Raw genomic sequence first — 140,006 nt, forward strand, 5'->3', positions numbered from 1 at the left:
GGTGTAGCAGGACTCTATAGACTGGGGATACAGTGTAGCAGGACTCTATAGACTCAGGATACGGTGTAGCAGGACTCTATAGACTGGGGATATGGTGTAGCAGGACTCTATAGACCCGGGATACAGTGTAGCAGGACTCTATAGACTCAGGATACAGTGTAGCAGGACTCTATAGACTCAGGATACAGTGTAGCAGGACTCTATAGACTTGGGATACAGTGTAGCAGGACTCTATAGACTCGGGATACAGTGTAGCAGGACTCTATAGACTCGAGATACAGTGTAGCAGGACTCTATAGACTCGGGATATGGTGTAGCAGGACTCTATAGACTCAGGATACAGTGTAGCAGGACTCTATAGACTGGGGATACAGTGTAGCAGGACTCTATAAACTCGGGATACAGTGTAGCAGGACTCTATAGACTGGGGATACAGCTTAGCAGGACTCTATAGACTCGGGATACAGTGTAGCAGGACTCTATAGACTTGGGATACAGTGTAGCAGGACTCTATAGACTGGGGATACACAGTAGCAGGACTCCATAGACTCGGGATACAGTGTAGCAGGACTCTATAGACTGGGGATACACAGTAGCAGGACTCCATAGACTCGGGATACAGTGTAGCAGGACTCTATAGACTGGGGATACAGTGTAGCAGGACTCTATAGACTTGGGATACAGTGTAGCAGGACTCTATAGACTCGGGATACAGTGTAGCAGGACTCTATAGACTCAGGATACAGTGTAGCAGGACTCTATAGACTGGGGATACAGTGTAGCAGGACTCTATAGACTCAGGATACAGTGTAGCAGGACTCTATAGACTGGGGATACAATGTAGCAGGACTCTATAGACTCGGGATACAGTGTAGCAGGACTCTATAGACTCGGGATACAGTGTAGCAGGACTCTATAGACTCGGGATACAGTGTAGCAGGACTCTATAGACTGGGGATACAGCGTAGCAGGACTCTATAGACTTGGGATACAGTGTAGCAGGACTCCATAGACTCGGGATGCAGTGTAGCAGGCCTCTATTGGCTCGGGATGCAGTGTAGCAGGACTCCATAGACTCGGGATACGAAGTTGCTGATAAGTTACTCTTTTAATTTCTTGCTGAATTTTCAGCTTTGGAGTTTATAAATGGATCACTACCTCCACCTGGTGCTTCTCCACAGTACTGCACAGAGATCAGGATCTTCTCTTGATTTGCAGAGAAGTCACCAGGAAATACCGGGGAAGATTTATACAGAGTGTCCTAAGGACACACATCGCAGAGCGAGACTGAACCAGAGCGAGACTAAACCAGAGCGAGACTGGACCAGAGCGGGACTGGACCAGAGCGAGACTGGACCAGAGCGGGACTGGACCAGAGCGAGACTGGACCAGAGCGAGACTAAACCAGAGCGAGACTGGACCGGAGCGAGACTGGACCAGAGCAAGACTGGACCAGAGCGAGACTGGACCGGAGCGAGACTAAACCAGAGCGAGACTGGACCGGAGCGAGACTGGACCAGAGCAAGACTGGACCGGAGCGAGACTGGACCGGAGCGAGACTGGACCAGAGCGAGACTGGACCAGAGCGAGACTGGACCAGAGCGAGACTGGACCGGAGCGAGACTGGACCGGAGCGAGACTGGACCAGAGCGAGACTGGACCAGAGCGAGACTGAACCAGAGCGAGACTGGACCAGAGCGAGACTAAACCAGAGCGAAACTAAACCAGAGCGAGAGTGGACCAGAGCGAGACTGGAGCAGAGGGAGACTGGACCAGAGGGAGACTGAACCAGAGCGAGACTAAACCAGAGCGAGAGTGGACCAGAGCGAGACTGGACCAGAGCGAGACTGGACCAGAGCGAGTCTGGACCAGAGCGAGTCTGGACCAGAGCGAGACTGGAGCAGAGGGAGACTGGACCAGAGGGAGACTGGACCAGAGGGAGACTGAACCAGAGCGAGACTAAACCAGAGCGAGAGTGGACCAGAGCGAGACTGGACCAGAGCGAGTCTGGACCAGAGCGAGACTGGACCAGAGCGAGACTGGACCAGAGCGAGACTGGACCAGAGCGAGACTATACCAGAGCGAAACTGAACAAGAGCGAGACTGGACCAGAGCGAGACTAAACCAGAGCGAGACTGGACCAGAGCGAGACTGGACCAGAGCGAGACTGGACCAGAGCGAGACTGGACCGGAGCGAGGCTAAACCAGAGCAAGACTGGACCAGAGCGAGATTTGACCAGAGCGAGACTGGACCAGAGCGAGATTTGACCAGAGCGAGACTGAACCAGAGCGAGTCTGGACCAGAGCGAGACTGGACCAGAGCGAGATTTGACCAGAGCGAGACTGGACCAGAGCGAGACTGAACCAGAGCGAGACTGGACCAGAGCGAGATTTGACCAGAGCGAGACTGGACCAGAGCGAGACTGAACCAGAGCGAGACTGGACCAGAGCGAGATTTGATCAGAGCGAGACTGGACCAGAGCAAGAATAAACCAGAGCGAGACTGGACCGGAGCAAGAATAAACCAGAGCGAGACTGGACCGGAGCAAGAATAAACCAGAGCGAGACTGAACAAGAGCGAGACTGGACCAGAGCGAGACTGGACCAGAGCGATACTGGACCAGAGCGAGACTAGACCAGAGGGAGACTGAACCAGAGCGAGACTGAACCAGAGCGAGACTGGACCAGAGCGAGACTAAACCAGAGCGAGACTAAACCAGAGCAAGACTGGACCAGAGCGAGACTGGACCAAAGCGAGACTGGACTGGAGCGAGGCTAAACCAGAGCGAGACTGGACCAGAGCGAGACTAAACCAGAGCGAGACTGGACCAGAGCGAGACTGGACCAGAGCGAGACTGGACCAGAGCGAGATTTGACCAGAGCGAGACTGGACCAGAGCGAGATTTGACCAGAGCGAGACTGGACCAGAGCGAGACTGAACCAGATCGAGACTGGACCAGAGCGAGACTGGACCAGAGCGAGATTTGACCAGAGCGAGACTGGACCAGAGCGAGATTTGAACAGAACGAGACTGAACCAGGGCGAGACTGGACCAGAGCGAGACGGAACCGGAGCGAGACGGAACCGGAGCGAGACTGGACCGGAGCGAGACTGGACCGGAGCGAGACTGGACCAGGGCGAGACTGGACCAGGGCGAGACTGGACCAAAGCGAGACTGAACCAGAGGGAGACTGAACCAAAGGGAGACTGGGCCAGAGCAAGACTGAACCAGAGCGAGACTAAACCAGGGCGAGATGGACCAGAGTGAGACTAAACCAGAGCGAGACGGAAACAGAGGGAGACTAAGCCAGAGCGAGACTGAACCAGAGCGAGACTAAACCAGGGCGAGATGGACCAGAGTGAGACTAAACCAGAGCGAGACAGAAACAGAGGGAGACTGAACCAGAGGGAGACTGGACCAGAGCGAGACTGGACCAGAGCGAGACTGGACCAGAGCGAGACAGGACCAGAGCGAGACTGGACCAGAGCGAGACTGAACCAGAACGAGACTGAACCAGAGCGAGACTGAACCAGAGCGAGACTGAACCAGAGCGAGACTGAACCAGAGCGAGACTGGACCAGAGCGAGACTGAACCAGAGCGAGACTGGACCAGAGCGAGACTGGACCAGATCGAGACTGAACCGGAGTGAGACTGAACCAGAGCGAGACTGGACCAGAGCAAAACTGGACCGGAGCAAGAATAAACCAGAGTGAGACTGGACCGGAGCAAGAATAAACCAGAGCGAGACTGAACTAGAGCGAGACTGGACCAGAGCGAGACTGGACCAGACCGAGACTGGACCAGAGCGAGACTGGACCAGAGCGAGACTGGACCAGAGCGATACTGGACCAGAGCGATACTGGACCAGAGCGAGACTGGACCAGAGGGAGACTTAACCGGAGCGAGACTGGACCAGACCGAGACTGGACCAGAGCGAGACTGGACCAGAGCGAGACTGGACCAGAGCGAGACTGGACCAGAGCGAGACTGAACCAGAGCGAGACTGGACCAGAGCGAGACTAAACCAGAGCGAGACTAAACCAGAGCGAGACTGGACCAGAGCGAGACTGGACCAGAGCGAGACTGGACCAGAGCGAGACTGGACCAGAGCGAGACTGGACCGGAGCGAGGCTAAACCAGAGCGAGACTGGACCGGAGCGAGGCTAAACCAGAGCGAGACTGGTCCAGAGCGAGACTGGTCCAGAGCGAGACTGGACCAGAGCGAGATTTGACCAGAGCGAGACTGGACCAGAGCGAGACTGAACCAGAGCGAGACTGGACCAGAGCGAGACTGGACCAGAGCGAGATTTGACCAGAGCGAGACTGGACCAGAGCGAGATTTGACCAGAACGAGACTGAACCAGAGCGAGACTGGACCAGAGCGAGACTGTACCGAAGCGCGACGGAACCGGAGCGAGACTGGACCAGAGCGAGACTGGACCGGAGCGAGACTGGACCGGAGCGAGACTGGACCGGAGCGAGACTGGACCAGGGCGAGACTGGACCAGGGCGAGACTGGACCAAAGCGAGACTGAACCAGAGGGAGACTGAACCAGAGGGAGACTGGACCAGAGCAAAACTGAACCAGAGCGAGACTAAACCAGGACGAGATGGACCAGAGTGAGACTAAACCAGAGCGAGACTGAAACAGAGGGAGACTATACCAGAGCGAGACTGAACCAGAGCGAGACTAAACCAGGGCGAGATGGACTAGAGTGAGACTGAACCAGAGCGAGACAGAAACAGAGGGAGACTGAACCAGAGGGAGACTGGACCAGAGGGAGACTGAACCAGAGCGAGACTGGACCAGAGCGAGACTGGACCAGAGCGAGACTGGACCAGAGCGAGACTGGACCAGAGCGAGACTGGACCAGAGCGAGACTGGACCGGAGCGAGGCTAAACCAGAGCGAGACTGGACCAGAGCGAGATTTGACCAGAGGGAGACTGGACCAGAGCGAGATTTGACCAGAGCGAGACTGAACCAGAGCGAGTCTGGACCAGAGCGAGACTGGACCAGAGCGAGATTTGACCAGAGCGAAACTGGACCAGAGCGAGACTGAACCAGAGAGAGACTGGACCAGAGCGAGATTTGACCAGAGCGAGACTGAACCAGAGCGAGTCTGGACCAGAGCGAGACTGGACCAGAGCGAGATTTGACCAGAGCGAGACTGAACCAGAGCGAGACTGGACCAGAGTGAGACTGGACCAGATCGAGACTGAACCGGAGTGAGACTGAACCAGAGCGAGACTGGACCAGAGCGAGACTGGACCGGAGCAAGAATAAACCAGAGCGAGACTGGACCGGAGCAAGAATAAACCAGAGCGAGACTGAACTAGAGCGAGACTGGACCAGAGCGAGACTGGACCAGAGCGAGACTGGACCAGAGCGAGACTGGACCAGAGCGAGACTGGACCAGAGCGATACTGGACCAGAGCGAGACTGGACCAGAGGGAGACTTAACCGGAGCGAGACTGAACCAGAGCGAGACTGGACCAGAGCGAGACTAAACCAGAGCGAGACTAAACCAGAGCAAGACTGGACCAGAGCGAGACTGGACCAGAGCGAGACTGGACCAGAGCGAGACTGGACCGGAGCGAGGCTAAACCAGAGCGAGACTGGACCGGAGCGAGGCTAAACAAGAGCGAGACTGGTCCAGAGCGAGACTGGACCAGAGCGAGACTGGCCCAGAGCGAGATTTGACCAGAGCGAGACTGGACCAGAGCGAGACTGGACCAGAGCGAGATTTGACCAGAGCGAGACTGGACCAGAGCGAGATTTGACCAGAACGAGACTGAACCAGAGCGAGACTGGACCAGAGCGAGACTGGACCGAAGCGTGACGGAACCGGAGCGAGACTGGACCGGAGAGAGACTGGACCGGAGTGAGACTGGACCAGGGCGAGACTGGACCAGGGCGAGACTGGACCAAAGCGAGACTGAACCAGAGGGAGACTGAACCAGAGGGAGACTGGACCAGAGCGAGACTAAACCAGAGCGAGACTGGACCAGAGCGAGACTAAACCAGAGCGAGACTAAACCAGAGCAAGACTGGACCAGAGCGAGACTGGACCAGAGCGAGACTGGACCAGAGTGAGACTGGACCGGAGCGAGACTAAACCAGAGCGAGACTGGACCGGAGCGAGGCTAAACCAGAGCGAGACTGGTCCAGAGCGAGACTGGACCAGAGCGAGACTGGCCCAGAGCGAGATTTGACCAGAGCGAGACTGGACCAGAGCGAGACTGAACCAGAGCGAGACTGGACCAGAGCGAGACTGGACCAGAGCGAGATTTGACCAGAGCGAGACTGGACCCGAGCGAGATTTGACCAGAACGAGACTGAACCAGAGCGAGACTGGACCAGAGCGAGACTGGACCGAAGCGTGACGGAACCGGAGCGAGACTGGACCAGAGCGAGACTGGACCGGAGCGAGATTGGACCGGAGCGAGACTGGACCAGGGCGAGACTGGACCAGGGCGAGACTGGACCAAAGCGAGACTGAACCAGAGGGAGACTGGACCAGAGCAAGACTGAACCAGAGCGAGACTAAACCAGGGCGAGATGGACCAGAGTGAGACTAAACCAGAGCGAGACTGAAACAGAGGGAGACTAAACCAGAGCGAGACTGAACCAGAGAGAGACTGGACCAGAGCGAGATTTGACCAGAGCGAGACTGAACCAGAGCGAGTCTGGACCAGAGCGAGACTGTACCAGAGCGAGATCTGACCAGAGCGAGACTGGACCAGAGCAAGAATAAACCAGAGCGAGACTGGACCGGAGCAAGAATAAACCAGAGCGAGACTGGACCGGAGCAAGAATAAACCAGAGCGAGACTGAACAAGAGCGAGACTGGACAAGAGCGAGACTGGACCAGAGCGAGACTAGACCAGAGGGAGACTGAACCGGAGCGAGACTGAACCAGAGCGAGACTGGACCAGAGCGAGACTAAACCAGAGCGAGACTAAACCAGAGCGAGACTGGACCAGAGCGAGACTGGACCAGAGCGAGACTGGACCAGAGCGAGACTGGACCAAAGCGAGACTGGACTGGAGCGAGGCTAAACCAGAGCGAGACTGGCCCAGAGCGAGACTGGACCAGAGCGAGACTGGACCAGAGCGAGACTGGACCAGAGCGAGACTGGACCAGAGCGAGATTTGACCAGAGCGAGACTGGACCAGAGCGAGACTGAACCAGAGCGAGACTGGACCAGAGCGAGACTGGACCAGAGCGAGATTTGACCAGAGCGAGACTGGACCAGAGCGAGATTTGACCAGAACGAGACTGAACCAGAGCGAGACTGGACCAGAGCGAGACTGGACCGGAGCGAGACGGGACCAGAGCGAGACTGGACCAGAGCGAGACTGGACCAGAGCAAGACTGGACCAGAGCGAGACTGGACCAGAGCGAGATTTGACCAGAGCGAGACTGGACCAGAGCGAGACTGAACCAGAGAGAGACTGGACCAGAGCGAGATTTGACCAGAGCGAGACTGGACCAGAGCGAGACTGAACCAGAGCGAGACTGGACCAGAGCGAGATTTGACCAGAGCGAGACTGGACCAGAGCAAGAATAAACCAGAGCGAGACTGGACCGGAGCAAGAATAAACCAGAGCGAGACTGGACCGGAGCAAGAATAAACCAGAGCGAGACTGAACAAGAGCGAGACTGGATGAGAGCGAGACTGGACCAGAGCGATACTGGACCAGAGCGAGACTAGACCAGAGGGAGACTGAACCGGAGCGAGACTGAACCAGAGCGAGACTGGACCAGAGCGAGACTAAACCAGAGCGAGACTAAACCAGAGCAAGACTGGACCAGAGCGAGACTGGACCAGAGCGAGACTGGACCAAAGCGAGACTGGACTGGAGCGAGGCTAAACCAGAGCGAGACTGGACCAGAGCGAGACTGGACCAGAGCGAGACTGGACAAGAGCGAGACTGGACCAGAGCGAGATTTGACCAGAGCGAGACTGAACCAGAGCGAGACTGAACCAGAGCGAGACTGGACCAGAGCGAGACTGGACAAGAGCGAGACTGGACCAGAGCGAGATTTGACCAGAGCGAGACTGGACCAGAGCGAGACTGAACCAGAGCGAGACTGGACCAGAGCGAGACTGGACCAGAGCGAGATTTGACCAGAGCGAGACTGGACCAGAGCGAGATTTGACCAGAACGAGACTGGACCAGAGCGAGACTGGACCAGAGCGAGACTGGACCGGAGCGAGACGGAACCGGAGCGAGACTGGACCAGAGCGAGATTGGACCAGAGCGAGACTGGACCGGAGCGAGACTGGACCGGAGCGAGACTGAACCAGAGGGAGACTGAACCAGAGGGAGACTGGACCACAGCAAGACTGAACCAGAGCGAGACTAAACCAGGGCGAGATGGACCAGAGTGAGACTGAACCAGAGCGAGACTGAAACAGAGGGAGACTAAACCAGAGCGAGAATGAACCAGAGCGAGACTAAACCAGGGCGAGATGGACCAGAGTGAGACTAAACCAGAGCGAGACTGAAACAGAGGGAGACTAAACCAGAGGGAGACTGAAACAGAGGGAGACTGAACCAGAGGGAGACTGGACCAGAGGGAGACTGGACCAGAGGGAGACTGGACCAGAGCGAGACTGGACCAGAGCGAGACTGGACCAGAGCGAGACTGGACCAGAGCGAGACTGGACCAGAGCGAGACTGGACCAGAGCGAGACTGAACCAGAACGAGACTGAACCAGAGCGAGACTGAACCAGAGCGAGACTGAACCAGAGCGAGACTGGACCAGAGCAAGACTGAACCAGAGCGAGACTGGACCAGAGCAAGACTGAACCAGAGTGAGACTGGACCAGAGCGAGACTGGACCAGATCGAGACTGAACCGGAGTGAGACTGAACCAGAGCAAGACTGGACCAGAGCGAGACTGGACCGGAGCAAGAATAAACCAGAGCGAGACTGGACCGGAGCAAGAATAAACCAGAGCGAGACTGGACCAGAGCGATTCTGGACCAGAGCGATACTGGACCAGAGCGAGATTGGACCAGAGGGAGACTGAACCGGAGCGAGACTGAACCAGAGCGAGACTGGACCAGAGCAAGACTAAACCAGAGCGAGACTAAACCAGAGCAAGACTGGACCAGAGCGAGACTGGACCAGAGCGAGACTAAACCAGAGCGAGACTAAACCAGAGCAAGACTGGACCAGAGCGAGGCTAAACCAGAGCGAGACTGGTCCAGAGCGAGACTGGACCAGAGCGAGACTGGCCCAGAGCGAGATTTGACCAGAGCGAGACTGGACCAGAGCGAGACTGAACCAGAGCGAGACTGGACCAGAGCGAGACTGGACCAGAGCGAGATTTGACCAGAGCGAGACTGGACCAGAGCGAGATTTGACCAGAACGAGACTGAACCAGAGCGAGACTGGACCAGAGCGAGACTGGACCGAAGCGTGACGGAACCGGAGCGAGACTGGACCAGAGCGAGACTGGACCAGAGCGAGACTGGACCGGAGCGAGACTGGACCAGGGCGAGACTGGACCAGGGCGAGACTGGACCAAAGCGAGACTGAACCAGAGGGAGACTGAACCAGAGGGAGACTGGACCAGAGCAAGACTGAACCAGAGCGAGACTAAACCAGGGCGAGATGGACCAGAGTGAGACTAAACCAGAGCGAGACTGAAACAGAGGGAGACTAAACCAGAGCGAGACTGAACCAGAGCGAGACTAAACCAGGGCGAGATGGACCAGAGTGAGACTAAACCAGAGCGAGACTGAAACAGAGGGAGACTGAACCAGAGGGAGACTGAACCAGAGGGAGACTGGACCAGAGGGAGACTGAACCAGAGCGAGACTGGACCAGAGCGAGACTGGACCAGAGCGAGACTGGACCGGAGCGAGGCTAAACCAGAGCGAGACTGGTCCAGAGCGAGACTGGTCCAGAGCGAGATTGGACCAGAGCGAGATTTGACCAGAGCGAGACTGGACCAGAGCGAGACTGGACCAGAGCGAGACTGAACCAGAGCGAGACTGGACCAGAGCGAGACTGGACCAGAGCGAGACTGGACCAGAGCGAGTCTGGACCAGAGCGAGTCTGGACCAGAGCGAGACTGGAGCAGAGGGAGACTGGACCAGAGGGAGACTGAACCAGAGCGAGACTAAACCAGAGCGAGAGTGGACCAGAGCGAGACTGGACCAGAGCGAGACTGGACCAGAGCGAGTCTGGACCAGAGCGAGTCTGGACCAGAGCGAGACTGGAGCAGAGGGAGACTGGACCAGAGGGAGACTGGACCAGAGGGAGACTGAACCAGAGCGAGACTAAACCAGAGCGAGAGTGGACCAGAGCGAGACTGGACCAGAGCGAGTCTGGACCAGAGCGAGACTGGACCAGAGCGAGACTGGACCAGAGCGAGACTGGACCAGAGCGAGACTATACCAGAGCGAAACTGAACAAGAGCGAGACTGGACCAGAGCGAGACTAAACCAGAGCGAGACTGGACCAGAGCGAGACTGGACCAGAGCGAGACTGGACCAGAGCGAGACTGGACCGGAGCGAGGCTAAACCAGAGCAAGACTGGACCAGAGCGAGATTTGACCAGAGCGAGACTGGACCAGAGCGAGATTTGACCAGAGCGAGACTGAACCAGAGCGAGTCTGGACCAGAGCGAGACTGGACCAGAGCGAGATTTGACCAGAGCGAGACTGGACCAGAGCGAGACTGAACCAGAGCGAGACTGGACCAGAGCGAGATTTGACCAGAGCGAGACTGGACCAGAGCGAGACTGAACCAGAGCGAGACTGGACCAGAGCGAGATTTGATCAGAGCGAGACTGGACCAGAGCAAGAATAAACCAGAGCGAGACTGGACCGGAGCAAGAATAAACCAGAGCGAGACTGGACCGGAGCAAGAATAAACCAGAGCGAGACTGAACAAGAGCGAGACTGGACCAGAGCGAGACTGGACCAGAGCGATACTGGACCAGAGCGAGACTAGACCAGAGGGAGACTGAACCAGAGCGAGACTGAACCAGAGCGAGACTGGACCAGAGCGAGACTAAACCAGAGCGAGACTAAACCAGAGCAAGACTGGACCAGAGCGAGACTGGACCAAAGCGAGACTGGACTGGAGCGAGGCTAAACCAGAGCGAGACTGGACCAGAGCGAGACTAAACCAGAGCGAGACTGGACCAGAGCGAGACTGGACCAGAGCGAGACTGGACCAGAGCGAGATTTGACCAGAGCGAGACTGGACCAGAGCGAGATTTGACCAGAGCGAGACTGGACCAGAGCGAGACTGAACCAGATCGAGACTGGACCAGAGCGAGACTGGACCAGAGCGAGATTTGACCAGAGCGAGACTGGACCAGAGCGAGATTTGAACAGAACGAGACTGAACCAGGGCGAGACTGGACCAGAGCGAGACGGAACCGGAGCGAGACGGAACCGGAGCGAGACTGGACCGGAGCGAGACTGGACCGGAGCGAGACTGGACCAGGGCGAGACTGGACCAGGGCGAGACTGGACCAATGCGAGACTGAACCAGAGGGAGACTGAACCAAAGGGAGACTGGGCCAGAGCAAGACTGAACCAGAGCGAGACTAAACCAGGGCGAGATGGACCAGAGTGAGACTAAACCAGAGCGAGACGGAAACAGAGGGAGACTAAGCCAGAGCGAGACTGAACCAGAGCGAGACTAAACCAGGGCGAGATGGACCAGAGTGAGACTAAACCAGAGCGAGACAGAAACAGAGGGAGACTGAACCAGAGGGAGACTGGACCAGAGCGAGACTGGACCAGAGCGAGACTGGACCAGAGCGAGACAGGACCAGAGCGAGACTGGACCAGAGCGAGACTGAACCAGAACGAGACTGAACCAGAGCGAGACTGAACCAGAGCGAGACTGAACCAGAGCGAGACTGAACCAGAGCGAGACTGGACCAGAGCGAGACTGAACCAGAGCGAGACTGGACCAGAGCGAGACTGGACCAGATCGAGACTGAACCGGAGTGAGACTGAACCAGAGCGAGACTGGACCAGAGCAAAACTGGACCGGAGCAAGAATAAACCAGAGTGAGACTGGACCGGAGCAAGAATAAACCAGAGCGAGACTGAACTAGAGCGAGACTGGACCAGAGCGAGACTGGACCAGACCGAGACTGGACCAGAGCGAGACTGGACCAGAGCGAGACTGGACCAGAGCGATACTGGACCAGAGCGATACTGGACCAGAGCGAGACTGGACCAGAGGGAGACTTAACCGGAGCGAGACTGGACCAGACCGAGACTGGACCAGAGCGAGACTGGACCAGAGCGAGACTGGACCAGAGCGAGACTGGACCAGAGCGAGACTGAACCAGAGCGAGACTGGACCAGAGCGAGACTAAACCAGAGCGAGACTAAACCAGAGCGAGACTGGACCAGAGCGAGACTGGACCAGAGCGAGACTGGACCAGAGCGAGACTGGACCGGAGCGAGACTGGACCGGAGCGAGGCTAAACCAGAGCGAGACTGGACCGGAGCGAGGCTAAACCAGAGCGAGACTGGTCCAGAGCGAGACTGGTCCAGAGCGAGACTGGACCAGAGCGAGATTTGACCAGAGCGAGACTGGACCAGAGCGAGACTGAACCAGAGCGAGACTGGACCAGAGCGAGACTGGACCAGAGCGAGATTTGACCAGAGCGAGACTGGACCAGAGCGAGATTTGACCAGAACGAGACTGAACCAGAGCGAGACTGGACCAGAGCGAGACTGTACCGAAGCGCGACGGAACCGGAGCGAGACTGGACCAGAGCGAGACTGGACCGGAGCGAGACTGGACCGGAGCGAGACTGGACCGGAGCGAGACTGGACCAGGGCGAGACTGGACCAGGGCGAGACTGGACCAAAGCGAGACTGAACCAGAGGGAGACTGAACCAGAGGGAGACTGGACCAGAGCAAAACTGAACCAGAGCGAGACTAAACCAGGACGAGATGGACCAGAGTGAGACTAAACCAGAGCGAGACTGAAACAGAGGGAGACTATACCAGAGCGAGACTGAACCAGAGCGAGACTAAACCAGGGCGAGATGGACTAGAGTGAGACTGAACCAGAGCGAGACAGAAACAGAGGGAGACTGAACCAGAGGGAGACTGGACCAGAGGGAGACTGAACCAGAGCGAGACTGGACCAGAGCGAGACTGGACCAGAGCGAGACTGGACCAGAGCGAGACTGGACCAGAGCGAGACTGGACCAGAGCGAGACTGGACCGGAGCGAGGCTAAACCAGAGCGAGACTGGACCAGAGCGAGATTTGACCAGAGGGAGACTGGACCAGAGCGAGATTTGACCAGAGCGAGACTGAACCAGAGCGAGTCTGGACCAGAGCGAGACTGGACCAGAGCGAGATTTGACCAGAGCGAAACTGGACCAGAGCGAGACTGAACCAGAGAGAGACTGGACCAGAGCGAGATTTGACCAGAGCGAGACTGAACCAGAGCGAGTCTGGACCAGAGCGAGACTGGACCAGAGCGAGATTTGACCAGAGCGAGACTGAACCAGAGCGAGACTGGACCAGAGTGAGACTGGACCAGATCGAGACTGAACCGGAGTGAGACTGAACCAGAGCGAGACTGGACCAGAGCGAGACTGGACCGGAGCAAGAATAAACCAGAGCGAGACTGGACCGGAGCAAGAATAAACCAGAGCGAGACTGAACTAGAGCGAGACTGGACCAGAGCGAGACTGGACCAGAGCGAGACTGGACCAGAGCGAGACTGGACCAGAGCGAGACTGGACCAGAGCGATACTGGACCAGAGCGAGACTGGACCAGAGGGAGACTTAACCGGAGCGAGACTGAACCAGAGCGAGACTGGACCAGAGCGAGACTAAACCAGAGCGAGACTAAACCAGAGCAAGACTGGACCAGAGCGAGACTGGACCAGAGCGAGACTGGACCAGAGCGAGACTGGACCGGAGCGAGGCTAAACCAGAGCGAGACTGGACCGGAGCGAGGCTAAACAAGAGCGAGACTGGTCCAGAGCGAGACTGGACCAGAGCGAGACTGGCCCAGAGCGAGATTTGACCAGAGCGAGACTGGACCAGAGCGAGACTGGACCAGAGCGAGATTTGACCAGAGCGAGACTGGACCAGAGCGAGATTTGACCAGAACGAGACTGAACCAGAGCGAGACTGGACCAGAGCGAGACTGGACCGAAGCGTGACGGAACCGGAGCGAGACTGGACCGGAGAGAGACTGGACCGGAGTGAGACTGGACCAGGGCGAGACTGGACCAGGGCGAGACTGGACCAAAGCGAGACTGAACCAGAGGGAGACTGAACCAGAGGGAGACTGGACCAGAGCGAGACTAAACCAGAGCGAGACTGGACCAGAGCGAGACTAAACCAGAGCGAGACTAAACCAGAGCAAGACTGGACCAGAGCGAGACTGGACCAGAGCGAGACTGGACCAGAGTGAGACTGGACCGGAGCGAGACTAAACCAGAGCGAGACTGGACCGGAGCGAGGCTAAACCAGAGCGAGACTGGTCCAGAGCGAGACTGGACCAGAGCGAGACTGGCCCAGAGCGAGATTTGACCAGAGCGAGACTGGACCAGAGCGAGACTGAACCAGAGCGAGACTGGACCAGAGCGAGACTGGACCAGAGCGAGATTTGACCAGAGCGAGACTGGACCCGAGCGAGATTTGACCAGAACGAGACTGAACCAGAGCGAGACTGGACCAGAGCGAGACTGGACCGAAGCGTGACGGAACCGGAGCGAGACTGGACCAGAGCGAGACTGGACCAGAGCGAGACTGGACCGGAGCGAGACTGGACCGGAGCGAGACTGGACCAGGGCGAGACTGGACCAGGGCGAGACTGGACCAAAGCGAGACTGAACCAGAGGGAGACTGGACCAGAGCAAGACTGAACCAGAGCGAGACTAAACCAGGGCGAGATGGACCAGAGTGAGACTAAACCAGAGCGAGACTGAAACAGAGGGAGACTAAACCAGAGCGAGACTGAACCAGAGAGAGACTGGACCAGAGCGAGATTTGACCAGAGCGAGACTGAACCAGAGCGAGTCTGGACCAGAGCGAGACTGTACCAGAGCGAGATCTGACCAGAGCGAGACTGGACCAGAGCAAGAATAAACCAGAGCGAGACTGGACCGGAGCAAGAATAAACCAGAGCGAGACTGGACCGGAGCAAGAATAAACCAGAGCGAGACTGAACAAGAGCGAGACTGGACAAGAGCGAGACTGGACCAGAGCGAGACTAGACCAGAGGGAGACTGAACCGGAGCGAGACTGAACCAGAGCGAGACTGGACCAGAGCGAGACTAAACCAGAGCGAGACTAAACCAGAGCGAGACTGGACCAGAGCGAGACTGGACCAGAGCGAGACTGGACCAGAGCGAGACTGGACCAAAGCGAGACTGGACTGGAGCGAGGCTAAACCAGAGCGAGACTGGCCCAGAGCGAGACTGGACCAGAGCGAGACTGGACCAGAGCGAGACTGGACCAGAGCGAGACTGGACCAGAGCGAGATTTGACCAGAGCGAGACTGGACCAGAGCGAGACTGAACCAGAGCGAGACTGGACCAGAGCGAGACTGGACCAGAGCGAGATTTGACCAGAGCGAGACTGGACCAGAGCGAGATTTGACCAGAACGAGACTGAACCAGAGCGAGACTGGACCAGAGCGAGACTGGACCGGAGCGAGACGGGACCAGAGCGAGACTGGACCAGAGCGAGACTGGACCAGAGCAAGACTGGACCAGAGCGAGACTGGACCAGAGCGAGATTTGACCAGAGCGAGACTGGACCAGAGCGAGACTGAACCAGAGAGAGACTGGACCAGAGCGAGATTTGACCAGAGCGAGACTGGACCAGAGCGAGACTGAACCAGAGCGAGACTGGACCAGAGCGAGATTTGACCAGAGCGAGACTGGACCAGAGCAAGAATAAACCAGAGCGAGACTGGACCGGAGCAAGAATAAACCAGAGCGAGACTGGACCGGAGCAAGAATAAACCAGAGCGAGACTGAACAAGAGCGAGACTGGATGAGAGCGAGACTGGACCAGAGCGATACTGGACCAGAGCGAGACTAGACCAGAGGGAGACTGAACCGGAGCGAGACTGAACCAGAGCGAGACTGGACCAGAGCGAGACTAAACCAGAGCGAGACTAAACCAGAGCAAGACTGGACCAGAGCGAGACTGGACCAGAGCGAGACTGGACCAAAGCGAGACTGGACTGGAGCGAGGCTAAACCAGAGCGAGACTGGACCAGAGCGAGACTGGACCAGAGCGAGACTGGACAAGAGCGAGACTGGACCAGAGCGAGATTTGACCAGAGCGAGACTGAACCAGAGCGAGACTGAACCAGAGCGAGACTGGACCAGAGCGAGACTGGACAAGAGCGAGACTGGACCAGAGCGAGATTTGACCAGAGCGAGACTGGACCAGAGCGAGACTGAACCAGAGCGAGACTGGACCAGAGCGAGACTGGACCAGAGCGAGATTTGACCAGAGCGAGACTGGACCAGAGCGAGATTTGACCAGAACGAGACTGGACCAGAGCGAGACTGGACCAGAGCGAGACTGGACCGGAGCGAGACGGAACCGGAGCGAGACTGGACCAGAGCGAGATTGGACCAGAGCGAGACTGGACCGGAGCGAGACTGGACCGGAGCGAGACTGAACCAGAGGGAGACTGAACCAGAGGGAGACTGGACCACAGCAAGACTGAACCAGAGCGAGACTAAACCAGGGCGAGATGGACCAGAGTGAGACTGAACCAGAGCGAGACTGAAACAGAGGGAGACTAAACCAGAGCGAGAATGAACCAGAGCGAGACTAAACCAGGGCGAGATGGACCAGAGTGAGACTAAACCAGAGCGAGACTGAAACAGAGGGAGACTAAACCAGAGGGAGACTGAAACAGAGGGAGACTGAACCAGAGGGAGACTGGACCAGAGGGAGACTGGACCAGAGGGAGACTGGACCAGAGCGAGACTGGACCAGAGCGAGACTGGACCAGAGCGAGACTGGACCAGAGCGAGACTGGACCAGAGCGAGACTGGACCAGAGCGAGACTGAACCAGAACGAGACTGAACCAGAGCGAGACTGAACCAGAGCGAGACTGAACCAGAGCGAGACTGGACCAGAGCAAGACTGAACCAGAGCGAGACTGGACCAGAGCAAGACTGAACCAGAGCGAGACTGGACCGGAGCAAGAATAAACCAGAGCGAGACTGGACCGGAGCAAGAATAAACCAGAGCGAGACTGGACCAGAGCGATTCTGGACCAGAGCGATACTGGACCAGAGCGAGATTGGACCAGAGGGAGACTGAACCGGAGCGAGACTGAACCAGAGCGAGACTGGACCAGAGCAAGACTAAACCAGAGCGAGACTAAACCAGAGCAAGACTGGACCAGAGCGAGACTGGACCAGAGCGAGACTAAACCAGAGCGAGACTAAACCAGAGCAAGACTGGACCAGAGCGAGGCTAAACCAGAGCGAGACTGGTCCAGAGCGAGACTGGACCAGAGCGAGACTGGCCCAGAGCGAGATTTGACCAGAGCGAGACTGGACCAGAGCGAGACTGAACCAGAGCGAGACTGGACCAGAGCGAGACTGGACCAGAGCGAGATTTGACCAGAGCGAGACTGGACCAGAGCGAGATTTGACCAGAACGAGACTGAACCAGAGCGAGACTGGACCAGAGCGAGACTGGACCGAAGCGTGACGGAACCGGAGCGAGACTGGACCAGAGCGAGACTGGACCAGAGCGAGACTGGACCGGAGCGAGACTGGACCAGGGCGAGACTGGACCAGGGCGAGACTGGACCAAAGCGAGACTGAACCAGAGGGAGACTGAACCAGAGGGAGACTGGACCAGAGCAAGACTGAACCAGAGCGAGACTAAACCAGGGCGAGATGGACCAGAGTGAGACTAAACCAGAGCGAGACTGAAACAGAGGGAGACTAAACCAGAGCGAGACTGAACCAGAGCGAGACTAAACCAGGGCGAGATGGACCAGAGTGAGACTAAACCAGAGCGAGACTGAAACAGAGGGAGACTGAACCAGAGGGAGACTGAACCAGAGGGAGACTGGACCAGAGGGAGACTGAACCAGAGCGAGACTGGACCAGAGCGAGACTGGACCAGAGCGAGACTGGACCGGAGCGAGGCTAAACCAGAGCGAGACTGGTCCAGAGCGAGACTGGTCCAGAGCGAGATTGGACCAGAGCGAGATTTGACCAGAGCGAGACTGGACCAGAGCGAGACTGGACCAGAGCGAGACTGAACCAGAGCGAGACTGGACCAGAGCGAGACTGGACCAGAGCGAGACTGGACCAGAGCGAGATTTGACCAGAGCGAGACTAAACCAGGGCGAGATGGACCAGAGTGAGACTGGACCAGAGCGAGACTGAACCAGAACGAGACTGAACCAGAGCGAGACTGGACCAGAGCGAGACTGGACCAGAGCAAGACTGGACCAGAACGTGACTGAACCAGAACGAGACTGAACCAGAGCGAGACTGAACCAGAGCGAGACTGGACCAGAGCGAGACTGAACCAGAGCGAGACTGGACCAGAGCAAGACTGGACCAGATCGAGACTGAACCAGAGCGAGACTGAACCAGAGCGAGACTGGACCAGAGCGAGACTGGACCAGAGCGAGACTGGACCAGATCGAGACTGAACCAGAGCGAGACTGGACCAGAGCAAGACTGAACCAGAGCGAGACTGATCCAGAGCGAGACGGGACCAGAGCGAGACTGGACCAGAGCGAGACTGGACCAGAGCGAGACTGAACCAGAACGAGACTGGACCAGAGCGAGACTGAACCAGAACGAGACTGAACCAGAACGAGACTGAACCAGAGCGAGACTGGACCAGAGCGAGACTGGACCAGAGCGGGACTAAATCAGAGCGAGACTGGACCAGAGCGAGACTAAACCAGAGCGAGACTAGACCAGAGCGAGGCTAAACCAGAGCGGGACTGGACTAGAGCGAGACTGGACCAGAGCGAGACTGGACCAGAGCGAGACTGGACTAGACCGAGACTGGACCAGAGCGAGACTGAACCAGAACGAGACTGGACCAGAGCGAGACTGAACCAGAACGAGACTGAACCAGAACGAGACTGAACCAGAACGAGACTGGACCAGAGCGAGACTAAACCAGAGCGAGACTAAACCAGAGCAAGACTGGACCAGAGCGAGACTGGACCAGAGCGAGACTGGACCAAAGCGAGACTGGACTGGAGCGAGGCTAAACCAGAGCGAGACTGGACCAGAGCGAGACTGGACCAGAGCGAGACTGGACCAGAGCGAGACTGGACCAGAGCGAGACTGGACCAGAGCAAGATTTGACCAGAGCGAGACTGAACCAGAGCGAGACTGGACCAGAGCGAGACTGGACCAGAGCGAGATTTGACCAGAGCGAGACTGGACCAGAGCGAGATTTGACCAGAACGAGACTGAACCAGAGCGAGACTGGACCAGAGCGAGACTGGACCGGAGCGAGACGGAACCGGAGCGAGACTGGACCAGAGCGAGATTGGAACAGAGCGAGACTGGACCTGAGCGAGACTGGACCGGAGCGAGACTGGACCAGGGCGAGACTTGACCAGGGCGAGACTGGACCAAAGCGAGACTGAACCAGAGGGAGACTGAAGCAGATGGAGACTGGACCAGAGCAAGACTGAACCAGAGCGAGACTAAACCAGGGCGAGATGGACCAGAGTGAGACTAAACCAGAGCGAGACTGAAACAGAGGGAGACTAAACCAGAGCGAGACTGAACCAGAGCGAGACTAAACCAGGGCGAGATGGACCAGAGTGAGACTAAACCAGAGTGAGACTAAACCAGAGGGGGACTGGACCAGAGCGAGACTGGACCAGAGCGAGATTTGACCAGAGCGAGACTGGACCAGAGCGAGATTTGACCAGAACGAGACTGAACCAGAGCGAGACTGGACCAGAGCGAGACTGGACCGAAGCGTGACGGAACCGGAGCGAGCCTGGACCAGAGCGAGACTGGACCAGAGCGAGACTGGACCGGAGCGAGACTGGACCAGGGCGAGACTGGACCAGGGCGAGACTGGACCAAAGCGAGACTGAACCAGAGGGAGACTGAACCAGAGGGAGACTGGACCAGAGCAAGACTGAACCAGAGCGAGACTAAACCAGGGCTAGATGGACCAGAGTGAGACTAAACCAGAGCGAGACTGAAACAGAGGGAGACTAAACCAGAGCGAGACTGAACCAGAGCGAGACTAAACCAGGGCGAGATGGACCAGAGTGAGACTAAACCAGAGCGAGACTAAAACAGAGGGGGACTGAACCAGAGGGAGACTGGAGCAGAGGGAGACTGGACCAGAGGGAGACTGAACCAGAGCGAGACTGGACCAGAGCGAGACTGGACCAGAGCGAGACTGGACCAGAGCGAGACTGGACCAGAGCGAGACTGGACCAGAGCGAGACTGGACCGGAGCGAGGCTAAACCAGAGCGAGACTGGTCCAGAGCGAGACTGGACCAGAGCGAGATTGGACCAGAGCGAGATTTGACCAGAGCGAGACTGGACCAGAGCGAGACTGAACCAGAGCGAGACTGGACCAGAGCGAGACTGGACCAGAGCGAGACTGGACCAGAGCGAGATTTGACCAGAGCGAGACTAAACCAGGGCGAGATGGACCAGAGTGAGACTGGACCAGAGCGAGACTGAACCAGAACGAGACTGAACCAGAGCGAGACTGGACCAGAGCGAGACTGGACCAGAGCGAGACTGGACCAGAGCGAGACTGAACCAGAACGAGACTGAACCAGAGCGAGACTGAACCAGAGCGAGACTGGACCAGAGCAAGACTGAACCAGAGCGAGACTGGACCAGAGCAAGACTGGACCAGATCGAGACTGAACCAGAGCGAGACTGAACCAGAGCGAGACTGGACCAGAGCAAGACTGAACCAGAGCGAGACTGGACCAGAGCAAGACTGAACCAGAGCGAGACTAAACCAGGGCTAGATGGACCAGAGTGAGACTAAACCAGAGCGAGACTGAAACAGAGGGAGACTAAACCAGAGCGAGACTGAACCAGAGCGAGACTGGACCAGAGCGAGACTGGACCAGAGCGAGACTGGACCAGAGCGAGACTGGACCAGAGCGAGACTGAACCAGAATGAGATTGAACCAGAGCGAGACTGGACCAGAGCGAGACTGAACCAGAGCGAGACTGAACCAGAGCGAGACTGGACCAGAGCGAGACTGAACCAGAGCGAGACTAAACCAGAGCGAGACTGGACCAGAGCGAGACTGAACCAGAGCGAGACTGAACCAGAGCGAGGCTAAACCAGAGTGAGACTGGACCAGAGCAATACTGGACCAGAGCGAGACTGAACCAGAGCGAGACTGGACCAGAGCGAGACTGGACCAGAGCGAGACTGGACCAGAGCGAGACTGGACCAGAGCGAGACTGAACCAGAGCGAGACTGGACCAGAGGACTAAACCAGAGCGAGACTAAACCAGAGCGAGGCTAAACCAGAGCGAGACTGGACCAGAGCGAGACTGTACTGGAGCGAGACTGTACCAGAGCGAGACTGAACCAGAGCGAGACTGAACCAGAGCGAGACTGGACCACAGCGAGACTGGACCAGAGCGAGACTGGGAAAAAACTGTCTAAATCCCTTTATAAATGAGTTTTTCTGTGCAAACTACGACAGAATTCAGTCCTAGACAGATGAATAAATCTCCCCCAGTGTCTGTAGGGGGCACCAGTCACCAGTCTCACACTAGCCCCCTTTACACAGCATGGATAATGTCAGAACCTCTGATGGGAACGGTAAGAGAACATTTTTATGGATTCTGCTCTTTGTTGTTGGAAGCTGAGATTATGTTCCATAACCACCAAGCCAGGTGCCTCTTTTTAACATCTACAGCCTCAGCCCCAGGAATCTCTAAGGCAATTGCCTCTTGCTATCCCCTGTAACCACCAAGCCTGCATCCATAGGATAGTCCTGGTAACCTCAGAGCCAGTTGCCTCTCAGATGTGGACTGATGTAACCACCAAGCCTGTATCCATAGGATAGTCCTGGTAACCTCAGAGCCAGTTGCCTCTCAGATGTGGACTGATGTAACCACCAAGCCTGTATCCATAGGATAGTCCTGGTAACCTCAGAGCCAGTTGCCTCTCAGATGTGGACTGATGTAACCACCAAGCCTGTATCCATAGGATAGTCCTGGTAAACTCAGAGCTAGTTTTCTCTATGATGTGGACTGATGTAACCACCAAGCCTGTATCCATAGGATAGTCCTGGTAAACTCAGAGCTAGTTTTCTCTGTGATGTGCACTGATGTAACCACCAAGCCCTCTTGTTAGTCCTTGTGGCAACCAATCCAAGAGCCTTTTGTTAACCTCTATAACCAACAAGCCAGTGTCCTCTGGTTGGGCTCAATTACTGCTGAACACTTTTCTTATCAGGTGTAACCAGTGAGTCAGTGGACCCTCATCATCCACGGTTTCTCCGGTAACTTCCAGGTTTATCACCTCCTATAATTGTCGCAGTAAATGCCTTATGTAAATGTCCGTTTCTGTAAGCTCAGGCCCGGCCTCCGCTAGTGACTTCTATGCTCTGTCCTCTTTGTTACCTCCTGTAACCTTCAAGCCTCCAGGTCCTCCTTGTATTCCGTGGAACCACCAGAAGTCACCATGATGTTCCACGTTGTGGCCAAGGTGGTCTTCCTTCTGCGTTGTTGACTTCCTGCAGGCGCTGGAGCATGTAGTGGCCCCTGTGGATCAGGCTGCCCAGATGCGGACCTTATGTGGACTGGCCTGGCTCCTGCTCCTCCTCTTCTTCCAAGTCTTTCACCACTACGCCCACCATCATGGCCTGAAAAGTTTATTCCAGCTGATGATGGCGTCACTGGGAGCTGGACTCCCACCATTGCCTGCTGCTGCTCACTCACGCTTTCTAGCAGATGTAAAGTGGGATTCCACCTTGTTGGTCTATCACATATGAGGGTGTTCAGGCCAAATTTCCACTGCAGTGCAGTTAGGCCAAGAGGAACAGCAAGTGTGAACACCAAAAATGTGCCACACGTAGCAGCTCTGGCAGGTCCTGCATCAACTGGGCTCAGCCCAAAGCCGCTACAAGGTTCCGGCCATTGTTGCACACCACCTTGCCGCCACTCATCTGTCTGCTCCTGGATCCCAGTCCACCACTCGTGGGTGGTGTGTGGTCTTTCGCCCAGACAGATGAGTTGCAGCACGGCTGTTGACGTGTCCCCATGGCTTTGCTGGAAGTGGTGCTGTGGGCGCTGCACTGGATGAGGACACAGGAGAGGAGGAAGGAGGAGGCAAGGAGTAATGTTCCTAGATGGGGCAGAATGTGAGCCGGATCACCTCCTGACCCAGGACCAGACGCCACTACAGTAACCCAGTGAGGAGTTAAGGAGATGTAACGTAGTGTCAGGTGCTAGACAGACTTGCATAGGGGGTCCTGGAGAAGGGATCCCGGTACTGCACTAATGCTGATTGGGGTGATCAGTCATGTGCTTCTGCTGCTATTGGTTTGGCAGAAGAGACACTGCCATAGCTCTAATTTTGCCATGTACCGGCACTTAAGCTGCCAGGTGCCGGCTACCACTGGAGTCATGGTGCTGGTTCCTATTGATCCGCGATAAGGCACCGGTTGCGATCATTTACATTTCAGATGCTCCGATGACCCCATAACTGGTGGTCTTGGCTGTCAGGATCCGGCTCTGGCACTTGGTTGCACCAAGTCATACGACATGGAGCCCCTGCAGCTCCAGGATGATCAGCTGGGTAATGAAAGGGTGGTGACAGGCTAAGTGCCAAGCTAGTGCCGAAATCAGTGGGTGGGGGAGCCGGAGCAGATGCACAAGCAGCCACATACAGCGGCGCCATTCTTGACACTACATTCTATTAAGTGCAGCTGCAAGTCCGCCAGATCTAGATTAGGATAGTCAGAGGACAGAGTTTACTTTTTAAAACGTGAGATGAGTGATAAAGTATCTTGAGTACTTACAAGAAAGATTCCTTGTGTTCAATTCTGGTTTAGTTCTAATTGTGCACTTATAAATGCACTTAAAGTATTCTCTGCCAGCCAAGGTCTGAGAGACCTCACGTCTGCAATTTATACACCCCAGACAAATGAGTTATAACTACCAGGTGTTAACAAGAGGACGGAGAGAAGACAGGAGGAGTCAGGAAGTTTCCAGAAAACAGCAGGGAATAAGTTACAGTGGTCACACATAGCAATGCACTAGAACATTGCGGATATAAGACTTGTGGTACTGAGTTAAGCACAAATACCTGAGGATGAGAGAGATGAGTGATGGTGAGATCAAGTAAGAGTGATGTCAGAAGATGACAAAGATTATAATGATGATGGATCGCAAGATCATATTCCATAATGTTACATTGTGGTCTAATTATTTGTGCACTTATAAGGATGCACTGTCGACCATGGTGCTCAGAAAGTGAAGGTTTTGGCCGGGCTTTATGGACTGGAGACACAGCCTACAAATGTCACGTGTTCTGTCTTCTGCATTCTATGAGAAAAATGCCCCACTGCAGACACCCTGTGGGGTGGCCTGTGTTTCCTGGGACCCTGTGTGTGGGCAGTAGCAGGCGACGAGGTGGCTACGGGCTGAGCTCTGCGCCTTTGCTCCTTTTGCCTAGTTCTGCCGGGTGCCCTTGGCTTCCTGACCACCTCTTTGTCCGATCACTGCCTTCTACCCATGTCAGGTCTAGGACCTCGTCATCAGCCCTCGCTTCTTCCACCACCGAACCCTCACCGCCGCCCTTCTTCTCCATCTTCTCATCGCAGAAAGCCACAGCCAGGGGCAGTTGTGTTTCATCGTCATCATAGGTCTCTTCTGATGGTCCACCACCCACTACATCCTCATCCTCATTCTTGGGAATGTTGGATCGCTATGTCCGGAGAAGGTGGATGGACCACAGATTCCCAGCTAGGAGAGTCATCGTACAGCAGGAGGGACCACTCCATGACTTGTGGCTTTACTACATGAAGAACGTCATGATGGAGGCCCTGTACTTCCAACTGGGATGAATGCGGCAAAGATAATCCCAGGGAAGTTACTGGACCGTCTGCCGTGTAACTAACTAGAAGAAAGACAGAGTATAGAAGAGCAATACATACTGTACATAGTCAGGACCGCAGGTCCCAACAGTAGGGATTAGATCAGAATCTGGCAGATAAGGACAAAGCAGAAAACTGGTAACAATTGGGTGATTTCATATGAATCCTATAATGGTAGAGAATAGTAACATAAAAGACCCGATCCAGAGGAACCAAACCAAAGTCTGTAGTTTGGAATGACAACAATAATCATCAAAAATTGGGGGGAACCAGAGGATAATGAGGAACGGGGGGGAGGCATCCATGGCGTGTAGTGACTGGCAGGCAGAAGCGATAGCACAAAAAGACGGCAAAATCAGGGAATTCCTTAACGTCAGCCGGGATCCTGATGGCTATGTCAGTGGATCCTAAGAGATACATCATGAGATTCCGCTGTAAGTTCCTCCAGAGAAGGAGATCTGAGGGACTCGGAATGGGGCTCCGGGACGCAATCAGCAAAAATCCCATCGAGAACTTCCTGGTTTTGGTGAGCGAGGTTGGAAAATGAGACAGAAGTCGGACAGCAGGGTCATCCCGGAGTTGGTGTCCAGCCGACAGCCCCACCGCAGATGTGTCATGGTACCTGAAGTCTGAGCGGTTCGGCTAAACGGGTCACAGTCTGGGGGCTCCCAGCACCATCTCCATAGAATCTTGTAATTCGTTTCATGAGATTTACAGGAAATAGATCATTTGTGACATAGTTCAAACGTCTTGGCCCGAACTACTGGGGCACCCAGTCCTCGCTCCCAGGCCTTAACATTGGGGGGTTCAGATGTGGCCCGATTATCTATTGGCAGCCTAAGACTGGTGTCTAAACACTGGAGGATGCCGGAACCGCAAACTATACTCCAACAGTGGCTTTAAGATTACGTCTTTGAGTTATCTCTGGATGATACTGAGTCTGGACCTGCACTAAAAAGGGCAATTATTTCAGATTTCACCTGTCCCTAATCACAAAATCCTCCGGTGCCCTGAAAAGGGCAATCATTTGACTGACCCAATGAAGAGCAGCGACCTCTCCCTGTCTCTGTATCCTTTGTGTAATATGTGACCCTGCTCTTATACTGCAAAGTCACATGTCCCCCCACCTGGCCAATCAGAGCCATGCCTACAGACGACACGCCTGGGGTTGCTAAGGGGGTACAAGCCGGATGATTGGTTTCCCAGCAGTCAATCATGCAGCTTGGCGCTTCTTCCTCAAAAAAGTTCTTCGAGGCTTGGGGGTTTGTGGTTGCCGAATCCGCCAAATTTGGTACAAACTCACTCATCACTAGTCATGTACAATCCGCTACTAGAGATCCCATATCATCCTCTACTACAGAGCCCGTATCATCCTCTACTACAGAGCCCGTATTATCCTCTACTACAGAGCCCGTATTATCCTCTACTACAGAGCCCGTATTATCCTCTACTACAGAGCCCGTATCATCCTCTACTACAGAGCCCGTATTATCCTCTACTACAGAGCCCGTATTATCCTCTACTACAGAGCCCATACTAACCTCTACTACAGAGACCGTATTATCCTCTACTACAGAGCCCGTATCATCCTCTACTACAGAGCCCGTATTATCCTCTACTACAGAGCCCGTATTATCCTCTACTACAGAGCCCGTATTATCCTCTACTACAGAGCCCGTATTATCCTCTACTACAGAGCCCGTATTATCCTCTACTACAGAGCCCGTATTATCCTCTACTACAGAGCCCATACTATCCTCTACTACAGAGCCCGTACTATCCTCTACTACAGAGCCCGTATCATCCTCTACTACAGAGCCCGTATCATCCTCTACTACAGAGCCCGTATTATCCTCTACTACAGAGCCCATACTATCCTCTACTACAGAGCCCATCCTATCCTCTACTACAGAGCCCGTATCATCCTCTACTACAGAGCCCGTATCATCCTCTACTACAGAGCCCGTATTATCCTCTACTACAGAGCCCGTATTATCCTCTACTACAGAGCCCGTATTATCCTCTACTACAGAGCCCGTATCATCCTCTACTACAGAGCCCGTATTATCCTCTACTACAGAGCCCGTATTATCCTCTACTACAGAGCCCATACTAACCTCTACTACAGAGACCGTATTATCCTCTACTACAGAGCCCGTATCATCCTCTACTACAGAGCCCGTATTATCCTCTACTACAGAGCCCATATCATCCTCTACTACAGAGCCCATACTATCCTCTACTACAGAGCCCGTATTATCCTCTACTACAGAGCCCGTATTATCCTCTACTACAGAGCCCATACTATCCTCTACTACAGAGCCCGTATTATCCTCTACTACAGAGCACGTAGTTTCCTCTACTACAGAGCCCATATTATCCTCTACTACAGAGCCCGTATTATCCTCTACTACAGAGCCCGTATTATCCTCTACTACAGAGCCCGTATTATCCTCTACTACAGAGCCCATACTATCCTCTACTACAGAGCCCATACTATCCTCTACTACAGAGCCCGTATTATCCTCTACTACAGAGCCCGTATTATCCTCTACTACAGAGCCCGTATTATCCTCTACTACAGAGCCCGTATTATCCTCTACTACAGAGCCCGTATCATCCTCTACTACAGAGCCCGTATCATCCTCTACTACAGAGCCCGTATTATCCTCTACTACAGAGCCCATACTATCCTCTACTACAGAGCCCGTATTATCCTCTACTACAGAGCCCATACTATCCTCTACTACAGAGCCCATACTATCCTCTACTACAGAGCCCATACTATCCTCTACTACAGAGCCCATACTATCCTCTACTACAGAGCCCATATTATCCTCTACTACAGAGCCCATACTATCCTCTACTACAGAGCCCATATTATCCTCTACTACAGAGCCCATACTATCCTCTACTACAGAGCCCATACTATCCTCTACTACAGAGCCCATACTATCCTCTACTACAGAGCCCGTATTATCCTCTACTACAGAGCCCGTATTATCCTCTACTACAGAGCCCGTATTATCCTCTACTACAGAGCCCGTATTATCCTCTACTACAGAGCCCGTACTATCCTCTACTACAGAGCCCGTATTATCCTCTACTACAGAGCCCGTATTATCCTCTACTACAGAGCCCATACTATCCTCTACTACAGAGCCCATACTATCCTCTACTACAGAGACCGTATTATCCTCTACTACAGAGCCCGTATTATCCTCTACTACAGAGCCCATACTATCCTCTACTACAGAGCCCGTATTATCCTCTACTACAGAGCCCGTATTATCCTCTACTACAGAGCCCGTATTATCCTCTACTACAGAGCCCGTATTATCCTCTACTACAGAGCCCGTATTATCCTCTACTACAGAGCCCATACTATCCTCTACTACAGAGCCCATACTATCCTCTACTACAGAGCCCATACTATCCTCTACTACAGAGCCCATACTATCCTCTACTACAGAGCCCATATTATCCTCTACTACAGAGCCCATACTATCCTCTACTACAGAGCCCATATTATCCTCTACTACAGAGCCCATACTATCCTCTACTACAGAGCCCGTATTATCCTCTACTACAGAGCCCGTATTATCCTCTACTACAGAGCCCATACTATCCTCTACTACAGAGACCGTATTATCCTCTACTACAGAGCCCGTATTATCCTCTACTACAGAGCCCATACTATCCTCTACTACAGAGCCCGTATTATCCTCTACTACAGAGCCCGTATTATCCTCTACTACAGAGCCCGTATTGTCCTCTACTACAGAGCCCGTATTATCCTCTACTACAGAGCCCGTATTGTCCTCTACTACAGAGCCCGTATTATCCTCTACTACAGAGCCCATACTATCCTCTACTACAGAGCCCGTATTATCCTCTACTACAGAGCCCGTATTATCCTCTACTACAGAGCCCGTATTGTCCTCTACTACAGAGCCCGTATTGTCCTCTACTACAGAGCCCGTACTATCCTCTACTACAGAGCCCGTACTATCCTCTACTACAGAGCCCGTACTATCCTCTACTACAGAGCCCGTACTATCCTCTACTACAGAGCCCGTACTATCCTCTACTACAGAGCCCGTATTATCCTCTACTACAGAGCCCGTATTATCCTCTACTACAGAGCCCGTACTATCCTCTACTACAGAGCCCGTATTATCCTCTACTACAGAGCCCGTATTATCCTCTACTACAGAGCCCGTATTATCATCTACTACAGAGCCCGTATTATCCTCTACTACAGAGCCCGTATTAACCTCTACTACAGAGCCCATACTATCCTCTACTACAGAGCCCATACTATCCTCTACTACAGAGCTCGTATTATCCTCTACTACAGAGCCCGTATTATCATCTACTACAGAGCCCGTATTATCCTCTACTACAGAGCCCGTATTAACCTCTACTACAGAGCCCATACTATCCTCTACTACAGAGCCCATACTATCCTCTACTACAGAGCTCGTATTATCCTCTACTACAGAGCCCGTATTATCCTCTACTACAGAGCCCGTATTATCATCTACTACAGAGCCCGTATTATCCTCTACTACAGAGCCCGTATTATCCTCTACTACAGAGCCCGTATTATCCTCTACCACAGAGCCCATATTATCCTCTACTACAGAGCCCATATTATCCTCTACTACAGAGCCCGTATTATCCTCTACTACAGAGCCCGTATTATCCTCTACTACAGAGCCCGTATTATCCTCTACTACAGAGCCCGTATCATCCTCTATTACAGAGCCCGTATCATCCTCTACTACAGAGCCCGTATCATCCTCTACTACAGAGCCCGTATCATCCTCTACTACAGAGCCAGTATTATCCTCTACTACAGAGCCCGTATTATCCTCTACTACAGAGCCCGTATTATCCTCTACTACAGACCCCCTATTATCCTCTACTACAGAGCCCGTATTATCCTCTACTACAGACCCCCTATTATCCTCTACTACAGACCCCCTATTATCCTCTACTACAGAGCCCGTATTATCCTCTACTACAGAGCCCATACTATCCTCTACTACAGAGCCCATACTATCCTCTACTACAGAGCCCATACTATCCTCTACTACAGAGCCCATACTATCCTCTACTACAGAGCCCATACTATCCTCTACTACAGAGCCCGTATTATCCTCTACTACAGAGCCCGTATCATCCTCTACTACAGAGCCCGTATCATCCTCTACTACAGAGCCCGTATTATCCTCTACTACAGAGACCGTATTATCCTCTACTACAGAGCCCGTATTATCCTCTACTTCAGAGCCCATACTATCCTCTACTACAGAGCCAGTATTATCCTCTACTACAGAGCCTGTATTATCCTCTACTACAGAGCCCGTATTATCCTCTACTACAGAGCCCATACTATCCTCTATTACAGAGCCCGTATTATCCTCTACTACAGAGCCCGTATTATCCTCTACTACAGAGCCCATACTATCCTCTATTACAGAGCCCGTATCATCCTCTACTACAGAGCCCGTATCATCCTCTACTACAGAGCCCGTATTATCCTCTACTACAGAGCCCATACTATCCTCTACTACAGAGCCCATACTATCCTCTACTACAGAGCCCGTATTATCCTCTACTACAGAGCCCGTATTATCCTCTACTACAGAGCCCATATTATCCTCTACTACAGAGCCCGTATTATCCTCTACTACAGAGCCCGTATCATCCTCTACTACAGAGCCCATACTATCCTCTACTACAGAGCCCGTATTATCCTCTACTACAGAGCCCATATTATCCTCTACTACAGAGCCCATACTATCCTCTACTACAGAGCCCATATTATCCTCTACTACAGAGCCCGTACTATCCTCTACTACAGAGCCCGTATTATCCTCTACTACAGAGCCCGTATTATCCTCTACTACAGAGCCCATACTATCCTCTACTACAGAGCCCGTACTATCCTCTACTACAGAGCCCGTATTATCCTCTACTACAGAGCCCGTATTATCCTCTACTACAGAGCCCATACTATCCTCTACTACAGAGCCCGTACTATCCTCTACTACAGAGCCCGTACTATCATCTACTACAGAGCCCGTACTATCCTCTACTACAGAGCCCGTATTATCCTCTACTACAGAGCCCGTATTATCCTCTACTACAGAGCCCGTATCATCCTCTACTACAGAGCCCGTATTATCCTCTACTACAGAGCCCTTATTATCCTCTACTACAGAGCCCGTATTATCCTCTACTACAGAGCCCTTATTATCCTCTACTACAGAGCCCGTATTATCCTCTACTACAGAGCCCAAATTATCCTCTACTACAGAGCCCGTATTATCCTCTACTACAGAGCCCGTATTATCCTCTACTACAGAGCCCGTATTATCCTCTACTACAGAGCCCGAATTATCCTCTACTACAGAGCCCGTATTATCCTCTACTACAGAGCCCGAATTATCCTCTACTACAGAGCCCGTATTATCCTCTACTACAGAGCCCGTATTATCCTCTACTACAGAGCCCGTATTATCCTCTACTACAGAGCCCGTATTATCCTCTACTACAGAGCCCGAATTATCCTCTACTACAGAGCCCGTACTATCATCTACTACAGAGCCCGTACTATCCTCTACTACAGAGCCCGTATTATCCTCTACTACAGAGCCCGTATTATCCTCTACTACAGAGCCCTTATTATCCTCTACTACAGAGCCCGTATTATCCTCTACTACAGAGCCCGTATTATCCTCTACTACAGAGCCCGTATTATCCTCTACTACAGAGCCCGTATCATCCTCTACTACAGAGCCCGTATCATCCTCTACTACAGAGCCCGTATTATCCTCTACTACAGAGCCCATACTATCCTCTACTACAGAGCCCGTATTATCCTCTACTACAGAGCCCGTATTATCCTCTACTACAGAGCCCGAATTATCCTCTACTACAGAGCCCGTATTATCCTCTACTACAGAGCCCGAATTATCCTCTACTACAGAGCCCGTATTATCCTCTACTACAGAGCCCGTATTATCCTCTACTACAGAGCCCATACTATCCTCTACTACAGAGCCCATACTATCCTCTGCTACAGAGCCCGTATTATCCTCTACTACAGAGCCCGTATTATCATCTACTACAGAGCCCGTATTATCCTCTACTACAGAGCCCATACTATCCTCTACTACAGAGCCCGTATTATCCTCTACTACAGAGCCCGTATAATCCTCTACTACAGAGCCCGTATCATCCTCTACTACAGAGCCCGTATTATCCTCTACTACAGAGCCCATACTATCCTCTACTACAGAGCCCGTATTATCCTCTACTACAGAGCCCGTATTATCCTCTACTACAGAGCCCATACTATCCTCTACTACAGAGCCCGTATTATCCTCTACTACAGAGCCCATACTATCCTCTACTACAGAGCCCATACTATCCTCTACTACAGAGCCCATATTATCCTCTACTACAGAGCCCGTATTATCCTCTACTACAGAGCCCGTATTATCCTCTACTACAGAGCCCATATCATCCTCTACTACAGAGCCCGTATTATCCTCTACTACAGAGCCCGTATTATCCTCTACTACAGAGCCCATATCATCCTCTACTACAGAGCCCGTATTATCCTCTACTACAGAGCCCATACTATCCTCTACTACAGAGCCCGTATTGTCCTCTACTACAGAGCCCGTATTATCCTCTACTACAGAGCCCGTATTATCCTCTACTACAGAGCCCATACTATCCTCTACTACAGAGCCCATACTATCCTCTACTACAGAGCCCATACTATCCTCTACTACAGAGCCCATACTATCCTCTACTACAGAGCCCATACTATCCTCTACTACAGAGCCCATACTATCCTCTACTACAGAGCCCGTACTATCCTCTACTACAGAGCCCGTATTATCCTCTACTACAGAGCCCATACTATCCTCTACTACAGAGCCCTTATTATCCTCTACTACAGAGCCCGTATTATCCTCTACTACAGAGCCCATACTATCCTCTACTACAGAGCCCGTATCAACCTCTACTACAGAGCCCATATCATCCTCTACTACAGAGCCCGTATCATCCTCTACTACAGAGCCCTTATTATCCTCTACTACAGAGCCCTTATTATCCTCTACTACAGAGCCCTTATTATCCTCTACTACAGAGCCCGTATTATCCTCTACTACAGAGCCCGTATCATCCTCTACTACAGAGCCCGTATCAACCTCTACTACAGAGCCCGTATCATCCTCTACTACAGAGCCAGTATTATCCTCTACTACAGAGCCCGTATTATCCTCTACTACAGAGCCCGTATTATCCTCTACTACAGAGCACGTATTATCCTCTACTACAGACCCCGTATTATCCTCTACTACAGAGCCCATACTATCCTCAACTACAGAGCCCATACTATCCTCTACTACAGAGCCCATACTATCCTCTACTACAGAGCCCATACTATCCTCTACTACAGAGCCCGTATTATCCTCTACTACAGAGCCCATATCATCCTCTACTACAGAGCCCGTATTATCCTCTACTACAGAGCCCGTATTATCCTCTACTACAGAGCCCGTATTATCCTCTACTACAGAGCCCATACTATCCTCTACTACAGAGCCCATACTATCCTCTACTACAGAGCCCGTATTATCCTCTACTACAGAGCCCGTATTATCCTCTACTACAGAGCCCGTATTATCCTCCACTACAGAGCCCATACTATCCTCTACTACAGAGCCCGTATTATCCTCTACTACAGAGCCCGTATTATCCTCTACTACAGAGCCCGTATTATCCTCTACTACAGAGCCCATCCTATCCTCTACTACAGAGCCCGTATTATCCTCTACTACAAAGCCCGTATCATCCTCTACTACAGAGCCCGTATTATCCTCTACTACAGAGCCCGTATTATCCTCTACTACAGAGCCCGTATTATCCTCTACTACAGAGCCCATACTATCCTCTACTACAGAGCCCATACTATCCTCTACTACAGAGCCCGTATTATCCTCTACTACAGAGCCCGTATTATCCTCTACTACAGAGCCCGTATTATCCTCTACTACAGAGCCCGTATTATCCTCTACTACAGAGCCCATCCTATCCTCTACTACAGAGCCCATCCTATCCTCTACTACAGAGCCCGTATCATCCTCTACTACAGAGCCCGTATTATCCTCTACTACAGAGCCCGTATTATCCTCTACTACAGAGCCCGTATTATCCTCTACTACAGAGCCCATCCTATCCTCTACTACAGAGCCCGTATTATCCTCTACTACAAAGCCCGTATCATCCTCTACTACAGAGCCCATACTATCCTCTACTACAGAGCCCGTATTATCCTCTACTACAGAGCCCGTATTATCCTCTACTACAGAGCCCGTATTATCCTCTACTACAGAGCCCGTATTATCCTCTACTACAGAGCCCGTATCATCCTCTACTACAGAGCCCATACTATCCTCTACTACAGAGCCCGTATTATCCTCTACTACAGAGCCCGTATTATCCTCTACTACAGAGCCCGTATTATCCTCTACTACAGAGCCCATATTATCCTCTACTACAGAGCCCGTATTATCCTCTACTACAGAGCCCATACTATCCTCTACTACAGAGCCCATACTATCCTCTACTACAGAGCCCATACTATCCTCTACTACAGAGCCCATACTATCCTCTACTACAGAGCCCATACTATCCTCTACTACAGAGCCCGTATTATCCTCTACTACAGAGCCCGTATCATCCTCTACTACAGAGCCCGTATCATCCTCTACTACAGAGCCCGTATTATCCTCTACTACAGAGACCGTATTATCCTCTACTACAGAGCCCGTATCATCCTCTACTACAGAGCCCGTATCATCCTCTACTACAGAGCCCATACTATCCTCTACTACAGAGCCCGTATTATCCTCTACTACAGAGCCCGTATTATCCTCTACTACAGAGCCCGTATTATCCTCTACTACAGAGCCCATATTATCCTCTACTACAGAGCCCGTATTATCCTCTACTACAGAGCCCATACTATCCTCTACTACAGAGCCCATACTATCCTCTACTACAGAGCCCATACTATCCTCTACTACAGAGCCCATACTATCCTCTACTACAGAGCCCATACTATCCTCTACTACAGAGCCCATACTATCCTCTACTACAGAGCCCATACTATCCTCTACTACAGAGCCCATACTATCCTCTACTACAGAGCCCATACTATCCTCTACTACAGAGCCCGTACTATCCTCTACTACAGAGCCCGTATTATCCTCTACTACAGAGCCCATACTATCCTCTACTACAGAGCCCTTATTATCCTCTACTACAGAGCCCGTATTATCCTCTACTACAGAGCCCATACTATCCTCTACTACAGAGCCCGTATCAACCTCTACTACAGAGCCCATATCATCCTCTACTACAGAGCCCGTATCATCCTCTACTACAGAGCCCTTATTATCCTCTACTACAGAGCCCTTATTATCCTCTACTACAGAGCCCTTATTATCCTCTACTACAGAGCCCGTATTATCCTCTACTACAGAGCCCGTATCATCCTCTACTACAGAGCCCGTATCAACCTCTACTACAGAGCCCGTATCATCCTCTACTACAGAGCCAGTATTATCCTCTACTACAGAGCCCGTATTATCCTCTACTACAGAGCCCGTATTATCCTCTACTACAGAGCACGTATTATCCTCTACTACAGACCCCGTATTATCCTCTACTACAGAGCCCATACTATCCTCAACTACAGAGCCCATACTATCCTCTACTACAGAGCCCATACTATCCTCTACTACAGAGCCCATACTATCCTCTACTACAGAGCCCGTATTATCCTCTACTACAGAGCCCATATCATCCTCTACTACAGAGCCCGTATTATCCTCTACTACAGAGCCCGTATTATCCTCTACTACAGAGCCCGTATTATCCTCTACTACAGAGCCCATACTATCCTCTACTACAGAGCCCATACTATCCTCTACTACAGAGCCCGTATTATCCTCTACTACAGAGCCCGTATTATCCTCTACTACAGAGCCCGTATTATCCTCTACTACAGAGCCCGTATTATCCTCTACTACAGAGCCCATCCTATCCTCTACTACAGAGCCCGTATTATCCTCTACTACAAAGCCCGTATCATCCTCTACTACAGAGCCCGTATTATCCTCTACTACAGAGCCCGTATTATCCTCTACTACAGAGCCCGTATTATCCTCTACTACAGAGCCCATACTATCCTCTACTACAGAGCCCATACTATCCTCTACTACAGAGCCCGTATTATCCTCTACTACAGAGCCCGTATTATCCTCTACTACAGAGCCCGTATTATCCTCTACTACAGAGCCCGTATTATCCTCTACTACAGAGCCCATCCTATCCTCTACTACAGAGCCCATCCTATCCTCTACTACAGAGCCCGTATCATCCTCTACTACAGAGCCCGTATTATCCTCTACTACAGAGCCCGTATTATCCTCTACTACAGAGCCCGTATTATCCTCTACTACAGAGCCCATCCTATCCTCTACTACAGAGCCCGTATTATCCTCTACTACAAAGCCCGTATCATCCTCTACTACAGAGCCCATACTATCCTCTACTACAGAGCCCGTATTATCCTCTACTACAGAGCCCGTATTATCCTCTACTACAGAGCCCGTATTATCCTCTACTACAGAGCCCGTATTATCCTCTACTACAGAGCCCGTATCATCCTCTACTACAGAGCCCATACTATCCTCTACTACAGAGCCCGTATTATCCTCTACTACAGAGCCCGTATTATCCTCTACTACAGAGCCCGTATTATCCTCTACTACAGAGCCCATATTATCCTCTACTACAGAGCCCGTATTATCCTCTACTACAGAGCCCATACTATCCTCTACTACAGAGCCCGTATTATCCTCTACTACAGAGCCCGTATTATCCTCTACTACAGAGCCCGTATTATCCTCTACTACAGAGCCCATACTATCCTCTACTACAGAGCCCGTATTATCCTCTACTACAGAGCCCGTATTATGCTCTACTACAGAGCCCGTATTATCCTCTACTACAGAGCCCATACTATCCTCTACTACAGAGCCTGTATCATCCTCTACTACAGAGCCCATACTATCCTCTACTACAGAGCCTGTATCATCCTCTACTACAGAGCCCATACTATCCTCTACTACAGAGCCCATACTATCCTCTACTACAGAGCCCGTATTATCCTCTACTACAGAGCCCATCCTATCCTCTACTACAGAGCCCGTATCATCCTCTACTACAGAGCCCGTATCATCCTCTACTACAGAGCCCGTATTATCCTCTACTACAGAGCCCGTATTATCCTCTACTACAGAGCCCGTATTATCCTCTACTACAGAGCCCGTATTATCCTCTACTACAGAGCCCGTATTATCCTCTACTACAGAGCCCGTATTATCCTCTACTACAGAGCCCGTATTATCCTCTACTACAGAGCCCGTATTATCCTCTACTACAGAGCCCGTATTATCCTCTACTACAGAGCCCGTATTATCCTCTACTACAGAGCCCATCCTATCCTCTACTACAGAGCCCGTATTATCCTCTACTACAGAGCCCGTATCATCCTCTACTACAGAGCCCATACTATCCTCTACTACAGAGCCCATATTATCCTCTACTACAGAGCCCGTACCATCCTCTACTACAGAGCCTGTATTATCCTCTACTACAGAGCCCGTATTATCCTCTACTACAGAGCCCGTATTATCCTCTACTACAGAGCCCGTATTATCCTCTACTACAGAGCCCGTATTATCCTCTACTACAGAGCCCGTATTATCCTCTACTACAGAGCCCGTATTATCCTCTACTACAGAGCCCGTATTATCCTCTACTACAGAGCCCGTATTATCCTCTAGTACAGAGCCCGTATTATCCTCTACTACAGAGCCCATACTATCCTCTACTACAGAGCCCGTATTATCCTCTACTACAGAGCCCATATTATCCTCTACTACAGAGCCCATATTATCCTCTACTACAGAGCCCATACTATCCTCTACTACAGAGCCCGTATTATCCTCTACTACAGAGCCCATACTATCCTCTACTACAGAGCCCGTATTATCCTCTACTACAGAGCCCGTATTATCCTCTACTACAGAGCCCGTATTATCCTCTACTACAGAGCCCGTATTATCCTCTACTACAGAGCCCGTATCATCCTCTACTACAGAGCCCATACTATCCTCTACTACAGAGCCCATAGTATCCTCTACTACAGAGCCCATAGTATCCTCTACTACAGAGCCCATACTATCCTCTACTACAGAGCCCATAGTATCCTCTACTACAGAGCCCATAGTATCCTCTACTACAGAGCCCATACTATCCTCTACTACAGAGCCCATAGTATCCTCTACTACAGAGCCCATAGTATCCTCTACTACAGAGCCCATACTATCCTCTACTACAGAGCCCCTATTATCCTCTACTACAGAGCCCGTATTATCCTCTACTACAGAGCCCGTATTATCCTCTACTACAGAGCCCGTATTATCCTCTACTACAGAGCCCGTATTATCCTCTACTACAGAGCCCGTATTATCCTCTACTACAGAGCCCGTATTATCCTCTACTACAGAGCCCGTATTATCCTCTACTACAGAGCCCGTATTATCCTCTACTACAGAGCCCGTATTATCCTCTACTACAGAGCCCATCTTATCCTCTACTACAGAGCCCGTATTATCCTCTACTACAGAGCCCGTATCATCCTCTACTACAGAGCCCATACTATCCTCTACTACAGAGCCCATATTATCCTCTACTACAGAACCCGTATCATCCTCTACTACAGAGCCCGTATTATCCTCTACTACAGAGCCTGTATTATCCTCTACTACAGAGCCCGTATTATCCTCTACTACAGAGCCCGTATTATCCTCTACTACAGAGCCCGTATTATCCTCTACTACAGAGCCCGTATTATCCTCTACTACAGAGCCCGTATTATCCTCTACTACAGAGCCCGTATTATCCTCTACTACAGAGCCCATCCTATCCTCTACTACAGAGCCCGTATTATCCTCTACTACAGAGCCCGTATCATCCTCTACTACAGAGCCCATACTATCCTCTACTACAGAGCCCATATTATCCTCTACTACAGAGCCCGTACCATCCTCTACTACAGAGCCTGTATTATCCTCTACTACAGAGCCTGTATTATCCTCTACTACAGAGCCCGTATTATCCTCTACTACAGAGCCCGTATTATCCTCTACTACAGAGCCCGTATTATCCTCTACTACAGAGCCCGTATTATCCTCTACTACAGAGCCCGTATTATCCTCTACTACAGAGCCCGTATTATCCTCTACTACAGAGCCCGTATTATCCTCTACTACAGAGCCCGTATTATCCTCTAGTACAGAGCCCGTATTATCCTCTACTACAGAGCCCATACTATCCTCTACTACAGAGCCCGTATTATCCTCTACTACAGAGCCCATATTATCCTCTACTACAGAGCCCATATTATCCTCTACTACAGAGCCCATATTATCCTCTACTACAGAGCCCATACTATCCTCTACTACAGAGACCGTATTATCCTCTACTACAGAGCCCGTACTATCCTCTACTACAGAGCCCGTATCATCCTCTACTACAGAGCCCGTATTATCCTCTACTACAGAGCCCGTATTATCCTCTACTACAGAGCCCGTATTATCCTCTACTACAGAGCCCGTATTATCCTCTACTACAGAGCCCATAGTATCCTCTACTACAGAGCCCGTTTTATCCTCTACTACAGAGCCCGTATTATCCTCTACTACAGAGCCCGTATTATCCTCTACTACAGAGCCCGTATCATCCTCTACTACAGAGCCCATACTATCCTCTACTACAGAGCCCATATTATCCTCTACTACAGAGCCCATACTATCCTCTACTACAGAGCCCATACTATCCTCTACTACAGAGCCCATAGTATCCTCTACTACAGAGCCCATAGTATCCTCTACTACAGAGCCCATACTATCCTCTACTACAGAGCCCATAGTATCCTCTACTACAGAGCCCATAGTATCCTCTACTACAGAGCCCATACTATCCTCTACTACAGAGCCCCTATTATCCTCTACTACAGAGCCCGTATTATCCTCTACTACAGAGCCCGTATTATCCTCTACTACAGAGCCCGTATTATCCTCTACTACAGAGCCCGTATTATCCTCTACTACAGAGCCCGTATTATCCTCTACTACAGAGCCCGTATTATCCTCTACTACAGAGCCCGTATTATCCTCTACTACAGAGCCCGTATTATCCTCTACTACAGAGCCCATCTTATCCTCTACTACAGAGCCCGTATTATCCTCTACTACAGAGCCCGTATCATCCTCTACTACAGAGCCCATACTATCCTCTACTACAGAGCCCATATTATCCTCTACTACAGAACCCGTATCATCCTCTACTACAGAGCCCGTATTATCCTCTACTACAGAGCCTGTATTATCCTCTACTACAGAGCCCGTATTATCCTCTACTACAGAGCCCGTATTATCCTCTACTACAGAGCCCGTATTATCCTCTACTACAGAGCCCGTATTATCCTCTACTACAGAGCCCGTATTATCCTCTAGTACAGAGCCCGTATTATCCTCTACTACAGAGCCCATACTATCCTCTACTACAGAGCCCGTATTATCCTCTACTACAGAGCCCATATTATCCTCTACTACAGAGCCCATATTATCCTCTACTACAGAGCCCGTATCATCCTCTACTACAGAGCCCATATTATCCTCTACTACAGAGCCCATACTATCCTCTACTACAGAGCCCATACTATCCTCTACTACAGAGCCCATACTATCCTCTACTACAGAGCCCGTATTATCCTCTACTACAGAGCCGTATTATCCTCTACTACAGAGCCCGTATTATCCTCTACTACAGAGCCCGTATTATCCTCTACTACAGAGCCCATACTATCCTCTACTACAGAGCCCGTATCATCCTCTACTACAGAGCCCATACTATCCTCTACTACAGAGCCCATACTATCCTCTACTACAGAGCCCATACTATCCTCTACTACAGAGCCCGTATTATCCTCTACTACAGAGCCGTATTATCCTCTACTACAGAGCCCGTATTATCCTCTACTACAGAGCCCGTATTATCCTCTACTACAGAGCCCGTATCATCCTCTACTACAGAGCCCATACTATCCTCTACTACAGAGCCCATATTATCCTCTACTACAGAGCCCATACTATCCTCTACTACAGAGCCCATACTATCCTCTACTACAGAGCCCGTATTATCCTCTACTACAGAGCCCGTATTATCCTCTACTACAGAGCCCGTATTATCCTCTACTACAGAGCCCGTATTATCCTCTACTACAGAGCCCGTATTATCCTCTACTACAGAGCCCGTATTATCCTCTACTACAGAGCCCATATTATCCGCTACTACAGAGCCCGTATTATCCTCTACTACAGAGCCCGTATTATCCTCTACTACAGAGCCCGTATTATCCTCTACTACAGAGCCCATACTATCCTCTACTACAGAGCCCGTATTATCCTCTACTACAGAGCCCGTATTATCCTCTACTACAGAGCCCATACTATCCTCTACTACAGAGCCCGTATTATCCTCTACTACAGAGCCCTTATTATCCTCTACTACAGAGCCCGTATTATCCTCTACTACAGAGCCCGTATTATCCTCTACTACAGAGCCCATACTAACCTCTACTACAGAGACCGTATTATCCTCTACTACAGAGCCCGTATCATCCTCTACTACAGAGCCCGTATTATCCTCTACTACAGAGCCCGTATTATCCTCTACTACAGAGCCCGTATTATCCTCTACTACAGAGCCCATACTATCCTCTACTACGGAGCCCGTATTATCCTCTACTACAGAGCCCGTATTATCCTCTACTACAGAGCCCGTATTATCCTCTACTACAGAGCCCATCCTATCCTCTACTACAGAGCCCGTATCATCCTCTACTACAGAGCCCGTATTATCCTCTACTACAGAGCCCGTATTATCCTCTACTACAGAGCCCGTATCATCCTCTACTACAGAGCCCGTATTATCCTCTACTACAGAGCCCATACTATCCTCTACTACAGAGCCCGTATTATCCTCTACTACAGAGCCCATACTATCCTCTACTACAGAGCCCGTATCATCCTCTACTACAGAGCCCATATTATCCTCTACTACAGAGCCCGTATTATCCTCTACTACAGAGCCCGTATTATCCTCTACTACAGAGCCCGTATTATCCTCTTCTACAGAGCCCGTATTATCCTCTACTACAGAGCCCGTATTATCCTCTACTACAGAGCCCGTATCATCCTCTACTACAGAGCCCGTATTATCCTCTACTACAGAGCCCGTATTATCCTCTTCTACAGAGCCCGTATTATCCTCTACTACAGAGCCCATACTATCCTCTACTACAGAGCCCGTATCATCCTCTACTACAGAGCCCATATTATCCTCTACTACAGAGCCCGTATTATCCTCTACTACAGAGCCCATATTATCCTCTACTACAGAGCCCATACTATCCTCTACTACAGAGCCAGTATTATCCTCTACTACAGAGCCCGTATTATCCTCTACTACAGAGACCGTATTATCCTCTACTACAGAGCCCGTATTGTCCTCTACTACAGAGCCCGTATTATCCTCTACTACAGAGCCCGTATTATCCTCTACTACAGAGCCCGTATTATCCTCTACTACAGAGCCCGTATTATCCTCTACTACAGAGCCCGTATTATCCTCTACTACAGAGCCCATACTATCCTCTACTACAGAGCCCGTATTATCCTCTTCTACAGAGCCCGTATTATCCTCTACTACAGAGCGCGTATTATCCTCTACTACAGAGCCCGTATTATCCTCTACTACAGAGCCCATACTATCCTCTACTACAGAGCCCGTATCATCCTCTACTACAGAGCCCATACTATCCTCTACTACAGAGCCCGTATTATCCTCTACTACAGAGCCCGTATTATCCTCTACTACAGAGCCCGTATTATCCTCTACTACAGAGCCCGTATTATCCTCTACTACAGAGCCCGTATTATCCTCTACTACAGAGCCCGTATTATCCGCTACTACAGAGCCCGTATTATCCTCTACTACAGAGCCCATACTATCCTCTACTACAGAGCCCGTATTATCCTCTACTACAGAGCCCATACTATCCTCTACTACAGAGCCCGTATTATCCTCTACTACAGAGCCCGTATTATCCTCTACTACAGAGCCCATACTATCCTCTACTACAGAGCCCGTATTATCCTCTACTACAGAGCCCGTATTATTCTCTACTACGGAGCCCGTATTATCCTCTACTACAGAGCCCGTATTATCCTCTACTACAGAGCCCATACTATCCTCTACTACAGAGCCCATACTATCCTCTACTACAGAGCCCGTATTATCCTCTGCTACAGAGCCCGTATTATCCTCTACTACAGAGCCCGTATTATCCTCTACTACAGAGCCCGTATTATCCTCTACTACAGAGCCCGTATCATCCTCTACTACAGAGCCCGTATTATCCTCTACTACAGAGCCCGTATTATCCTCTACTACAGAGCCCGTATTATCCTCTACTACAGAGCCCGTATTATCCTCTACTACAGAGCCCGTATTATCCTCTACTACAGAGCCCGTATTATCCTCTACTACAGAGCCCGTATTATCCTCTACTACAGAGCCCGTATTATCCTCTACTACAGAGCCCTTATTATCCTCTACTACAGAGCCCGTATTATCCTCTACTACAGAGCCCATACTATCCTCTACTACAGAGCCGTATTATCCTCTACTACAGACCCCGTATTATCCTCTACTACAGAGCCCGTATTATCATCTACTACAGAGCCGTATTATCCTCTACTACAGACCCCGTATTATCCTCTACTACAGAGCCCATACTATCCTCTACTACAGAGCCCATACTATCCTCTACTACAGAGCCCGTATTATCCTCTACTACAGAGCCCGTATTATCCTCTACTACAGAGCCAGTATTATCCACTACTACAGAGCCCGTATTATCCTCTACTACAGAGCCCGTATTATCCTCTACTACAGAGCCCGTATTATCCTCTACTACAGAGCCCGTATTATCCTCTACTACAGAGCCCATACTATCCTCTACTACAGAGCCCGTATTATCCTCTACTACAGAGCCCGTATTATCCTCTACTACAGACCCCGTATTATCCTCTACTACAGAGCCCATACTATCCTCTACTACAGAGCCCGTACTATCCTCTACTACAGAGCCCGTATTATCCTCTACTACAGAGCCCATACTATCCTCTACTACAGAGCCCGTATTATCCTCTACTACAGAGCCCGTATTATCATCTACTACAGAGCCCGTATTATCATCTACTACAGAGCCCGTATTATCCTCTACTACAGAGCCCGTATTATCCTCTACTACAGAGCCCGTATTATCCTCTACTACAGAGCCCATACTATCCTCTACTACAGAGCCCATACTATCCTCTACTACAGAGCCCATACTATCCTCTACTACAGAGCCCGTATTATCCTCTACTACAGAGCCCATATTATCCTCTACTACAGAGCCAGTATTATCCACTACTACAGAGCCCGTATTATCCTCTACTACAGAGCCCGTATTATCCTCTACTACAGAGCCCGTATTATCCTCTACTACAGAGCCCATACTATCCTCTACTACAGAGCCCGTATTATCCTCTACTACAGAGCCCATACTATCCTCTACTACAGAGCCCATACTATCCTCTACTACAGAGCCCATACTATCCTCTACTACAGAGCCCATACTATCCTCTACTACAGAGCCCGTATTATCCCCTTCTACAGAGCCCGTATTATCCTCTACTACAGAGCCCATATTATCCTCTACTACAGAGCCCGTATTATCCTCTACTACAGAGCCCGTATTATCCTCTACTACAGAGCCCGTATTATCCTCTACTACAGAGCCCGTATTATCCTCTACTACAGAGCCCATACTATCCTCTACTACAGAGCCCGTATTATCCTCTACTACAGAGCCCGTATTATCCTCTACTACAGACTCCGTATTATCCTCTACTACAGAGCCCATACTATCCTCTACTACAGAGCCCGTGTCATCCTCTACTACAGAGCCCATACTATCCTCTACTACAGAGCCCGTATTATCCTCTACTACAGAGCCCATACTATCCTCTACTACAGAGACCGTATTATCCTCTACTACAGAGCCCGTATTATCCTCTACTACAGAGCCCGTATTATCCTCTACTACAGAGCCCATACTATCCTCTACTACAGAGCCCGTATTATCCTCTACTACAGAGCCCATATTATCCTCTACTACAGAGCCCGTATTATCCTCTACTACAGAGCCCGTATTATCCTCTACTACAGAGCCCGTATTATCCTCTACTACAGAGCCCGTATTATCCTCTACTACAGAGCCCGTATTATCCTCTACTACATATATACTTATAATATTTCCATATAATACGTCCAGTGAATAACCGTATAATACTTTCAAGTTGTCATGGCGTGATTCCGCCACACCGGGTCCATATAAAACCACCATATGGTGCTCACATATAACTTGTGCCATGCGCTATCAGTATGTTGGGCAAGTTCCCACGTGTGATATTGGCCCTATGAATCAGGGGCCCAGATATCAATGTATGACTCTGAAGACAAAGTGATTGTTCCTGCCTTGGTGCCCCTCTGGTACTCAGACCCTTTAACCATACGAACCCCCATATTGTTCCTGTGATAGACGCCCTATACGGTGTTATACACGAGTGGAGGTGACGCCTATAGGGTGAGCTCATGCTCATTGATCGGCCCATTCCTATAAAACCCTGATGCATTAGTCATGTAAGTCCTTCTATTGAACAAGTCGTTCCGTTTTATGATGTAGAGGTGAATGTGGGGGCAAAATACGTCCGGACTGAGGGGGCGATAAATCCAGGTGTCACTCTACAGCCCCCGACCTTGGAGGGACATAGGAGGCACGAAGGAACGGGACAGTCAATGGTCCTGAAGATACTAGAGGTGATTGTAGTTTTTATTTCAGCCACTAGATGTCAGTAGAGAAGCTCACAATCCTGGGTATCGCTTTACATCCGGCTGTGAAACTAAAACATCAAACAGTTGTAGCAAAAAAGTAATTGCTGGCACTTTCTACTCTGTCCAGACCAATCACAGCGTGAGGCAGATGGTAGCCCCGTAGATGGGTCCTATTCTGATTGGAAGAATACATCCATTACATGGTCAGTATTACATGGGTCATGGGCTGGGTCGTGTTTATAAAAAAGCACATGAGGCACGTGCCTAGGGCGTCCTGTAGGAAGGGGGAGCCAGTTTACCCAAAGTTTAATTATTTTTTTCCTGTCTTTGCTGCAAATGGAAGATTGGCTTACTGTCTGTTAACAGAAGGGAGGGGGAGGAGCAGAAGGGAGGAGGAGAAACAGGAAGGAGGCGGAGGAGGAGCAGAACAAAGGGGGAGGAGCAAGAGAGAGGAGGAAGAGGAAGGAGGCAGTGGAGGAGCAGGATGGAGGCGTTGGAGGAGCATAAAGAAGGGGGAGGAGCAAGAGAGAGGGGGAAGAGGAAGGAGGCGTTGGAGGTGCAGAAAGGAGGTGGAGGAGGAGCAAGAAGGAGGTGGAGGAGGAGCAGAAAGGAGGTGGAGGAGGAGCAGGAAGGAGGTGGAGGAGGAGCAGGAAGGAAGAGGGGGAAGGAGCAGGGTCTTGGGCAGACCACTTTTGGTGACCTGCAAAGTGCTACTGTGATGCCCTAGAGTTAGACCTATCCGAATCCAAACCTGGTGTTCAATGCTAAAGGGACCCAGTGGGACAGATCACCGCACCGAGGGGATCAGCAACTCAGGTTCAGAGGTTCACTAGTAAAATAAAGGCCAGAGTCCTGGTTATACTTACATTTTCTTTAGTGGCTGCATAGAACAAGACTACCACCAGGCAGCGGGACTAGGTATACACGTGTACAAGGCCCTTCTATGTACTACTGGGTAACCCAAGGGTTAATGTATGTTGTGTTTACCTTAATTGTAACAAGATTGTGTCTTTCCTGTGTAATCCAGGCTGCGGAAGCAGCAGAGCCATACAGGCTCCAAAGGAGACAAAGCCATCCCTAGCTGAGCCATAGGTCATGGGCTGAGGTACTCAAAATCTTCCTGCAACTAAGGATTATTAGCTTCAGGAGAAGCCACGGCCAGGCTGTACATTGCTGCTGTTTGGACTCTTTGGTATTAAAGGAACTGTAACCAGTTACCATATTACTCCAATGTTCCTTCTGCCCCCTGCCAGGCATTGACCACCTATATACATGGAGAGTGCCCTATGGGAACTATCTACCATGCTAGAGTCCCCCCCCCCTTTTCTTGCTTTTACCCTGCTATCCTGCCTAGTTTAGAACCAAACCCCTGTGACACCAGCCACAAGTGTAATGGCCCGCCTCACGGGTCCCTTACGGACCTTTACACTTCAGGTGATCCTTAGTTATGTAGGTGAAGTACGACTAACTAAATCCTATAGTCTAAGGGGTTCCATATGAAGTTGCCTTTAACTATATATTTGATTGTACATTTATTTCTTGGTATGAACCCCATCTACTGTCCATCACTAGTAATGCAGCAGAACATGTTACGTGCCTGGAAGAGGAGGATCTATTGGTTAACCAGTTATAACGATTGTCTTATTGATGTCAATGTTCTGCCTGGAGATTCCTAGTTGGTTGAATGCCTGGAGCTCCGCCCAGAGAGGAGATTTTATATACTCCCTCCGGCTGTAAAGACTGTAAGTTTTATGTTCTAAATCTTATCTTCACAGGTGATCCTTGGCTGCCGCTAACATCACAGGCCTCCCCTCTATTTTCCCAGGGATCCCTACATCGCACATATACACGGGTGTCCCAATGATAACCTTCCATTTATCGTGGCCTCCCCCTCTTCTGGCAATCCTTTGCTGGACCTGCCCTGCATGGATGAGGCTTGTTCCACCTGGACCAAGCATCCGTGTGCAGTCCTGCGCTAGGCCGTACCAAAGCCAGCCACCCAGGTACCAGGGGAATCCAGGCCCGGTGGGAGGATGTTGCACAAGACCACTACCAAGCCAGACCCTCCAGTCTTATTTACCTTATTGTCCCCAGTGGGGTAACATTGCCCCCTGCTCACAAGAGCTTACAGTCTAGGCAATAAAGAGCTACTGTCCTTAAAGGGAACCTGTCATCAGAAATTGGCCTAATAAACCACTAGCAGTATGTTATCAAGAAGTTGAGCAGCTTCTAGATGTTTCTTCCATGGCCTAGTGTGGTGGCATCGTCCAGAAAATCTACTTTGATGCGAGATGTAAATTGGTTTTATGAAGTCAAGCATTAACCTTAACCCCTTAACGACACATGACATATTACTACATCACACGTTGGCTGCGGGTGTTTGGAGAGGGCTCACGGGCGGAGCCCTCTCCACAGCCGGTTGAGTGTTTGCTGTATATTGCAGCAAACACCCATCTGTAACACCTGCGATCGGTGCTAGCATTAAAAAGCCAGCGGCACGTGGGCCGCCATGTTGGCTTAGATTGCCGCTCCCTGTGACATCATCAGAGAGCGACGATCTGTTGCTATGACAGCCCTGGGTCATACGAAGACCTGAGGCTGTCTCGTTTTAACCCATGTATTACAATGTGCTTTTTGGACATTATAATAGATTATGTGGAAAATCCTCATACACTGTTATGCTGTATTGGCAGTATGTGGTAGGATCAGACAACCTAGGGTTAAAGTACCCCAGGGGGTCGGAAAAATAGTAAAAAAATAAAATAAAAAGTTTTTACATTTTTTTTTTTAAAAACCCTAAAAATTCAAATCACCCCCCTTTTCCTATAACGGACATAAATATACATAAACAGTAAAAATCATAAACACATTGGGGGTCATTTACTAAAGGCCCGATTCGCGTTTTCCCGACGTGTTACGCGAATATTTCCGATTTGCGCCGATCGTACCTGAATTGCCCCGGGATTGTGGCGCACGCGATCGGATTGTGGCGCATCGGCGCCGGCATGCGCGCGACGGAAATCGGGGGGCGTGGCCGAACGAAAACCCGACGTATTCGGAAAAACCGCCGCATTTAAAAACCGAAAAAGTGTCGCTTGGGGACCGCTTACCTTCACTTGGTCCGAGGTGGTGAATTCCGGCGCGATGAGATGACTTTCAGCGCAGCAGCGCCACCTGGTGGACGGCGGAAGAACTACATTCATAAATCCCGGCCGGACCCGAATGCAGAGCAGAGAACGCGCCGCTGGATCGCGACTGGACCGGGTAAGTAAATGTGCCCCATTAGGTATCAAATGTCCGATCTATCAAAATATAATAACGGTTATTCCCGGTGTTTAACCCTATAACAGAAACTAGCGGCCAAAGTCGAAAATCGAATTTATTTTCGTATCGCCATCTTTTGGGGACAAAACTTTAATATTTTTTGGTTGACAGAGCGGGTTTAGGGCTTATTCTTTACGTGTTCAGTTGTTCTTTGCAGTGGTAGCACTTTGGCGCACATAACATTTTTTTGATCAATAGTTATAACATTTTTATGGAGGGATTTTAGGAAAAATGTTTTTTTTTTTTACGTCATTCACTTAGTGGGTCTGTTTGTTGTGTTTAGGGCAGCGGTCTTCAACAAACGGGCCGCGGCCCAAAACCAATCCGACGGTTGAAGACCGCTGATATATGACACATGGAAAAAAATTCAATTGATACTCACCTCCTGCGCTCCTCTTCACCTGCCAGATTCAGGGCACCACGGGCAGAGGCACGTCTATCATCTCTGCCTGCACGCACCCGCTATGATGATATCATCAAGCCGTGTCATAGCGACATGTTATTAGTGAGGGGAGGCCACGTCATAGCGACATGTTATTAGTGAGGGCAGGCCGCTGCTGGACATGGTATTAGTGAGGGGAGGCTGCTGCTGGGACTTGTTATTAGTGAGGGGAGGCCGCTGCTGGACATGTTATTAGTGAGGGGAGGCTGCTGCTGGGACTTGTTATTAGTGAGGGGAGGTCACTGCTGGACATGTTATTAGTGAGGGCAGGCCGCTGCTGGACATGGTATTAGTGAGGGGAGGCTGCTGCTGGGACTTGTTATTAGTGAGGGGAGGCCGCTGCTGGACATGTTATTAGTGAAGGGAGGCCGCTGGTGGGACATGTTATTAGTGAGGGGAGGCCACTGCTGGACATGTTATCAGTGAGGGAGGCCGCTGCTGGACATGTTATTAGTGAGGGAGGCCACTGCTGGACATGTTATTAGTGAGGGAGGCCGCTGCTGGACATGTTATTAGTGAGGGAGGCCACTGCTGGACATGTTATTAGTGAGGGAGGCCACTGCTGGACATGTTATTAGTGAGGGGAGGCCGCTGCTGGACATGTTATTAGTGAGGGGGAGGCCACTGCTGGACAGGATTAGATACATGGTTCAGCAGTCAGTATTACAGATGATAGGATTAGATACATGGCTCAGCAGACAGTATCACACAGGATGGGATTAGATACAAGGCTCAGCAGACAGTATCACACAGGGTGGGATTAGATACACAGCTCAGCAGTCAGTATCACACAGGACAGGATTAGATACACGGCTCATCAGTCAGTATCACACAGGAGAGTATTACAGTCAGTATCACAGCCTGAGTACGGTGTGGCTGTAGTTATTAGCGTCCTGATGATTAGTCTCTCGTCGCTGTGTTTTTCTCGGTTTGTTTAAGTCTCGATGTTTTGTTCCTCGGCCGCGCAGACAATTAGCGTTCGCTCTGAAGCCTCCATTGTCCACGTGCCGCAGCGTCTCTCCCGCCACCACTTCAATGGCAGTAAATGACACATTAGACGCCGTCGCGCTTCTCCCAAACACGATTTTCTTCTGACTAATAGTCCCGGACAATGGCGGCGAGCGCAGCGTCACCTGACAGACGAGTAATCACCCGCTCCACCGCAGCCGCAGGTTTAGTAAATGCACAATTAATAACACATAAAACCTTTGTTCACTACAAACCATCAGCAGCCGCGCAACTTATGTGACCGCGAATAAAAGCCCCGTAATCACCAGCGCGAAGCACTAATCGAAAACTTCTACATTGTCTGATGTTCTGACAATGAGAACAGCAATTACACCGCACATAGTATCCACTACAGCAGGAGTATAGCACCTACACTGCCATATAGTGTCCTGTCTATGTGTGACACCACTCCATGTACTATAATACTGCCCCCTATGTACAGGAATATAACTACTATAATACTGCCCCCTATGTACAGGAATATAACTACTATAATACTGCCCCTATGTACAGGGATATAACTACTATAATACTGCCCCCTATGTACAAGAATATAACTACTATAATACTGCCCCCTATGTACAGGAATATAACTACTATAATACTGCCCCCTATGTACAGGAATATAACTACTATAATACTGCCCCCTATGTACAGGAATATAACTACTATAATACTACCCCCTATGTACAGGAATATAACTACTATAATACTACCCCCTATGTACAGGAATATAACTACTATAATACTGCCCCCTATGTACAGGAATATAACTACTATAATACTGCCCCCTATGTACAGGAATATAACTACTATAATACTACCCCCTATGTACAGGAATATAACTACTATAATACTGCCCCCTATGTACAGGAATATAACTACTATAATACTACCCCCTATGTACAGGAATATAACTACTATAATACTACCCCCTATGTACAGGAATATAACTACTATAATACTGCCCCCTATGTACAGGAATATAACTACTATAATACTGCCCCCTATGTACAGGAATATAACTACTATAATACTGCCCCCTATGTACAGGAATATAACTACTATAATACTGCCCTCTATGTACAAGAATATAACTACTATAATACTGCCCCCTATGTACAAGAATATAACTACTATAATACTGCCCCCTATGTACAAGAATATAACTACTATAATACTGCCCCCTATGTACATGTATATAACTACTATAATACTGCCCCCTATGTACAGGAATATAACTACTATAATACTGCCCCCTATGTACAGGAATATAACTACTATAATACTGCCCCCTATGTACAGGAATATAACTACTATAATACTGCCCCTATGTACAGGGATATAACTACTGTAATACTGCCCCCTATGTACAAGAATATAACTACTATAATACTGCCCCCTATGTACAGGAATATAACTACTATAATACTGCCTCCTATGTACAGGAATATAACTACTGTAATACTGCTCCCTATGTACAAGAATATAACTACTATAATACTGCCCCCTATGTACAGGAATATAACTACTATAATACTGCCCCCTATGTACAAGAATATAACTACTATAATACTGCCCCCTATGTACAAGAATATAACTACTATAATACTGCCCCCTATGTACAGGAATATAACTACTATAATACTGCCCCTATGTACAGGAATATAACTACTATAATACTGCCCCCTATGTACAGGAATATAACTACTATAATACTGCTCCCTATGTACAGGAATATAACTACTATAATACTGCCCCCTATGTACAGGAATATAACTACTATAATACTGCCCCCTATGTACAGGAATATAACTACTATAATACTGCCTCCTATGTACAGGAATATAACTACTGTAATACTGCTCCCTATGTACAAGAATATAACTACTATAATACTGCCCCCTATGTACAGGAATATAACTACTATAATACTGCCCCCTATGTACAGGAATATAACTACTATAATACTGCCCCCTATGTACAGGAATATAACTACTATAATACTGCCCCCTATGTACAGGAATATAACTACTATAATACTGCCCCCTATGTACAAGAATATAACTACTATAATACTGCCCCCTATGTACAGGAATATAACTACTATAATACTGCCCCCTATGTACAAGAATATAACTACTATAATACTGCCCCCTATGTACAAGAATATAACTACTATAATACTGCCCCCTATGTACAGGAAAATAACTACTATAATACTGCCCCCTATGTACAGGAATATAACTACTATAATACTGCCCCCTATGTACAGGAATATAACTACTATAATACTGCCCCCTATGTACAGGAATATAACTACTATAATACTGCCCCCTATGTACAGGAATATAACTACTATAATACTGCCCCCTATGTACAGGAATATAACTACTATAATACTGCCTCCTATGTACAGGAATATAACTACTATAATACTGCCCCCTATGTACAAGAATATAACTACTATAATACTGCCCCCTATGTACAAGAATATAACTACTATAATACTGCCCCCTATGTACAGGGGTATAACTACTATAATACTGCCCCCTATGTACAGGGGTATAACTACTATAATACTGCCCCCTATGTACAGGAATATAACTACTATAATACTGCTCCCTATGTACAAGAATATAACTACTATAATACTGCCCCCTATGTACAGGAATATAACTACTATAATACTGCCCCCTATGTACAGGAATATAACTACTATAATACTGCCCCCTATGTACAGGAATATAACTACTATAATACTGCCTCCTATGTACAGGAATATAACTACTGTAATACTGCTCCCTATGTACAAGAATATAACTACTATAATACTGCCCCCTATGTACAGGAATATAACTACTATAATACTGCCCCCTATGTACAAGAATATAACTACTATAATACTGCCCCCTATGTACAAGAATATAACTACTATAATACTGCCCCCTATGTACAGGAATATAACTACTATAATACTGCCCCCTATGTACAGGAATATAACTACTATAATACTGCCCCCTATGTACAGGAATATAACTACTATAATACTGCCTCCTATGTACAAGAATATAACTACTATAATACTGCCCCCTATGTACAAGGATATAACTACTATAATACTGCCTCTTATGTACAAGAATATAACTACTATAATACTGCCCCCTATGTACAGGAATATAACTACTATAATACTGCCCCCTATGTACAGGAATATAACTACTATAATACTGCCCCCTATGTACAGGAATATAACTACTATAATACTGCCCCCTGTGTACAAGAATATAACTACTATAATACTGCCCCCTATGTACAGGAATATAACTACTATAATACTGCCCCCTGTGTACAAGAATATAACTACTATAATACTGCCCCCTATGTACAAGAATATAACTACTATAATACTGCTCCCTATGTAAAGGAATATAACTACTATAATACTGCCCCCTATGTACAGGAATATAACTACTATAATACTGCCCCCTATGTACAAGAATATAACTACCATAATACTGCCCCCTATGTACAGGAATATAACTACTATAATACTGCTCCCTATGTACAAGAATATAACTACTATAATACTGCCCCCTGTGTACAAGAATATAACTACTATAATACTGCCCCCTGTGTACAAGAATATAACTACTATAATACTGCCCCCTATGTACAGGAATATAACTACTATAATACTGCCCCCTGTGTACAAGAATATAACTACTATAATACTGCCCCCTATGTACAAGAATATAACTACTATAATACTGCTCCCTATGTAAAGGAATATAACTACTATAATACTGCCCCCTATGTACAAGAATATAACTACCATAATACTGCCCCCTATGTACAAGAATATAACTACTATAATACTGCCCCCTATGTACAAGAATATAACTACCATAATACTGCCCCCTATGTACAGGAATATAACTACTATAATACTGCCCCCTATGTACAAGAATATAACTACCATAATACTGCCCCCTATGTACAGGAATATAACTACTATAATACTGCCCCCTATGTACAAGAATATAACTACTATAATACTGCCCCCTATGTACAGGAATATAACTACTATAATACTGCTCCCTATGTACAAGAATATAACTACTATAATACTGCCCCCTATGTACAAGAATATAACTACTATAATACTGCCCCCTATGTACAGGGATATAACTACTATAATACTGCCCCCTATGTACAGGAATATAACTACTATAATACTGCTCTCTATGTACAAGAATATAACTACTATAATACTGCCCCCTATGTACAGGAATATAACTACTATAATACTGCCTCCTATGTACAGGAATATAACTACTATAATACTGCCCCCTATGTACAGGAATATAACTACTATAATACTGCCCCCTATGTACAGGAATATAACTACTATAATACTGCCCCTATGTACAGGAATATAACTACTATAATACTGCCCCTATGTACAAGAATATAACTACTATAATACTGCCCCCTATGTACAAGAATATAACTACTATAATACTGCCCCCTATGTACAAGAATATAACTACTATAATACTGCCCCCTATGTACAAGAATATAACTACTATAATACTGCCCCCTATGTACAAGAATATAACTACTATAATACTGCCCCCTATGTACAGGAATATAACTACTATAATACTGCCCTCTATGTACAGGAATATAACTACTATAATACTGCCCCTATGTACAGGAATATAACTACTATAATACTGCCCCCTATGTACAAGAATATAACTACTATAATACTGCCCCCTATGTACAGCAATATAACTACTATAATACTGCCCCCTATGTACAGCAATATAACTACTATAATACTGCCCCCTATGTACAAGAATATAACTACTATAATACTGCCCCCTATGTACAGGAATATAACTACTATAATACTGCCCCCTATGTACAGGAATATAACTACTATAATACTGCCCCCTATGTACAAGAATATAACTACTATAATACTGCCCCCTATGTACAGCAATATAACTACTAAAATACTGCCCCCTATGTACAAGAATATAACTACTATAATACTGCCCCCTATGTACAGCAATATAACTACTATAATACTGCCCCCTATGTACAATAAGATAACTACTATAATACTGCCCCCTATGTACAGCAATATAACTACTATAATACTGCCCCCTATGTACAGGAATATAACTACTATAATACTGCTCCCTATGTACAGGAATATAAATACTATAATACTGCCCCCTATGTACAAGAATATAACTACTATAATACTTCCCCCTAAGTACAGGAATATAACTACTATAATACTGCCCCCTATGTACAAGAATATAACTACTATAATACTGCCCCCTATGTACAGGAATATAACTACTATAATACTGCCCCCTATGTACAGGAATATAACTACTATAATACTGCCCCCTATGTACAGGAATATAACTACTATAATACTGCCCCCTATGTACAGGAATATAACTACTATAATACTGCCTCCTATGTACAGGAATATAACTACTATAATATTGCCCCCTATGTACAAGAATATAACTACTATAATACTGCCCCCTATGTACAAGAATATAACTACTATAATACTGCCTCCTATGTACAAGAATATAACTACTATAATACTGCCTCCTATGTACAGGAATATAACTACTATAATACTGCCCCCTATGTACAGGAATATAACTACTATAATACTGCCCCCTATGTACAAGAATATAACTACTATAATACTGCCCCTATGTACAAGAATATAACTACTATAATACTGCCCCCTATGTACAGGAATATAACTACTATAATACTGCCCCCTATGTACAAGAATATAACTACTATAATACTGCCCCTATGTACAAGAATATAACTACTATAATACTGCCCCCTATGTACAGGAATATAACTACTATAATACTGCCCCCTATGTACAAGAATATAACTACTATAATACTGCCCCCTATGTACAGGAATATAACTACTATAATACTGCCCCCTATGTAGAAGAATATAACTACTATAATACTGCCCCCTATGTACAGGAATATAACTACTATAATACTGCCCCCTATGTACAGGAATATAACTACTATAATACTGCCCCCTATGTACAGGAATATAACTACTATAATACTGCCCCCCATGTACAGGAATATAACTACTATAATACTGCCCCCTATGTACAGGAATATAACTACTATAATACTGCCCCCTATGTACAAGAATATAACTACTATAATACTGCCCCCTATGTACAGGAATATAACTACTATAATACTGCCCCCTATGTACAGGGATATAACTCCTATAATACTGCCCCCTATGTACAGGAATATAACTACTATAATACTGCCCCCTATGTACAGGAATATAACTACTATAATACTGCCCCCTATGTACAGGAATATAACTACTATAATACTGCCCCCTATGTACAGGGATATAACTACTATAATACTGCCCCCTATGTACAAGAATATAACTACTATAATACTGCCCCCTATGTACAGGAATATAACTACTATAATACTGCCCCCTATGTACAGGAATATAACTACTATAATACTGCCCCCTATGTACAGGAATATAACTACTATAATACTGCCCCCTATGTACAGGGATATAACTACTATAATACTGCCTCCTAGAGGTGAGGTTGTGTGTGGTGTGAGCTCTTGACCCTCCTCATGTCTGGAGCTATCCCAGGGCGGGGCCACCCTGGGTGGGGAGATTCCCCAGGCAAGGCCCAGGCTTCCAGGCCTACACCGGGAGTGAACTCCCAAAAACTTTCTGTTAGGGATGCAAATCCCAAACTTATGAAGAGTGAAGATTGTGGACATGATGTCGCTTTATTGAAGAAAGAGAAGGAGTTGAACATGAATACTGCAGTGAAAGCAGCAAGTCCCATGAGCAGCCAGCGTGGAGGAGCACAGGTGATGCAGCAGAGTACAGGACAGGCAGCATGGAGGAGCACAGGTGATGCAGCAGAGTACAGGACAGGCAGCATGGAGGAGCACAGGTGATGCAGCAGAGTACAGGACAGGCAGCGTGGAGGAGCACAGGTGATGCAGCAGAGTGAGAGACCAGCAGCAGGTGCACAGCCCCCCACTCCTGCACCCAGACAGAGGAGAAGGTCTCTGGAGAGACAGACCCTGCGAGAGAACCTGTAGCAGAGGGAGGTGGTGTCCAGCATGGCCTGCACAGGCCGCACCAGGTCAGCAGTAAAGCCACAGACTATTACCATGAGCACTGCTATTTGTGAACAGGCCCCTGCCAGTGCAAGCCACAAGCCTGGGAAGGAGACGGGTGCACCAAAACCATCTGTAGCTGCACCCCGACCAGCACAGCAGGGGAAGCAGACCGCACGGGCACCGGAGCTGCAGATGGCGGAGGAGATACCGACCCTGGTAAGGAGGATGGGGGAGCTGCAGATGGCGGAGGAGATACCGACCCTGGTAAGGAGGATGGGGGAGCTGCAGATGGCGGAGGAGATACCGACCCTGGTAAGGAGGATGGGGGAGCTGCAGATGGCGGAGGAGATACCGACCCTGGTAAGGAGGATGGGGGAGCTGCAGATGGCGGAGGAGATACCGACCCTGGTAAGGAGGATGGGGGAGCTGCAGATTGCGGAGGAGATACCGACCCTGGTAAGGAGGATGGGGGAGCTGACTAATCATAAGAAAATGCTGCAGATGCAGATAGACTGTATGTACTCTCTTAGAACTGCGCACCCTGAAAGCAGCACCCTGTATAACTCCAAGCTGCAGGGACTAGGCATAGAGCTGGCACAGGTGGTCAGGGATATGGACTATGTCCTGGAGAGGATGGGACACCTGGCCGAGTCTTACAGGAACCAGGAGCGCTTCTCCCAGCAGAGGCAGAGCTGTGACTCTGGGCCCCGGGCCCCTACAGCACAAGCTGGTTCCGTTACCCCAGATGTCCACCCACGTGTTACACAGATTCTCAGGCCTGCGAGCTTCTCATTCCAGAAGGGTCAGACAACAGATCAGCCACAAACCCCCGCAGCGGTCCCAGAGCAGGTGCATGGACCTGTAGTACCACAAGTCCCAGCAGTGTCTGTTGATGGTGAACTTGCATCTATGGGTCAGGGTGATGCGGTGACCCAGGAGAACTCTAATGTGCTTGAGACTGGGGACACTGTTGCTATACCTGAGGGGTCGGGGGATCGAGGGGACCCTCAGTCTATCTGGGAGGTACAGCCACCGGAGGATAACATAGAGGTGGATGGGGGGCAGGGGGTTATACAAGATAATGTGTGTGACTTCCCCCCACTAACATCGAGCCCCCTAGTAGAGTCAGGTCTCTCTAGATCAGACCCTCCCCCCAATACCCAGAGTGAGCCCTGTCAGGAACCTCCTAAAAACGCCTGGAGCCGCGGCGCTCCCTCCTTCACCTCAGGCGCACAATACTCCGGGCAGGCGTTTAAAAGGAGGAACGTGGTGCGCTTTAAGAACAGAGGCGCCAAGGAAGATCTCCCGGATAGGAGGTTTGTGGTGCGGGATCTCCTGTGCCACCAGATGGGGTTCACGCCTGATGATATCCTGGCAGTCATCAACCTGCCAGACAGACAGGGCTATGATGTCAGCTTTAAGCTCATGTCTAGTCTGGACAGGTTCTGGGATAAACTCCCCCGGTTCAGGGACACTGATGGCTGGTGTAAATTTACATTTGTCCCCATTTCCAGGCCAGGTACCGTGGTGGTCAATATAATCTTCTGGAACGAGTCGGTTCCTCCCCAGGACATTCTAGTGTGGCTCAGGCGCCATTGTGATCTGGTGTCTGACCTCACCAAGAATAGAGACGCCGACGGTATCTGGACTGGAGGGTGGAAGGTGCTAGTGAAACTGCGCCAATATAACAATAACACCCTGCACCTCCCCAACTCCTTCTATATATATAGGTAGGTATATATAGGTAGAGAAAAGGGCGTCTGCTTCTATCCCGGGCAACCAAGAAAGTGCTTCAAGTGTGGTAAGATCGGTCACGTGGCCAAAGTATGTACAGTGGCAAAATGTAACCTGTGTGGGGAGGTCGTCCATCTCAGTGCCACCTGTGAGACGGTCAGATGTAACCTCTGCGGAGAGATGGGCCACCCGCACAAGGATTGCCCGGAGGCCTGGCATAACATCGCCAGGGATTTCTCTGATGATGAGATAGTACAGGAGGCAGACGCCTTAGAGGAGGAGGCCTTGATGTCGGGGCAAATTCTGACCAGGCGGGAGGTACAGCAGGGCTCAGGTGAGACAGTACCAGCACCTCAGCGGTCAGACAGCAATCAGGGGAATATGGAGATGGTCACTCGGGGCCAGCCTCAGGCAGCCACCTCTGTAACAACATCTGAAAAAAAAAGATAAATCCTCTCGTAAACCTGAGGAAGATTGTAATTTAGGCCCAAAAACCAGGAGAAAAGCCAGTGGTGATGCCGGGGTCATGGTCCTATCTAACAGATATGATGCTCTATCAGAGTCGGATGGTGATTATGAGAGAAAGTTACAGCGCATTCAAAATGAGTGTGAGGCGGATACAGGGGATCCTCCAACTAAGAAGAAGCCCCGTCCTGTAGATACCGCTGAGGAGTCAGACATGGAGACTGGTGGAAGACAGGGGGACACTGACTCTGACTCATGATGATGGGGGTCACTGCTCTGCTCTTTATCATTGTAATGGCTGGGTTCTCTCTAACAGTTGCTTCTAGCAACGTCAACAGCATTAAAGTAAGAAGGACTAGACACGCCGTGTATGACCACCTGAGATCTGGACGCTGATGTCATCTTCCTGCAGGAGACCCGTCTGACCACCTTAGGGCATCTCCGTGAGGCTGAGCGTGAGTGGCGGTCTGGTCCTTCTTACTGGTCACTGGCTGTGGAGCCGTACGCCGGGGTCGCCATACTGTTTAACACCACAGACGTGACGGTGCACAGGCTGACGGAGGTCGCTATGGGGAGGTGCCTGGTGCTAGAGGTGACCATCCATGGTAGGCGGCTCCGGCTGATCAACATCTATGGCCCACAGACAGTGACAGAGAGAATCCAGCTGTTCAATGAGGTGAAGCAGCATTTATTTACCTCTATCCCTGTAGTAATGGAGGGTGACTTTAATGTTACCATGACATCAGGTGACAGGTCCTTGGGCAGAGCAGTGGTCAGAGACTCCAGGGTCCTACAGAGCATAATATCACAGGCAAACCTACGCGATGTATTTACCTTGGACGGGAGGAAACCTAGGTACACCTATACGTGTGCTGACAGGCACAGCAGGATCGATATGGCTTTTGTGAGTCCCTCAGAGAATGTTAGTGGTATATGCGAGAAGGTGGTTCCATATTCTGACCATCTTGTCTTATTGTTTCACCTAGGAGCCACTAACCGCTCGGATATTGGTCGGGGGCTATGGAGGCTCAATTCTAGCATCCTGGATGATGTCTGTGTCCAGAATTGTATCCACTCCCTTTTTCAGGACCAGCTCCAGAGAGTAGACTTCTATGACAACATATGTGACTGGTGGGAGAACGTCAAGGAGGAGATCAGGTCCCTCTTAAAGAGACTGTCAGTGAAGAAGGGGAAGAGTAAATACAGCCAGTATCTCAAGCTGCGGAGAGAATTGGAGTCACTGTATTCGGCGGGTGGGGATGACAAACAAAAGATTGACCGACTGAAATCTGAGATAAAGCAGTATCAGTACAGCCGCTACACGTCCCTGGTGATCGAGAGAGATTACGGAAAACTGGGTGTTCCCGATCCTTATGAAAATTGCCGGGAACGTGTGGCCAAGAAATCGATCACAGGTCTCACTGACTCCCAGGGAGTTTTGCAGGAATTTCGGGAGGGTATCCTGGGGGTGGTGAGATCCTACTATGCTGAATTATTTCAGAAAAAGGTTTTGGACAAAGACAAAATGGCTCAATTCTTGGAGGCAACTCCAGGTCCTGACACTAAAGATTTGGATTTCTCTCCTTTGACAGCAGAAATAACAGAGGAGGAAGTTAAAGAGGCCATTGATAAGTTACATCTGAAGAAGGCACCAGGTCCTGATGGTATTACCGCAGAATTCTATAAGAAGTTCAGAGACCTCTTAGCCCCGATCCTTGTGGATGTGTTTGCTAACTGTCTAGAGAATCACCTGATGCCTCCATCCATGAGAGTGTCCTCCCTTATTCTGCTGTCCAAAGGTAAGGAGCCTAGTGACATCAAGAACTGGAGGCCAATCGCCCTCTTGAATGTCGACAGGAAAATTCTGGCAAAAATTCTATTCTCTAGGTTAGTCTGTTTGTCCCCGGCACTGTTGGCAGGCTCTCAGTACGGCACAGTAAGAGGGCGGAACATCTCTGGAGCAGTCATCTCGATAAGGGAGATGTTTGAGATATGTAAAGCTCTGAGGTGTGGGAGATATGTTGTAGGTCTGGACCAGGCTAAAGCCTTTGACAGGGTTGACCATGATAATCTATGGGCCACTTTGTCAAAGTACGGTATTCCAGGACAATTTATAGATTGGCTGAGAACTTTGTACAGAGAGGCTGAGAGCTTTCCTCTGATCAATGGTTGGCAGGGGGACACTTTCAGGGTAGAGGCAGGGGTGCGACAGGGCTGCCCCCTGAGTCCACTGCTGTATGTGTTTGCCATAGACCCATTCCTGAGATCACTGCAGCGGTGTGATTTTCAGGGGGTGCCGGTCCCCCGTTGCTTGCCCCTGGATGTTGTTGCCTACGCGGATGATGTGACTGTGGTGATATCTGAGCCTCATGAGGTGGAGATGTTGTCTGCAGCCATCAGAAGTTACTCAGAGGCCTCCGGGTCCCTGGTCATCCTTGAGAAGAGTCAAGCTTTCTGGACATTGGATACTGCTCCTGGCTTTGATCTGCCACAATTCGCCAAGGCCTCCACCCATATTAAGATCCTTGGGGTGAAATTTGGGAGGGAAGACAATGCCAAACTAAATTGGGAAGAGAAGTTGGAAACCGGAAATGCAAAGGTTCAGCGATGGAAGAACTGGAGGCTGACCTATAGAGAAAGGGTTACTCTGCTGAAGACTTACCTGGTCCCTGTCTTCCTCTACGTCTCTGTCGTCTTTCCTTTGCCAGAATCTTTCTCCGCTAGGCTCTTTAGCCTGTTCTTCCAACTTTTATGGGGGAACAGGTTGAACCCAGTAAAAAGAGGGATCACCTACCTGCAGAGGAGAGAGGGTGGGCTGGATATGTTAAATCCAAGGGTTTTCTTTGACTCCATGTTTCTAAAAGTAAATTTTGGTTACTTGGACTCAAATAAGTCAGGGACTGGATATTGCCTTTTGCAGAGTCTTGGGTGCGAGGCGGCAGTCTCAAGAGGGGCCGATGGACTCCTGGCTTCCTCCCCCAGTATCTGGAGTTTGGTCTCAGGTGTTTGAAAAGTGGAGGTTTTGTTTCGTGGCGACTTAAAAATTCCGGGTCAAGAGCCTAAATATTCTGGGCTTAGTCCCTTAGTCTCTGTAGTCTCTTTATGGGGGGTTTCCGGTGATGGTGCAGAAGGCGGCTAATAAAGCAAATGGCTCCTTCTTCAGGCGGTCCATGAAAGGGTATGGATTGGGCAGGGTTATTGGGGCCTGCCCCGTGGTTTTATAAGCTTTGGGGGCACCTGGAGGGGCCTCTTTCCTTCTGTCCTCAGGACCGAGCGGCGAGAAGTCTCCCACCCACCATACCATGAAATTTTCGTTTCCAGGTGGTTTTTTCCTGTCATTCCGGTTTCTGGCTGTTTTTTCCGTCTTCCTTACAGTTGTCACAGCATTGGTGGATTTTTCACATGCCAGAAGGCGAGATGAAGGCGCCCACATGACATCTGACGCCATTCGGGTGAAAGGTTTTTGCTTAGAGGAAGTGAAGGGGTTTTGTTCCAATTATTTTTTGCATTTCATTCTATTTGTTATTTAATTAATTCTCAAAAATTAAACGCTGTGCCCCCCCCCCCCCACATACCCTCAACAAGAAGCACGGTGTAGTGTCCATTGATGGTTGGTTTTGTTTTGCGGGGACTTAAAAATTCTGGGTCAAGAGCCTAAATATTCTGGCCTTAGATTACATGTCCCTGCAGTTACCGCTAAAGTCCCTTAATCCTAAATCCCACTTTGGACACGGCACGCACTTGCACTTGCTTTTCTGATTGATAATAGGTTAGAGGCCAAGATCTGGCTGTGGTGTGAGCTCCTGAGGTCTCTGGAGACAGCCTGGGGCAGGGCCACCCTGAGTGGGGAGGTTCTCCAGGAAAGGCCCAGGCTCTAAGGCAGTGATGGGCAACCTTTTGAGCTTGGTGTGTCAAAATTCGCCAAAAAACCGAGCATAACTCGGGTGGTGTGTCACCTTGACAAAAAAACATAATTTTGTGATATTTATAGTTTAAATAACAAATATGTATAATTATTTAACTTCTAGGGTACTTTAACCCTAGGTTGTGTGATTGATCCTACCATGTACTATAGTATGGCAGTATATGGGGATTTTCCACATCATCTATTTATTACAATGTGCTGGACAATCTCTCAGCCTCCCGGCTACTGCACCGGGCCGTGTAGGAGCCGAGGATGAAACTTAACTCTCCAGCGGCCGCGTGTCACTGAAAATGGCTATGCGTGTCAGCACTGACACGAGTGTCATAGGTTGTCCATCACTTGTCTAAGGCCTAATCTGAGAGAAAACTCCCAGACACCAAAACCTGTGGATTCAAATCCAAAGTTCCCCAGATTGTGAGTAACTCCAGTGCAGAGTGCGGGCGACTCCAGTGCAGGACGATGTATCGGGTGTTTATGTGGTAAAGCAGTAAGTACCTGTATGGTGAAGCCACCTACCTGTGTGATTGTGCAGCACAACGCTGGGTAACTAGTAATGAGCAGGGTGCAGGAGCAGAGGCGGCCTCCATCACCGGCCTCAGCTGTGCCCTCTACCCCTACATCATACAGGCACAGGGGGACATCTCTGGAGCGGTAGGACCATCCTGGAGAACCTGCAGCCGCCGGTCCTGATCCGCTCTGAGAGAACCAAGTCAGGAAGCCGAGGGAACAATGACCACACAAGGAGTGGTCACTGGCAGGAAAGTGGGACCCAGTTCCCAAACATGGACATTGTACCCCCGAGTAATGACCGCCGCAACCAGAGCTCACCAGAGGCCAGAAGCCAGCAGAGCGCCATTACCTACCGTAACCCACCTGTAACACCTCCCAATCCAGCGGCCGAGCACCGGATCTCCACCGCGCTGACCAGATTCCAGGACTGGTGAAAACTCCGGAGAAGCTGAGAAACATCATGGAAGATCTTGAACCCTGTACCAGAGACAGTAGATGGGGCTGTCAAATGCAACATCCCCCACCGGGTCCTAGCCTTTTCTTGGGGCTTGGAGGCAGCCGGTGTCCAGAATACCAGAGTGGCTGACGGTTGTGGCCTAGGACACGCTGATGTCACGGTGCTTGGTATGGGGACCGGAGGGCTGTCCTACAGCCTGGCAGCTCTCCAGCAGGTGGTGTGTGCAAGAAATATGGAGGGAGAGGCTGATGTACTGGTTCTCCCTGAGGAAACCCCTGAGGTGTCTGTAATATATGTCCCTGGGTAATGGATTGTGAAGCCTGTGGTGGTAACAGCCGTATACAGGGATCAGACAGAGGCAACGTTGTGCAAAATAACTCACGGTTCTTTATTGGAACAACTGCAGGCAACGGGCCAAAACAATCTCAGAACAGATGTCGGATTGTTGGAGATTCCAGATTACTGGAGTTGTCATGGAGAGTGATCCTCAGGACTAGATTCACCAGCCTGGTAGTAGATACAGGCTGGGATGAGGCTATGTCCAGATGTGGATTCTGCAGCCCTTGTCCTGGGTTTTGCTGGGTGTCTGTGCTAGAGGTGCACCGACACTCTCTCTTCCTCTCAGTGTGTGTTCTGGAAGATGTGCTTAGGGGCCTAAGAGCTGCTCCTGTGGTGAGAGCATGTGCTCAGAAGCAAGGCTCAGGCCTAAGACCTCTTGCTCCTCCCTGTCTAGGGGTTTTGTTAACTCCTGGTCATGTGGTGGCTCACTCTCCAATCACACTCCAGTTCACATAAAGATATCCAATTGGATGAAATATCAGAGATCTCTTAACCCTTGCCTGTACAGGCTGCTGATGCCTAACAATGACTGTATTATCCCTAAGGGGAGAAGTTACAGAAGTGCAGGGAAATGAGATTTACATCAAAATATTCCTCATTCCTATCAGGTCGGAGCAGAGGCACCGGGTCTCCACTGATCCCAGCAGTAGGGATTGTTAAAGGGGGCTAACATCAGGCAGGCGGCTGGGGAGATAAGTTTTTAAAAAAGAAAGTTGTACTCGTCTCCTCCGTCGCTCCCGGGGGTCCCGTGCCGCCGTCTCCCTGTAAACAAATAGGAGCACGGAAGCTCCGCTGAGTTCGGCTTCCGATACAGCACTGGGAATAGGGATGGGTGGGTGTGGACGGCTGGAAGACGAACTAACCGGAGCTTCTGTGCCCTTATTTGTTTATCGGGAGATGGCGGCACGGGACCCCGGGAGCGACAGAGGAGGGGAGTACTTTTTTATTTTTTTAATTCGTACAACCCCTTATGTGGGGAGCCCTAGACCTGTGTAGGACCTCATTCACACATCAGTTTGTGAGGTCACACGTCAGTAGAGGATGGAAATAGCGGAGTAGGGGCAGAACTTTCCGTCATCCCGGATCTTGTGTCGTCTCATCTCCTGGTTTTATCTCATAACAACTGGTGCATAAAACTGACCACTTACTGATGTGTGAATAGGGAGCCCCTGGAGGAAGCCCCTACAATCACATTCTTTTAGTTCTCCCTCTTGCTCCTCCCCCTGATATATTTATAGAACCATTATATACATGTAGCACAGCATGAAGCGGCTCGGAGAACCTGGTGGTGAAGGTGTGTAAAGGTATGATGTGGTCACACAGCTCATAGAAGGACAACTCCCCCCCCTCATAATCCACATAGATCCTGACCCGATCACTGGAGATCTGGTGAGGCAACCGGATGTTATTACTGTCATGTCTCACTACATGCTGATTATTACATGCCCGTCCTCCAAATAAAGCCCAGGACTTGTAATCATCTCCAATGTGTGACTGACGGCCCCTCCTGTCTATACTGGGGTAACACACCCCCACCCTCCACACCTCTGCCCCACTGACCTCCACATCCCAGTAATGTCGCCCGGAGGTAATGTCACTGCTGCTCATCACCTGATAATCCTGGAATCTCTCCGCGGTGTCTGGACGTTTTTGATTTATATCAGTCTCAGTGGCCGATTTCAGGTCGTCTGATATAAGGAGATTATTAGCGGCCGTGTCTATATCCAGTGATATGTCTGCAGGATCCTGCACATAGAAGGTCACATTTATACCTCGTATTATATCCGATAATGTGCGTGAAAAACAGGAGATCAGATCTGACCCCCAATTTCTTCCATCATCCTCTCCATCATCTCCCCCGGTGCCCTCTTCACCTCCATCATCTCCCACTGTGCCCTCTTCACCTCCATCATCTCCCCCTGTGTCCTCATCTCCTCCATCATGTCCCCCTGTGTCCCCATCTCCTCCATCATCTCCCCCTGTGTCCTCATCTCCATCATCTCCCCCTCTGTCCTCATCACCTCCATCATCTGCCCCTGTGTCCTCATCACCTCTCTCCTCATGTTCCTCTGGTTCCTGTAACACAGTCAGTGGATCAGTCATGTTACACATCTCCTCAATGTCCTGCATCTTCCTGGACAGCTCTTCCTTCTCTCTTTCCAGTTTTTGGATCACATCCGTCAGTGACCGAGACTCCTTCTGCCTCTGCCTGGAGATCTCACTCAGTATCTTCTTCTCCAAGTCGTCCAGTTGTCTCCTGAGGTCTATAAACAGGGCAGTGACTCTTTGCTCTTCTCCAGATGCTTTGTCTTGAGCTTTTCTCCTGTGCTCCTTCAGACTCTGGACTCTCTTGTGGGTCTTAAGTCTCTTAGTTGTCAGTTCCTGCAGAACTTCTCTCAGTTTATTCTTCTTCTTCTCAGAGGCCTCTTCCAGTGTCTCTACCTGATGACCTCGGTGCTCTCCGGCCAGACTGCAGGACACACAGATACAATTCCCGTCCTCCATGCAGTAATACTTCAGGAGCTCCTTATGGATGGGACATTTCCTGTTCTCCAGGGAGGTGCTGGGATCTATGAGGACGTGTGCAGGTCCCTTGTTGTGGACTCTCAGATGTTCCTCACACAGAGAAGCCTCACACAGGAGACAGGATTTCACAGCAGGTACAGGAGAGTGGATGCAGTAAGAGCAGAAGATCTTGGTCTCCTCCTGGGGTGGATGTGTAGACCTGAAGTTCTCCACCACATTACACAGAGTGATGTTCCTCTGCAGTTCCGACCGCTCCAGAAACTCTGCTCTGCATTCAGGACAGGAATAACCTCCAGACCCGTCCTGTGTAGTCAGGACCTGATCAATACAGACCTGGCAGAAGTTGTGTCCACATCTCAGGGTTACAGGATCTGTATAGAGGTCCAGACAGATGGAGCACGTCAGCTCCTGTCCCAGAGCAGCAGATGCCATCACTGACAGCAGAAGAAGAAATGAAGGTAAAGTTCTGTACACGTTGGAGACCAGTGGGTGTGACTCACAGTTACCGGGCGAGGACTGACTGACAACAATCAGAAGCAGATCATGTGAACTGTGTTTAGAGTCATAAATGTAGACTGGGCTGTAAGGATACATCCAAATTAGCAAGAGGTACAGCCCCTCCTCTGAAATTCCTTTTAGCCCGGCCAGTATGCTTGGGGATGAGATTCTCCCTACAGGGTTTTCCATAGTTTACCTGGATGAAATCGTTGTGTTCAGCCGGATTTGGAAGAATCATCTGACCCACCTGTGATATCCCAGACCCCTAAAGGGTATACAAGGTCAATTCATTGTTTTTATAGACACTTCCTGAACGCTCACATTCTAGGAGGTGCAGGAAGTGAGAGAGAATTATCCACGCAACCTTTGGTATGGCACAACACTCGCTCACAACCCTGAACGGCTGAAAGTCTCCTATCACTAGTCTCAGTGAAACAGAGATTTATCAGAACAGTTGTCGTTTCATATAAGCCCAGTCTGTAACAGGATTATATCATATCAGGAGTCTACCCCAGGGTAGTATGTATATAACTAAGACATAGATGTAGGGATTTGTAGATCAAAATTTATATGCATGCATGTGAATAAATAGGGGAGATTCTGCATTTTCTAAGAGACTGATGTGTCTTAGTGTGTTCTCTCGTCCCAGTACCGAGGAGCCATGAAAGGGTTAATATGAAAGTCACCTTGCAACTGAAGGATTGTTTTGAGTCCTAGATAAAAAAATCTCTATAATTTGGCTTCCCTAGAATGGACATTTGACCATTGAGGTGACCTCCGTAGGAGTCAAGGCGGCCAGTGACCAGAACTGACAATGAGTGCTCGGGATAAGTCTACTTCATGGTCTGCCTTGACTGTCACTTCTGTTTCACTGGCTGAAAGGACTGGGTAAGGTTATCTCCTTGTGTGATGTTATGTACTTTGCCCTTAAATGTCCATATATAACAGTATGCTCACTATAATTGTGGCAAATAACCAATTGTAAGGTGACGGACAATCAGTCTGTGATATAAGCTGAAGCTGTGAGACGGGACAGAGTAACCCTTAGATGACCACAGTGCTAGAGTGGGAGATATTCTGTTGTGATTTTCAGATTATCATAGTGCCTATAGTACTGTTTGACTGGTGCCAATAGGGTTGTCCATAGAGGTATAGAGCTCAAATTGTGCACGTGCAGTGGAGACCCTTCCTGGCCAGGTGTGCCTTCCGCTACCTTAACGGAGTCTGAACAACCTTGTGGATGACTGTAAGAATTAGTCGTAACTTGCTAAAGAGTCAGTAAGAGAGTTGGCTTGGTTAAGAGTCAGTAAGAGAGTTGGCTTGGTTAAGAGTCAGTAAGAGAGTTGACTTGGTAATGAGTCCTCTGTGGAAGTCTGGTATCTAGTTTCTTTGGAGGTGGTAAATCAAGGTGTTGGCATTCCCTGTGTATGTGGGGACAGTTTGGCAGTGTTGCAGTTGTAGACATTTATGATGGGCAGTGAACAGAGTAAATTGGAAAAATGGAAAAGTGCAAAGTTGTCATAATGGAACATAAGGGCTGGTAGCATTGTGGTGAAAAGAAAAGTAGTTGTGAAGGTTTGGATGTGTCAGACGATCTCTTGAATGTACAAGTGAGAAAACTTGATCAGATTTGCAAACAGACACTTAGAGCCTCTGGCTTTGACGGACAGACCTGGACAGAGTGACAGGAATCCTTCAGAGTACCTATTGAAGAAAGAGGGCGGGCGATAAGGGACATTTAAAGGTTTTGGTTTGAAGAGTATTTGAGAAAAAAATATATTATATTTTCCTCCCTGGAAAATGGAAAAAAATATGGTGCCTAGGATCCAGACCAGCACCCTCTTAGACTCCACCGCTGTAGCTGGTGATTAGAGAAGATGACACACCCTACCAATCTTCAGCGGCCAGTTTATTTTCTCAAGTTCCTGAAATTAATTGCCTATGACTCTACTGTGTTGGCGTCCATAAAGGCTGGTTGAGGATAATAGTTGTAGAAAACAACAGTTTTTTGTTGTAGTTTAGCAGCTGAGCACCCTTGGAGAATCTTGATAGATGTCTGGAATAAAAGCCGGCAAAGGTGAATTTTTTCACTAATTCCAGATATCTGCTGAGATAATTCTTGGAGTGGGAAGTTGTTTGTTTTATTGTGTTCCAGTTAAAACCTAATTGATCCTGACGATTACAGAAAAATTACTATAAAAAAGTTTTGCAATGTCCTAGTACCTGCTTTTTGGAGTTTAAAGGGTAAACGAGGGAGAGCGAGGGGGGATGAATCTGTGTTTTGTTATCTTGTAGCTCACAGGCTGGTAACCTTGAAAATGTTTACAAAAGGTTAGGGGCGCAACGCTGCATCCGGTGTTTTAGCTGACAGCCTTAAAGGATTCTGCTTGTGATGCAGGAATGCAGTGTGCCTTGTATGCCATGTCCCCCTGTGTACTCCACGAACAGACTAAGCAAGGACAAGCCCCCAACTCTATGACAGATCCTTTGACATTTGTTTCCTTTTTGACTAAACACCTCACTGGCAGCCATCTCAGAGAGTGCCACATGCTTCACTATTATTGATTTGGCAAATGTCTTACTCTCTCTTCTCTCATGAAGATTGCCAGAACCTATTTTCCTTTACCAGTTTAGTATTCCAGTACATCTGGTGCAGATTCCCACAAGGGGCTTATTAAAACTCCCCTAGCCAGTACTCCACAGCCCTACAGGGAGTAGACAGGCAGACTAGCCCCTTACTGGATGATGTTCTTTTACAGTATGCGGATGACCTACTGTTTTTGTGCCTCCATTTTTCAGGTTTGCCAGGATGCATTTATTGATCTTATGTGTTTTCTGTTACAGAAGGGTTGCAAAGTTTCCGGAGACAAGTTCCAGTACTGCCAGGAGATGGTGGTCTCCCTAGCCCACAGGCAAATACCTGACAGAGGAAAGAAAGCTGGCAGTCCAGAATGTGCCCCTGCCCCGAGGCCCTAAGCCTCTTCACATGCTTCTAGGACTGGCCAGCTCCTGCAGCCTGGGATAAGGTCTCCTGCCTCCAGCCTGATGCTGCCCCTTTATTGCCTTCCCCCCATTTGCCCTTTATCATGAGGCAATTGATGCATTCCACAGCCTTCAGCTGACAAATCCTGTCTGCCCCGGCATTGGGCACAATGGACCAAAACTTTTATTTTATCTTCCACGCCACAGGTGTCTTAGTCCAGGAACGCGGTGGCCTCCCCAGTGGCCCACTATTAAGCCCGGTTAGACTCAGTCATGAGGGGAGCCCCTCATGTGTCAGTAGCTGCCGCCAGCAATCTTCTCAGCAAGGCCAGATCCTAGATCACTCAGTTACTGTGCAAACCCTACATGACTTGCACAGTGTCCTCACCCAAATACAGCCCAAGCATCTGAGCAATGGCCAGACAGCTCAGACTCCAGTGTGCACTCGTGATGCCCCGTCACACGGATAAGGTGCACAGCTCTGAATCCTTCATTCTATCGCCAGTCTTACAGGACTCAGAGGGGGGGGGGAGAAGGCGGCTTAACCCAAATGTTGTGTTTTTTTCTCGCAGATGGCTCCAGGTCTGCAGTAGGAGACAGAGGGTTCTACACTGGATATACAGTGGTCAGTGGCGCACATGAGGTAGTACAAGCAGAGCCACTCCGTCCACAAAGGTCAGCGCAGGAGGTGAAGTGACGGCACTCAGGGAAGTGCTACAGCTGGTGGAAGGTAAAAGGGCAAACATCTATACTCAAGGTATAGTTCTGGGGTCTAAACACGACTATGAACCCATATGGAAGGCTAGAGATTTCCTCACCTCTGCAGGGACCCCCTTTAAGCATGGCACGCTGGTTATAGAGCTCATGGATGCTCTCTTACTTCCACAAGAGGTGGGGATAGTAAAACTAAAAGTACACTCAAGTTGGTAACTCCACAAGCCAAGGGCAAGTATGTGGCTGACAGGATGGCGAAGGCAGCTGCACAGATGGAACCCAGAGACTGTCCTGAAGTCTCAGCAGTGAGTTCTGAGCTAAAACGTTTGATCCACAGGTGTTCCAGTACCTGGTGGCCCGAGAGTCATCAGAAGGAAGTGTGGTGCAAAGCTGGAGCCCAGATGCTGATGGGACCTGGATGCTGGGAGAGAGGGTGTGCCTTCCCAGAGCCCTGCACCCGACAGTAAGTCAAGAAGCCCACGGACACACACACACATATCCAAAATGGCCATGCTAGCGCTCATAAACCGCCAGTGCTTTGCCCCCGGCGTTACTACCCCTGTCACTAGACTAGTGAATGCCTGTACAGTCTGTGCCCGCCACAATCCGGGTAAGGTGGTAAAGACCCCACAGAAGCTGAGACCCAAGCTGCTGTATCCCTTCCAAAGACTGCAGATGGATTTTATCCAGCTACCATGAAGTGGTACGTAGGAATACGTGCCTGTGTGCATTGATCTCTTTCCAGGGTGGCCAGAAGCTTTTCCCATGACCAAGGCTTCTGCCAGAGCTGCAGCCAAGAAGGTGGTGAGATTTCTCTGCAGGTTTGGACCCCCAGAGACCATAGAGTCCCCGGTCACAGAACCCATTCCACTGGACAGGTGAAGACTGAAATCTTGTTCCTCCTGGGTGTAGATCAGGCCCTGCACACCCATTACCATCCCCAAGCTAGTGGTGGGGTTGAGAGACTAAACGGCACTCGTAAGTTAGAGAACCAAAAGGCCATGGAAGTGCAACATCCCCCACCGGGGCCTAGCCTTTTCTTGGGGCCTGGGGACAGCCGGGGCCCGCAGTACCTGAGTGGCTGGCGGTTACGGCCTAGGCACGCTAGTGTCACGGTGCTTGGTATGGGGAACCGGAGGGCTGTCCTACAGCCTGGCAGGTCTCCAGCAGGGTGGTGTTGGCAAGATATGATGAGAGAGAGGCTGTTATAGCGGTTCTCCCTGAGGCAACCCTTTGGGGTCTGGAGTATGAGTCCCTGTGTGGTGGATAGGGTGCCCGTGATGGTGACAGCCGTAGTAGCAGGGACCAGTTGGAGGCAGACGGAGGCAGACAAAAATAACTTACAGTTCTTTATTGGAACTGACAGGAGCAGTAGCAATGTGCCTTGACAAATGGTAGAATGCTGGAGATGCAGTTGGAGGCAGCCACAGGAGCAGATCACCAGCCTGGATGCAAAGGGCAGGCTGGGAGATAGCTGTGTCCTAGTAGGATGCTTCAGCTTGTCCTGGGTTTCTTCAGATATCACCCTTGAAGGTAGGATGATAACTAGAGATGAGCGAACATACTCGTCCGAGCTTGATGCTGGTTGGAGCATTAGCGTACTCGAAACTGCTCGTTGCTCGGACGAATACTTCGCCCGCTCGAGAAAATGGCAGCTCCCGCCGTTTTGCTTTTTGGCGGCCAGAAACAGAGCCAATCACAAGCCAGGAGACTCTGCACTCCACCCAGCATGACGTGGTACCCTTACACGTCGATAGCAGTGGTTGGCTGGCCAGATCAGGTGACCCTGGAATAGACTAGCCGCTGCCCGCCCTGCTCGGATCATTCTGTGTCTGGATGCCGCTAGGGAGAGAGCTGCTGCTGGTCAGGGAAAGCGTTAGGCTGTTCTATTAGAATAGTGTTAGGCAGGAGTGATTCTACAAGAACCCAACAGCCCTTCTTAGGGCTACAATAACGTTATACTTTTTTTTTTTTGTTTGCTTGTGGCTGGGCTTGCTGGCACTAGTAGTGCAGCTAGTACCATATTGTGAGGAATTTGCAGGGGGACTTGCTACCGTTGTGTTTAGCTCTTAGTGACACACATATCCACCTCAAACACCAAAGTGAGAAAATTTATTAGGGGTTTGATTTCAATTAGGCACAGTCTGACATTTACTTTTTATTTTACGTTTATTTTTTCATAACTCAGTGTCATCTCATCTGGCATAGTAGTGTGCTTTCATACTTGGCTAGAAAATAGCCATAGGAGAATCCAAACGGCTTACTTACGCCTACAGTAGCGTTATATATATTTGATTTCTGGTTGATCTGCTGGTGGCTGTCCTTGCTGCAGTGCATCTACTAGCAAATTGTGAGGAATTTGGAGTGAGACACTCCCTAGGTTCATGTCTGAAGTTACTGGGACTCGTGGTAGAGCACTGTTGAGGCCAGAACAGTGCGAACAGGTGATGTCGTGGATTGCCGACAATGCTTCGAGCAATTTGTCCACCAGTCAGCCTTCCACGCAGTCCACCCATGTCACCGAAATCGGCACTCCTCCAGCTCCTGCACCTCAGCCTCCTCCCCCCCAGTCTGCCCCCTCCCAGGAAAATTTGGCATTTGAACTGGCATACTCTGAGGAACTGTTTTCTGGACCCTTCTCACAGTCACAAACCACTTGTCCGGTTGCTGCTGAGCAATTTTCCGATGCCCAGGTTTTCCACCAGTCGCAGTCTGTGGGTGATGATGACCTTCTTGACGTAGTGGAAGAAGTGTGTAAAGAGGTGTCCGACGATGAGGAGACACGGTTGTCAGACAGTGGTGAAGTTGTTGTCAGGGCAGGAAGTCCGAGGGGGGAGCAGACTGAGGGATCGGAGGATGATGAGGTGACAGGGGAAATATAGTGCAACCCACCCGCACGCCCAAGCCCTTAATGTCCACATCTCCAGATTGCTTAGCCTGGAGATGCTGCCCTATAGGCTAGTAGAGACCGAGGCCTTTCGCAACCTCATGGCGGCGGCCGCCCCTCGGTATTTGGTCCCCAGCCGCCACTACTTTTCCCAATGTGCCGTCCCAGCCCTGCACCAGCACGTGTCAGACAACATCATCCGTGCCCTGACCAACGCCGTTTCTGACAAGGTCCACCTGACCACGGACACGTGGACGAGTGTTAACTTGGTGGAGGCTGGGACCGAGTCTGACCCTGCGGCTGCTCATATACTGCCGACGCCGAGGATTGCGGGGCCTACCTCGGTCCAGGTCTTTCAGGCCTACTATGCCTCCTCCTCCTCCCACCCCTCCTCCACCTCCTCCTCCGAACTACCATCCGTGGGCATGGCGCCATCAGTCGCTAGCTCTAGGCACAGCAGCAGTGCCGTCGCTAAGCGACAGCAGGCGGTGCTCAAACTGCTGAGCCTAGGTGATAAAAGGCACACCGCCCAAGAGCTATTACAGGGCATCATGGCGCAGACTGATCTGTGGCTGGCACCGCTGAACCTGAAGCCAGGCATGGTTGTGTGTGACAACGGCCGTAACCTGGTGGCGGCTCTGCAACTCGGCAGACTGACATATGTGCCATGCCTGGCCCATGTGTTAAATCTGATAGTTCAGCGTTTCCTCAAGACATACCCCAATCTGTCTGATTTGCTCACGAAGGTGCGCCGCATCTGTGCGCATTTCAGGAAGTCCAGCACAGATGCTGCCACTCTCAGGGCAGCGCAGCGCCGCCTCCAACTGCCCGCTCACCGACTGTTGTGCGACGTGCCCACGAGGTGGAATTCAACATTAACCATGTTATCCAGAGTTTACCAGCAGCGCAGAGTGATTGTAGACTGCCAGATGTCAACTTCCACCAGAACTGGTAGTCAGGTCAGTCAGCTTCCTCAAGTCTACAATGAGGAGTGGACGTGGATGTCTGATATCTGTCAGGTGCTGAGTAACTTTGAGGAGTCAACACAGATGGTCAGTGGCGATGCCGCCATCATCAGCCTCACCATCCCGCTGCTTGGCCTGTTGAAAAACTCTCTGATCAGCATGAAGTCGGAAGCTTTGCGCTCGTCACAAGAGACGGGGGAAGAAGATTCCCTTGTTGATAGCCAAAGCACCCTTAGGTCTGTTTCTCAGCGCATATCGGAGGAGGTGGAGGAGGATGAGGAGGAAGAGGAGGAGAATGTTGGCGAGACACAAGAGGGGACCATTGTTGAGTCCTTCACTGTTCAGCGTGTATGGGCAGAAGAAGAGGAGTTGGAGGAGTTGGAGGAGGAGGAAATGGACAGTCAGGCCAGTGAGGGGAGTGAATTCTTGCGCGTTGGTACTCTGGCGCATATGGCAGATTTCATGCTAAGCTGCCTATCCCGTGACCCTCGCGTTCAAAGAATTTATTCCAGCACCGATTACTGGGTGTTCACTCTCCTGGACCCACGGTACAAGCAAAATCTTTCCACTCTCATCCCTGGAGAGGAAAGGAGTGTGAGAATGCATGAATACCAGCAGGCCCTGGTTCACAAGCTGAAACAGTATTTCCCTTCTGACAGTGCTAGCGGCAGAGGGCGTAGTTCTGCGGGACAAGTAGCGAGGGAGAGTAGGCGAGCAGGCAGCTTGTCCAGCACTGGCAAGGGTACGCTTTACAAGGCTTTTGCCAGCTTTATGTCACCCCAGCAAGACACTGTCACCTGTCCCCAGTCTCGGCAGAGTAGGACTGATCTTTACAGAAAGATGGTGAGGGAGTACGTAGCTGACCATACCATCGTCCTAAATGATCACACAGCTCCCTACAACTACTGGGTTTCAAAGCTGGACATGTGGCACGAACTGGCGCTGTACGCCTTGGAGGTTCTTGCCTGCCCTGCCGCTAGCGTCTTGTCCGAGCGGGTTTTCAGTGCAGCTGGTGGCATCATCACCGATAAGCGTACACGCCTGTCGACTGACAGCGCTGACAGGCTGACGCTTATTAAGATGAATAAAGCCTGGATTTCTCATAATTTCCAATCTCCACCAGGTGAAGGAAGCTCAACCTGAATAATTTATCCACTCCTCCTCCTCCTCATTTTCCTCCTTCTCCTCCTCTTTGTACACTAAAGCAGAGGAAACTGGCTATTTTTTGACAGGGCCCACTGGCTCTAGCTATAGTACTTTATGCATTTAATTTTTCTGGAGGGCCACCTACCCGGTCCCCTGTTTTAAACAATTTTTGGGAGTGCCACATACAGGCACTCAATCTATTCAATTTTTCTGGAGGGCCACCTACCTGCTCCTCTGGTTTGAAAACTTTTTTGGACTGCCACATACAGGCACTCAATCTATTTCATTTTTCTGGAGGGCTACCTACCTGCTCCTCTGGTTTGAAAACTTTTTTGGACTGCCACATACAGGCACTCAATCTATTCCATTTTTCTGGAGGGCCACCTACCTGCTCCTCTGGTTTGAAAACTTTTTTGGACTGCCACATACAGGCACTATCCAAATTAAATTGTCTCCATAGCAGCCTCCACACGTTGTCTCCATTGCTACCTCCAAAAGTCGTCCATATAGCTGCCTCCATACATCGTCCCCTTATCAAACGAGGTGTGTCAGGCAGAAATTTGGGTTGTTTTCATGGATTCCACATCAAAGTTGTTAACTTTGTCGCCACCCTGCTGTGTTATCCACAAAATATACTGGCAAACTTTTATCATTTACCAATATTATTTCAGCGCTTCTTGCGCATCTGTTTACATTCCCCTCACCCGCCATATCCTAAACTTATAAGAACGCTACTACACTTGATCTTATACAAAAGGTTCTTAGAAGTGCTGTTTGGGGAGTAGCCTAGAGACAGGGGCTTGGATTGGCGAAAGCTCGCCTGGCAGCGGAGCGCCAGCTCCATGCTCATCATGCGCTTCTTGCGCATCTGTTTACATTCCCCTAACCCGCCATATCCCAAACTTATAAGAACGCTACTACACTTAACTTGGTGCAGGCTGGGACCGAGTCTGGTGCAGGCTGGGACCCCTGGGGCTGGTCATATACTGCCGACGCAGAGGATTGCGGGGCCTACCTCGGTCCAGGTCTCAAAGGCCTAGTATACCTCCTCCTCCTCCTCCCACCCCTCCTCCACCTCCTCCTCCTCCGAATTACCATCCGTGGCCATGGCGCCATCAGTCGGTAGCTCTAGGCACAGCAGCGGTGCCGTCGCTAAGCGACAGCAGGCGGTGCTCAAACTGCTGAGCCTAGGCGATAAAAGGCACACCGCCCAAGAGCTATTACAGGGCATTCCACATCAAACTTGTTAACTTTGTCGCCACCCTGCTGTGTAATCCACAAAATATACTGGCAAACTTTTATCATTTACCGATATTATTTCAGCGCTTCTTGCGCATCTGTTTACATTCCCCTCACCCGCCATAACCCAAACTTATAAGAACGCTACTACACTTGATCTTATACAAAAGGTACTTAGAAGTGCTGTTTGGGGAGTAGCCTAGAGACAGGGGCTTGGATTGGCGAAAGCTCGCCTGGCAGCGGAGCGCCAGCTCCATCCCAAGATCCAACTAACATAGTTTTAACTGCAGCACCTTTAATCTACTACTAGTTCACTGCCTCCATACATGGTCCCCTTATCAAACGAGCTGTGTCAGGCAGAATTTTGGGTTGTTTTCATGGCTTCCATGTTAACTTTGTCGCCACCCTGCTGTGTAATCCACAAAATATACTGGCAAACTTTTATCATGTACCGATATTATTTGAGCGCTTCTTGCTCACCTCCTTTGGTTCCTCTCTGCCACCCATTGGTTTGAAGCCTGAGTCCATTTAGGGTATGTCGTCATGCCACTCCCTAGCCTGCTGCCGCTGCCTCTGCATGCCGTCCCCTATAGTGTCAGGGTCAATTATTGGATGTTTTAGATGCTATCTAGCCTCATTCGATCACTCTGTCATGGCCATGCTGTTGCCCATAATTTTGGCATAATGGTGCATTTCAGCAGCCTCAGAGGCATCCATGCATGCTGCCCCTGCTGTTTCCTGTCCATTTCCGTGGTGTTTCCATCCTTTTCTGAGGTTCCCAGGTGTTTGGCCAAGCTTCCCTGTGCAGAGCCTTGGTCCCCTTGAAAAATGCTCGAGTCTCCCATTGACTTCAATGGGGCTCGTTATTCGAGACGAGCACTCGAGCATCGGGAAAAGTTCGTCTCGAATAACGAGTACCCGAGCATTTTAGTGCTCGCTCATCTCTAATGATAACCCTTTCCTCTCACTGACTAGCTCACTACACTCTTCAGGCAGGGAGCTGAGCTCTCCTGCTCTGGTCTGGTGTGCTGGCTGCACTGACTCTTCTGAGTCTGTTCTGGTCTGTCTGACTGAGCTTGTCTCAGCTAACTGAACTCTAGAAGTTTTCTGACCAGGGGTTTTGTTACTCCCACTGGTCAGGTGCTGGTTACTCCTCCAATTGCATCCCAGCTTACAGATACAAGGTATAACACATGTGATTGGATGACACATATTACATCACATAAAACATCACATACCACTGCAGTGCTCATCTGTGTTATGTAGTGACATGCTGTGGGGCTGATCAGACCCTACACAGGCTGCAAGCTACATGGTGGGACGTATTCGCAACAACCCCTCTGCCTTGCATCGGCAGGGGTGTTGCATACCCCCGGGGCAGTTGAAAGAGCCGCCCTCGGCTCGACTACGGACTGATTGGGGCGCAGAGGACCAACCGCTGGCCAGCAGCGGGGAACCTTTGGGGGGTCCGTGCAAGTGATGGCCGGTAGTGGTAGATTACAAAAGGGCACTTCTGTGAAGTGCAGGCTACTTGATCTGTAGGGACAAGCCGCCCATGGTCCTGGAGACAGGCACCTGGGTTGGTGTCGGACTAAGACAAAGACACGTGTGTGTGAAGTACGACAGTTGGTCGCTGACACCGTTAAACCAAACTGTACAGTTGGAAAGGTGTGGTGTCATGTACTGTAATCCACTCCTTGCACCAAGGCCTGTATATTTGTTTTATAAACACTTCTTCCCTGGCGACAAATATATAGTGTAGATATGCATTACATTGGCATATGTGACACAATAAGACATTATACAATGTACAAGTACCTACCGACTGACATTCTTACCCCCGTGTGAGTGATTTCCAGGTGCTACATCTTTAACACCCCCGGTCCCCTAAGGACCCGCAGTTTACAGACTACCCCCACTTACGAATCTTCAGTTTGAGGCATAAGATAGCGGTCAGGGTTTACATATAAACAGTCCGACACAGCCACACTACAATCTGAAAGGCCTATAAAAGGTTAGTGCAAACTACTGGCATAACATTCACAGTGTGCAAACATTTTGGTAAACTCTCATTGGCATAGGAGCCCAATGGGTACACATCTGGAAGTTACAAACATTACTGAGGTAGGCTACTCAAGGCAGCAGAATATGAAAATGTCTCTTTACCTGAAAAGGAAAATGCATAGGAAAATGCAGGCAAAATGTCCATACCTAAAAGGAAGGCATTAAGTGCAATACAAGTCTGCAATTGAGTTGGCAAAGTCCATCTTCTGGATACAGCCCTTGAGGTGGGAAAAGTGCAATAAATGAAGAAAGGGTCTCCTCTATGTAGAGGGACAGAGTCCTTTGTAGGAATCTCTGCTGTGGCAGAGGAAGGGGTGCTACCATAGCACATAACAGTGGGCAGTTCAAGGCATGTCTCTTGACTGAGATAAATAAATGTGGGAAAGTCTCAGGAAAGTTTCTGGCTCTATGGGTTAGGGGCGCTCAGACCAATTAGCAACAATGAAGAAATAATCACAATATTTACACAGTACCTGGTAAGGCTTTCAGCCCATCAGGGGTTAATCAGCATCTTCTTTGGTACTTCGGTGTCAGAAAAGCGTACCTGCCTCCTCCGTCTGTGTGACACCAGTTGGTACTCTTGCAGGTACGCAGGAGCTTTACCTTTCGTCTCCCTTTGGGACCTCCGAAGTTGCGGCTAGGAGAAGATAACAACTTCCTCATTGTCCTCCTCTGAGTCGGGCGCTGGAGTCGGAGTCTCAGCTGCCTCTGAGGCTGCAGGGGTTGCAGATTCTAAAACTGGATCATCCTCCACGGGTAGCAGTATTGGAGACTGCGGTGGGGGTGATGGTCTCTCTGGGGTACCTCTTACTGGAGTGGAAACAACAACACAGAGTTGAGGCACAGTCACAAGTTCTAAGAAACTGGGGGTAGGTGAACACAATGAGGTCTGTATGTTGGGGGTCGAGGTGAGAGGTGTGGACATAGGGGCAAAAGGACGAAGACATCTCTTCAGCTGGTTCCTATGTACCCGGAGTAGTAGATGGTCTCCTCTTGAAATCTCGTAGACTTCAGGGGAGAGACTGTCCCTAACTAGGTATGGCTCACGCTCCCAACGCCCATCTAGCTTACTGGTGGGATGGTTGTTGCGCAGCCACACTCGATCTCCTGGGGAAAAAGGCTCAGCACAGGCATTACGATCGAAGTCGCTTTTTTGTTTCTCTCGGGCCTCTTCCAACCGCAGATCCACAACTTCTCTGGCATCCGCCAGGCGCCTCTGGTGTTCGTGAACCCAGTCAGTCTGGGGGAGTAAAGACTGGGAATCAGGGGACTCCATGTCCCAGGTCATATCCACCACATCCCAAAGATGCTCTATTGGATTGAGATCTGGTGACTGTGGAGGCCATTTGTGTCCAGTGACCTCATTGTCATGTTCAAGAAACCAGTCTGAGATGATTCCAGCTTTATGACATGGCGCATTATCCTGCTGAAAGTAGCCATCAGATGTTACAGGGGACATTGTGCTCATAAAGGGATGGACATGGTCAGCAACAATACTCAGGTAGGCTGTGGCGTTGCAACAATGCTCAATTGGTACCAAGGGGCCCAAAGAGTGCCAAGAAAATATTCCCCACACCATGACACCACCACCACCAGCCTGACCCGCTGATTCAAGGCAGGATGGATCCATGCTTTCATGTTGTTGACGCCAAATTCTGACCCTACCATCCGAATGTCGCAGCAGAAATCGAGACTCATCAGACCAGGAAACGTTTTTCCAATCTGCTACTGTCCAATTTCGATGAGCTTGTGCAAATTGTAGTCTCAGTTTCCTGTTCTTAGCTGAAAGGAGTGGCACCTGGTGTGGTCTTCTGCTGCTGTAGCCCATCTGCCTCAAAGTTGGACATACTGTGCGTTCAGAGATGCTCTTCTGCCTACCTTGGTTGTAACGGGTGATGATTTGAGTCACTGTTGCCTTTCTATCAGCTCGAACCAGTCTGCCCATTCTCCTCTGACCTCTGGCATCAACAAGGCATTTCCGCCCACAGAACTGCTGCTCACTGGATGTTTTTTCTTTTTCGGACCATTCTCTGTAAACCCTAGAGATGGTTGTGCGTGAAAATCCCAGTAGATCAGCAGTGTCTGAAATACTCAGACCAGCCCTTCTGGCACCAACAACCATGCCACGTTCAAAGGCCACAAATCACCTTTCTTCCCCATACTGATGCTCGGGAGAACTGCAGGAGATTGTCCTGACCATGTCTACATGCCTAAATGCACTGCCGCCATGTGATTGGCTGATTAGAAATTAAGTGTTAACGAGCAGTTGGACAGGTGTACCTAATAAAGTGGCCGGTGAGTGTAGTTTCATTATATACTTGTATCCCTCATCATTTAGCCATCCAATCCATAGAATATCATCTGGATAAGTACAGTTTATTTCCTAAATCTCAAATTTCATTTATTCTAAATGTGTTGTCATTTTTGTTAACTAACAATTATTTCTCCTTTGATCATGAATTTTTCTTTACAGAAACAAGTTTGCCCTATGGGCTCTAGGTTTTCACCGTCTTTGGCAAATTTATTTATGTCATGGTTCGAAGAATATTATGTTTTTACTGATAATAATCCTTTTTCCCATTGCATTGAATATTATGGTCGTTTCATAGACGATTGCCTCATAATTTGGTCGGGTGAGACAGATAACATATTTACCTTCATGGAATATCTGAATACTAATGAATACAACATACGTTTCACTTATACTTTTTCTCCCACCACCATCTCTTTTTTGGACTTGTGTTTAACAGCTGACACACAAAATCACAAAGTAAACTCCGATTTATATCGGAAACCTACCTCAGGCAACACCCTTTTATATGCCACCAGTTGTCATACCCCCCACGTACTTAGAAACTTGCCGAAAGAAGAGTTCATCCGGGCCAAACGCATCTGCACACAGGAGGATCGATATCAACTTACATCTGCCTCAATATCCCAACGACTAGCTGAAAGAGGTTACAATAGATCCCACATTAAACCAACAGAAGACCAGAACCCAGTTACTATATAAAGATCGTTCTTCTGTTACAGCTAGAAAAACCAATCAAACCGACAATGCCACTAACCAGGTCACCTTCACAACAGATTTTACATGTCAATATAATCAAGTGACACAGATTATCAAAAAACATCTTCCTATTTTGTTTCAGGACCCCATCCTGTTCGACATACTTAAAACCGGCTGCTAGAAATTCAGCCACACTAGGTGACATGCTTTCTCCCAATTTATTTAGTTCTGCACATTTACAAGAAACCTGGCTTACCAGTATAGGCAGTTACAAATGTGCTTCTGCTCGCTGTTCTACATGCAAATTTATACAAAAAACTAACAGTCTCCTCTGTTTCCACTCATACCAATTACAAAATTAAAACTTTCATTAATTGCAACAGCACTTACGTGGTGTACTCCATTGTATGCACTATATGTTCTTTACAATACATTGGCAGCACTAAACGTGCTCTTAAATATAGAATTGCGGAACATATATCAGGAGCACGCATCACATCGATTTCTTCTCATAATATGTTTCATACACGTAACATCTCATCTGTCTCTAGACACTGTTAAGACATTCATAATGGTGACACTTCATGTTCTACACCTGTAGAAAGAGTTGGCCGCCCCAAAAGAGGCGGAGACTGGGTTAAAGCCCTCCGCAACAGAGAGGCTTATTGGATACTTACCATGAAAACCAGAAGCCCTCACGGTCTAAATCTTAAAAATGATTTGATGTATTTGTATTTACATTATTCCTGACATTCCATATTGTGTTTTTGCCTTTTTTTTCTTCTACCAATCACTATTGGATGTAATCAATGACGTGTATGCCTCCTACTTCCGTTTCCCTATATGTCCACCATTGTTACATTTAAATTTAGACTATGATTAAGAGCATGTTATAGCTCCGTTTTTTTCTATCTTGGTACCTTTTTTAAACTTTCATAACAGATGAAATAAACGTGAAGTTTTATTCTACTATTGCCTGAATTTATGCCTGCCTGGTTGCTGGATTCCAACGTTTCCCTTTGCTGTATCTGCTCCTGACTCGGCTCAGTATATCCGTGCACCGGCGCCTTCAACTCGTGGCTATAGGGTGAGCTGAGAACAATTTTCTCTTTATGTCTTTGAAAGGCAGATTGTAGTCTGGATATCCCAACACCAGAGGCTCAGTCAACCGTTGCTTTAGCATCTGGAAGGCAGCTTCTCGTTCTGCTGTCCATTCGATGGATGCTCGGGAACGTTGGCCCTCTTTCGGCAGGCCCCTTAGAAGTTCTTGCAGGGGAGCCACCAGCTGGGCAAACTTCGGGATAAAACGCCTGTAATAACTGGCAAATCCCAGGAAGCTTTTGATGTCACGTACGGTTGATGGGGTAGGCCAGTCGTGGACAGCTGCAATCTTCTCTGGATCCGGCTCAATTCCATGAGCGCTCACCACATGTACCAGGTACTTGATGCTAGGTTGTAGCAGGTGGCACTTGGATGGCTTGACCTTCAACCCATGTTGGGTCAGGATTTGGAAGACTTCAGCCAGATGGTGGAAGTGGTCTTGATAGGTCTTGGAGTAGATGATGATGTCTTCCAAGTATAGCAGGACGATCTCGAAGTTTCGATGACCCAAACATCTCTCCACCAGCCGTTGAAATGTGCCTGGGGCGTTGCATAGCCCGAACGGCATGTTGTTGAACTCAAACAGGCCCATTGGGGTGGTGAAAGCCGTCTTCTCTCTGTCTTCAGGTGCCATGGCCACTTGCCAGTAGCCACTGGTCAGATCCAGGGTAGAGAAGTAGGCAGCTGACCCCAGGGCTGCAAGGGATTCTTCGATTCGAGGAAGTGGATAGGCATCCTTGTGGGTGATATTGTTGATCTTCCTATGGTCAACACAGAATCGAAGGGTTCCATCCTTCTTTTTCACAAGGATCAGCGGAGAAGCCCATGGGCTGTGACTCTCCCGGATAACGTTGGCTGTCTTCATCTCTTGTACCAGCTTTTTCACCTCTTGGTAGCGGGCTGGAGGTATGGGCCGGTATCGCTCTTTGATAGGAGGATGAGAGCCAGTAGGGATGGTATGTTGAATCAGGGTAGTCTGCCCAAAATCCAGTGGGTGTTTGCTGAAGGCCTGGTGGTGCTTCATAACGACATCCAGGACACCTTGTACTTGGTCTGCAGGAGTAAAATTGTCGTCTCCAATATTGAGCTCAAGCCACCAGGATTGTTCGGCAGGCTCACCCTCAGCACTTTGCTTCACTTCCAACTGTTGGGAAGCAGACAGAGCGGTTTCCACTAAGTCTTCAGGATGGACGCTGAAGAGAGTGGCCACGGCTTGGTATGTTCTCAGATCTACTGGGGAGTCTCCCACATTTAATAGTCGAATGGGTACTTTTCCTCGGGATACAGTGACTAGGCTCCTGGCGGCTAGAATGGGTAGGTCTTCATCAGCTGGTAGAGGTTCTACCATCGCCTGGTAGTCTTGACCTTGGACGCCCATGCAGGCTCGGCACAATACTAATGTCTCAGTCCCAGGTAGAGGGCGGACAGGTTGGGGATCTTTGATCCGGGCTCTGCAGATTTCTCCATTAGGGCCAGCAAACTTCTGTTGCGCCGCTAGAACCTACATTGTCTCCTGAATTACCTTCCGGGAACAGTTGGGCACTGTTGGCAGAGAGTCGTGGAGAGCCTTCAGCACTTCATGGTAGCAGTTGCGGAGGACATTGGTACCCAGTACCAGGGAGAAATTACCGTTTTCGGGCACTCGTGTCACCACTACGCCCTGTCTGTTAACTCAGTGTCTCCAATGATTAGTGTGGGCTCCCAGTAGCCGCGGATGGGTACGGGTTTTCCGTTCGTAGCAATAATGTTCAAGTAAGCCTTGGGAGGCTGCGTTAAGGATGCTCCTCCTTGGCATCTCTCGAAGGTAGCACTCCGGAGGGTGGTCACTTGGGAGCTGGTATCAATTAAGGCCGGTAGGGTAACTCCGTTGATGGTTACATGAACCATGGGGCGAGTCCCCACGAACCTGGGCATTCAGTTGGCATCTCGGGGACTTACAGGTTCTTCCCTTGGGGGTCGTCCCTTAGCTCCATTTAACTGACGACATCCATCCTCTTTATGCCCGTATTTACAGCAGTAGCTGCACCGCTGGCGGGGTTCCTTCTGACTCCAGGTGCTTAACGACTTCGCTTCCCTTGGCCGCTATTTGGCCGGGGAGTCACGAGGGGTAGCTGACCGTACTCTGGAGTTTTCTTTCTCATAGTGGAGACAGTCACTTCCAATTGGGTCAAGCGATCGAGTATTTTATGCAGGGTGTCCGCCAGATTACGGACCTGCCCTGCTAAGCCAGCAGCTTCCATAGTCGCAGGAGTAGGTGATGTCGGCTGCGTTGGATAGCAAGCTAGAGCAGATTCCTCCATTTCCACGGATTCAGGCTCTTTCTGCGGTCCAGTAGGCGGTCGGTCCCCTAATATGTCAATGGCAATTTGCTTAAAACTCAAGAAAAGAGGCCTGTGCATGTTGAGAAGAGATGATCTTTAGTTGACACCTTTGATTTCTATCAACAAGTCCATTAATGAATTGTTCCCTCAGGGTTTGATCAGAGGTTTCAGCGTCCTTGGGATCAAGATGGGTTATGGCCTTCCATGTCTCCTGTAGGGAGAGGGCAAAGTCTCGGAGGGACTCTTGGGGCTTCTGTCTTTTCCTGAAGAATTGCTGCTTCAGTACAGGCAGTACACTTGTCAAAGGTGCTGCGCAGCCTATCAAGAATTTGAACCACATTCTGGCGCTGTTCTCGGGGCCAAGACTTGACTTCCTGGAGAGTGGGTCCTTTCAACTGCCCGGTTAGGATGCCCAATTTCTGTTCCTCTGTGAGTGGGTACAGGGCGACGGTGGCCAACAACTTGTCTCTGAATTCAGGGAGAGTGTGTAATTCTCCCTCGTAGTGGGGTAACCAGGGGGCCCCCAGATAGTATGGCATAGTCAGAGGCATAACGGTGAGAGTCCCGGGGACACTGGCTGTAGCAGGGCTGAAGGGACTCTCTGGCGGGCTTAACAAGCTCCGGTACCCTGAGGAGGGACCAGGGGACGGGACCTGCTCCAGCTCCGTATCTTCGTCCTGGGCGGACATGACTGGTCTAGCTGATGGAAGCCCGCAGGGTTACACAATATCCGTCGCTATGGGCGATGGCTAGAATGGGACGTGGGATCTTTAAGAAACAGTCACTATTCCCTAGGAGGTGAGCCAATAACCTAGCATCGGAAACAATCTCTACCCCCCTTTAACTTCCCCAGCGGTACTCACTAAGGTTCAGCCGCGGTGACAGGACAGCTCCGGTGCACAAAGGACTCCGTTCTCTGTGTCCGGCAGGCAGCAGGGGCTCGGTGGTGTTCTCCTCCAGTCGCAGGACACGTGCGCCGGAACTCCGGATGAGGCGCACGCTGCTGCTAGGCTTCAGGCGCAGCCTGTGCCGAAAGCCAAGATGGCCGATTAACCCTCTTTGTTGCCGGCTGCACACACTCCAGCTCCTCTACGGTCCTTCGTGCCTCACGCGCAGGCGGTGGAGCCTGGTGATGACTCTGGAGTTCCCGCCAGTGAGGATTTGGCGGGCTGGAATTCCGTGCTGCGCCACACGCCTCTGAGGTAAATGCTTCAGGTGCAGCAGCTTCGGATGTAGCAGAGCTGATAAAGTTCTTTGCAGGGTTTCACTTCCTGAGTGCCGTAGCGATGCTCGACAGCACGTGGCAGCAGCAACACAGTTCAATGTAGAAATGCACACAATCACTTGGGCCTAAACCCGAATAGCAACAGGGTTAGGCAGCACAGTCTTTGTAATAAATGACAGTCTATAGTGCCAGAATAAGGCACAGAAGTATAAATCCTGTTCGTGACGCCACTGGCAACATCCCCCAGTGGGGCCTAGCCTTTTCTTGGGGCCTGGAGACAGCCGGGACCCACAGTACCTGAGTGGCTGGCGGTTCCGGCCTAGGCACGCTAGTGTCACGGTGCTTGGTATGGGGAACCGGAGGGCTGTCCCACTGCCTGGCAGGTCTCCAGCAGGGGGGTGTTGGCAAGAAATAATGAGAGAGAGGCTGTTATAGCAGTTCTCCCTGGGGCAACCCTTTGGGGTCTGGAGTATGAGTCCCTGTGTGGTGGATAGGGTGCCTGTGATGGTGACAGCCATAGTAGCATGGACCAGGCGGAGGCAGACGTTGGACAGAAATAACTTACAGTTCTTTATTGGAACCGACAGGAACAGTAGCAATGTGCCTTGACAAATGGTAGAATGCTGGAGATGCAGTTGGAGGGAGCCACAGGAGTAGATCATCAGCCTGGATGCAAAGGGCAGGCTGGGAGGTAGCTGTGTCCTAGTAGGATGCTTCAGCTTATCCTGGGTTTCTTCAGATATCACCCTTGAAGGTAGGATGATACCCCTTTCCTCTCGCTGACTAACTCACTACACTCTTCAGGCAGGGAGCTGAGCTCTCCTGCTCTGCTGGTTGCACTGACTCTTCTGAGTCTGTTCTGGTCTGTCTGTCTGAGCTTGTCTCAGCTAACTGAACTCTAAAAGTTTCCTGACCAGGGGTTTTGTTACTCCAATTGCATCCCAGCTTACAGATACAAGGTATAACACATGTCATTGTGATGGACACATATTACATCACATAAAGCAATTAACTCCTGCCTTACCAGGCAGACTCTACCGCTGCAGTGCTCATCTGTGTTATATAGTGACATGCTGTGGGGCTGATCAGACCCTACACAGGCTGCAAGCTACATGGTGGGACGTATTCGCAACAACCCCTCTGCCTTGCATCGGCAGGGGTGCTGCAGAAGTAACAGGGAAACTATGGCGCGAGTGCTTTCCTGCTGCCCACTATTCAGTCAGGACCACCTTCAACAGAATAATGGGATTGTCCTGTACTGTCATATATATCACCTGGAATGAAGGAGGAGGATGGGAAAATTGTGGAAATAATGAAGGATCCAATAAGATGATTCTGTGATGGAACATCCTATAATGTGACTGTCAGAGATTCCCCCAAAAGCTTCCAGTGACGTCATCCTGAGAGGCATCAGCTCCGGCTCCCGGAAGGTGAATGGAGAAATAACCAGGACACATCCGGATGGAGGAAGTGAAGATGTTTATTAGGATACAATTGTATTTATAGGAAAATCTTCTCAGTTATTAATGTATCAGATGTTTTATGGAGACGCCCCGTGTCACATGCAGGAGGTAAGTTTTAAAAAAAGAAAGTTGTAATTGCCTCTTTCGTTGCTCCCGCCTTCTCCCTGTAAACAAATAGGGGCACGGAAGCTCCGCTGAGTATGGCTTCCGGTCCGTGTGGACAGCCAGAAGCCGGACTCAGCAGAGCTTCCGTGCCCCTATTTGTTTACAGGGAGACGTCGGCACGGGACCCCCGGGAACGACGGAGGAGGCGAGTACAACTTTCTTTTTTTAAAACTTACCTCCTGCATGTGACACCGGGTGTCTCCATAAAACATCTGATACCTCCCCAGCCGCCTGCCTGAGCATTGCTAGTCGGACAACCCCTTTAACCCCTTATGTGGGGAGCCCTAGACCTGTGTAGGACCTCATTCACACATCAGTTTGTGAGGTCACACGTCAGGAGAGGATGGAAATAGCGGAGCAGGGGCAGAACTTTCCATCATCCCGGATCTTGTGTCGTCTTCTCTCCTGGTTTTATCTCACAACAACTGATGCACAAAACTGACCAATTACTGATGTGTGAATAGGGACTAAGGAAGCCCCTCCCACTGCTGGATCTGATAGGCTGGATGCTCCTCCAATCACATTCTTCTAGTTCTCACCGTTGTCCTCCTCCTAATATCTTTATAGAACCTTCCGATACATATAACACAGCGTGTAGCGGCTCGGTGAACCTGGTGGTGAAGGTGTGTAAGTGTCTGATGGGGTCACACAGCGCATAGAAAGACAACTCCCCCCCCTCATAATCCACATAGATCCTGACTCTACCACTGCAGACATAGTGAGGTAACTCAATCTCATTACTGTCATGTCTAACTGAATACTGACTATAATAACGTTGTTCTCCCAGTAAACCCCAGGACTTGTAATCATCTCCAATGTCTGACTGATGCCCCCTCCCATCTATATTGGGGTAACACACCCCCACACTCCACATCTCTGCCCCACTGACTTCCACATCCCAGTAATGTCTTCCGGAGGTAATGTAACTCCTGCTCATCACCTGATAGTACAGGAATCTCTCTGCGGTGTCTGGACGATTCTGCCTTGTTCGTGTCCAGGTTGCAGTTTTCAGGTCGTCTGATATAAGGAGATTATTAGCAGCCGTGTCTATATCCAGTGATATGTCTGCAGGATCCTGCACATAGAAGGTCACATTTACACCTCGTATTATATCCGATAATGTGTCTGATAAGTGGGAGATCAGCTCTGCAACCCCATCATCTCCCCCTGTGTCATCACCTCCATCATCTCCCTCCGTGTCCCCATCACCCACATCATCTGCCCCTGTGTCCTCATCACCTCCATCATGTCCCCACGTGTCCTCATCTCCTCCATCATCTCCCTCCGTATCCTCATCACCTCCATCATCTTCCTCCGTGTCCTCATCACCTCCATCACCTCCCTCCCTGTCCTCATCACCTCCATCATCTCCCTCCTTGTCCTTATCACCTCCATCATCTCCCCCTATGTCCTCATCTCCTCCATCATGTCCCCCTCTGTCCTCATCACCTCTCTCCTCTGGTTCCTGTAACACAGTCAGTGGATCAGTCATGTTACACATCTCCTCAATGTCCTTCATCTTCCTGGACAGCTCTTCCTTGTCTCTTTCCAGTTTTTGGATGACATCAGTCAGTGACCGAGACTCCTTCTGCCTCTGCCTGGAGATCTCACTCAGGATCTTCTTCTCCAAGTCATCCAGTTGTCTCCTGAGGTCAATAAACAGGGCAGTGACTCTTTGCTCTTCTCCAGATGCTTTGTCTTGAGCTCTTCTCCGGTGCTCCTTCAGACTCTGGACTCTCTTGTGGGTCTTAAGTCTCTTAGTTGTCAGTTCCTGCAGAACTTCTCTCAGTTTATTCTTCTTCTTCTCAGAGGCCTCTTCCAGTGTCTCTACCTGATGACCTCGGTGCTCTCCGGCCAGACTGCAGGACACACAGATACAATTCCCGTCCTCCATGCAGTAATACTTCAGGAGCTCCTTATGGGTGGGACATTTCCTGTTCTCCAGGGAGGTGCTGGGATCTATGAGGACGTGTGCAGGTCCCTTGTTGTGGACTCTCAGATGTTCCTCACACAGAGAAGCCTCACACAGGAGACAGGATTTCACAGCAGGTACAGGAGAGTGGATGCAGTAAGAGCAGAAGATCTTGGTCTCCTCCTGGGGTGGATGAGTGGACCTGAAGTTCTCCACCACATTACACAAAGTGATGTTCCTCTGCAGTGCCGGCCGCTCCTGGAACTCTGCTCTACACTCAGGACAGGAATAACCTCCAGACCCGTCCTGTGTAGTCAGGACCTGATCAATACAGACCTGGCAGAAGTTGTGTCCACATCTCAGGGTAACTGGATCTGTATAGAGGTCCAGACAGATGGAGCACGTCAGCTCCTGTCCCAGAGCAGCAGACGCCATCGCTGACAGCAGAAGAAGAAATGAAAGTAAAGTTCTGTATACCTTGGAGACCAGTGGGTGTGACTCACAGTTACCACACAGGGCGAGGTCTGACTGACAATACTCAGAAGCAGATCATGTGAACTGTGTTTAGAGTCATAAATGTAGACTGGGCTGTAAGGATATATCCAAATTAGGAAGAGGTTCAGCCCCTCCTCTGAAATTCTTTTTAGTCCGGATGAGATTCTCCCTACAGGGTTTTCCATAGTTTACCTGGATGAAATCGGAATCAGATTTGGGAGAATCATCTGACCCACCTGTGACATCCCAGACCCCTAAAGGGTATACAAGGTCAATTCATTGTTTTTATAGACACTTCCTGAACGCTCACATTCTAGGAAGTGCAGGAAGTGAAAGAGAGTTATCCACGCAACCTGTGGTATGGTACAACACTCGCTCACAACCCTGAACAGCTGAAAGTCTCCTATCACTACTCTTAGTGTAACAGAGCCTTATCAGCACAGTCGGCCGACTCCAACTGCTCGTTTCATATAAGCCCGGTCTGTAACGGGATTATATCAGGTGAGGAGTCAATCCCAGGTATGTATATAACTAAGACATAGATGTAGGGATTTGTAGATCAAGATAAAACAACAAAGCAGGTTACATTTTATATTTTCCTTAGGAACACACTAGACAAATTGTGCACACAATGGGGTAAATTTACTTACCAGGTCCTGTCGCAATCCCCGTTCTGGACGGTCCGATGAAGATTAAGTCCGGTGCGATCCATGTAGCCCGTGCGTCCGATTTCCTGCATCTGTCGCTTCCCCGCTTCGGTCCGCCGGAGTTCACAATCTTCTTCTCGTGCTTGTAAGTGCGTGTCTTGCGACAAAATTTTAATTTAGGATCCCTGCTGAGAGAATTCTTGGAGTGGGAAGTTGTTTGCTTTATTATGTTTTGAGTCCTAGATAAAAAAATCTCTATCATTTGGCGCTCCTAGGTTGGCATACTAGAATGGACATTTGACCATTGAGGTGACCTCCGTAGGAGTCAAGGCGGCCAGTGACCAGAACTGTCTGCCTTGACTGTCACTTCTGTTTCACTGGCTGAAAGGACTGGGTAAGGTTATCTCCTTGTGTGATGTTATGTACTTTGCCCTTAAATGTCCATATATAACAGTATGCTCACTATAAATGTGGCAAATAACCAATTGTAAGGTGATGGACAATCAGTCTAAGAGTCAGTAAGAGAGTTGACTTGGTAATGAGTTCTCTGTGGAAGTCTGGTATCTAGTTTATTTGGGGTCGGTAAATTGAGGTGTTGGCATTCCCTGTGTCTGTGGGGACAGTTTGGCAGTGTTGCAGTTGTAGACATTTATGATAGGTAGTGAACAGAGTAAATTGATTTCAAGTGCATTGTGGACAAGGGACTGAGATTGTTTCTCACATGAAGGTAAAAAGTAAGTAGGCTGTTGAAAGTTAAGTAGGACTGATGGAAAAGTGCAAAGTTGACATAATGGAACATAAGGGCTGGTTGCATTGTGGTGAAAAGAAAAGTAGTTGTGAAGGTTTGGATGTGTCAGACGATCGCTTGAATGTACAAGTGAGAAAACTTGATCAGATTTGCAAACAGACACTTAGAGCCTCTGGCTTTGACGGACAGACCAGGACAGAGTGACAGGAATACTTCAGAGTGCCTATTGAAGAAAGAGGACGGGCGATAAGGGACATTTAAAGGTTTTGGTTTGAAGAGTATTTGAGAAAAAAATAGATATCATATTTTCCTCCCTGCAAAAAGGGAAAAAAATAAGGTGCCTAGGATCCAGACCAGCACCCTCTTAGACTCCACCGCTGTAGCTGGTGATTAGAGAAGATGACACACCCTACCAATCTTCAGCGGCCAGTTTATTTTCTCAAGTTCCTGAAATTAATTGCCTATGACTCTACTGTGTTGGCGGCCATAAAGGCTGGTTGAGGATAATAGTTGTAGAAAACAACTGTTTTTTGTTGTAGTTTAGCAGCTGAGCACCCTTGGAGAATCTTGATAGATGTCTGGAATAAAAGCCGGCAAAGGTGAATTTTTTCATTAATTCCAGATATCTGCTGAGATAATTCTTGGAGTGGGAAGTTGTTTGTTTTATTGTGTTCCAGTTAAAACTTTTTTGATCCTGACGATTAGGGAAAAATTACTATAAAAAAGTGTTGCAATGTCTCTAGTTCCTGCTTTTTGAAGTTTAAAGAGTAAACGAGGGAGAGCGAGGGGGGATGAATCTGTGTTTTGTTATCTCGTAGCTCACAGGCTGGTAACTGTTTACAAACAAACTGTTTACAAACATGGGACGCGCAAAGCTGCGTCCCATGTTTTAGCTAACAGCCTTAAAGGATTTTCCTTGTAATGCAAGAATGCAGTGTGCCTTGTATGCCATGTAAGGTCCCCCTGTGTACTCCGCGAACAGACTAAGCAAGGACAAGCCCCCAACTCTATGACAGAGCCTTTGACTTTTGTTTCCTTTTTGACTAAACACCAACACTTCATGTAAGTGTAACTGACTTCTGTTTGAGACTTTTAAGTCTGGCCAGAACTTTTTAGATAGCACGGAACGCTGGGCTAAAGATAGTTAAGGGAGAATCCCATATGTCTAGATGAGATAAAGCGGACTGTTAAAGCGAACTGTTTACAGCTTTTGGACACATGGGGTATGACCTGACTGTCTGGTGTACATCTAGTGCACTTGCCAGTTGTTTTGTTAAAGGACTGGAGACATCTCTGTCAGACTGGCGTACAGTGGGATAGACAAGACAGAAAGCCATGGGGAACAGAGACTAGTTTCACAAACCATTGCCAAAGTGAGACTGAGAGAAGTTTCGGTCCTGTGAGAGCCTAGCTCAAGGGGGCATGTTTCAACTGCGGGGAGGAGAGACATGACTGAAGTAAGTAGCCACATTCTAGGAAACGGAGATGCCCCCAACAGGGCGGGACTGGGGGGGTTGGTAGTGGACGATGATTTAACCGGTTCCCAGTCAAGAGAAATATCCAGAAAGAACAGCCGGATACATGTAAGACTGTCCATGACCTCTGAGCTGTCAATGAGTGTACTGAAGTCCAGTGGTTCCTAACCCACACACCTCACTGGCAGCCGTCCCTAAGAGTGCCACATGCTTCATTATTATTGATTTGGCAAATGTCTTACTCTCTGTGCCCCTACACGAAGATTGCCAGAACCTATTTTCCTTTACCAGTTTAGTATTCGAGTACATCTGGTGCAGATTCCCACAAGGGGGTTAAAACTCCCCTAGCCAGTACTCCACAGCCCTACAGGGAGTAGACTGGCAGACTAGCCCCTTACTGGATGATGTTCTTTTACAGTATGCGGATGACCTACTGTTTTTGTGCCTCCATTTTTCAGGTTTGCCAGGATGCATTTATTGACCTTATGTGTTTTCTGTTACAGAAGGGTTGCAAAGTTTCCAGAGACAAGTTCCAGTATTGCAAGGAGATGGTGGTCTCCCTAGGCCACTGCTTCTCAGCCACAGGCAAATACCTGACAGAGGAAAGAAAGCTGGCAGTCCAGAATGTGCCCCTGTCCTGAGGCCCTAAGCCTCTTCACATGTTTCTAGGACTGGCCAGCTCCTGCAGCCTGGGATAAGGTCTCCTGCCTCCAGCCTGATGTTGCCCCTTGATAATTGAATTGTCTCTTCTCCATTTGCCCTGAGTCAGGAGGCAATTGATGCCTTCTATAGCCTTAAGGTGGCAAATCCTGTGTGCACCGGCCCTAGGCACATCCCACTGGATCAAACTTTTGTTTTATTTTGCACTTAGTATCTAGGCTACGCCACAAGTGTCTAGCCCAGGAACGTGGTGGCCTCCCCAGTGGCCCACTATTAGGCCGAGATAGACTCAGTCGTGAGGGGAGCCCCTCATATGTCAGTAGCTGCAGCCAGCAATCTGCTCAGCAGGGCCAGTAAGTTGATCCTAGACCCTAGATCACTCAGTTACAGTGCAAACCCCACATACCTTGCACAGTGTCCTCACCAAGTACAGCCCAAGTATCTGAGCAAAGGCCAGACAGCTCAGACTCCAGTGTGCACTCCTCATGCCCCAGGATACACTGATAAGGTGCACAGCTCTGAATCCTTCATTCTATCGCCAGTCTTCCAGGATTCAGAGGGGGGTGGAGGAGGCATTTTTTCTCATAGATGGCTCCAGGTCTGCAGGAGAAGACAGACGGTTCTACACTGGATATACAGTGGTCAGTGGCGCACATGAGGCAGTACAAGCAGAACCACTCCCTCCACACAGGTCAGCGCAGGAGGTGAAGTGACGGCACTCAGGGAAGTGCTACAGCTGGTGGAAGGTAAAAGGGCAAACATCTATACTCAAGGTATAGTCCTGGGGTCTAAACACGACTATGAACCCTTATGGAAGGCTAGAGATTTCCTCACCTCTGCAGGGAACCCCGTTAAGCATGGCACGCTGGTTAAAGAGCTCATGGATGCTCTCTTACTTCCACAAGAGGTGAGGATAATAAAAGTTAAACCACACACAATTTGGTAACTCCACAAGCCAAGGGCAAGTATGTGGCTGACGGGATGGCGAAGGCAGCTGCACAGATGGAGCCCAGAGACTGTCCTGAAGTCTCAGCGGTGAGTTCTGAGCTAAAAGTTTGATCCACAGGTGTTCCAGTCCCTGGTGGCCCGAGTGTCATCAGAAGTGAAGGGAGTGTGGAGGAAAGCTGGAGCCCAGATGCCGATGGGACCTGGATGCTGGGAGAGAGAGTGTGCCTGCCCGGAGCCCTGGACCGACAGTAAGTCAAGTAGCCCACGGACGCACACACATATCCAAAATGGCCATGCTAGTGCTCATAAACCGCAAGTGGTTTGCCCCGGGCATTACTACCCCTGTCACTAGACTAGTGAAAGCCTGCATAGTCTGTGCCCGCCACAACCCGGGTAAGGTGGGACAGACCCCACAAAAGGTGACACCGAAGCCACTGTATCCCTTCCAGAGACTGCAGATGGATTTTATCCAGCTACCAAAGAGTGGTGCGTAGGAATACGTGCCTGTGTGCATTGATCTCTTTCTAGAGTGGCCAGAAGCTTCTCCCATGACCAAGGCTACTGCCAGAGCCGCAGCCAAGAAGGTGGTGAGTGAGATTTTTCTGCAGGTTTGGACTTCCGGAGACCATAGAGTCCGGTCGCAGAACCCAATTCACTGGACTGGTAAAGACCTGAAGCCTTGTCCCTCCTGGGTGTAGAACAGGCCCTGAACACCCCTTACCTTTCCAAGTTAGTGGTGGGGTTGAGAGACAAAATGGCACTCTTAAGTTAGAGATCCGGAAGGCCGTGCCTTTCTGCGGCCCACCATTCAGTTAGGACCACCACCAATAGTAAGATGGGATTGTCCCCCTTTGAAGTACTTTTTGGCTGTGCACCCAGACTAAGCCCCTACTTTCCACAGATCCTATAACTGATGGCAGGAAACCAGGTGGAACATGCCACACAGCTGAGCCAGGCCTTGGAAAAGGTCGGCAAATTGTTTCTGATTCCTTTTCAGATCCAGACAGAGACCTCAGTACGCATAACCTGAAGCCTGGAGACTACGTGGTGGTAAAGAGACACCAGAGAGAGAGTCTGGAGCCTCGCGGTCCTTTCCAAGTCCTGCTGACCAGTGCCACGTCTGTGCAGCTAGAGGGAAGTCAGCATGCAGCCACGCTTTTTATTGCTAACTTACTTATTCTTCTTGCTAGCCGGTCTCTTCTGACTGACTGTATGCTCAGGGACACCCCAACCATGACCATCGCTGCTCAGGGACACCCCAACCATGACCATCGCTGCTCAGGGACACCCCAACCATGACCATCGCTGCTCAGGGACACCCCAACCATGACCATCGCTGCTCAGGGACACCCCAACCATGACCATCGCTGCTCAGGGACACCCCAACCATGACCATCGCTGCTCAGGGACACCCCAACCATGACCATCGCTGCTCAGGGACACCCCAACCATGACCATCGCTGCTCAGGGACACCCCAACCATGACCATCGCTGCTCAGGGACACCCCAACCATGATCAACACTGTATCCACAGGGCTGACTGTATGCTCAGGGACACCCCAACCATGACTATCACTGTAACTATAGGACTGACTGTATGCTCAGGGACACCCCAACCATGACTATCACTGTAACTATAGGACTGACTGTCTGCTCAGGGACACCCCAACCATGACCATCGCTGCTCAGGGACACCCCAACCATAACCATCGCTGCTCAGGGACACCCCAATTATGACCATCGCTGCTCAGGGACACCCCAACCATGACCAACACTGTATCCACAGGGCTGACTGTATGCTCAGGGACACCCAAACCATGACTATCACTGTAACTATAGGGGTGACTGTATGCTCAGGGACACTCCAACCATGACTATCACTGTAACTGTAGGACTGACTGTATGCTCAGGGACCCCCCAACCATGACTATCACTGTAACTATAGGACTGACTGTATGCTCAGGGACCCCCCAACCATGACTATCACTGTAACTATAGGGGTGACTGTATTCTCAGGGACACCCCAACCATGACTATCACTGTATCTATAGGGGTGACTGTATGCTCAGGGACACTCCAACCATGACTATCACTGTAACTATAGGACTGACTGTATGCTCAGGGACACTCCAACCATGACTATCACTGTAACTATAAGGGGACTGTATGCTCAGGGACACTCCAACCATGACTATCACTGTAACTATAGGACTGACTGTCTGCTCAGGGACACCCCAACCATGACTATCACTGCTCAGGGACACCCCAACCATGACTATCACTGCTCAGGGACACCCCAACCATGACTATCGCTGCTCAGGGACACCCCAACCATGATCAACACTGTATCCACAGGGCTGACTGTATGCTCAGGGACACCCCAACCATGACTATCACTGTAACTATAGGACTGACTGTATGCTCAGGGACACTCCAACCATGTCTATCACTGTAACTATAGGACTGACTGTATGCTCAGGGACACCCCAACCACGACTATCACTGTAACTATAGGACTGACTGTATGCTCAGGGACACTCCAACCATGTCTATCACTGTTACTATAGGACTGACTGTATGCTCAGGGACCCCACAACCACGACTATCACTGTAACTATAGGACTGACTGTATGCTCAGGGACACTCCAACCATGACTATCACTGTAACTATAGGACTGACTGTATGCTCAGGGACACTCCAACCATGTCTATCACTGTTACTATAGGACTGACTGTATGCTCAGGGACCCCACAACCACGACTATCACTGTAACTATAGGACTGACTGTATGCTCAGGGACACTCCAACCATGACTATCAATGTAACTATAGGACTGACTGTATGCTCAGGGACACCCCAACCATGACTATCACTGCTCAGGGACACCCCAACCATGACTATCACTGCTCAGGGACACCCCAACCATGACTATCACTGCTCAGGGACACCCCAACCATGACTATCACTGCTCAGGGACACCCCAACCATGACTATCGCTGCTCAGGGACACCCCAACCATGATCAACACTGTATCCACAGGGCTGACTGTATGCTCAGGGACACCCCAACCATGACTATCACTGTAACTATAGGACTGACTGTATGCTCAGGGACACTCCAACCATGTCTATCACTGTTACTATAGGACTGACTGTATGCTCAGGGACACTCCAACCATGTCTATCACTGTAACTATAGGACTGACTGTATGCTCAGGGACACCCCAACCATGACTATCTCTGCTCAGGGACACCCCAACCATGACTATCACTGCTCAGGGACACCCCAACCATGACTATCACTGTAACTATAGGGGTGACTGTATGCTCAGGGACACTCCAACCATGACTATCACTGTAACTATAGGACTGACTGTATGCTCAGGGACCCCCCAACCACGACTATCACTGTAACTATAGGGGTGACTGTATGCTCAGGGACCCCCCGACCACGACTATCACTGTAACTATAGGACTGACTGTATGCTCAGGGACACTCCAACCATGACTATCACTGTAACTATAGGACTGACTGTATGCTCAGGGACACCCCAACCATGTCTATCACTGTTACTATAGGGCTGACTGTATGCTCAGGGACACCCCAACCATGACTATCACTGTATCTATAGGGGTGACTGTATGCTCAGGGACACCCCAACCATGACTATCACTGTAACTATAGGACTGACTGTATGCTCAGGGACACCCCAACCACGACTATCACTGTAACTATAGGACTGACTGTATGCTCAGGGACACCCCAACCATGACTATCACTGTAACTATAGGACAGACTGTATGCTCAGGGACACCCCAACCATGACTATCACTGTAACTATAGGACAGACTGTATGCTCAGGGACACCCCAACCATGACTATCACTGTATCTATAGGACTGACTGTATGCTCAGGGACACCCCAACCATGACTATCACTGTAACTATAGGACTGACTGTATGCTCAGGGACACCCCAACCATGACTATCACTGTAACTATAGGACTGACTGTATGCTCAGGGACACTCCAACCATGACTATCACTGTAACTATAGGACTGACTGTATGCTCAGGGACACCCCAACCATAACCATCACTGTAACTATAGGACTGACTGTATTCTCAGGGACACCCCAACCATGACTATCACTGTAACTATAGGACTGACTGTATTCTCAGGGACACCCCAACCATGACTATCACTGTAACTATAGGGGTGACTGTCTGCTCAGGGACACCCCAACCATGACTATCACTGCTCAGGGACACCCCAACCATGACTATCACTGCTCAGGGACACCCCAACCATGACTATCACTGTAACTATAGGAGTGACTGTATGCTCAGGGACACTCCAACCATGACTATCACTGTAACTATAGGACTGACTGTATGCTCAGGGACCCCCCAACCACGACTATCACTGTAACTATAGGACTGACTGTATGCTCAGGGACACTCCAACCATGACTATCACTGTAACTATAGGACTGACTGTATGCTCAGGGACACCCAAACCATGACTATCACTGTAACTATAGGGGTGACTGTATGCTCAGGGACACTCCAACCATGACTATCACTGTAACTATAGGACTGACTGTATGCTCAGGGACCCCCCAACCATGACTATCACTGTAACTATAGGGGTGACTGTATTCTCAGGGACACCCCAACCATGACTATCACTGTATCTATAGGGGTGACTGTATGCTCAGGGACACTCCAACCATGACTATCACTGTAACTATAGGACTGACTGTATGCTCAGGAACACTCCAACCATGACTATCACTGTAACTATAAGGGGACTGTATGCTCAGGGACACTCCAACCATGACTATCACTGTAACTATAGGACTGACTGTCTGCTCAGGGACACCCCAACCATGACTATCACTGCTCAGGGACACCCCAACCATGACTATCACTGCTCAGGGACACCCCAACCATGACTATCGCTGCTCAGGGACACCCCAACCATGATCAACACTGTATCCACAGGGCTGACTGTATGCTCAGGGACACCCCAACCATGACTATCACTGTAACTATAGGACTGACTGTATGCTCAGGGACACTCCAACCATGTCTATCACTGTTACTATAGGACTGACTGTATGCTCAGGGACACTCCAACCATGTCTATCACTGTAACTATAAGACTGACTGTATGCTCAGGGACACTCCAACCATGACTATCACTGTAACTATAGGACTGACTGTATGCTCAGGGACACTCCAACCATGACTATCACTGTAACTATAGGACTGACTGTATGCTCAGGGACACTCCAACCATGTCTATCACTGTTACTATAGGACTGACTGTATGCTCAGGGACACCTCAACCACGACTATCACTGTAACTATAGGACTGACTGTATGCTCAGGGACACTCCAACCATGTCTATCACTGTTACTATAGGACTGACTGTATGCTCAGGGACCCCACAACCACGACTATCACTGTAACTATAGGACTGACTGTATGCTCAGGGACACTCCAACCATGACTATCACTGTAACTATAGGACTGACTGTATGCTCAGGGACACTCCAACCATGTCTATCACTGTTACTATAGGACTGACTGTATGCTCAGGGACCCCACAACCACGACTATCACTGTAACTATAGGACTGACTGTATGCTCAGGGACACTCCAACCATGACTATCACTGTAACTATAGGACTGACTGTATGCTCAGGGACACCCCAACCATGACTATCACTGCTCAGGGACACCCCAACCATGACTATCACTGCTCAGGGACACCCCAACCATGACTATCACTGCTCAGGGACCCCCCAACCATGACTATCACTGTAACTATAGGGGTGACTGTATGCTCAGGGACCCCCCAACCATGACTATCACTGTAACTATAGGGGTGACTGTATGCTCAGGGACCCCCCAACCATGACTATCACTGTAACTATAGGACTGACTGTATTCTCAGGGACACCCCAACCATGACTATCACTGTAACTATAGGACTGACTGTATGCTCAGGGACACCCCAACCATAACCATCACTGTATCTATTGGACTGAATGTTTGCTCAGGGACACCCCAACCATGACTATCACTGTAACTATAGGGGTGACTGTATGCTCAGGGACACCCCAACCATGTCTATCACTGCTCAGGGACACCCCAACCATGACTATCGCTGCTCAGGCACACCCCAACCATGACTATCACTGCTCAGGGACACCCCAACAATGACTATCACTGCTCAGGGACACCCCAACCATGACTATCACTGTAACTATAGGACTGACTGTATGCTCAGGGACACCCCAACCATGACTATCACTGTAACTATAGGGGTGACTGTATGCTCAGGGACCCCCCAACCATGACTATCACTGTTACTATAGGACTGACTGTATGCTCAGGGACACTCCAACCATGACTATCACTGTAACTATAGGACTGACTGTATGCTCAGGGACACCCCAACCATGTCTATCACTGTTACTATAGGGGTGACTGTATGCTCAGGGACACCCCAACCATGACTATCACTGTAACTATAGGACTGACTGTATGCTCAGGGACACCCCAACCACGACTATCACTGTAACTATAGGACTGACTATATGCTCAGGGACACTCCAACCATGACTATCACTGTAACTATAGGACTCACTGTATGCTCAGGGACACCCCAACCATAACCATCACTGTAACTATAGGACTGACTGTATTCTCAGGGACACCCCAACCATGACTATCACTGTAACTATAGGACTGACTGTATTCTCAGGGACACCCCAACCATGACTATCACTGTAACTATAGGGGTGACTGTCTGCTCAGGGACACCCCAACCATGACTATCACTGCTCAGGGACACCCCAACCATGACTATCACTGCTCAGGGACACCCCAACCATGACTATCACTGTAACTATAGGGGTGACTGTATGCTCAGGGACACTCCAACCATGACTATCACTGTAACTATAGGACTGACTGTATGCTCAGGGACCCCCCAACCACGACTATCACTGTAACTATAGGACTGACTGTATGCTCAGGGACACTCCAACCATGACTATCACTGTAACTATAGGACTGACTGTATGCTCAGGGACACCCCAACCATGACTATTACTGTTACTATAGGGCTGACTGTATGCTCAGTGACACTCCAACCATGACTATCACTGTAACTATAGGACTGACTGTCTGCTCAGGGACACCCCAACCATGACCATCGCTGCTCAGGGACACCCCAACCATGACTATCACTGTAACTATAGGACTGACTGTATGCTCAGGGACACCCCAACCATGACTATCACTGTAACTATAGGACTGACTGTATGCTCAGGGACACTCCAACCATGACTATCACTGTAACTATAGGACTGACTGTATGCTCAGGGACACCCCAACCATAACCATCACTGTAACTATAGGACTGACTGTATTCTCAGGGACACCCCAACCATGACTATCACTGTAACTATAGGACTGACTGTATTCTCAGGGACACCCCAACCATGACTATCACTGTAACTATAGGGGTGACTGTCTGCTCAGGGACACCCCAACCATGACTATCACTGCTCAGGGACACCCCAACCATGACTATCACTGCTCAGGGACACCCCAACCATGACTATCACTGTAACTATAGGACTGACTGTATGCTCAGGGACCCCCCAACCACGACTATCACTGTAACTATAGGACTGACTGTATGCTCAGGGACACCCCAACCATGACCATCGCTGCTCAGGGACACCCCAACCATGACCATCGCTGCTCAGGGACACCCCAACCATGACCATCGCTGCTCAGGGACACCCCAACCATGACCATCGCTGCTCAGGGACACCCCAACCATGACCATCGCTGCTCAGGGACACCCCAACCATGACCATCGCTGCTCAGGGACACCCCAACCATGACCATCGCTGCTCAGGGACACCCCAACCATGACCATCGCTGCTCAGGGACACCCCAACCATGACCATCGCTGCTCAGGGACACCCCAACCATGACCATCGCTGCTCAGGGACACCCCAACCATGACCATCGCTGCTCAGGGACACCCCAACCATGACCATCGCTGCTCAGGGACACCCCAACCATGACCATCGCTGCTCAGGGACACCCCAACCATGACCAACACTGTATCCACAGGGCTGACTGTATGCTCAGGGACACCCAAACCATGACTATCACTGTAACTATAGGGCTGACTGTATGCTCAGGGACACTCCAACCATGACTATCACTGTAACTATAGGACTGACTGTATGCTCAGGGACACTCCAACCATGACTATCACTGTAACTATAAGGGGACTGTATGCTCAGGGACACCCCAACCATGACTATCACTGTAACTATAGGACTGACTGTATGCTCAGGGACCCCCCAACCACGACTATCACTGTAACTATAGGACTGACTGTATGCTCAGGGACACCCCAACCATGACCATCGCTGCTCAGGGACACCCCAACCATGACCATCGCTGCTCAGGGACACCCGAACCATGACCATCGCTGCTCAGGGACACCCCAACCATGACCATCGCTGCTCAGGCACACCCCAACCATGACCATCGCTGCTCAGGGACACCCCAACCATGACCATCGCTGCTCAGGGACACCCCAACCATGACCATCGCTGCTCAGGGACACCCCAACCATGACCATCGCTGCTCAGGGACACCCCAACCATGACCATCGCTGCTCAGGGACACCCCAACCATGACCAACACTGTATCCACAGGGCTGACTGTATGCTCAGGGACACCCAAACCATGACTATCACTGTAACTATAGGGCTGACTGTATGCTCAGGGACACTCCAACCATGACTATCACTGTAACTATAGGACTGACTGTATGCTCAGGGACACTCCAACCATGACTATCACTGTAACTATAAGGGGACTGTATGCTCAGGGACACCCCAACCATGACTATCACTGTATCCATAGGACTGACTGTATGCTCAGGGACACTCCAACCATGACTATCACTGTAACTATAGGACTGATTGTCTGCTCAGGGACACCCCAACCATGACTATCACTGTATCTATAGGACTGACTGTCTGCTCAGGGACACCCCAACCATGACTATCACTGCTCAGGGACACCCCAACCATGACTATCGCTGCTCAGGGACACCCCAACCATGATCAACACTGTATCCACAGGACTGACTGTATGCTCAGGGACACTCCAACCATGTCTATCACTGTAACTATAGGACTGACTGTATGCTCAGGGACACCCCAACCACGACTATCACTGTAACTATAGGACTGACTGTATGCTCAGGGACACTCCAACCATGTCTATCACTGTTACTATAGGACTGACTGTATGCTCAGGGACCCCACAACCACGACTATCACTGTAACTATAGGACTGACTGTATGCTCAGGGACACTCCAACCATGACTATCACTGTAACTATAGGACTGACTGTATGCTCAGGGACACTCCAACCATGTCTATCACTGTTACTATAGGACTGACTGTATGCTCAGGGACCCCACAACCACGACTATCACTGTAACTATAGGACTAACTGTATGCTCAGGGACACTCCAACCATGACTATCACTGTAACTATAGGACTGACTGTATGCTCAGGGACACCCCAACCATGACTATCACTGCTCAGGGACACCCCAACCATGACCATCGCTGCTCAGGGACACCCCAACCATGACCATCGCTGCTCAGGGACACCCCAACCATGACCATCGCTGCTCAGGGACACCCCAACCATGACCATCGCTGCTCAGGGACACCCCAACCATGACCATCGCTGCTCAGGGACACCCCAACCATGACCATCGCTGCTCAGGGACACCCCAACCATGACCAACACTGTATCCACAGGGCTGACTGTATGCTCAGGGACACCCAAACCATGACTATCACTGTAACTATAGGGCTGACTGTATGCTCAGGGACACTCCAACCATGACTATCACTGTAACTATAGGACTGACTGTATGCTCAGGGACACTCCAACCATGACTATCACTGTAACTATAAGGGGACTGTATGCTCAGGGACACCCCAACCATGACTATCACTGTATCCATAGGACTGACTGTATGCTCAGGGACACTCCAACCATGACTATCACTGTAACTATAGGACTGATTGTCTGCTCAGGGACACCCCAACCATGACTATCACTGTATCTATAGGACTGACTGTCTGCTCAGGGACACCCCAACCATGACTATCACTGCTCAGGGACACCCCAACCATGACTATCGCTGCTCAGGGACACCCCAACCATGATCAACACTGTATCCACAGGACTGACTGTATGCTCAGGGACACTCCAACCATGTCTATCACTGTAACTATAGGACTGACTGTATGCTCAGGGACACCCCAACCACGACTATCACTGTAACTATAGGACTGACTGTATGCTCAGGGACACTCCAACCATGTCTATCACTGTTACTATAGGACTGACTGTATGCTCAGGGACCCCACAACCACGACTATCACTGTAACTATAGGACTGACTGTATGCTCAGGGACACTCCAACCATGACTATCACTGTAACTATAGGACTGACTGTATGCTCAGGGACACTCCAACCATGTCTATCACTGTTACTATAGGACTGACTGTATGCTCAGGGACCCCACAACCACGACTATCACTGTAACTATAGGACTAACTGTATGCTCAGGGACACTCCAACCATGACTATCACTGTAACTATAGGACTGACTGTATGCTCAGGGACACCCCAACCATGACTATCACTGCTCAGGGACACCCCAACCATGACTATCACTGCTCAGGGACACCCCAACCATGACTATCACTGCTCAGGGACCCCCCAACCATGACTATCACTGTAACTATAGGGGTGACTGTATGCTCAGGGACCCCCCAACCATGACTATCACTGTAACTATAGGGGTGACTGTATGCTCAGGGACCCCCCAACCATGACTATCACTGTAACTATAGGACTGACTGTATTCTCAGGGACACCCCAACCATGACTATCACTGTAACTATAGGACTGACTGTATGCTCAGGGACACCCCAACCATAACCATCACTGTATCTATAGGACTGACTGTTTGCTCAGGGACACCCCAACCATGACTATCACTGCTCAGGGACACCCCAACCATGACTATCGCTGCTCAGGCACACCCCAACCATGACTATCACTGCTCAGGGACACCCCAACCATGACTATCACTGTAACTATAGGGGTGACTGTATGCTCAGGGACACCCCAACCATGTCTATCACTGCTCAGGGACACCCCAACCATGACTATCGCTGCTCAGGCACACCCCAACCATGACTATCACTGCTCAGGGACACCCCAACCATGACTATCACTGTAACTATAGGGGTGACTGTATGCTCAGGGACACCCCAACCATGACTATCACTGTAACTATAGGACTGACTGTATTCTCAGGGACACCCCAACCATGACTATCACTGTAACTATAGGGGTGACTGTATGCTCAGGGACACCCCAACCATAACCATCACTGTAACTATAGGACTGACTGTATTCTCAGGGACACCCCAACCATGACTATCACTGTAACTATAGGGGTGACTGTCTGCTCAGGGACACCCCAACCATGACTATCACTGCTCAGGGACACCCCAACCATGACTATCACTGCTCAGGGACACCCCAACCATGACTATCGCTGCTCAGGCACACCCCAACCATGACTATCACTGTAACTATAGGGGTGACTGTATGCTCAGGGACCCCCCAACCATGACTATCACTGTAACTATAGGGGTGACTGTATGCTCAGGGACCCCCCAACCATGACTATCACTGTAACTATAGGGGTGACTGTATGCTCAGGGACACCCCAACCATGACCATCGCTGCTCAGGGTCACCCCAACCATGACCATCGCTGCTCAGGGACACCCCAACCATGACCATCGCTGCTCAGGGACACCCCAACCATGACCATCGCTGCTCAGGGACACCCCAACCATGACCATCGCTGCTCAGGGACACCCCAACCATGACCATCGCTGCTCAGGGACACCCCAACCATGACCATCGCTGCTCAGGGACACCCCAACCATGACCATCGCTGCTCAGGGTCACCCCAACCATGACCATCGCTGCTCAGGGACACCCCAACCATGACCATCGCTGCTCAGGGACACCCCAACCATGACCATCGCTGCTCAGGGACACCCCAACCATGACCATCGCTGCTCAGGGACACCCCAACCATGACCATCGCTGCTCAGGGACACCCCAACCATGACCATCGCTGCTCAGGGACACCCCAACCATGACCATCGCTGCTCAGGGACACCCCAACCATGACCATCGCTGCTCAGGGACACCCCAACCATGACCATCGCTGCTCAGGGACACCCCAACCATGACCATCGCTGCTCAGGGACACCCCAACCATGACCATCGCTGCTCAGGGACACCCCAACCATGATCAACACTGTATCCACAGGGCTGACTGTATGCTCAGGGACACCCCAACCATGACTATCACTGTAACTATAGGACTGACTGTATGCTCAGGGACACCCCAACCATGACTATCACTGTAACTATAGGACTGACTGTCTGCTCAGGGACACCCCAACCATGACTATCACTGCTCAGGGACACCCCAACCATGACTATCACTGCTCAGGGACACCCCAACCATGACTATCACTGCTCAGGGACCCCCCAACCATGACTATCACTGTAACTATATGGGTGACTGTATGCTCAGGGACCCCCCAACCATGACTATCACTGTAACTATAGGGGTGACTGTATGCTCAGAGACACCCCAACCATGACTATCACTGCTCAGGGACACCCAAACCATGACTATCACTGCTCAGGGACACCCCAACCATGACTATCACTGCTCAGGGACCCCCCAACCATGACTATCACTGTAACTATATGGGTGACTGTATGCTCAGGGACCCCCCAACCATGACTATCACTGTAACTATATGGGTGACTGTATGCTCAGGGACCCCCCAACCATGACTATCACTGTAACTATAGGGGTGACTGTATGCTCAGGGACACCCCAACCATGACTATCACTGTATCTATAGGGCTGACTGTATGCTCAGGGACACCCCAACCATGACTATCACTGTAACTATAGGGGTGACTGTATGCTCAGGGACCCCCCAACCATGACTATCACTGTAACTATAGGGGTGACTGTATGCTCAGGGACCCCCCAACCATGACTATTACTGTAACTATAGGGGTGACTGTATGCTCAGGGACACCCCAACCATGACCATCGCTGCTCAGGGACACCCCAACCATGACCATCGCTGCTCAGGGACACCCCAACCATGACCATCGCTGCTCAGGGACACCCCAGCCATGACCATCGCTGCTCAGGGACACCCCAACCATGACCATCGCTGCTCAGGGACACCCCAACCATGACCATCGCTGCTCAGGGACACCCCAACCATGACCATCGCTGCTCAGGGACACCCCAACCATGACCATCGCTGCTCAGGGACACCCCAACCATGACCATCGCTGCTCAGGGACACCCCAACCATGACCATCGCTGCTCAGGGACACCCCAACCATGACCATCGCTGCTCAGGGACACCCCAACCATGACCATCGCTGCTCAGGGTCACCCCAACCATGACCATCGCTGCTCAGGGACACCCCAACCATGACCATCGCAGCTCAGGGTCACCCCAACCATGACCATCGCTGCTCAGGGACACCCCAACCATGACCATCGCTGCTGAGGGACACCCCAACCATGATCAACACTGTATCCACAGGGCTGACTGTATGCTCAGGGACACCCCAACCATGACTATCACTGTAACTATAGGACTGACTGTATGCTCGGGGACACCCTAACTATGACTATCACTGTAACTATAGGACTGACTGTCTGCTCAGGGACACCCCAACCATGACCATCGCTGCTCAGGGACACCCCAACCATGACTATCACTGTAACTATAGGGGTGACTGTATGCTCAGGGACCCCCCAACCATGACTATCACTGTAACTATAGGGGTGACTGTATGCTCAGGGACCCCCCAACCATGACTATCACTGTAACTATAGGGGTGACTGTATGCTCAGGGACACCCCAACCATGACTATCACTGTATCTATAGGGGTGACTGTATGCTCAGGGACACCCCAACCATGACTATCACTGTAACTATAGGGGTGACTGTATGCTCAGGGACCCCCCAACCATGACTAACACTGTTACTATAGGGCTGACTGTCTGCTCAGGGACACCCCAACCATGACTATCACTGCTCAGGGACACCCCAACCATGACTATCACTGCTCAGGGACACCCCAACCATGACTATCACTGCTCAGGGACACCCCAACCATGACTATCACTGTAACTATAGGGGTGACTGTATGCTCAGGGACCCCCCAACCATGACTATCACTGTAACTATAGGGGTGACTGTATGCTCAGGGACACCCCAACCATGACTATCAATGTAACTATAGGGGTGACTGTATGCTCAGGGACACCCCAACCATGACTATCGCTGCTCAGGCACACCCCAACCATGACTATCACTGCTCAGGCACACCCCAACCATGACTATCACTGTATCTATAGGACTGACTGTATGCTCAGGGACACTCCAACCCTGACTATCACTGTAACTATAGGACTGACTGTATGCTCAGGGACACCCCAACCACGACTATCACTGTATCTATAGGACTGACTGTATGCTCAGGGACACCCCAACCATGTCTATCACTGTTACTATAGGACTGACTGTATGCTCAGGGACACCCCAACCATGACTATCACTGTAACTATAGGGCTGACTGTATGCTCAGGGACACTCCTACCATGACTATCACTGTATCTATAGGACTGACTGTATGCTCAGGGACACCCCAACCATGACTATCACTGTAACTATAGGACTGACTGTATGCTCAGGGACACTCCAACCATGACTATCACTGTAACTATAGGACTGACTGTATGCTCAGGGACACTCCAACCATGACTATCACTGTAACTATAGGACTGACTGTATGCTCAGGGACACTCCAACCATGACTATCATTGTAAATATAGGGGTGACTGTATGCTCAGGGACACCCCAACCATGTCTATCACTGTAACTATAGGGGTGACTGTATTCTCAGGGACAACTCAACCATGACCATCACTGTAACTATAGGACTGACTGTATGCTCAGGGACCCCCCAACCATGACTATCACTGTAACTATAGGGGTGACTGTATGCTCAGGGACACCCCAACCATGACTATCAATGTAACTATAGGGGTGACTGTATGCTCAGGGACACCCCAACCATGACTATCGCTGCTCAGGCACACCCCAACCATGACTATCACTGCTCAGGCACACCCCAACCATGACTATCACTGTATCTATAGGACTGACTGTATGCTCAGGGACACTCCAACCCTGACTATCACTGTAACTATAGGACTGACTGTATGCTCAGGGACACCCCAACCATGTCTATCACTGTTACTATAGGACTGACTGTATGCTCAGGGACACCCCAACCATGACTATCACTGTAACTATAGGGCTGACTGTATGCTCAGGGACACTCCTACCATGACTATCACTGTATCTATAGGACTGACTGTATGCTCAGGGACACCCCAACCATGACTATCACTGTAACTATAGGACTGACTGTATGCTCAGGGACACTCCAACCATGACTATCACTGTAACTATAGGACTGACTGTATGCTCAGGGACACTCCAACCATGACTATCACTGTAACTATAGGACTGACTGTATGCTCAGGGACACTCCAACCATGACTATCATTGTAAATATAGGGGTGACTGTATGCTCAGGGACACCCCAACCATGTCTATCACTGTAACTATAGGGGTGACTGTATTCTCAGGGACAACTCAACCATGACCATCACTGTATCTATAGGGCTGACTGTATTCTCAGGGACACTCCAACCATGACTATCACTGTAACTATAGGGGTGACTGTATGCTCAGGGACACCCCAACCATGACTATCACTGTATCTATAGGGCTGACTGTATGCTCAGAGACACCCCAACCATGGCTATCACTGTATCTATAGGGGTGACTGTATGCTCAGGGACCCCCCAACCATGACTATCACTGTAACTATAGGGGTGACTGTATGCTCAGGGACCCCCCAACTATGACTATCACTGTAACTATAGGGGTGACTGTATGCTCAGGGACCCCCCAACCACGACTGTCACTGTAACTATAGGGGTGACTGTATGCTCAGGGACCCCCCAACCATGACCATCACTGTAACTATAGGGGTGACTGTATGTTCAGGGACACTCCAACCATGACTATCACTGTAACTATAGGACTGACTGTATTCTCAGGGACACCCCAACCTTGACTATCACTGTATCTATAGGACTGACTGTATGCTCAGGGACACTCCAACCATGACTATCACTGTATCTATAGGACTGACTGTATGCTCAGGGACACCCCGACCACGACTATCACTGTAACTATAGGACTGACTGTATGCTCAGGGACACCCCAACCACGACTATCACTGTAACTATAGGACTGACTGTATGCTCAGGGACACCCCAACCATGACTATCACTGTAACTATAGGACAGACTGTATGCTCAGGGACACCCCAACCATGACTATCACTGTATCTATAGGACTGACTGTATGCTCAGGGACACCCCAGCCATGACTATCACTGTATCTATAGGACTGACTGTATGCTCAGGGACACCCCAACTATGACTATCACTGTTACTATAGGACTGACTGTATGCTCAGGGACACCCCAACCATGACTATTACTGTATCTATAGGACTGACTGTATGCTCAGGGACACCCCAACCATGACTATCACTGTATCTATAGGGGTGACTGTATGCTCAGGGACACCCCAACCATGACTATCACTGTAACTATAGGACTGACTGTATGCTCAGGGACACTCCAACCATGTCTATCACTGTTACTATAGGGCTGACTGTATGCTCAGGGACACTCCAACCATGACTATCACTGTAACTATAGGGGTGACTGTATGCTCAGGGACACCCCAACCATGACTATCACTGTAACTATAGGACTGACTGTATTCTCAGGGACACCCCAACCATGACTATCACTGTATCTATAGGGCTGACTGTATGCTCAGGGACACCCCAACCATGACTATCACTGTAACTATAGGGGTGACTGTATGCTCAGGGACCCCCCAACCACGACTATCACTGTAACTATAGGGGTGACTGTATGCTCAGGGACACTCCAACCATGACTATCACTGTAACTATAGGACAGACTGTATGCTCAGGGACACCCCAACCATGACTATCACTGTATCTATAGGACTGACTGTATGCTCAGGGACACCCCAGCCATGACTATCACTGTATCTATAGGACTGACTGTATGCTCAGGGACACCCCAACCATGACTATCACTGTAACTATAGGACAGACTGTATGCTCAGGGACACCCCAACCATGACTATCACTGTATCTATAGGACTGACTGTATGCTCAGGGACACCCCAGCCATGACTATCACTGTATCTATAGGACTGACTGTATGCTCAGGGACACCCCAACTATGACTATCACTGTTACTATAGGACTGACTGTATGCTCAGGGACACCCCAACCATGACTATTACTGTATCTATAGGACTGACTGTATGCTCAGGGACACCCCAACCATGACTATCACTGTATCTATAGGGGTGACTGTATGCTCAGGGACACCCCAACCATGACTATCACTGTAACTATAGGACTGACTGTATGCTCAGGGACACTCCAACCATGTCTATCACTGTTACTATAGGGCTGACTGTATGCTCAGGGACACTCCAACCATGACTATCACTGTAACTATAGGGGTGACTGTATGCTCAGGGACACTCCAACCATGACTATCACTGTAACTATAGGGGTGACTGTATGCTCAGGGACCCCCCAACCACGACTATCACTGTAACTATAGGGGTGACTGTATGCTCAAGGACACTCCAACCATGACTATCACTGTAACTATAGGACTGACTGTATGCTCAGGGACACCCCAACCATAACCATCACTGTATCTATAGGACTGACTGTATGCTCAGGGACACCCCAATCATGAGTATCACTGTATCCATAGGACTGACTGTATGCTCAGGGACACCCCAACCATGACTATCACTGTATCTATAGGACTGACTGTATGCTCAGGGACACCCCAACTATGACTATCACTGTTACTATAGGGCTGACTGTATGCTCAGGGACACCCCAACCATGACTATTACTGTATCTATAGGACTGACTGTATGATCAGGGACACCCCAACCATGACTATCACTTTATCTATAGGACTGACTGTATTCTCAGGGACACCCCAACCATGACTATCACTGTAACTATAGGGGTGACTGTCTGCTCAGGGACACCCCAACCATGACTATCACTGTATCTATAGGGGTGACTGTATTCTCAGGGACACCTCAACCATGACTATCACTGTAACTATAGGACTGACTGTATGCTCAGGGACACCCCAACCATGACTATCACTGTAACTATAGGGGTGACTGTATGCTCAGGGACCCCCCAACCACGACTAACACTGTAACTATAGGACTCACTGTATGCTCAGGGACACCCCAACCATGACTATCACTGAAACTATAGGACTGACTGTATGCTCAGGGACACCCCAACCATGACTATCACTGTAACTATAGGGGTGACTGTATGCTCAGGGACACCCCAACCATGACTATCACTGTATCTATAGGACTGACTGTATGCTCAGGGACACTCCAACCATGACTATCACTGTATCTATAGGGGTGACTGTATGCTCAGGGACACCCCAACCATGACTATCACTGTATCTATAGGGGTGACTGTATGCTCAGGGACACCCCAATCATGACTATCACTGTAACTATAGGACTGACTGTATGCTCAGGGACACCCCAACCATGACTATCACTGTAACTATAGGACTGACTGTATGCTCAGGGACACCCCAACCATGACTATCACTGTAACTATAGGACTGACTGTATGCTCAGGGATACCCCAACCATGACTATTACTGTATCTATAGGACTGACTGTATGCTCAGGGACACCCCAACCATGACTATCACTATATCTATAGGGGTGACTGTATTCTCAGGGACACCTCAACCATGACTATCACTGTAACTATAGGACTGACTGTATGCTCAGGGACACTCCAACCATGACTATCACTGTAACTATAGGACTGACTGTATGCTCAGGGACACTCCAACCATGACTATCACTGTAACTATAGGACTGACTGTATGCTCAGGGACACCCCAACCATGACTATCACTGTATCTATAGGACTGACTGTATGCTCAGGGACACCCCAACCATGACTATTACTGTATCTATAGGACTGACTGTATGCTCAGGGACACCCCAACCATGACTATCACTGTAACTATAGGACTGACTGTATGCTCAGGGACACCCCAACCATGACTATCACTGTAACTATAGGACTGACTGTATGCTCAGGGACACCCCAACCATGACTATCACTGTATCTATAGGGGTGACCAGGATGCCCCCAGGGTAGGAGACTTTACCTACGGTTGGTGCAGGTAATGACCTTCTATAACACTGACAGCACAGGTAGCCCTGTATTAGCAGTGTCTGATGTACAGGATTTGTGGGGAGAGGAGAGTCAGGTCAGGCCTAGAGGCTGGGAAGGTGAGTGTACGGTGATAACACTTGTGTATTCCTTCCTCGTCATCCCCAGGGATAAGGGTGATCAGACACATAAGAAAAGATAGAGAATCCCAAAGGATCCTGGAGGTCTGAGAGAAGCACCTAGATGACAAGGAGCACCAAGGGGGGTCCCAGATGAGTACAAGGCCCACAATCAGATATGGGCAGGTCTAGAGTCCATTATTCCCCAGACACCTATGAGCAGGGGTGTTGGTTGGGTAACTGGTTTTTATTGTAATCAACAGAGATTTGGGAATATATCGGAGATGCTTCCCAGAACCGCATGACTTTGGACATGACCCTTGCTGAGAAGGGAGGAGTCTGTAAGATGGTGGGAGTGGCTTGTCGCATATACATCCCAGATGACATCGCCCCCTATGGATCCATTACCCATGCTCGTGAAAAGATTGAAGGACTGTCCAGGGAACTCAGGAGAAACTCTGGGGTGGACACTTTGTCCTTCACTTTGTGGTTGGGGGATTGGAAGGGTTTCCTGTAAGTGGGGGTGATATTGGCGATTGTGATTTTGCTCTCGTCACTTATGGCGAGCTGTGTGGTCCCCCTCATCAAGTCCACCATGTCCCAGATGGCCGTCCACGACAGGAGAAGTGCCCGGAGCGGAGGAGGATGCTGCCTGTGTACAAGCCTGTGGACTATGGGGACTCAGTGATGTGAGTGACCGGCCTCCAGGGGATCTGCTAGAGATAGTAATCCTTCAGCCAGTATATACCCCCTCAGACATTACATACATGACACAGGATGTACACAGCAGTATATACCCCCTCAGACATTACATACATGGCACAGGATGTACACAGCAGTATATACCCCCTCAGACATTACATACATGACACAGGATGTACACAGCAGTATATACCCCCTCAGACATTACATACATGACACAGGATGTACACAGCAGTATATACCCCCTCAGACATTACATACATGACACAGGATGTACACAGCAGTATATACCCCCTCAGACATTACATACATGGCACAGGATGTACACAGCAGTATATACCCCCTCAGACATTACATACATGGCACAGGATGTACACAGCAGTATATACCTCCTCAGACATTACATACATGACACAGGGTGTACACAGCAGTATATACCCCCTCAGACATTACATACATGGCACAGGATGTACACAGCAGTATATACCTCCTCAGACATTACATACATGGCACAGGGTGTACACAGCAGTATATACCTCCTCAGACATTACATACATGACACAGGATGTACACAGCAGTATATACCCCCTCAGACATTACATACATGGCACAGGGTGTACACAGCAGTATATACCCCCTCAGACATTACATACATGACACAGGATGTACACAGTAGTATATACCCCCTCAGACATTACATACATGACACAGGATGTACACAGCAGTATATACCCCCTCAGACATTACATACATGGCACAGGGTGTACACAGCAGTATATACCCCTCAGACATTACATACATGACACAGTATGTACACAGCAGTATATACCTCCTCAGACATTACATACATGACACAGGATGTACACAGCAGTATATACCCCCTCAGACATTACATACATGACACAGGGTGTACACAGCAGTATATACCCCCTCAGACATTACATACATGACACAGGGTGTACACAGCAGTATATACCCCCTCAGACATTACATACATGGCACAGGATGTACACAGCAGTATATACCCCCTCAGACATTACATACATGACACAGGATGTACACAGCAGTATATACCCCCTCAGACATTACATACATGACACAGGATGTACACAGCAGTATATACCTCCTCAGACATTACATACATGACACAGGATGTACACAGCAGTATATACCCCCTCAGACATTACATACATGACACAGGATGTACACAGCAGTATATACCCCCTCAGACATTACATACATGGCACAGGGTGTACACAGCAGTATATACCCCCTCAGACATTACATACATGGCACAGGATGTACACAGCAGTATATACCCCTCAGACATTACATACATGACACAGGATGTACACAGCAGTATATACCCCCTCAGACATTACATACATGGCACAGGGTGTACACAGCAGTATATACCCCCTCAGACATTACATACATGGCACAGGATGTACACAGCAGTATATACCCCCTCAGACATTACATACATGACACAGGATGTACACAGCAGTATATACCCCCTCAGACATTACATACATGACACAGGATGTACACAGCAGTATATACCCCCTCAGACATTACATACATGACACAGGGTGTACACAGCAGTATATACCCCCTCATACATTACATACATGGCACAGGATGTACACAGCAGTATATACCTCCTCAGACATTACATACATGACACAGGATGTACACAGCAGTATATACCCCCTTAGACATTACATACATGGCACAGGGTGTACACAGCAGTATATACCCCCTCAGACATTACATACATGACACAGGATGTACACAGCAGTATATACCCCCTCAGACATTACATACATGGCACAGGATGTACACAGCAGTATATACCTCCTCAGACATTACATACATGGCACAGGATGTACACAGCAGTATATACCCCCTCAGACATTACATACATGGCACAGGATGTACACAGCAGTATATACCCCCTCAGACATTACATACATGACACAGGATGTACACAGCAGTATATACCCCCTCAGACATTACATACATGGCACAGGATGTACACAGCAGTATATACCCCCTCAGACATTACATACATGACACAGGGTGTACACAGCAGTATATACCCCCTCAGACATTACATACATGACACAGGGTGTACACAGCAGTATATACCCCCTCAGACATTACATACATGACACAGGATGTACACAGCAGTATATACCCCCTCAGACATTACATACATGACACAGGGTGTACACAGCAGTATATACCCCCTCAGACATTACATACATGACACAGGATGTACACAGCAGTATATACCCCCTCAGACATTACATACATGACACAGGGTGTACACAGCAGTATATACCCCCTCAGACATTACATACATGACACAGGATGTACACAGCAGTATATACCCCCTCAGACATTACATACATGACACAGGATGTACACAGCAGTATATACCCCCTCAGACATTACATACATGACACAGGATGTACACAGCAGTATATACCCCCTCAGACATTACATACATGACACAGGATGTACACAGCAGTATATACCCCCTCAGACATTACATACATGACACAGGATGTACACAGCAGTATATACCCCCTCAGACATTACATACATGGCACAGGGTGTACACAGCAGTATATACCCCCTCAGACATTACATACATGGCACAGGGTGTACACAGCAGTATATACCCCCTCAGACATTACATACATGACACAGCAGTATATACCCCCTCAGACATTACATACATGGCACAGGATGTACACAGCAGTATATACCACCTCAGACATTACATACATGACACAGGGTGTACACAGCAGTATATACCCCCTCAGACATTACATACATGGCACAGGGTGTACACAGCAGTATATACCCCCTCAGACATTACATACATGACACAGGATGTACACAGCAGTATATACCCCCTCAGACATTACATACATGACACAGGGTGTACACAGCAGTATATACCCCCTCAGACATTACATACATGGCACAGGATGTACACAGCAGTATATACCTCCTCAGACATTACATACATGGCACAGGATGTACACAGCAGTATATACCCCCTCAGACATTACATACACGACACAGGGTGTACACAGCAGTATATACCTCCTCAGACATTACATACATGGCACAGGGTGTACACAGCAGTATATACCTCCTCAGACATTACATACATGACACAGGGTGTACACAGCAGTATATACCCCCTCAGACATTACATACATGACACAGGATGTACACAGCAGTATATACCTCCTCAGACATTACATACATGACACAGGATGTACACAGCAGTATATACCCCCTCAGACATTACATACATGACACAGGGTGTACACAGCAGTATATACCCCCTCAGACATTACATACATGGCACAGGATGTACACAGCAGTATATACCCCCTCAGACATTACATACATGACACAGGGTGTACACAGCAGTATATACCCCCTCAGACATTACATACATGACACAGGATGTACACAGCAGTATATACCCCCTCAGACATTACAAACATGACACAGGATGTACACAGCAGTATATACCCCCTCAGACATTACATACATGACACAGGGTGTACACAGCAGCATATACCTCCTCAGACATTACATACATGACACAGGGTGTACACAGCAGTATATACCCCTCAGACATTACATACATGACACAGGATGTACACAGCAGTATATACCCCCTCAGACATTACATACATGACACAGGATGTACACAGCAGCATATACCTCCTCAGACATTACATACATGACACAGGATGTACACAGCAGTATATACCTCCTCAGACATGGCACAGGGTGTACACAGCAGTATATAACCACCTCAGACATTACATACATGGCACAGGATGTACACAGCAGTATATACCCCCTCAGACATTACATACATGACACAGGATGTACACAGCAGTATATACCCTCTCAGACATTACATACATGACACAGGATGTACACAGCAGTATATACCCCCTCAGACATTACATACACGGCACAGGGTGTACACAGCAGTATATACCTCCTCAGACATTACATACATGACACAGGATGTACACAGCAGTATATACCTCCTCAGACATTACATACATGGCACAGGGTGTACACAGCAGTATATACCTCCTCAGACATTACATACATGACACAGGGTGTACACAGCAGTATATACCCCCTCAGACATTACATAGATGGCACAGGGTGTACACAGCAGTATATACCTCCTCAGACATTACATACATGGCACAGGGTGTACACAGCAGTATATACCCCCTCAGACATTACATACACGGCACAGGGTGTACACAGCAGTATGTACCCCCTCAGACATTACATACATGACACAGGATGTACACAGCAGTATATACCCCCTCAGACATTACATACATGGCACAGGGTGTACACAGCAGTATATACCTCCTCAGACATTACATACATGACACAGGATGTACACAGCAGTATATACCCCCTCAGACATTACATACATGACACAGGATGTACACAGCAGTATATACCCCCTCAGACATTACATACATGACACAGGATGTACACAGCAGTATATACCCCCTCAGACATTACATACATGACACAGGATGTACACAGCAGTATATACCCCCTCAGACATTACATACATGACACAGGATGTACACAGCAGTATATACCTCCTCAGACATTACATACATGACACAGGATGTACACAGCAGTATATACCCCCTCAGACATTACATACATGGCACAGGATGTACACAGCAGTATATACCCCCTCAGACATTACATACATGACACAGGATGTACACAGCAGTATATACCCCCTCAGACATTACATACATGACACAGGGTGTACACAGCAGTATATACCCCCTCAGACATTACATACATGGCACAGGGTGTACACAGCAGTATATACCCCCTCAGACATTACATACATGACACAGGGTGTACACAGCAGTATATACCCCCTCAGACATTACATACATGACACAGGGTGTACACAGCAGTATATACCCCCTCAGACATTACATACATGACACAGGATGTACACAGCAGTATATACCCTCTCAGACATTACATACATGACACAGGATGTACACAGCAGTATATACCCCCTCAGACATTACATACATGACACAGGATGTACACAGCAGTATATACCCCCTCAGACATTACATACATGGCACAGGATGTACACAGCAGTATATACCCCCTCAGACATTACATACATGACACAGGATGTACACAGCAGTATATACCCCCTCAGACATTACATACATGGCACAGGGTGTACACAGCAGTATATACCTCCTCAGACATTACATACATGACACAGGATGTACGCAGCAGTATATACCTCCTCAGACATTACATACATGACACAGGATGTACGCAGCAGTATATACCTCCTCAGACATTACATACATGACACAGGATGTACACAGCAGTATATACCCCCTCAGACATTACATACATGACACAGGATGTACACAGCAGTATATACCTCCTCAGACATTACATACATGACACAGGGTGTACACAGCAGTATATACCCCCTCAGACATTACATACATGGCACACGGTGTACACAGCAGTATATACCACCTCAGACATTACATACATGGCACAGGGTGTACACAGCAGTATATACCCCCTCAGACATTACATACATAGCACAGGATGTACACAGCAGTATATACCTCCTCAGACATTACATACATGACACAGGGTGTACACAGCAGTATATACCCCCTCAGACATTACATACATGACACAGGGTGTACACAGCAGTATATACCTCCTCAGACATTACATACATGGCACAGGATGTACACAGCAGTATATACCCCCTCAGACATTACATACATGACACAGGGTGTACACAGCAGTATATACCCCCTCAGACATTACATACATGGCACAGGGTGTACACAGCAGTATATACCTCCTCAGACATTACATACATGACACAGGATGTAGACAGCAGTATATACCCCCTCAGACATTACATACATGACACAGGATGTACACAGCAGTATATACCCCCTCAGACATTACATACATGACACAGGATGTACACAGCAGTATATACCCCCTCAGACATTACATACATGGCACAGGGTGTACACAGCAGTATATCCCCCCTCAGACATTACATACATGACACAGGGTGTACACAGCAGTATATACCCCCTCAGACATTACATACATGGCACAGGATGTACACAGCAGTATATACCCCCTCAGACATTACATACATGACACAGGGTGTACACAGCAGTATATACCCCCTCAGACATTACATACATGGCACAGGGTGTACACAGCAGTATATACCCCCTCAGACATTACATACATGGCACAGGGTGTACACAGCAGTATATACCCCCTCAGACATTACATACATGGCACAGGATGTACACAGCAGTATATACCCCCTCAGACATTACATACATGACACAGGGTGTACACAGCAGTATATACCCCCTCAGACATTACATACATGGCACAGGGTGTACACAGCAGTATATACCCCCTCAGACATTACATACATGACACAGGATGTACACAGCAGTATATACCCCCTCAGACATTACATACATGGCACAGGATGTACACAGCAGTATATACCTCCTCAGACATTACATACATGGCACAGGATGTACACAGCAGTATATACCTCCTCAGACATTACATACATGACACAGGATGTACACAGCAGTATATACCCCCTCAGACATTACATACATGGCACAGGGTGTACACAGCAGTATATACCTCCTCAGACATTACATACATGGCACAGGATGTACACAGCAGTATATACCTCCTCAGACATTACATACATGACACCGGGTGTACACAGCAGTATATACCCCCTCAGACATTACATACATGACACAGGATGTACACAGCAGTATATACCCCTCAGACATAACATACATGACACAGGGTGTACACAGCAGTATATACCCCCTCAGACATTACATACATGGCACAGGGTGTACACAGCAGTATATACCCCTCAGACATTACATACATGGCACAGGGTGTACACAGCAGTATATATCCCCTCAGACATTACATACATGACACAGGATGTACACAGCAGTATATACCCCCTCAGACATTACATACATGACACAGGGTGTACACAGCAGTATATACCTCCTCAGACATTACATACATGACACAGGATGTACACAGCAGTATATACCTCCTCAGACATTCCATACATGGCACAGGATGTACACAGCAGTATATACCCCCTCAGACATTACATACATGACACAGGATGTACACAGCAGTATATACCCCCTCAGACATTACATACATGGCACAGGGTGTACACAGCAGTATATACCTCCTCAGACATTACATACATGACACAGGGTGTACACAGCAGTATATACCTCCTCAGACATTACATACATGACACAGGATGTACACAGCAGTATATACCCCCTCAGACATTACATACATGACACAGGGTGTACACAGCAGTATATACCCCCTCAGACATTACATACATGACACAGGATGTACACAGCAGTATATACCCCCCTCAGACATTACATACATGGCACAGGATGTACACAGCAGTATATACCCCCTCAGACATTACATACATGACACAGGATGTACACAGCAGTATATACCCCCTCAGACATTACATACATGACACAGGATGTACACAGCAGTATATACCCCCTCAGACATTACATACATGGCACAGGGTGTACACAGCAGTATATACCCCCTCAGACATTACATACATGACACAGGGTGTACACAACAGTATATACCTCCTCAGACATTACATACATGACACAGGATGTACACTGCAGTATATACCCCCTCAGACATTACATACATGGCACAGGGTGTACACAGCAGTATATACCCCCTCAGACATTACATACATGACACAGGGTGTACACAGCAGTATATACCTCCTCAGACATTACATACATGACACAGGATGTACACTGCAGTATATACCCCTCAGACATTACATACATGACACAGGGTGTACACAGCAGTATATACCTCCTCAGACATTACATACATGACACAGGGTGTACACAGCAGTATATACCCCCTCAGACATTACATACATGGCACAGGATGTACACAGCAGTATATACCCCCTCAGACATTACATACATGACACAGGATGTACACAGCAGTATATACCCCCTCAGACATTACATACATGACACAGGATGTACACAGCAGTATATACCCCCTCAGACATTACATACATGACACAGGATGTACACAGCAGTATATACCCCCTCAGACATTACATACATGGCACAGGGTGTACACAGCAGTATATACCCCCTCAGACATTACATACATGACACAGGATGTACACAGCAGTATATACCTCCTCAGACATTACATACATGACACAGGATGTACACAGCAGTATATACCTCCTCAGACATTACATACATGACACAGGGTGTACACAGCAGTATATACCTCCTCAGACATTACATACATGGCACAGGATGTACACAGCAGTATATACCCCCTCAGACATTACATACATGACACAGGATGTACACAGCAGTATATACCCCCTCAGACATTACATACATGACACAGGGTGTACACAGCAGTATATACCCCCTCAGACATGACACAGGGTGTACACAGCAGTATATACCCCCTCAGACATTACATACATGACACAGGGTGTACACAGCAGTATATACCCTTCAGACATTACATACATGACACAGGGTGTACATAGCAGTATATACCTCCTCAGACATTACATACATGACACAGGGTGTACACAGCAGTATATACCTCCTCAGACATTACATACATGGCACAGGATGTACACAGCAGTATATACCCCCTCAGACATTACATACATGGCACAGGGTGTACACAGCAGTATATACCCCCTCAGACATTACATACATGACACAGGGTGTACACAGCAGTATATACCTCCTCAGACATTACATACATGACACAGGATGTACACAGCAGTATATACCCCCTCAGACATTACATACATGACACAGGGTGTACACAGCAGTATATACCCCCTCAGACATTACATACATGGCACAGGGTGTACACAGCAGTATATACCCCCTCAGACATTACATACATGACACAGGGTGTACACAGCAGTATATACCTCCTCAGATATTACATACACGACACAGGGTGTACACAGCAGTATATACCCCCTCAGACATTACATACATGACACAGGATGTACACAGCAGTATATACCCCCTCAGACATTACATACATGACACAGGGTGTACACAGCAGTATATACCCCCTCAGACATTACATACATGGCACAGGATGTCCACAGCAGTATATACCCCCTCAGACATTACATACATGACACAGGATGTACACAGCAGTATATACCTCCTCAGACATTACATACATGACACAAGATGTACACAGCAGTATATACCTCCTCAGACATTACATACATGGCACAAGATGTACACAGCAGTATATACCTCCTCAGACATTACATACATGACACAGGATGTACACAGCAGTATATACCTCCTCAGACATTACATACATGACACAGGATGTACACAGCAGTATATACCCCCTCAGACATTACATACATGACACAGGATGTACACAGCAGTATATACCCCCTCAGACATTACATACATGACACAGGGTGTACACAGCAGTATATACCCCCTCAGACATTACATACATGGCACAGGATGTCCACAGCAGTATATACCCCCTCAGACATTACATACATGACACAGGATGTACACAGCAGTATATACCTCCTCAGACATTACATACATGACACAAGATGTACACAGCAGTATATACCTCCTCAGACATTACATACATGGCACAAGATGTACACAGCAGTATATACCTCCTCAGACATTACATAGATGACACAGGGTGTACACAGCAGTATATACCCCCTCAGACATTACATACATGACACAGGGTGTACACAGCAGTATATACCCCCTCAGACATCACATACATGTCACAGGGTGTACACAGCAGTATATACCCCCTCATACATTACATACATGGCACAGGATGTACACAGCAGTATATACCCCTCAGACATTACATACATGACACAGTATGTACACAGCAGTATATACCTCCTCAGACATTACATACATGACACAGGGTGTACACAGCAGTATATACCCCCTCAGACATTACATACATGGCACAGGGTGTACACAGCAGTATATACCCCCTCAGACATTACATACATGGCACAGGGTGTACACAGCAGTATATACCACCTCAGACATTACATACATGACACAGGGTGTACACAGCAGTATATACCCCCTCAGACATTACATACATGACACAGGGTGTACACAGCAGTATATACCCCCTCAGACATTACATACATGGCACAGGATGTACACAGCAGTATATACCCCCTCAGACATTACATACATGACACAGGGTGTACACAGCAGTATATACCCCCTCAGACATTACATACATGACACAGGGTGTACACAGCAGTATATACCACCTCAGACATTACATACATGACACGGGGTGTACACAGCAGTATATACCTCCTCAGACATTACATACATGGCACAGGATGTACACAGCAGTATATACCTCCTCAGACATTACATACATGACACAGGATGTACACAGCAGTATATACCTCCTCAGACATTACATACATGGCACAGGGTGTACACAGCAGTATATACCCCCTCAGACATTACATACATGGCACAGGGTGTACACAGCAGTATATACCTCCTCAGACATTACATACATGACACAGGGTGTACACAGCAGTATATACCTCCTCAGACATTACATACACGGCACAGGATGTACACAGCAGTATATACCCCCTCAGACATTACATACATGACACAGGGTGTACACAGCAGTATATACCCCCTCAGACATTACATACATGACACAGGATGTAGACAGCAGTATATACCTCCTCAGACATTGCATACATGACACAGAGTGTACACAGCAGTATATACCCCCTCAGACATTACATACATGACACAGGGTGTACACAGCAGTATATACCCCTCAGACATTACATACATGACACAGGATGTACACAGCAGTATATACCCCCTCAGACATTACATACATGACACAGGATGTACACAGCAGTATATACCTCCTCAGACATTACATACATGGCACAGGATGTACACAGCAGTATATACCCCCTCAGACATTACATACATGACACAGGGTGTACACAGCAGTATATACCCCCTCAGACATTACATACATGACACAGGATGTAGACAGCAGTATATACCCCCTCAGACATTACATACATGACACAGGATGTACACAGCAGTATATACCCCCTCAGACATTACATACATGACACAGGATGTACACAGCAGTATATACCCCCTCAGACATTACATACATGACACAGGATGTACACAGCAGTATATACCTCCTCAGACATTACATACATGGCACAGGATGTACACAGCAGTATATACCCCCTCAGACATTACATACATGACACAGGATGTACACAGCAGTATATACCCCCTCAGACATTACATACATGACACAGGATGTACACAGCAGTATATACCTCCTCAGACATTACATACATGGCACAGGATGTACACAGCAGTATATACCCCCTCAGACATTACATACATGACACAGGGTGTACACAGCAGTATATACCCCCTCAGACATTACATACATGACACAGGATGTAGACAGCAGTATATACCCCCTCAGACATTACATACATGACACAGGATGTACACAGCAGTATATACCCCCTCAGACATTACATACATGGCACAGGGTGTACACAGCAGTATATACCCCCTCAGACATTACATACATGGCACAGGATGTACACAGCAGTATATACCTCCTCAGACATTACATACATGGCACAGGGTGTACACAGCAGTATATACCCCCTCAGACATTACATACATGACACAGGATGTACACAGCAGTATATACCTCCTCAGACATTACATACATGACACAAGATGTACACAGCAGTATATACCTCCTCAGACATTACATACATGGCACAGGATGTACACAGCAGTATATACCCCCTCAGACATTACATACAGGGCACAGGGTGTACACAGCAGTATATACCCCCTCAGACATTACATACATGGCACAGGATGTACACAGCAGTATATACCCCCTCAGACATTACATACATGACACAGGGTGTACACAGCAGTATATACCCCCTCAGACATTACATACATGGCACAGGGTGTACACAGCAGTATATACCCCCTCAGACATTACATACATGACACAGGATGTACACAGCAGTATATACCCCCTCAGACATTACATACATGGCGCAGGATGTACACAGCAGTATATACCCCCTCAGACATTACATACATGACACAGGGTGTACACAGCAGTATATACCCCCTCAGACATTACATACATGACACAGGATGTACACAGCAGTATATACCTCCTCAGACATTACATACATGACACAGGATGTACACAGCAGTATATACCCCCTCAGACATTACATACATGACACAGGATGTACACAGCAGTATATACCCCCTCAGACATTACATACATGACACAGGGTGTACACAGCAGTATATACCCCCTCAGACATGACACAGGGTGTACACAGCAGTATATACCCCCTCAGACATTACATACATGACACAGGGTGTACACAGCAGTATATACCCCCTCAGACATTACATACATGACACAGGGTGTACACAGCAGTATATACCCCCTCAGACATTACATACATGACACAGGGTGTACACAGCAGTATATACCCCTTCAGACATTACATACATGACACAGGGTGTACACAGCAGTATATACCCCTCAGACATTACATACATGACACAGGGTGTACACAGCAGTATATACCCCCTCAGACATTACATACATGACACAGGGTGTACACAGCAGTATATACCTCCTCAGACATTACATACATGGCACAGGATGTACACAGCAGTATATACCCCCTCAGACATTACATACATGGCACAGGGTGTACACAGCAGTATATACCTCCTCAGACATTACATACATGACACAGGATGTACACTGCAGTATATACCCCTCAGACATTACATACATGACACAGGATGTACACTGCAGTATATACCCCTCAGACATAACATACATGGCACAGGGTGTACACAGCAGTATATACCCCCTCAGACATTACATACACGACACAGGATGTACACAGCAGTATATACCTCCTCAGACATTACATACACGGCACAGGATGTACACAGCAGTATATACCCCCTCAGACATTACATACATGACACAGGATGTACACAGCAGTATATACCCCCTCAGACATTACATACATGGCACAGGGTGTACACAGCAGTATATACCCCCTCAGACATTACATACATGACACAGGATGTACACAGCAGTATATACCCCCTCAGACATTACATACATGGCACAGGATGTACACAGCAGTATATACCTCCTCAGACATTACATACATGACACAGGATGTACACAGCAGTATATACCCCCTCAGACATTACATACATGGCACAGGGTGTACACAGCAGTATATACCTCCTCAGACATTACATACATGACACAGGATGTACACAGCAGTATATACCTCCTCAGACATTCCATACATGACACAGGGTGTACACAGCAGTATATACCTCCTCAGACATTACATACATGACACAGGATGTACACAGCAGTATATACCTCCTCAGACATTACATACATGGCACAGGGTGTACACAGCAGTATATACCCCCTCAGACATTACATACATGGCACAGGGTGTACACAGCAGTATATACCTCCTCAGACATTCCATACATGACACAGGATGTACACAGCAGTATATACCCCCTCAGACATTACATACATGACACAGGATGTACACAGCAGTATATACCCCCTCAGACATTACATACATGACACAGGATGTACACAGCAGTATATACCTCCTCAGACATTACATACATGACACAGGGTGTACACAGCAGTATATACCCCCTCAGACATTACATACATGACACAGGATGTACACAGCAGTATATACCTCCTCAGACATTACATACATGACACAGGATGTACACAGCAGTATATACCCCCTCAGACATTACATACATGACACAGGGTGTACACAGCAGTATATACCCCCTCAGACATTACATACATGGCACAGGATGTACACAGCAGTATATACCCCCTCAGACATTACATACATGACACAGGATGTACACAGCAGTATATACCTCCTCAGACATTACATACATGGCACAGGGTGTACACAGCAGTATATACCCCCTCAGACATTACATACATGGCACAGGATGTACACAGCAGTATATACCTCCTCAGACATTACATACATGACACAGGGTGTACACAGCAGTATATACCTCCTCAGACATTACATACATGACACAGGGTGTACACAGCAGTATATACCCCCTCATACATTACATACATGGCACAGGATGTACACAGCAGTATATACCCCCTCAGACATTACATACATGACACAGGGTGTACACAGCAGTATATACCCCCTCAGACATTACATACATGACACAGGATGTACACAGCAGTATATACCTCCTCAGACATTACATACATGGCACAGGATGTACACAGCAGTATATACCCCCTCAGACATTACATACATGGCACAGGATGTACACAGCAGTATATACCCCCTCAGACATTACATACATGACACAGGGTGTACACAGCAGTATATACCTCCTCAGACATTACATACATGACACAGGGTGTACACAGCAGTATATACCTCCTCAGACATTACATACATGACACAGGATGTACACAGCAGTATATACCCCCTCAGACATTACATACATGACACAGGGTGTACACAGCAGTATATACCTCCTCAGACATTACATACATGGCACAGGATGTACACAGCAGTATATACCTCCTCAGACATTACATACATGACACAGGGTGTACACAGCAGTATATACCTCCTCAGACATTACATACATGGTACAGGATGGACACTGTGTAGCTTTGCCACAAGATCTGGCTGTGGTGTGAGCTCCTGAGGCCTCTGGAGACAGCCTGGGGCAGGGCCACTCTGGGTGGGGAACTTCTCCAGGCAAGGCCCAGGCTCTAAGGCCTAATGTGAGAGAAAACTCCCAGACACCAAAACCTGCGGGCGACTCCAGTGCAGGACGATGTATCGGGTGTGTATGTGGTGAAGCAGTAAGTACCTGTATGGTGAAGCCACCTACCTGTGTGATTGTGCAGCACAACGCTGGGTAACTAGTAATGAGCAGGGTGCAGGAGCAGAGGCGGCCTCCATCACCGGCCTCAGCTGTGCCCTCTACCCCTCCATCATACGGGCACAGGGGGACATCTCTGGAGCAGCAGGACCAACCTGGAGAACCTGCAGCCGCCGGTCCTGATCCGCTCCGAGAGAACCAAGTCAGGAAGCGGAGGGAACAATGACCACACAAGGAGTGGTCACTGGCAGGAAAGTGGGACCCAGTTCCCAAACATGGACATTGTACCCCCGAGTAATGACAGCCGCAACCAGCTATCACCTGGAATGAAGGAGGAGGATGGGAAATTTTGGAAATAATGAAGGATCCAATAAGATGATTCTGTGATGGAACATCCTATAATGTGATTCCCCCAAAAGCTTCCAGTGACGTCATCCTGAGAGGCATCAGCTCCGGCTCCCGGAAGGTGAATGGAGAAATAACCAGGACACATCCGGATGGAGGAAGTGAAGATGTTTATTAGGATACAATTGTATTTATAGGAAAATCTTCTCAGTTATTAATGTATCAGATGTTTTATGGAGACGCCCGGTGTCACATGCAGGAGGTATATTACACCCCCCCCCCCCCCCCTGAGAACAGAGGACGTGTCCTGCCGGGGGGGGGGGGGGGGGGTCACAGGTCACAGGGGTCTCCTGTATTTCTACTTGTGTCACATTTACAGAATGAATGAAGAACATTTAAGCGACTTACAAGCAATAGATGATTATACAATAACATGAGACGCACAATATACAGAAAGTATCGGAATAATATCCTTACAAAAGGCCAAACAATTACTGTGACACGAGATGTGCAGCGTCCGGGACGCACAGGACCTTCATATCACTACAGGAGCTCACACATCAGGGAGGTAGGTAGGTAGGAGTGTAGGGTAGGTAGGTGGCAGCTCTGGGATATAGCCGGGGAGAAGTTATAGAAGTGCCGGGAAATGAGAATTACATCAGAATATTCCTCATTCCTATCAGGTCGGAGCAGAGGCTCCGGGTCTCCATTGATCCCAGCAGTAGGGATTGTTAAAGGGGTTGTCCGACTCCGGCAAAGCTCAGGCAGGCGGCTGGGGAGGTAAGTTTTAAAAAAAAGTTGTACTCACCTCCTCTGTCACTCTTGGGGTCCCGTGCTGCCGTCTCCCTGTAAACAAATAGTAGCACGGAAGCTCCGCTGAGTTCGGCTTCTGGGCCGGCCCGTCCCTATATTTTGGCGCAGGATACAGCATTGGGGATAGGGACCGGTGGGTGTGGACGGCCGGAAGCCAAACTCAGCAGAGCTAACATGCCCCTATTTGTTTACAGGACACGGACCAGCGAGATGGCGGCGCAGGACCCCGGGAGCGAAGGAGGTGACTACAACTTTCTTTCTTTAAAACTTACCTCCCCATCCGCCTGTCTGAGCATTGCCAGAGTTGGACAACCCCCTTTGACCCTAATGTGGGGAGCCCTTGGTGTATGAGCTTATTCACACATTAGTTTGTGAGGTCACCCGTCAGGAGAGGATGGAAATAGCGGAGCAGGGGCAGAACTTTCCATCATCCCGGATCTTGTGTCGTCTCCTCTCCTGGTTTTATCCCACAACAACTGATGCACAAAACTGACCAATTACTGATGTGTGAATAGGGATTAAGGAAGCCCCTCCCACTGCTGGATCTGATAGGCTGGATGCTCCTCCAATCACATTCTTCTAGTTCTCCCTCTTGCTCCTCCCCCTGATATATTTATAGAACCATTATATACATGTAGCACAGCGTGTAGCGGCTCGGTGAACCTGGTGGTGAAGGTGTGTAAGTGTCTGATGGGGTCACACAGCGCATAGAAGGACAACTCCCCCGCCTCATAATCCACATAGATCCTGACCCGATCACTGGAGATCCGGTGATGTAACTGGATGCTATTACTGTTGTGTCTCACATAATACTCATTATCTAACCACTTCCTTAGAAATAAAAAAATCCAGGAATTATGCATCCGTCCTACACATAACCCCCAGGACTTGTTATTACCTCCAATGTATGACTGATCTCCCTTCCTGTCTATACTGGGGTAACACACCCCCACCCTCCATGACTCCGCCCCACTGACCTCCACATCCCAGTAATGTCGTCCGGAGGTAATGTAACTCCTGCTCATCACCTGAGAATACTGGAATCTCTCTGCGGTGTCTGGACGATTTTGCTCTGTTTGTGTCCTAGTTGCAGTTTTCAGGTCGTCTGATATACGGAGACTATTAGTGGCCGTGTCTATATCCAGTGATATGTCTGCAGGATCCTGCACATAGAAGGTCACATTTATACCTCGTATTATATCCAATAATGTGCGTGATAAGTGGGAGATCAGCTCTGCAACCCCATCATCTCCCCCTGTGTCATCACCACCATCATCTCCCTCCGTGTCCTCATCACTTCCATCATCTTCCTCCGTGTCCTCATCATCTCCATCCGTGTCCTCATCATCTTCCTCCGTGTCCTCATCACCTCCATCATCTTCCTCTGTGTCCTCATCACCTCCATCATCTTCCTCTGTGTCCTCATCACCTCCATCATCTTCCTCCGTGTCCTCATCTCCTCCATCATCTCCCCCTATGTCCTCATCTCCTCCATCATGTCCCCCTCTGTCCTCATCACCTCTCTCCTCTGGTTCCTGTAACACAGTCAGTGGATCAGTCATGTTACACATCTCCTCAATGTCCTGCATCTTCCTGGACAGCTCGTCCTTCTCTCTTTGCAGCTTCTGTATGACATCCGTCAGTGACCGAGACTCCTTCTCCTCCCTCCTGGAGATCTCACTCAGGACCTTCTTCTCCAGGTTGTCCAGTTGTCTCCTGAGGTCTATAAACAGGGCAGTGACTCTTTGCTCTTCTCCAGATGCTTTGTCTTGAGCTTTTCTCCGGTGCTCCTTCAGACTCTGGACTCTCTTGTGGGTCTTAAGTCTCTTAGTTGTCAGTTCCTGCAGAACTTCTTTCAGTTTCTGCTTTTTCTTCTTGGAGGCCTCTTCCAGTGTCTCTACCTGATGACCTCGGTGCTCTCCGGCCAGACTGCAGGACACACAGATACAAGTCCCGTCCTCCGTGCAGTAATACTTCAGGAGCTCCTTATGGGTGGGACATTTCCTGTTCTCCAGGGAGGTGCTGGGATCTATGAGGACGTGTGCAGGTCCCTTGTTGTGGACTCTCAGATGTTCCTCACACAGAGAAGCCTCACACAGGAGACAGGATTTCACAGCAGGTACAGGAGAGTGGATGCAGTAAGAGCAGAAGATCTTGGTCTCCTCCTGGGGTGGATGAGTAGACCGGAAGTTCTCCACCACATTACACAGAGTGATGTTCCTCTGCAGTGCCGGCCGCTCCTGGAACTCTGCTCTACATTGAGGACAGGAATAACCTCCAGACCCGTCCTGTGTAGTCAGGACCTGATCAATACAGACCCGGCAGAAGTTGTGTCCACATCTCAGGGTTACAGGATCTGTATAGAGGTCCAGACAGATGGAGCACGTCAGCTCCTGTCCCAGAGCAGCAGACGCCATCACTGACAGCAGAAGAAGAAATGAAAGTAAAGTTCTGTACACGTTGGAGACCAGTGGGTGTGACTCACAGTTACCGCACAGGGCGAGGACTGACTGACAACAATCAGAAGCAAATCATGGGAACTGTGTTTAGAGTGATAAATGTAGACTGGGCTGTAAGGATATATCCAAATTAGGAAGAGGTTCAGCCCCTCCTCTGAAATTCCTATGAGGGCGCATTCACACGATGCTTTGTGTCGTGTTGAGCGTTGCGTTTTTGATGCATCCACTGGCTTCAGCCTTGATTACATGCTGCATCTGCTAAAACGCAATGTAACCTTAGCATGTAATCAAGGCGGAAAATTGTTGAATGCGTCAAAAACACACAACGCAACGCATCGTGTGAATGTGCCCTCAGTCCGGCCAGTATGCTTGGTGATGAGTTCCTCCCTACAGGGTTTTCCATAGTTTACCTGGATGAAATCGCTGTGTTCAGTCAGAGCTGGGAGAATCATCTGACCCACCTGTGACATCCCAGACCCCTAAGGCCGGCGGCACATGTGGCGTTTTGAACCCGTTTTTGGGTCGTTTTTAAGCAGTCCGTTAAAAATGCACGGGCCTTCAGCAATGAAATTTGACTTTCTGGCTCGTTATCCAGTACACTTGTAATTCTCCTACAGAACTTGGGATCACTATTTAATTTCTTGTATACAGAATCATCAGTTGTCTCTCCACGTCACACAAATATGCCTGCGTATCACTACGGAAATAAGTAGTGAAACAGGCAAAATTATCTCTAGAAATTGACATATCCTTTCGGATGCCTTCCCCGTGATATCTGAATTTAATATTCCGCCTCTTTATTGTTATCGTCGCACACCGAGCCTCAGGGATAAGTCGGTCAGGGCTGATGTAAGGCTCGAAGACATAAGAAAGACAGACCTGCAGACGATGTGTAAATTATAAATTATGTACCATGATGTTATAAGGAGATACATTTGTGCACCCTTCCACTAATGTTACATACGAGATGAAACATTATCTCACCTGTGATACTGATCATGTTATTTACATGTTACAATGTCCCGGTGACCTTTGCTGCACTGATCTCAGATCTGTATTTGACCTTGGCCTGGGATGGACTATGAATCCATAACTAGCATATTGATAGGATAAGTTATATGTTTTTTTTGGCTTTTTGTGTAGTTTTGGAGAAAACTCTCATGGTTGTCGTGGAAGTGTCATTTCCCTGCTTCCCCCCACAGAGCAAATGACACTGTCCGGTTTGTCTTCTTTGGAAGCTCAGACCTTCCAGAGAGCTAATGAAGTTACTCAGATTAGGCCGGTGGTGGATATCAGGGACATGTGTGATGTACTAATATGACCCCCCACCCGTATTGCTGTATATTTTATATTTTCACCACAGCACCCTTCAAGGGTTCTTCAGCGAACCCAAAAATCCAGTCCAACAATCAGGCCTGGGAAGTGCCAGATATCAATGACAGAGGTACAGTACCTCGAACACAGAGTGGGAAGAGGAACCTTGAGACCCAAACCAGAGTAGGTGGACACCATTGTCACCTGGACCACTGCCAGAACTAAAAAGCAGGTGATGTCCTTTTTAGGCACAGCAGGGTACTATAGGAAGTTCATTAACAACTATAGCAACTATAGCACCCTTATAGCGAAACCCCTAACAGACCTCCGAAAACAGAAACTGCCCCAAATAGTCAATTGGACTCCAGACTGTACATGGTCTCTCACAGCTTTGAGAGGCCCCAGCAAGCTCCTCGGTCTTACAAAGCCCTGATTTCAGCCGTCACATAGTGGTACAGACAGATGCCGGCATGTGTGGCCTAGGTGCAGTGCTCAGCTAGGTGACCCCCCAAAGGGAAGAAACGTCCCATAATGTATCTGAGCAGAAGGCTGCTACCAGGAGAGCTGGCCTATGCTAGGGTAGAGGATGAATCCCTGGCTACAGCCTGACCTGTATGGGAGCAGATTCACCGTAGTGACTGATCACAACCCACTTAGATGGTTACACCGGTGGCAGGTGATCACAGTAGGTTGCTGAGGTGGCGTTTGTCACTACAACAATATGAATTCCCCGTACAGCACAAGGATGGAGCAGTCACGGCAATGCCGATGGCTTGTCCCAGCAGGAAGAAATGGTGGGGACTGTCGTTGAATATTGATGAAAGTATCACTAATAAAAAAAAATAGGGATATATCAAAATTAGGAGAAGCAGGTGCCCCTCCCCTCTGAAATTCTGCCCCTAGTCCCCTGGGAGTGGTCAGTCATGATTGTTCCCCCCCCATCTTCCGCAAATGGCTCCATCAGGGATCAATTTTAATTTTCAAAAAACTCCCATGTCCTCTATATCTCCCTCCATCGCTTACCCTGGGGACGTCATATATGTCTGCCCCTCTCCTTACTGCCCCACTCCCGGGGGACTAGGGACACAACTCTGCATAGAGAAATTAAAACTTTCATCTAACTTTTGTATGACAACCCCGCTGTGTCTTTGTGTAAACACTGTCCTTTTTAATATTAAACTTAAATGTAATAAAATCTTCTAGTCTTCTAAGGATTACAGATGTCAGAATAGACGTTACCTAAACTGTAGGACGTCACCGGCCGATCTCGTTATGGGGCGTAGGGAGAATCTCATCAACTTGGAGATGCTGGTTTCATTGCCCAAGCTTCCTGACATCCTGGCTTCAGAAAAGTAGAGGAATTTCATAGGGGAGGGGCACCTACTAATTTTGATATATCCTTATTTTTCACCACTTCACCACATTCTGGATGGGCCCTCTAGTTGCGTGTTGAGACACACAGTGTTTACGTGTGCTGGAGCTTCTACTCCCTATTATTCGGCGTGTTGGCTCTGGATGGGCCCATAAGGTGTTGTTGGAGCCCCTTGGTGGTTCTGTGTGTTGGCTCTGGATGGGCCCCTAACGTTATGTGTTGGGGCCCCCTGATGGTTCTGTGTGCTGGAGCTTGTGCTCCCTATTGTTCGGCTTGTTGGCTCTGGATGGGCCCCTAACGTTACGTGTTGGGGCCCCCTGATGGTTCTGTGTGCTGGAGCTTCTGCTCCCTATTATTCGGCGTGTTGGCTCTGGATGGGCCCATAAGGTGTTGTTGAAGCTCCTTGATGGTTCTGTGTGTTGGCTCTGGATGGGCCCCTAACGTTATGTTTGGGGCCCCCTGATGGTTCTGTGTGCTGGAGCTTGTGCTCCCTATTATTCTGCGTGTTGGCTCTGGATGGGCCCATAAGGTGGTGTTGGAGCCCCTTGATGGTTCTGTGTGTTGGCTCTGGATGGGCCCCTAACGTTACGTGTTGGGGCCCCCTGATGGTTCTGTGTGCTGGAGCTTGTGCTCCCTATTGTTCGGTTTGTTGGCTCTGGATGGGCCCCTAACGTTACGTGTTGGGGCCCCCTGATGTTTCTGTGTGCTGGAGCTTGTGCTCCCTATTGTTTGGCTTGTTGGCTCTGGATGGGCCCCTAACGTTACGTGTTGGGGCCCCCTGATGGTTCTGTGTGCTGGAGCTTGTGCTCCCTATTGTTCGGCTTGTTGGCTCTGGATGGGCCCATAAGGTGGTGTTGGAGCCCCTTGATGGTTCTGTGTGTTGGCTCTGGATGGGCCCCTAACGTTATGTGTTGGGGCCCCCTGATGGTTCTGTGTGCTGGAGCTTGTGCTTCCTATTGTTCGGCTTGTTGGCTCTGGGTGGGCTCCTCTGATTATAATGATTGTCGGGCAGGGGTCATGTGATGTGATTGGGGGAG

The 140,006-nt window shown here is 49.0% G+C and overlaps 2 protein-coding genes across 2 annotated transcripts; both read right to left on the reverse strand.

Annotated features, from left to right (window-relative positions):
• Positions 1 to 24,644: 24,644 nt before the first annotated feature.
• Positions 24,645 to 92,370, reverse strand: LOC140125856 (uncharacterized). Its single transcript, XM_072144731.1, has 3 exons — positions 90,525 to 92,370; positions 67,242 to 68,878; positions 24,645 to 24,935 (listed from the first exon to the last, which is right to left on the reverse strand). The coding sequence occupies exons 1-3, from the start codon at positions 92,332 to 92,334 to the stop codon at positions 24,645 to 24,647; spliced, it is 3,738 nt and encodes a 1,245-aa protein (XP_072000832.1). The 5' UTR covers positions 92,335 to 92,370.
• A 40,794-nt stretch (positions 92,371 to 133,164) lies between these two features.
• Positions 133,165 to 136,288, reverse strand: LOC140125906 (E3 ubiquitin/ISG15 ligase TRIM25-like). The gene has a single exon (XM_072144804.1). The coding sequence runs from the start codon at positions 136,239 to 136,241 to the stop codon at positions 134,394 to 134,396; it is 1,848 nt and encodes a 615-aa protein (XP_072000905.1). The 5' UTR covers positions 136,242 to 136,288; the 3' UTR covers positions 133,165 to 134,393.
• Positions 136,289 to 140,006: the final 3,718 nt, after the last annotated feature.

The sequence above is a fragment of the Engystomops pustulosus genome, chromosome 4, assembly GCF_040894005.1.
Source record: "Engystomops pustulosus chromosome 4, aEngPut4.maternal, whole genome shotgun sequence".
NCBI classification, from domain to species: domain Eukaryota; kingdom Metazoa; phylum Chordata; class Amphibia; order Anura; family Leptodactylidae; genus Engystomops; species Engystomops pustulosus.

Bases quoted from the DNA above. Each gene is read 5' to 3' on its own strand.
- LOC140125906 (XM_072144804.1), bottom strand. From the start codon at position 136,241: ATGGCGTCTGCTGCTCTGGGACAGGAGCTGACGTGCTCCATCTGTCTG.
- LOC140125856 (XM_072144731.1), bottom strand. From the start codon at position 92,334: ATGGCGTCTGCTGCTCTGGGACAGGAGCTGACGTGCTCCATCTGTCTG. The intron at 68,879-90,524 runs GAGAACTAGAAG...AAAACCCTGTAG, and splicing joins ATTAGGAGGAGGACAACGGT to GGAGAATCTCATCCCCAAGC. The intron at 24,936-67,241 runs GTCAGTGGGGCA...CTCCGGACATAG, and splicing joins GACATTACTGGGATGTGGAG to CGATCCAACATTCCCAAGAA.